This window comes from Cibotium barometz, chromosome 10, assembly GCF_041138505.1.
Source record: "Cibotium barometz isolate CiBa-2024 chromosome 10, ASM4113850v1, whole genome shotgun sequence".
Taxonomy (NCBI): domain Eukaryota; kingdom Viridiplantae; phylum Streptophyta; class Polypodiopsida; order Cyatheales; family Cibotiaceae; genus Cibotium; species Cibotium barometz.
In genome coordinates, this window is record NC_141055.1 from 12,007,915 (window position 1) to 12,152,093 (window position 144,179).

Sequence of the window (144,179 nt, forward strand, 5' to 3'; positions counted from 1 at the left end):
ATCTTATTTTTGCCACATCCTCAAGAGATAAGGCGAATAGGGATATTTCAAAGGTGCCGGGGAATAAGAACAAGACACATAAGTGCCCAATACACAAGTGCAAATGTCGTCTTGTTGACTACCACTATGGGTTTATTTGCTATTTTCATCTGCTGCTTGAGGATGAGAAAGGTTTAATAGAAGGAGATGAGGAAAGGTTAGAGGAACCTTTAAGAGCAGAAGATGATTCAAATGTCAAGGACAGTGAGTACCATACTCCTGCTCAGATATTATCAATGATGTATAAAGGTGCTCGTCACTATGAAGCCAACCTTCCCCCACACTGAAGAGGAATTTCAAGATGTTCAGCAAAGACTCAATAGTCCGCAAAGGGAAGAGAAGTCTTCAACTATCCAACTTGTCGAATCATCAATCAACTTATGGAAAAATGATTTACTTATTAATGACGAGAATCAAAAGGTCTGATTATAATAATTTTGAATATCGTGATGAAGCTTCTAGATATTGCATTTGTTTTGTTGGATTATGTACAACTTTGTTTTGTAGTTGGTGGTCTATGAGGATGATTTTTTCGTGCACGCGTCAGGATCACGAGTGGGAGGACTTGGAAAGGACTTAGCACTGGGCGAGTACATTAACCGGCTTAAATTTCCAGAGGTCATTATCTTCCACAAAAAGTTTTCAAAGGACAAAGTTGAATTTCCATTGTTTGCCATCAAAACATTATCTAGATGTCTTGGGGGATACCCCGTCAAGTGGAATGCAAACAAAATCATGCTTTTGGAGAAATAGGTAGTGGTGGGAACCTTTGGGCAGGACCCCGGACTGTATGCGCTCTAAGGAGCAAATATTACTTAGCCTACACCACATATGGATTAACATGTGGGATCATGGATCCCAAGATGTTAAGTGAATATGGCAAAAGGGAGCTTCTCAAATTCAAAAGACCAAGAGTTTTGCCAGTTCTACGATTGCAGGATGATGTCGAGCCATCTACAAAGAGGGAAAAGCTTCACGCACTAGAGGATGCTAGTCAGCACGATCAGGAGTAGTAGTAGACTCACATTCATTGTTAAAAATTAAAAATTAAATATTATACAATGACACTTCTGGAGTATGGCCTTTTTTGATTTGGCTCTATTATATCCATGTTTTTAATGTCTAAAAGTTTGAAAGTATCCTTGGGAGGTGATGAATATAGATAGAGAAGCATAAATTGAAACGAATCAAAATTTTATTCAAGTCACTGATTTATAATTTTCAATATCCAAAGTATTAACCCTGTGAATTCAATGTGTTCTATTGGCTTTGGCTTCTTTCTCCTCTATCCTAACTGCAATCCTCCTATACCACCACATGAGAAATTGTCTCAATGCATTGACTTCATGGATTCCACCACCATGTAAAGTAGCCTTATAAAACCCATAATGAGCTTGCCAATGTGAGTGCTCCATGTCTTGGGTCGACCAGATAGCTAAGCTTCCCTGATTTGCAAAGTAGGGGCCATGAGCCTCCAAAATGTGCTGGAATAAAAGTGACAATAGCATATGCACATTAGTTATATTCAATAAGAACCGTTAAACAACATAAGAACATACAAAATTGGGGATCTTACCATATAATGTGTTATGCTCCTTGATGTCCATGCTTCCACCATGTACTTGTAAAACATAGTCATAGCTTCTTTAAAGTCGTCGGCATCTCCTTCATTGAATGTCATTTTTTGTAGAAGTGTAGCAACCTTATCAAAGGCAATCCATACATTAGCCTTTGCAATTCTAGTCTCACCATTATTACTATGATCTGGGACAACCATGTGTAACTTCCTCCATGCCTCATACTTCCATGGTTGAAGAACTAATAAATTGCCTTCATGGTTCCTTGGTGGTGACAAAAATTTTCTAGCCTTGGCTCCACCAATACTTGGTTTGCATGGCACATTTCCACTTGCACTTGACCTCTTCTCATCTTTCTTGATTTCCACTTTCCCTTTGTGTAGACCCATGCATGAAAGAACCTCCGCCACTCTCTTACACACCGCTTGGGCCTCTAACATTGGTTGCATCTTATATGCAATATATATATATTCATAAAATAAATTTTCACAATTCTACAGATGGCATGTAGTGTATACAAGGATGCACTCTTGTTAAAGGAATGTCAAGTATAGGGTCCCACTTTGGATCCACCCTAACCATTGTTCTACCATCCCATCATGAGTCGGTGCACCATCCTTCCCAATATTCATATTCCATGAATTTTCTCATTCTTATCCTTTTTCCTTGAGTGCATGCAATACAAGCACGCGAACTCTATATTTGCAGCATTTGAGACACCAAACATACACTGAAGCCTCTTTAGATCACAAGATGCCATTCCACTGAGTACTCTCCGAAACCATCCACATGTAGTGAAAGATCCTTGTCCCCACCGCACAATGAATTCTAGGGTGCTAGCAGTGGAAATAGCACTTCTTGCGCGGGTAGGGTCCCTCACTCCGGGCCTCGCCCATGTAAATACAGAAAAGAGACTAATCCCTTGGTTCTTCCAAAACCGAACCGAGAAAAAGCCTCCCTCGCTCGTCGGAAAACACGGGCGATTCCTCCAAGATATTTTTACTCTAACGTAGTCAAGAGCCTTAACTAACTGAACTAATCTGACCAAACCTGTAAGTCCCATAGTCAGATCAAGGAAAAGATTGCACTTGGATCATAGAGACCAACGCTTTTTTCTTCATTGAGAGACACAGCCATTGATTCTTTTCCATAGAATAATTTTTATCCGGGACAATATCTTCCATGACGTACGTGTGGGTATCTTCGGCGACCCAGAGCCCGAGCACTGTATGGTCAGCACCCTCTATGATCCTTCGCAGGTCACCTAGCACTTCGCTCATAGGCCGCTTCCTTGGTCCCTCATCCACCACCGTACCGGAAGCTCACCATTTAAATTGAACCAATGCTGGTCAAGATCTTGGCCGACCGTGCTATGCGAGACGTCCTCCGTTGACTCTCTGCCGTCAATTGTTGCAACTTTATTAGATAGGTCTCCATGACCTCATTCACAAGACGGTCAAAATGCTTCCGCAGTATTTTTGACATAAAACAGTCATTTAAAAACAGGTCATAAATATAGTTCCTATAACGGACTCTCGTCTTTCCACAATTTTCCACATCAATCCTCATTTATTTCATATGTATTCCCATTCTCATCACATCATTTTCCATCTCATCATATCTTTCCTCATTTATCTGCATCAGATCTCATCCACTCGCATCTACCCATATCCACACCTCATCACATCATATTCATTCACATCACATATCATCCATTCACATCTATCCCAATTTATATCACATCTCATCACATCCATTTCGCCTCACATCTCATTCATTGACATCTATCCCGATTCACATCACATCACATCACATTCTTTCACATACTCATCCACTCTTTCACATACACATCACAAATCCATTCTTTCACATACTCATCCACTCTTCACATACACATCCATATCCATTCTTCACATACACATTCATATCCATTCTTCACATACACATCCATTCTTCACATACACATCCATATCCATTCTTCACATACACATCCACATCCATTCTTCACAAACACATTCACATCCATTCTTCACATACACATCCACTCTTCACAAACACATTCACATCCATTCTTCACATCCACATCCATTCTTCACAAACACATTCACATCCATTCTTCACATACATTCTTCACATACACATCCACATCCATTCTTCACATACACATCCATATCCATTTTCACATACACATTCACATCATTCCAATCATTCACATGTATGACTACCCACATCTATCCATACATTCATATCTATCACTTGATATCCACATATATTCATGTCACATCACATCTCTTTACATCACACATTCACTCATTTTATATCCATCACATTCACTCATTTATATCCATCACATTCATTCTCATAACCATCCCATCACATACATTCTATCCACATTATATCCATCACATTCATTCTCATAACCATCCCATCACATACATTCTATCCACATTCTATCCACATTATATCACATCACTTCTATCCACATCATATCTCATTCATACACATCTCATCTATTCATTCACTCATTCACATCTATCTGATTCACATGACATCTCTTCACATCTATTTACAACACATCTCATCATATCTAATCACATCACATTCCATCCAGCATTCTGGCGTAAGACAGTCCTTTAAGAAAACAAGGTTTCTATGTAAGTTTTCAGTTTGATTTTCTTTTGAATACAAGAGTATTTCTTGAATCAGTATCCCCAAAACTTCTTGATCGGAATTTTGAACTTCATACCAGAATTCCTCGAATTCTGGAACCTTGATCCATAGATCAATTCAAAGAGTCTCAAACTTAGTTTCAGATTTGGCAAGAATTTTAAATGTATTTTTCTAAACTGGTCACACCTTCTTTCCTCAAAACTGACGAAAGAGTTTGGTCTTGGTCATAGTCTGATTCAAGGTTCGAGTCGGATAAGATTTTTCCTGAAGCCAAAAACAATTGAATTATTAAAAAATTCAATGTAGATGGCTTAGGGCAGGAGTAGAGTAACAGTGCATAAACACCATTAAGCTTTTACAAAGGGAGAGGCTTCTATTTATAGAAAAAAGTGAGCCTCTAACCAATAGCAAACTAATTCTAGAATTTTCCAGATCAATTTGGTCAATTTTTGACCATTTTTGGGTCAGTTCAGCTTACTTTTTGGATCTAGTTTTGAATAAGGAGAGAGGAGAGATAAAAATATCTTATTTTATTGATTAAAATTTGGGGGTAATGATGAGAAAAAGGCACCTACTTCATGAGGGGAGATCCCCACACTGAGGTGTCAAAATTCAGTTTTTTAATTGTTTTCTTTGGTCCTTAGTCCACTTTTCATCTTATGTGAGCATTTACTCATTTTAGGGGGGGGGGTTTTCTTTTATTTTTTAATTTATCTCCTCCCTACATTTGGATAAATCTTATTGGTCCATAGGAACCTTAATTGGACCATAATCTAAAAATTTCTGAAAATCTGGACCCTTAGGCTAAGGTCCTTTATACCTATTTTCAATTAATTCCAATTGCACATTGGAAAGTCCTTTTTGAATTTCTATTTGAGGGGAAACCATTTTAGACACTAGGAGGATTTTTATATCCAAAAATATCTCAATTTTGAATTACCTCTCTCTAGACATTTTCTCTCTCCAGGCCAAAACAGGGTAAAACAAGATCTTTCTTTTATTTCAGAGAGGGGAATAATTATAAGATCAGAAGGGGAGGTTCTTATACATACACACCTCAAAAGCTAGAGGGAGGAATCTTACATCCTATCCCACTTAAAAAACGCAAGATGTCCTCATCTCGCAAATTAGAGGACAACTCTTTCCCTTAAGATCTAACTTATTTTGGGGTTCCTTATAGTCTAGTAAACCTAACAGAATCCTGGGATAAAGATCCCTTATATAGAACTAATCATCAGATAACAATTCATTCAGATCATATCATTCATATCCTTAACACAATAATGGTCCATTAGACGGAAATTTCCATCTGCACATTCCTCCATGGGAATTTCAATTATACAGGTTAATAATTTGTCAACCCTTAACTTGATCCACTGGGTCAACTGTTAGCAGTAGCAATCTGTCATCAGCACAATCCACTAATCTCATAGTGATTTACTGAAGTCATTATCATCATCCAGTTATCATCACAGGGACTCATAGTGATTTACTGAAGTCATTATCATCATCCAGTTATTATCACAGGGACTCATAGTGATTTACTGAAGTCATTATCATCATCCAGTTACGAACATCATCCAGTTAGGAACATCATCCAGTTACTGAAGTCATTATTATCATCCAGTTACGAACATCATCACAGGGACTCGTCCCATTCATTCTCATTGTGGTTTTGCTTAGCTTATAGCTTTTCAACCAAAATTTAAGAATCATCATTTTTCAATCAGAATCCAAATCAACTCATCATTCTCAACTAGAATTTTAAAATCATATCAACCACATTCGAATTCATCATATGGATAGCATTTTTGTTTATAATTTCAAGGTCTTAGATTTACTCGTATATAATGTCAATAAAGAGCTGCAGTTATATCCTCGGTATATACGGGTAGTCACGGTCCTTGGAAATTTAAGGTAAATATCATCATGTCTAGGCCTCAAGCAAGTCAAGGATTCCATACAATTGTGGTACTTCCATTTGAAGATCCAATTACCTATTTCTCTTCTTCTTCGAAGCGGCCCTTCACTCTTCCTCGCTCGCCACCTTTCTAGACCTTCGAGCTGGCAGCCCTTTAGGCCTCCACATAGCTATTTTTTATTGGCCATGTTATATTATATATTTTTATTTGATTAAAGCCTCAAAGATAGCCATACAATGCTCTTTCATCACTTTGTGCCTCAAGTTCACATGCAGCGTCCACGACTTTCCAAAATTATGCGAGAGCTGCTCACAGCCTCACGATCAGCATCATTAACTTACCAAGCCCATCAATTTCCCAGTCGGTACCTTGTATTTAGCAACCATCAGCATACCACACAGTTGCCATAAACTTCCAGATCTCCACCGTCTGCTCCCAAAGAAAACATGTGCATATACCAGTTCACTGTAAAACCACTCAACCTGTACATTTGCCAGGGCATTCAAAGCAAAGCTTTATTCACATACCACACATAGCATATGTACACAGACCCAAAACACGTTTCAGATTTTATCCTGACAACTACCAGCTGAAAGATCCCTGTCCCCACCCACCGTGCAATGAATTCTGGGGTGCTAGCAGCAGAAGTAGCACTTCTTGCGCGGGGGCAGGGTCCCTCACTTGGGGCCTTGCCCACGTATATCCAAACAAGAGACTAATCGCTCGGTTCTTCCAAAACCGAACCGAGAAAAAACTTCCCTCGCCCGAAAAACGGGCGATTCCTCCAAGATATTTTTACTCTAACGTAGTCAAGAGCCTTAACTAACTGAATTGATCTGACGGAACCCGTAAGTCCCATAGTCAGATCAAGGAAAAGATTGCACTTGGATCATAGAGACTAACACTTTTTTCCTCATTGAGATACACAGCCGTTGAGTCTTTTCCATAGAACAATTTTTATCTGAGATTTACTTCATTTATCGTACCATAACAGAATTGAATCTCATTTTAGGGATCCATGAGTCCAGCCTAACCCCATCCAGTCCCATGGGTTAGCCAACCACCTAACCACTCTAGTGATGGGATCCATTTAAGAATTTGGTTAGGTTTTGTCTCGGGTACCAGGGAAAAGAATTCCCAGGCCCCCTAGCTAGATATTCATGCAAACTTAAAACTAGTCACACCAATTACACACCCAATATGAAATTGCCTTTTTCACAGATTCAGCTGTCTTTAAAACAATCATTTAATGAAACAATAGTATCACTGATCATAATCCTCCAAAACATCCGGTTGAATCCTAATTTCTAATTTTTCCTTCATCGGTGTACCTATGGCATCATTGGCAACCAGAATGCTCACCACCTGTCCACTCACAGGGGCCTTTTCGATAGTTCCTAGCTCATAGTACTCAACAATATATTCACTTATAAAAATCAAAATGGAATCTCCGTTGAAGATCAGCAAGATCAACCAACAGATCCATATAAAAGAGCCATGGACTCATCCGTTGAGGACCAGCAAGGTCAATCAACCAGATCCATGTCCGAATTCAAAAAACAACTCTTACTCCTTGTTCCAATATCTTCCACGTGTATGTGTGGGCATCTTCGGTGACCCAGAGCCCGAGTACCGTATGATGAGCATCCTCTAGGATCCTTCGTAGGTCACCTAACGCTTCACTCATAGGCCACTTCCTTGGTCCCTCATCCACCATACCCGAAGCTCACCGTTTAAATTGAACCGAGGGTGGTCAAGACCTCGGCCGACCGTGCTATGCGAGACGTCCTCCATTGACTCTCTGTCAGTTGTTGCAACTTTATCAGATAGGTCTCCACCACGACCTCATTCACAAGACGGTCAAAATGCTTCCGCAGCATTTTTGACAAAAAATAGTCATTTAAAAACAGGTCATAAATTTAGTTTCTATAACGGACTCTCGTCTTTTCATATTCTTCCACATCAATTCTCATTTATTTCATATGTATTCCCATTCTCATCACATCATTTTCCATCTCATCACACCTTTTCTCATTTACCCACATCAGATCTCATCCACTCGCATCTACCCATATCCACATCGACCCATATCCACATCTCATCACATATCATCCATTCATATCTATCCCAATTTAAATCATATCTCATCACATCCATTTTGCCTCACATCTCATTCATTGACATCTATCCCGATTCACATCACATTCTTTCACAAACACATCCATATCCATTCTTTCACATACATCCACATCCATTCTTTCACATACTCATCCACTCTTCAGATACACATCCATATCCATTCTTCACGTACACATTCACATCCATTCTTCACGTACACATCCACATCCATTCTTCACGTACACATCCATATCCATTCTTCACATAAACATTCACATCCATTCTTCACATTCACATCCCTGCAATCGTTCACATGTACGACTCCCACATCTATCCATACATTCATATCTATCACTTCACATCCACATATATTCATGTCACATCACATCACATTCATTCATATCCATCACATTCACTCATTCATATCCATCACATTCATTCATATCCATCACATTCATTCTCATAACCATCCCATCACATACATTCTATCCACATTATATCACATCACTTCTATCCACATCATATCTCATTCATACACATCACTTCTATCCACATTATATCACATACATTCTATCCACATTATATCACATCACTTCTATCCACATCATATCTCATTCATACACATCTCATCTCATTCATCCACTCATTCACATCTATCTGATTCACATGACATCTCATCACATCTATTTACATCACATCTCATCACATCTATTCACATCACATTCCATCCAGCATTCTGGCATAAGACAGTCCTTTAAGAAAACAGGGTTTCTATGTAAGTTTTCAGTTTGATTTTCTTTTGAATACAATAGTATTTCTTGAATCAGTATCCACAAAACTTCTTGATCGGAATTCTGAATTTTATACCTGAATTCCTTGAATTCTATAACCTTGATCCACAGATCAATTCGAAGGGTCTCAAACTTAGTTTCAGATTTGGCGAGAATTTTGAGTGTATTTTTCTAAACTGGTCCACACCTTCTTTCCTCAAAACTGACGAAAGAGTTTGGTCTTGGTCATAGTCTGATTCAAGGTTCGAGTCGGATAAGATTTTTCCTGAACTATCTTTCTCGAAAAGGTTGATAATTCAGTTACTATTTTATTGAATTTCTTTCTTTGAATATTCACTTAACTGATTTCTAAAATTAGTTAGGAATTCGAATGAGGGATAAATTAATCATTTATCTGAATATTTCGATCTCGATAGATTTCTTGAATTTTCTTTTTATAGTCCGTGTGAATATAAAACGATAGAAATTTCTCTCTTAGAGTATTTACTTATTCATTTATCAAATACTCATAGAATTTAAACATAGAATTTAAGAGAATTCTAATTTTGATATAAAAATTCTTTATGCATCTATTTATGCATAAAAATCAACTTTCAATGGGAATAACACTTTTATAAAAAAATCCTTTTATGCATAAAATCAAATTTGATAGGAATAACACTTCTAAAATAAAAAGAATTTTTTTATACATAAAAATCAATTTTTATAAGAATAACGCTTTTATAATTAAAAAAAATCCTTTATGCATCTTTCTATGTATAGAAATCAATTTTAATAAGAATAACACTTTTATAAAAAAATTCCTTTATGCATCTTTCTATGCATAGAAATCAAATTTAATAAGAATAACACTTTTGTAATTAAAAAATTTCCTTTATGCATCTTTCTATGCATAAAGATCAAATTTAATAAGAATAATACTTTTGTAATAAAAAAATTCCTTTATGCATCTTTCTATGCATAAAAATCAAACTTAATAAGAATAACACTTTTGTAATTAAAAAAGATTCCTTCATGCATCTTTCTATGCATAGAAATCAAATTTAATAAGAATAACACTTTTATAATAAAAAATTTCCATTATGCATCTTTCTATGCATAGAAATCAAATTTAATAATTAATATCAGTGATATCCATGCATATTCATAGGTGAATATGTACATGGAGTAATTAGAATATTTCTTTTAGATGCAAAAATGGTGGGAATTACTCTTGTGGAATAACATAAAAATAAACTTTCTTTTCCACAAAATTTTAGAAAATTTTGCCATAACCTCCTTTGTATGGCTAACTATTTCTCATTTTTATCATTCTTTATTTAACTTAAATTAACCCAAATTAGATTTATAGAACTCTAATCTACATAATTTTCTAAATTCAAGAGAGTAAACAATAGGAAGAGTTTAGTTAATCTTTCTAGGATTGAGAAAGGTTGGAATGTAAAGAGGAGAAGGGGGGTGGCCTTTTTATCAAAGGCATAGCATTTGAATTTAATTCAACATTTGCAAAACATAAAAATTAAGAAAACCATAGATTTTTCATTAAACAAGTAAGAAAATTAGCTTACATGGAGCTTGTAAGCTCTCCTTTGGCTTGAGGGATTGAGGGTTCTACTCTTGTTTGAAGCAAGAGTGGCCACCAATTCACTTTGGAGAGGATTAGGCAAAAAACAATTGAATTATTAAAAAATTCAATGTAGATGGCTCAGGGCAGGAGTAGAGTAACAGTGCATAAACACCATTAAGCTTTTACAAAGGGAGAGGCTTCTATTTATAGGAAAAAGTGAGCCTCTAACCAATAGCAAACTAATTCTAGAATTTTCCACATCAATTTGGTCAATTTTTGACCATTTTTGGGTCAGTTCAGCTTACTTTTTGGATCTAGTTTTGAATAAGGAGAGAGGAGAGATGAAAATATCTTATTTTATTGATTAAAAATTGGGGGTAATGATGAGAAAAAGGCATCTACTTTATGAGGGGAGATCCCCACACTGAGGTGTCAAAATTCAGTTTTTTAATTGTTTTCTTTGGTCCTTAGTCCACTTTTCATCTTATGTGAGCATTTACTCATTTCGGGGGGGTTTTTCTTTTATTCTTCAATTTATCTCCTCCCTACATTTGGATAAATCTTATTGGTCCATAGGAACCTTAATTGGACCATAATCTAAATTTTTTTGAAAATCTGGACCCTTAGGCTAAGGTCCTTTATACCTATTTTCAATTAATTCCAATTGCACATTGGAAAGTCCTTTTTGAATTTCTATTTGAGGGGAAACCATTTTAGATACTAGGAGGATTTTTATATCCAAAAATATCTCAATTTTGAATTACCTCCCTCTAGACATTTTCTCTCTCCAGGCCAAAACAGGGCAAAACAAGATCTTTCTTTTATTTCAGAGAGGGGAATAATTATAAGATCAGAAGGGGAGGTTCTTATACATACACACCTCAAAAACTAGAGGGAGGAATCTTACATCCTATCCCACTTAAAAAACGCAAGATGTCCTCATCTCGCAAATTAGAGGACAACTCTTTCACTTAAGATCTAACTTATTTTGGGGTTCCTTATAGTCTAGTAAACCTAACAGAATCCTGGGATAAAGATCCCTTATATAGAACTCATCATCAGATAACAATTCATTCAGATCATATCATTCATATCCTTAACACAATAATGGTCCATTAGACTAAAATTTCCATCTGAACATTCCTCCATGGGAATTTCAATTTTACAGGTTTTTATTTTGTCAACCCTTAACTTGATCCACTGGGTCAAGTGTTAGCAGTAGCAATCATCAGCACAATCCACTGGGTCAAGTGTTAGCAGTAGCAATCATCAGCACAATCCACTTCATATCAACCACATTCGAATTCATCATATGGATAGCATTTTTGCTTATAATTTCAAGGTCTTAGATTTACTCATATATACTGTCAGTAAAGAGCTGCAGTTATATCCTCCGTATATACGGGTAGTCACGGTCCTTGGAAATTTAAGGTAAATACCATCATGTCTAGGCCTCAAGCAAGTCAGGGATTCCATACAATTGCAGTACTTCCATTTGAAGACCCAATTACCTATTTATAAATCTTCATTCTGAATATCAATTCGTATGAATTTCATGACACAATTATAACCTTTTATTGCTACTTCATATAATTTTGACATTTCTCGTTTCTCGGTTGATCCACTTTATCAAATTTGCTCTGATACTACCAGCTGAAAGATCCCTGTCCCCACCGTGCAACGAATTCTAAGGTGCTAGCAGCAGAAGTAGCACTTCTTACACGGGGGCAGGGTCCCTCACTTGGGGCCTTGCCCACGTATATCCAAACAAGAGACTAATCGCTCGGTTCTTCCAAAACCGAACTGAGAAAAAACTTCCCTCGCCCGAAAAACGGGCGATTCCTCCAGGATATTTTTACTCTAACGTAGTCAAGAGCCTTAACTAACTGAACTGATCTGACGGAACCCGTAAGTCCCATAGTCAGATCAAGGAAAAGATTGCACTTGGATCATAGAGACCAATACTTTTTTCCTCATTGAGATACACAACCGTTGAGTCTTTTCCATAGAACAATTTTTATCCGAGATTTACTTCATCTATCGTACCATAACAGAATTGAATCTCATTTTAGGGATCCATGACTCCAGCCTAACCCCATCCAGTCCCGTGGGTTAGCCAACCACCCAACCACTGTAGTGATGGGATCCATTTAAGAATTTGGTTAGGTTTTGTCTCGGGTACCAAGGAAAAGAATTCCCAGGCCCCCTAGCTGGATATTCATGCAAACTTAAAACTAGTCACACCACTTACACACCCAATAAGAAATTGCCTTTTTCACAGATTCAGCTGTCTTCAAAATAATCATTTAATGAAACAATAGTATCACTGATCATAATCCTCCAAAACATCCGATTGAATCCTAATTTCTAATTTTTCCTTCATCGGTTTACCTATGGCATCATTGGCAACCAGAACGCTCACCACCTGTCCACTCAGGGGCCTTTTCGATAGTTCCTAGCTCATAGTACTCGACAATATATTCACTTATAAAAATCAAAATGGAATCTCCATTGAAGATCAGCAAGATCAACCAACAGATCCATATAAAAGAGCCATGGACTCATCCCTTGAGGACCAGCAAGGTCAATCAACCAGATCCATGTCCGAATTCAGAAAACAACTCTTACTCCTTGTTCCAATATCTTCCACGATGTATGTGTGGGCATCTTCCGTGACCCAGAGCCCGAGCACCGTATGGTCAGCATACTCTAGGATCCTTCGCAGGTCACCTAGCGCTTCACTCATAGGCCACTTCCTTGGTCCCTCATCCACCATACTCGAAGCTCACCATTTAAATTGAACCGAGGCTGGTCAAGACCTCGGTCGACCGTGCTATGCGAGACGTCCTCCATTGACTCTCTGTTAGCTGTTGCAACTTTATCAGATAGGTCTCCACCACGACCTCATTCACAAGACGGTCAAAATGCTTCCGTAGCATTTTTGACAAAAAATAGTCATTTAAAAACAGGTCATAAATTTAGTTTCTATAACGGACTCTCGTCTTTTCATTTTCTTCCACATAAATTCTCATTTGTTTCATATGTATTCCCATTCTCATCACATCATTTTCCATCTCATCACATCTTTTCTCATTTACCCCATGTCATATTCATTCACATCACATATCATCCATTCATATCTATCCCAATTTAAATCATATCTCATCACATCCATTTTGCTTCACATCTCATACATTGACATCTATCTCGATTCACATCACACTCTTTCATATACACATCCATATATATTCTTTCACATACATCCACATCCATTCTTTCACATACTCATCCACTCTTCACATACACATCCATATCCATTCTTCACATACACATTCAGATCCATTCTTCATATACACATTCACATCCATTCATCACATACACATTCACATCTACTCCATTCTTCATATACACATTCACATCCATTCTTCACGTACACATTCACATCCATTCTTCACATACACATCCATATCCATTCTTCACATACACATCCACATCCATTCTTCACATACACATTCACATCCATTCTTCACATACACATCTATCCATACATTCATATGTATCACTTCACATCCACATATATTCATGTCACATCACATCACATCACTTCACATCCACATATATTCATGTCACATCACATCACATTCATTCATATCCATCACATTCACTCATTCATATCCATCACATTCATTCATATCCATCACATTCATTCTCATAACCATCCCATCACATACATTCTATCCACATTATATCACATCACTTCTATCCACATCATATCTCATTCATCCACTCATTCACATCTATCTAATTCACATGATATCTCATCACATCTCATCACATCTATTCACATCACATCTCATCACATCACATTCCATCCAGCATTCTGGCATAAGACAGTCCTTTAAGAAAAGAGGGTTTCTATGCAAGTTTTCAGTTTGATTTTCTTTTGAATACAAGAGTATTTCTTGAATCAGGATCCCCAAAACTTCTTGATCGGAATTCTGAATTTTATACCAGAATTCCTTGAACTCTATAACCTTGATCCACAGATCAATTTGAAGGGTCTCAAACTTAGTTTCAGATTTGGCGAGAATTTTGAGTGTATTTTTCTAAACTGGTCACACCTTCTTTCCTCAAAACTAACGAAAGAGTTTGGTCTTAGTCATAGTCTGATTTAAGGTTCGAGTCGAATAAGATTTTTCCTGAACTATCTTTCTCGAAAAGGTTGATAATTCAATTACTATTTTATTGAATTTCTTTCTTTGAATATTCACTTAACTGATTTCTAAAATTTTACAAATTCGAAAGAGGAATAAATTAATCATTTATCTGAATATTTCGATCTCGATAGATTTCTTGAAATTTTTTTTTTTACAGTCCATGTGATTATAAAACGATAGAAATTTCTCTCTTAGAGTATTTACTTATTCATTTATCAAATACTCATAGAATTTAAAGATAAAATTTAAGAGAATTCTAATTTTGATATAAAAATTCTTTATGCATCTATTTATGCATAAAAATCAACTTCAATGGGAATAACACTTTTATAAAAAAATCCTTTTATGCATAAAATCAAATTTGTTAGGAATAACACTTCTAAAATAAAAAGAATTTCTTTATACATAAAAATTGATTTTTATATGAATAACGCTTTTATAATTAAAAAAATTCCTTTATGCATCTTTCTATGTATAGAAATCAATTTTAATAAGAATAACACTTTTATTTAAGAAAAGTCCTTTATGCATCTTTCTATGCATAAAAATCAAATTTAATAAGAATAACACTTTTGTAATTAAAAAATTTCCTTTATGCATCTTTCTATGCATAAAGATCAAATTTAATAAGAATAACACTTTTGTAATTAAAAAAGTTCTTTTATGCATCTTTCTATGCATAAAAATCAAACTTAATAAGAATAACACTTTTGTAATTAAAAAAGATTCCTTCATGCATTTTTCTATGCATACATATCAAATTTAATAAGAATAACACTTTTATAATAAAAAAATTCCATTATGCATCTTTCTATGCATAGAAATCAAATTTAATAACTAATATCAGTGATATCCATGCATATTCATAGGTGAATATGTACATGGAAGTAATTAGAATATTTCTTTTAGATGCAAAAATGGTGAGAATTACTCTTTTGGAATAACATAAAAATAAACTTTCTTTTCCACAAAATTCTAAAAATTTTTGCCAGAACCTCCTTTGTATGGCTGACTATTTCTCATTTTTATCATTCTTTATTTAACTTAAATTCTTTATTTTTATCATTCTTTATTTAACTTAAATTAACCCAAATTAGATTTATAGAACTCTAATCTACAAAATTTTCTAAATTCAAGAGAGTAAACAATAAGAAGAGTTTAATTAATCCCTTAGTTAATCTTTCCAGGATTGAGAAAGGTTGGGATGTAAAGAGGAGAAGGAGGGTGGCCTTTTTATCAAAGGCATAGCATTTGAATTTAATTCAACATTTGCAAAACATAAAAATTAAGAAAACCATAGATTTTTCATTAAACAAGTAAGAAAATTAGCTTACATGGAGCTTGTAAGCTCTCCTTTGGCTTGAGGGATTGAGGGTTCTACTCTTGTTTGAAGCAAGAGTGGCCACCAATTCACTTTGGAGAGGATTAGGCCAAAAACAATTGAATTATTAAAAAATTCAATGGAGATGGCTCAAGGCAGGAGTAGAGTAACAGTGCATAAACACCATTAAGCTTTTACAAAGGGAGAGGCTTCTATTTATAGGAAAAAGTGAGCCTCTAACCAATAGCAAACTAATTCTAGAATTTTCCAGATCAATTTGGTCAATTTTTGACCATTTTTGGGTCAGTTCAGCTTACTTTTTGGATCTAGTTTTGAATAAGGAGAAAGGAGAGATGAAAATATCTTATTTTATTGATTAAAAATTGGGGGTAATGATGAGAAAAAGGCGCCTACTTCATGAGGGGAGATCCCCCTACTGAGGTGTCAAAATTCAGTTTTTTAATTGTTTTCTTTGGTCCTTAGTCCACTTTTCATCTTATGTGAGCATTTACTCATTTCGGGGAGGTTTTTCTTTTATTCTTCAATTTATCTCCTCCCTACATTTGGATAAATCTTATTGGTCCATAGGAACCTTAATTGGACCATAATCTAAAATTTTTTGAAAATCTTGACCCTAAGGCTAAGGTCCTTTATACCTATTTTCAATTAATTCCAATTGCACATTGGAAAGTCCTTTTTGAATTTCTATTTGAGGGGAAACCATTTTAGACACTAGGAGGATTTTTATATCCAAAAATATCTCAATTTTGAATTACCTCCCTCTAGACATTTTCTCTCTCCAGGCCAAAACAAGGTAAAACAAGATCTTTCTTTTATTTCAGAGAGGGGAATAATTATAAGATCAGAAGGGAAGGTTCTTATACATACACACCTCAAAAGCTAGAGGGAGGAATCTTACATCCTATCCCACTTAGAAAGCGCAAGATGTCCTCATCTCGCAAATTAGAGGACAACTCTTTCCCTTAAGATCTAACTTATTTTGGGATTCCTTATAGTCTAGTAAACCTAACAGAATCCTGGGATAAAGATCCCTTATATAGAACTCATCATCAGATAATAATTCATTCAGATCATATCATTCTTATCCTTAACACAATAATGGTCCATTAGACCGAAATTTCCATCTGAACATTCCTCCATGGGAATTTCAATTTTACAGGTTTTTAATTTGTCAACCCTTAACTTGATCCACTGGGTCAAGTGTTAGCAGTAGCAATCTGTCAGCACAATCCACTAATCTCATAGTGATTTGCTGAAGTCATTATCATCATTCCAGTTACGAACATCATCACAGGGACTCGTCCCATTCATTCTCATTGTGGTTTTGCTTAGCTTATCGCTTTTCAACCAAAATTCAGGAATCATCATTTTTCAATCAGAATCCAAATCAACTCATCATTCTCAACTAGAATTTCAAAATCATATTAACCACATTCGAATTCATCATATGGATAGCATTTTTGCTTATAATTTCAAGGTCTTAGATTTAGTCGTATATACTGTCAGTAAAGAGCTGCAGTTATATCCTCGGTATATACGGGTAGTCACGGTCCTTGAAAATTTAAGGTAAATATCATCATGTCTAGGCCTCAAGCAAGTCAGGGATTCCATACAATTGTGGTACTTCCATTTGAAGACCCAATTACCTATTTATGAATCTTCATTCTGAATATCAATTCGTATGAATTTCATCACAATTACAACCTTTTATTGCTACTTCAAAAATTTTTGACATTTCTCGTTTCTCGGTTGATCCACTTTATAAATTTGCTCTGATACTACCAGCTGAAAGATCCCTGTCCCCACCGTGCAACGAATTCTGGGGTGCTAGCAGTAGAAGTAGCACTTCTTGCGTGGGGGCAGGGTCCCTCACTTGGAGCCTTGCCCACGTATATCTAAACAAGAGACTAATCGCTCGGTTCTTCCAAAACCGAACCGAGAAAAAACTTTCCTCGCCCGAAAAACGAGCGATTCCTCCATGATATTTTTACTCTAACGTAGTCAAGAGCCTTAACTAACTGAACTAATCTGACGGAACCCGTAAGTCCTATAGTCAGATCAAGGAAAATATTGCACTTGGATCATAGAGACCAACACTTTTTTCCTCATTGAGATACACAGCTGTTGAGTCTTTTCCATAGAACAATTTTTATCCGAGATTTACTTCATCTATCGTACCATAACAGAATTGAATCTCATTTTAGGGATCCATGAGTCCAGCCTAACCCCATCCAGTCCCGTGGGTTAGCCAACCACCCAACCACTGTAGTGATGGGATCCATTTAAGAATTTGGTTAGGTTTTGTCTCGGGTACCAGGGAAAAGAATTCCCAGGCCCCCTAGCTGGATATTCATGCAAACTTAAAACTAGTCATACCACTTACACACCCAATATGAAATTGCCTTTTTCCTAAATTCAGCTGTCTTTAAAACAATCATTTAATGAAACAATAGTATCACTGATCATAATCCTCCAAAACATCCGATTGAATCCTAATTTTCAATTTTTCCTTCATCGGTGTACCTATGGCATCATTGGCAACCAGAATGCTCACTCCACTCAGGGGCCTTTTCGATAGTTCCTAGCTCATAGTACCCGACAATATATTCAATTATAAAAATCAAAATGGAATCTCCGTTGAAGATCAGCAAGATCAACCAACAGATCCTTATAAAAGAGCCATGGACTCATCCGTTGAGGACCAGCAAGGTCAATCAACCAGATCCATGTCCGAATTCAGAAAACAACTCTTACTCCTTGTTCCAATATCTTCCACGATGTATGTGTGGGCATCTTCGGTGACCCAGGGTTCGAGCACCGTATGGTCAGCATCCTCTAGGATCCTTCGCAGGTCACGTAGCGCTTCACTCATAGGCCACTTCCTTGGTCCCTCATCCACCATACCCGAAGCTCGCCATTTAAATTGAACCGAGGCTGGTCAAGACCTCGGCCGACCGTGCTATGCGAGACGTCCTCCGTTGACTCTCCGCCGTCAATTGTTGCAACTTTATTAGATAGGTCTCCACGACCTCATTCACAAGACGGTCAAAATGCTTCCGCAACATTTTTGACAAAAAATAGTCATTTAAAAACATGTCATAAATTTAGTTTCTATAACAGACTCTCATCTTTTCATATTGTTCCACATCAATTCTCAGTTATTTCATATGTATTCCCATTCTCATCACATCATTTTCCATCTCATCACATCTTTTCTCATTTACCCGCATCAGATCTCATCCACTCGCATCTACCCATATCCACATCTACCCATATCCACATCTCATCACATCATATTCATTCACATCACATATCATCCATTCATATCTATCCCAATTTAAATCATATCTCATGACATCCATTTTGCCTCACATCTCATTCATTGACATCTATCCCGATTCACATCACATTCTTTCATATACACATCCATATCCATTCTTTCACATACATCCACATCCATTCTTTCACATACTCATCCACTCTTCACATACACATCCATATCCATTCTTCACATACACATTCACATCCATTCTTCATATACACATTCACATCCATTCATCACATACACATCCACATCCATTCTTCACATACACATTCACATCTATTCCATTCTTCATATACACATTCACATCCATTCTTCACGTACACATTCACATCCATTCTTCACATACACATCCATATCCATTCTTCACATACATATCCACATCTATTCTTCACATACACATTCACATCCATTCTTCACATACACATCCATATCCATACTTCACATACACATTCACATCCATCCAATCATTCACATGTACGACTCCCACATCTATCCATACATTCATATCTATCACTTCACATCCACATATATTCATGTCACATCACATCACATTCATTCATATCCATCATATTCACTCATTCATATCCATCACATTCATTCTCATATCCATCACATTCATTCTCATAACCATCCCATCACATACATTCTATCCACATTATATCACATCACTTCTATTCACATCATATCTCATTCATACACATCTCATCTCATTCATCCACTCATTCACATTTATCTGATTCACATGACATCTCATCACATCTATTTACATCACATCTCATCACATCTATTCACATCACATTCCATCCAGCATTCTGGCATAAGACAGTCCTTTAAGAAAACAGGGTTTCTATGCAAGTTTTCAGTTTGATTTCTTTTGAATACAAGAGTATTTCTTGAATCAATATCCCCAAAACTTCTTGATCGAAATTCTGAATTTTATACCAGATTCCTTGAATTCTATAACCTTGATCCACATATCAATTCGAAGGGTCTCAAACTTAGTTTCAGATTTGGCGAGAATTTTGAGTGTATTTTTCTAAACTGGTCCACACCTTCTTTCCTCAAAACTGACGAAAGAGTTTGGTCTTGGTCATAGTCTAATTCAAGGTTCGAGTCGGATAAGATTTTTCCTAAATTATCTTTCTCGAAAAGGTTGATAATTCAGTTACTATTTTATTGAATTTCTTTCTTTCAATATTCACTTAATTGATTTCTAAAATTAGTTACAAATTCGAATGAGGAATAAATTAATCATTTATCTGAATATTTCGATCTCGATAGATTTCTTGAATTTTCTTTTTATAGTCCATGTGAATATAAAACGATAGAAATTTCTCTCTTAGAGTATTTACTTATTCATTTATCAAATACTCATAGAATTTAAACATAGAATTTAAGAGAATTCTAATTTTGATATAAAAAATTTTTATGCATCATTTATGCATAAAAATCAACTTCAATGGGAATAACACTTTTATAAAAAAATTCTTTTATGCATAAAATCAAATTTGATAGGAATAACACTTCTAAAATAAAAAGAATTTCTTTATACATAAAAATTAATTTTTATAAGAATAACGCTTTTATAATTAAAAAAATTCATTTATGCATCCTTCTATGCATAGAAATCAATTTTAATAAGAATAACACTTTTATAAAAAAAATTCCTTTATGCATCTTTCTATGCATAGAAATCAATTTTAATAAGAATAACACTTTTGTAATAAAAAAAATTCCTTTATGCATCTTTCTATGCATAAAGATCAAATTTAATAAGAACAACACTTTTGTAATAAAAAAATTCCTTTATGCATCTTTCTATGCATAAAAATCAAACTTAATAAGAATAACACTTTTGTAATTAAAAAAGATTCCTTCATGCATCTTTCTATGCATAGAAATCAAATTTAATAAGAATAACACTTTTATAATAAAAAATTTCCATTATGCATCTTTCTATGCATAGAAATCAAATTTAATAATTAATATCAGTGATATCCATGCATATTCATGGGTGAATATGTACATGGAGTAATTAGAATATTTCTTTTAGATGCAAAAATGGTGGGAATTACTCTTTTGGAATAACATAAAAATAAACTTTCTTTTCCACAAAATTCTAGAAAATTTTGCCATAACCTCCTTTGTATGGCTGACTATTTCTCATTTTTATCATTCTTTATTTAACTTAAATTAACCCAAATTGGATTTATAGAGCTCTAATCTACATAATTTTCTACATTCAAGAGAGTAAACAATAAGAAGAGTTTAATTAATCCCTTAGTTAATCTTTCTAGGATTGAGAAAGGTTGGAATGTAAAGAGGAGAAGGGGGGTGGCCTTTTTATCAAAGGCATAGAATTTGAATTTAATTCAACATTTGCAAAACATAAAAATTAAGAAAACCATAGATTTTTCATTAAACAAGTAAGAAAATTAGCTTACATGGAGCTTGTAAGCTCTCCTTTGGCTTGAGGGATTGAGGGTTCTACTCTTGTTTGAAGCAAGAGTGGCCACCAATTCACTTTGGAGAGGATTAGGCCAAAAACAATTGAATTATTAAAAAATTCAATGTAGATTGCTCAGGGCAAGAGTAGAGTAACAGTGCATAAACACCATTAAGCTTTTACAAAGGGAGAGGCTTCTATTTATAGGAAAAAGTGAGCCTCTAACTAAGCAAACTGATTCTAGAATTTTCCAGATCAGTTTGGTCAATTTTTGACCATTTTTGGGTCAGTTCAGCTTACTTTTTGGATCTAGTTTTGAATTAGGAGAGAGGAGAGATGAAAATATCTCATTTTATTGATTAAAAATTGGGTTAATGATGAGAAAAAGGTGCCTACTTCATGAGGGAGATCCCCACAATGAGGTGTCAAAATTTAAATTTTTAATTGTTTTCTTTGGTCCTTAGTCCACTCTTCATCTTATGTGAGCATTTACTCATTTTGGGGGGGGGGGGGGTTTCTTTTATTCTTTAATTTATCTCCTCCCTACATTTGGATTAATCTTATTGGTCCATAGGAACCTTAATTGGACCATAATCCAAAAATTTCTGAAAATCTGGACCCTTAGGCTAAGGTCCTTTATACCTATTTTCAATTAATTCCAATTGCACATTGGAAAGTTCTTTTTGAATTTTTGTTTGAGGGAAAACCATTTTAGACACTAGGAGGATTTTTATATCCAAAAATATCTCAATTTTGAATTACCTCCCTCTAGACATTTTCTCTCTCCAAGCCAAAACAGGGTAAAACAGAATCTTTCTTTTATTTCAGAGAGGGGAATAATTATAAGATCAGAAGGGGAGATTCTTATACCTACACACCTCAAAAGCTGGAGGGAGGAATCTTACATGTAGAATTTCACCTACTTTTTGACGTTAAACCACAGTAGGAATCTCTGTTAAATTGAAAAACATCTTTAGGATCTTATGGTCCTCTTTTGGAACCTCAAATGCTGCAAGCCACCAGATTTCATTTTCCGATTGAACACTGAAGTATTGAGGATCACCTGGCTTCATGGAAGGATCTAATGCCCTACTCATCAATGTCAAACTTACTCTTTCTATCTTTTGGTTCTTTACAATTTCACTCTCATCAAGTTTTAGTACAAATTTTAGTGTGCCACCACATTCTTGAACAGACATATCATAGAACTTCACCATTGCAACTTGCAATTTGCACACATCCAAGATAAAATTGTTGTTCGGATTCAGATCAAAGGTCACTTCTTTAGCACAATGCTTGAATACATGTGAGTCAACTATGTGTTTCGGCTTACCAATGAGTTCATGGGCATTGTTATTCAATTGTTACCTTGATTTTCTGACACTATAAGGGCACGGCAGCAGAGTTACCCTTTTGTTTTGTAGAATGGACTTAAAACCTACATCCATTTATCTTGTAGATCATTGCATAGGATTCTCTACTTAAACCAATTTTGTTACAAATACCTTGAGCTTCAATTGCAGTAAATGCATTCTTCACATCTTGCAATCGTGCATGCACGAGATCATCATTAATTGTTCTGAACTTTGAATGAGAAGGTATAGACTTCACCATCTATCTTGAGAAGACTTTTAAGAGTGCACTATCTTGTTTAAGGTTCTTCAGCTTATCAGTCTCAGCATGTATACAACGTTTGTAGTTTCCACTATTTTTTGAGAATGTGGCTAGCTCCTTCATTGTTCCCATTATTTCAGCCAATCAAGGCCATGTTGATAATGAGATCAGATGCTCTTCTCTGCTCCTCTATTCTTCTTGATCTATATGGTCCATCCAGGTTGAAGATTCTAGCATCTTAGTTATTGGGTTTTGCATAACATAGGCTTAGTTCTAATGTAAAATCTAGTTTCAAAACAATTAGCAGTCTGGGCTTCACAATAAATCTAGCTAATGGGTTGGACTCATGGTGGATTATTTCTCTGGCTGATTATGGACCTATCTCCTCCACTGTGTGGTTTCTCCACAAATACTATATCTCGATCGGTGATTACCTTCTTCACCTCCGGATCATAGACTCAGATAAGCCTTTAACTCTTGACTATATCCAAGAAAATGACACTTCTTGCTTTTGGTGTCAAGTTTCTTCTTGGATGCATCTAGTATATGCACATAACATTCACAACCAAATGTCCTAAAATGAGACACTGAAGATTTCTTACTAAAGTAGGCCTCTTACAGTGTGATACCCTCTAGCTCCTTTGTGTAGCTCAGATTGAGGATGTAAACTAATGTGCTTACTACTTCAGCCCAAAAAGTGTTTAATAACCCTTTTCCTTTTAGCAAGGAAGTAGTAGACATCTTACCACATAGATCAGTATGTACCATCTCTAGATGAGTTTTTGTCCTATTGCTTCTCTCATGTGGAAATGCCTACACTGTTGCCTACCCATCATGCAAGCCTCTCATGGTTCTTGAAATTTTTAAAAATGTAGGCAAATGAGCTACTATTCTCTTTTTTTGGATCTTCTTCTAATGTGACCAAATCTCTCATGCCAAAGCCTACTCATGCTATTATCTGCAATTGTTGGTAAGGACAATCAGTTTGTACAGATTGTTGTGCCTTGATCCTTTACCACTAGCTTGCCAACAAAGAATCTAGAATTTTTGCTTTAGTTTTCTTGAAGCGTTCTTCAAGCCCACAATCTATTATTATAGCAAAACAATTGACACCAGACTCCTCTTTATTTGAGGTACATAGAGAACATTGTGAGACTTGGGCTTTGAACCAGAATGCCTCTATAATTGACCAAGTTGCAGAGTAAATTTTGAATGAAGGTACTCTAAAAAACTATCAACTCACACCAGCACAAGTCCTCTCTCCTTAGTCTAAAAAAAACCTTCTTTGACATTCAGTGAAAGCCATTCAAATGAGACTTTGAGATGATGGTAGATAACAAGAAAGCTTTTATTTACATTGAGTTTAATATTGACAGCAAAATAACAAAGCAGAAACTGACATCATTTATAGTAACTGACAATCCAAACTAGTGATTTACAATTTGGATCAGTTGAGATCCTCTTCATCACAACCCTTTGCATGCAGGATCTCTTCTGGAAGATGTGGGGATAGGTGGACGTTTCTCATCTATTTAGGAAGCCTCAATAGCAAGAACCATTCATATTCTTTCTGAGAGAGCTCAACACCTCCATAACGAACCCAAGACATAGAATGTTTCTGACATGAGGCTCTAGAACCAAAGATAAAATCATTATTGTAAATTTGAACTCAAGCACCTAGAACAAGAAGAGGTTTCTGACATGAGGCTCTAGAACCAAAGATAAAATCATTATTGTAAATTCGAACTCAAGTACCTAGAACAAGAAGAGGTTTGTGGTGTTTATAATGTTCTTTGATGAAGCTCGAGCAGACAATCAAAGTAAGAACCTTAGAAACCACTAAAACTTGGGGGAAACACTTGCCTACTTCCAAGACAACCCTTAACTCACTCACTTACAAGGGTAAAAGGTTTTACAAAGTGTATAATGATTGTTATATATCGACTTCAACTTTCACCAAACTCTAATGATGACAAGACCATATCACAAATATCCACAACACCAGGGAGGATGACATAAGGTTGGTGATTACACTTGCAACATTTTCCCTATTCTACTTGGATGCTTTTAGGTGATGGATAAATAAGAAGAATCCCGTCTCACATATAAGAGACAGATGTTATAGCTTTGATACTCTTTCTTTTGTCTAAACCTTTTTAAAAGAGTTCCCTAATCCTAAGGTATCTTGTCTCGGAGAAACAATCATAGAGAGAGAGAGCATAGTTTTTGCCAATATCTTGTATTCTTTTGCTTTCTCAAAATAAGAGGTAGATATGTATAGTTGTTTCCTTGAATTTTCTCTCATGTCTTTCATACAATATAATCCCACCAATGCCAAGGTAAAAACTTGAGCTCAAGTGAGTCAAAAAGCCATGATATGAAGTGAACTTGAAGTTGTAAGAGAGTGGTGGAATTCCTATAAAAAACAATAGAGAGAAGAGCTTAAAAAGTGAATTGATACCCAAAACTTGCAGTCTTTCTCTCTCTTGAAGTATTGTGATGACCTCATGCACTTGTTAAGCAGCTTCAACTTCTACTCTTGTCAGCTTGCAGGAGCTTCAACATCGACAGTCACCTTCACATAAAAACTTGGATACCATCTTGGTATAGGAGCAAGTCTTGTTTAATTGAGTTCTTCCTCAGATCTTCAGAGCAACTCTTCTTCTCAGCATATGAGTAGGTGCAGTGGCGACCCTCACACCCTTGGCTTATAAGTACCTTTTCACTTACTCGGTTTTAGTAAAAGCGCAACTTGACTCGAAGCTCGGATCTCTCTTTGCTTATGGGGCGGTTACTATACTTAAGATTTCCTTGCCCCATGATCAGAGAAGCAAGGTAACAAAGCCTCTCTAAATGCTCTCTATTTCTTCCCCCCCTCTGACTACTAGCTTAGCTTGAATGAGTTGACGGCAAGGTGCAGAACCTAGACACCAATAGTGGCTATAGCAGAAAGCGCGCCTCTCTCCTAGAAGACTCACCAACCCCATTATTAATGACTGCTGCTTCAGAAAGAACCTTCAACCTCCTCTCTGGCAATCTCAACACAGACTTGATCTAGATCAAAATTGCTCAACAATAACTGGTGCTTATTAGGTGGAATCTGGTTGGTAGTGGAGGAAGATGATGTTATGGAGAGCTGAGGTTTACTTTGTGGAAGACCCTGGAAAGTTTTCTGTGATTCCTTTTTCTTTTCTTGCAACCCCATATCTCAGGGCTGTTGAGACACGATTGTGTTTGATCTATCTAGAGCAAACAATGAGTTTGGGTTGTTTCAGTGAACGATTAATGCTAAGTTTGTTGATTTGCAGTTTGTTATGAAATGTGAGTTGTTTTCATTGAGTCTATGGAGGTTGAACCCTTGCGGATACCAGTCTGATGTTTGAGAAAACTGTTTCTGAGTCGGTTTTGAGTCAGCATCTATTGTGAAGATATAGAGCCATTTGAGAGTCAACAGAACTTCATTATCATCAGCCTTGGTGCTTCCATTGGAGGCGATGGGGGAAGTGTAATTTTAGGTGAGACATCAAGCAACTCCACAATAGCAGATTCATCGTGAGAGGCTTGTTGAGATAATTGTAATCTTGATTGAAGAAACTACATGTGAAGCCTCTCTTATTACGATTGAAGTAGAAGTGTCCTCTGTTTCCTCCCTTTCTAAGGTAGTCCAATGTTTGAAGGTTTTTGCGAATCCAAACTTTTTGAGGGAGGGATGGCAAAGATTCCATCATGACCTGATTTCCCTTGTTTGCTTTTGAACTGTTGGAGTTGATAGCTATTGGCGGGGCTTGCACATTGGTGTCTCTTGGAATGATTGGATTGCGCTTTGGAACCCAAATCTAGTTGTTACCGTGTTGGAAGCCTTAAGCTTGAACAAGACAAGTCAGGATCCACCTTGAAGTAACCGTAGGTTTGGCTTGATTGCCGCAGCAATAAATTTGCCTCAGATTTCACGCTTTTGATTTTCAAGGTACGGCAGGTTAAGTAGCTTTGGGAACCCATTTGAAGGTAGGTTGTGGCTTCCTCACTTGGGTTCTTGTTGGGCTGTTCTTTCTTCTTTGCGAAAGATATGTAAATGCAGAGTTGGCAGTAGATGTTGGTGGTGAAGTAGATGTTTATGTGAAGGAAGTAGCCTTGGGTTAAGCTGATGGTGAGGCTTCATCCTTGCAGCACTCAAGCACTAGGTGTTGTAGTGTATTGGGTGTGGAGTTAGGAATTTTTGCCATGGAAATACTCCCTGTGGCCCAATCAATTCTGCATTGAGCTATGTTCATTCATGTCCATCCGAGGATGACATGTTCTTTCAAGGTTCTGGGAGGCAGGACCAAAAAGTTACCGACCAAGTGCCCTTATCACCATATATGATAGTTTTAAATGAGCCAAGCTCTTTGATATTTTTGATGCTGATACTTTCTACTCTTGAGTTTCTTTTTTCAAGTTGAGGTTTACCCAACTAATTCCATGGAGCAAAATTATGACTAGCACCTGTGTCAAGTACTCGTCAAGTAGCGCATTATAGAAAACATTACCATAAGGGCTAGGTAATTCAATCGATGTCCTGAGAGGTGGAATATGATCCTCCTTATCATCCACTACCTCTTCAATATATGAGTATGCAACAAGTTTGATAATTGCTTTTCCCAATGTTGTTGAACTTTGATTTGTCTCTCTCATGCTTCCTTTTGGGCTTGGATCTTTTTCAGTGTACCATTAAAAGGAAACCAACGGTTTTAACTCCGTTAAGAGTTTCAATACGTATAGTACCTTATGGCGTAGCTTCACAAACTTTAAATGGTTCTTTTCCTATGTACTTGATGTATGTGTGGTGCTGATAAGTTGTTGTTTCATGTCGTTGATCTTCCAGAGGGATGAAGAATCTAGTTAGTAAATGAAAATAACAGATGGCATCCTAATGGGGGCAGGGTGGAGGGTATTGCGTGTGTGATTGATATTTTGTTGATTTTTTTCAGCTATTTGGAAATCACATGCAAGGTTACAATATTTATTGCGTTTAGCATGGATTCTATGGCAGTTAACAATGGAAGAAAAGAGGTGGAGTTTCGGAGGAGAATTAACAAGAAAGCCATCTTGTTCATGTTTCCCTTGTAGGCTGTGAGAGGATGTTGTTGAATTGACCTGCTTTACTTTCCATGTTTTTTTATCCACCATTAATAACACTTAGGTTCTCTTTAACCATTGGTCAAGCTGATATACCATGAAGTACAAAAAATTTGAGTCTTTCAAAACTTTAATTGGAGTGGTTTATTGAAACATTTGGAGAGGATGTGAAAGGATTTAGTCTTGTGAGGTTATGGAGCCATTTTTTGTAAAGGTTCAGAGTCTGTTTGAAGATCATTGGCTAATGGTTAATTTGAAGGAATTTCTTGTGATGGGTTGTACCATAGGTCACCAGAGATGTACCTGGAAGGTATCGATTGACGAGGTTTCCACCAGTGGATGAGAGTAAAAGTGTGCTCACTGAGCAATTGCTTCCTTTGATTATAGTAGACAAGGATGATATATGCATTGAAGAATATCATGTTTAGGTATGAACCACAAGCATGTCAGTCCTTTGGTATTTGACCGTTGAAGTATTTCATTGCTAGGAGTTGGACACCCATGAGTCCAATTTGACCTTTTATGTTGATCTTTTTTCCTAGCAGTATCCATTGGGAAGTTCTTGACCTTTGCACTCCTTCTAATTATGATTCATTAGATTATGTTTATGGGGGAGGTTCTTGTGGCATTCTACCTTGGCAGCTTGCGGCCACCATATGAGTAACAAGTTCTTGTGGATACCTCCATCTTTAGGAGAGTAGGTTCTTGTGTCTACCACACTGAGCTTCAACAATTGCAGAGCAACTGTTGGTTCAAAGAGTGGGTTCATGTAGATGATCCATGGAGACATCTCTAATTTCATTCCTTCATTGGATGAAGTGAGAGGCAATTCTTCCTGGTGTGGGAAGGTAGTGTTTTCCATGTGGTTAGGCTATTTTTACTTTGGTCTCCACTTTTGGGTACACTATGTTGATGAAGATGATGATGAAACTTGATTAATCTTGATAGCTTTAGGCAACCATATGATAGTATTGCCCTCATAGTATCCTTGAGCCTGAAGTAGGTTTGTAGGTACCCATTTTTGGTGAATTCTTGGGTATCTAGCATGGTACATTGGTTGCTTTGTTCTTTGTTTGGGTGCAAACTTCTTCTTCTTTGAGAGCATGGTTTGCTTTTTTAGGATCCAAACTTTTGTTGCACCTTTATGATATCCTAGGGCTTATAGTATAACCTTTGGAATCCACACTTCTTTTAATGGCACCTTCTTGTGTAATTGCTTTTTGGATACCATGGTTGAGGTTGCCTTATTTTCTTCTTCTTGTCAGGCCTTTGAATTTCTCCACGTGAATGGTGTTTGGTCTAACTAGGTATCCAAATAGGATTGCTACCCTCATAGAATCCTTGTGCTTGAAGTAGTCGCTTTTTCACCCACCTTTTGATGCTTTGGAAATATCTTGATGGTATTCTTGGTGCAGAGAATGAGATTTTCTTGCTAGAATAAAAGCTTTTGTACCTGTTTTGATATGAGGGGGAAGCTTTAGTGTTGGGTTTTGGCAACATAGATGATGATGAGACTGGGATTTTTAATAAAGGAGGGGCTGCCGATGTTGAGACTATGTCTTGGATTTTACTAAATCCGATAGGGAGTTAGATTTCTTTTGTTATTATGTATTTATGGATGTTAGCAAGAGGGGATATCATTGATGAGGTCACCATGATAGCTTTTCCTTTATCAGTTGCACAACAGTGATAAGCTTGGTTGCTATTATCAAGGTATGTGGAGGTGACAATAGAGGGGCGATTGATGAAATGAGGTTCTAGTCTTCTTTTCCTCCTTGAATCACAATTTGGTCTCTACACTGAAAAAGATGCAGGGGGGAAGAGAGCTTGAGCTCTTGCAAGCACACACACACACTCACAAACCCTAATAGAGAACACACAAGGTGAGAGGCTGAAAATCTTCTTCTTCTCTACTCAACACTCAACACACCATATACAAGAATAAGAGTACACACAATATGAAAGGTACTCAACCAAATACATACACGGGTTCTCTATAGTGTGAACCCGACTAAATGAGCTGGCGCTATAACTATGCCAGTCTCTAGAGTGGCTGTCACACAGCCTGTCATCCCACTGGCCGCACATCACCCAAGATCTCACCAACCATGCCAGTGGTGTAAGTGCGGGGCCTATCCCCCAGGCGGGTCATCAGTGTCCACCGCCTCACTAGAGCTCGATATCTCAACACTCCCCCTCGAGCTCAACTCCATCTCATGTACACCAAGCGAAGCCCTGAATCTACGGAGCTTCTCTGTACCCAATGCTTTGGTGAAGATATCAGCTACCTGATCCTCTGTGCTGACATAAACAAGGTCAAGGTCTCCTGCCAAGACCTTCTCTCTGACAAAGTGGTAGTGGATCTCTATGTGCTTCGTACGAGCATGAAAGACTGGGTTCCTGGCCAACTGTATACTACTAATGTTGTCACAGAAAATGACAACTTGTCTATCCACTGATAGACCCAAATCTGCAAGTAGCTTTCTCAACCAAGCTACCTCACATGCTGCCATAGCAGCTCCTCTGTACTCGGCCTCCGTACTCGATAGAGCAACCGTAGGTTGCTTCTTGCTGCTCCAAGTCACAGCAGCACTCCCCAAAGAAAACATGAATCCACTGGTAGATCTTCTGTCTGAGATACTACCAGCCCAATCAGCATCTGTGTACCCATGTACACATATCTCTGTCCCAGTCTCATAGAATAGTCCACAATGCAAAGTAGACCTCACATACCTCAGTATGCGTCTCACTGCATCCAAATGCGGTTTCCGTGGAACCTGCATAAACTGACTCACCAACCCAACAGCATAGCTCAAATCTGGTCTGGTGATCGTCATGTAGATCAAACTTCCTACTATGCTCCTGTACATAGTAGGATCCTCCAAGATCTCTCCTGAATCTGCACTCAACTTGCCATTCTGATCCAATGGCACAGAAATAGGCTTACAGCCTGTCATACCATACTTGGACAACATGTCCAAGCCATACTGTCTCTGCAGTAATCCTATACCATGTGGTGACCTAATCACCTCAATGCCCAAGAAATATCTGAGCTCCCCCAGATCCTTCATCTCAAACTTCTGTCTAAGCAAGATCTTTACATCAAAGATCTCTGCATCATGGTCCCCCGTAATGATCAAGTCATCTACATAGATGACAACAAGCACAACTCCTCTATCACCATGTCTCACATACAATGAGAAATCTGCATTGGCTACATGAAAGCCAATAGTGACAAGATATTCAGAAATCTTGTCAGACCATGCTCTTGGTGCTTGCTTTAAGCCATACAAGGCTTTCTTCAACCTGCAAACATGCTCGGGGTGACCCACATCCTCATAACCAGGTGGCTGCAACATATACACCTCTTCTTGCAAATCCCCATGCAAGAATGCATTCTTTACATCCATCTGATGTAAAGACCATTTCTTTGACGCAGCCACTGCTATCACAACTCTCACCGTTGCCATCTTGGCAACTGGGCTGAAAGTTTCCTCATAATCAATCCCATATGTCTGCGCATATCCTTTGGCTACCAATCTAGCCTTGTACCTGTTTATGCTCCCATCACTGTTATGTTTAACTTTGTACACCCACTTGCATCCAATGGCTTTCTTGCCTTCTGGCAATTGCACTAAATCCCAAGTTTCATTTCCATATAGTGCATCCATCTCCTCATCCATAGCTTTCTCCCAACACACATTTCCAATAGCCTCATCAATGCATGTGGGCTCAACAACCTGCACAACCTTTGCCATATATGCATAGTGATGTGCCACATAACCATCATATGTAAATCTCTGCACAAGGTTCTTCACTCTCCCTGATCTTCGCAGCTTTTCATTCATGGCTTCCATAGCCTTCTTTACACCAGGTGTTCTCATAGCTGGGATCCCAAGCTCCTCATCAAGGCTCATATCTGAGCCACTAGACTCTCCATCAACATGAGAATGCCCTGCAGAAATGTCAGGCATACCAAGGGGCTCAACCATTTTCTCTTTTCCTTTACGTGATGTACTAATCACATTTGCAGGGCTAGTATTATGACGTAGCCTGCCACTCCATGGTCTATCAACAGACCCACTAGATGAGGACTCTCCTGGTCCACTCAAAGACTGTGATTGCTGACCTGCATTCTGTGCAACCACACTTCCACTCAAATCAGCCCCAACAGCTTCTTTTTCAGCAGCATACTAGTTGCTCATCTCATCAAAGACGACATCCCTGCTTACCCTCAACTCACGTGTAGTAGGGTTATAACACCTGTATCCCTTTTGCTCAAGGGAATATCCAATGAACACACATTTTTCAGCTTTCGGATCCAGCTTAGTTCTCAGCTCATCTGGCACATGCACATATGCAATGCATCCAAAGACTTTCAGATGAGACAAATCTGGTTTTCTGCCAGTAAACCTCTCCTCTGGAGTTACATCATGTATGGCTACAGTTGGAGTCCTGTTCATGATGTATACTGTTGTAGAAACAGCCTCAGCCCAATAGCAATGCGGCATATTCTTCTCTTCCATCAATGCTCGCGCAATCTCAGCAATGTGCCTGTTTTTCCGCTCAGCAACTCCATTTTGCTGCGGAGTGTATCTGCATGTGAACTGTCTCCGAATACCATTCTTCTTCAAGAATTCAGAGAACTCATTGGAGAAGTACTCTCCCCCTCCATCTGACCTTAGGCACTTTACATATTTTCCTGTTTGCTTTTCAACCAAAACTCTGAAATTCTGAAAGTGAGTGAACACCTCACTCTTCTCCTTCATGAAATATACCCACACTTTTCTTGTGTGGTCATCAATGAAAGTGACATAGTACCTGCAGCCTCCCATAGACACGGTCTTCGTAGGACCCCATACATCTGAATGCACAACATCTAGTGCATTTCTGCTCACATATCTATTACGTAGAAACACATGCTTTGTTTGCTTCCCAAATTGGCATGCTTCACAGATTTTATGCATACCTTCCACTTTAAATTTTGGCAGCCCTGTCACAATTCCTTTTGTCTGCATAGACTTCAATCTCTGCACATTCACATGACCAATCCTTTTATGCCATATGTCTGTGTCTGCAACAACTCCTGAACCATTTGCAAACATCGCAGCACTCATTTCAGGCATGTCTACATCCAACGTAAACATTCTGCCCACTCTGATGCCTTTTGCAACCAGCCTGCACTTGTCTTTAAAGTCTTCGACATAACACCCATCAGGGTTAAACCTAACCTGCAAACCCTGCTCAATCATCTGGCCAACTGAAACCAGATTCTTTGTTATGTTCGGTACATGAAGTACATCTGCAAGGTACTTCACTTTGCCATCCTGCATAGATAATGGCACATCTCCAACGTGGGCGATTGGATGAGCAGTGTCATCCCCTGTTTCCACAAAACCTGGTCTTTCCGGGTTTTTCATCTCCTTGAACCACTCCCCATGACTCGTCATGTGGTTCGAAGCACCTGAATCCACATACCATACATTATCTTTTTGTGCTGCATCAACATTTTCAGACATGGCATTCACGACATGCTGCATAACAAACAACCTCTCATTATCCTCATTATTTCTGCTTGAGGATGCATAGTTGTTTTGCTGCACTTTCCCATTTTGCATGTCAGCCTGCTTCTTATAACATTCTGACTGCACATGTCCAGGCTTACCACAATAATAGCATTCACGTGCATCATTATATTGTCTTTGCCAATTTCCACGGCCTCTTTGACTCCCCCTGCCTCTGAATCTGCCTCTTCCACCTGCGTGTTGTTGTTGTTGTTGATTCTGGGACTGTTGTTGTTGTTGCTGCTGCTGCTGGCCATAATTTTGATTACCTGTTCGGCCACCTCCTTGACCGCGTCCACGGCCTCCTCTACCTCGTCCTCTTCCTGAACTCGTGTAGAAGGCCTGTTGCTCTGAACTGTTTTTGCTTTGTGAAGACTGTTGGTCTTCACCCAAGTTCTTCTCTTCGATAATCAGCATAGACACCAAATCTGTAAAGTTGGGAATGTTTTTCCGAGTCTGAATAGACGTCTTAAACGCCTTGTATTATGGCCCGAGACCACGTAGACAGACTTCCACCTTGTCATCATCATCTACTGACACACCAATAGATGCAAGGGATTCCACAATACCCTTTATCTTCAACGCATAGTCATTCACAGACATGCTCTTTTTCTCCACAGTATGAAGTTCATTCTTCAACTGTATCTTACGTGCCTTGGTATTTGTTTCATAAAGCTTTACCAAGGTGTCCCACGCCTCCTTGGGGGACTTGGCATCCTGAATGTGCCCAATCATGGTGTCCTGTATACTAATGGAAAGCCAATACATTACTTTCCTAGCTCCTTGGTTCCAGTCTTTAAACTCTTTCACATCTGCAGCAGTCGGATTTATATCCGGTATCTCCGGTGCCTCTTCATGCTCACCTTCTATGTAGTCCCAATAACCTTTTCCCATCAGGAAATTCGTCAACCACAATCTGAGTTATTCTTATCCAGCTTCTCAGCCATAATCTGAGTTATCCCATCATTTGACATCTTGCCAAACACACAACTTTACCAGAAACTGCACTCTGGTTTTTCTGCACAAATGCTGTATTTTCTGCACAGCGGTACTGCAGTACTCTCAAATGTCACAACCAGTGACTTCAATGCACATACATACACCCAATGGCAACTGTAGACCTCTTTGCAGCACCCACAGTGTCTGCACAGTCAATCTGTCTTCCTGCAGTTCTTAAAACAGAGTTCTGCAGAGAATCGATGACTTACCCGCAGTGCTCGAAATCGCCTGCTTTCTGAAAAACGGAGGTCCAAACGCGCCCGAAACGCGTTTTCGGCCCGAAAATTCAGTCCGTAGGACTGTCCGTAGGACTGTATAGTTGCCCTATAGCTTCACTCCCGCGAAGAAAGCTCCTCAATCGGAGATCGTTTGCCGGTGCCTCCCGTAGAGCTCCCGACAAGGGTGTAGTCACCAACACAATAGGGAAGAGTAGTTGCAGCTCTTACCCTCGTACCGCTTCCTGTGGTTCTCTTGCTTGCAGCTCAGCCCTTAGCACGAACCAGGCTCTGATACCATGAAAAGATGCAGGGGGGAAGAGAGCTTGAGCTCTTGCAAGCACACACACACACTCACAAACCCTAATAGAGAACACACAAGGTGAGAGGCTGAAAATCTTCTTCTTCTCTACTCAACACTCAACACACCATATACAAGAATAAGAGTACACACAATATGAAAGGTACTCAACCAAATACATACACGGGTTCTCTATAGTGTGAACCCGACTAAATGAGCTGGCGCTATAACTATGCCAGTCTCTAGAGTGGCTGTCACACAGCCTGTCATCCCACTGGCCGCATATCACCCAAGATCTCACCAACCATGCCAGTGGTGTAAGTGCGGGGCCTATCCCCCAGGCGGGTCATCAGTGTCCACCACCTCACTAGAGCTCGATATCTCAACATACACACTCAAAAGGGCTATTAGCCTTCCATCCGCTCATGGCATGCTTGGAATTTGTGAAGATGCCCACTGGAGAATCCTCCATCTTGCCCAATTGAATGGGCATCCCAATCATGGTCCACGGAGCTGTCGGATCCATACACCTAATCAGTGACCTTCACACAAAGTGGTGACTCACTCCACCCCATGCTTTGCATCTTCCTCCAAGGCACCCAACTTGCTAATCAAGTGAGGTAGAGATACCCAAAGGTTAGAGGAACATCACATGCTCAAGGTTAGCATTGTACAACAATTCCAAATTTCACCTCCAAGCCATGGGAAGATGTGGAATACTTCCCTTCTTTTCAATGACATCACCATGCTTTAAGAAGCAAGCACATCGAATAGTCACCAACATTTCACAACAATGAGGCTCAAAATGCACTCAGATCTATTCGATCATGTTCACTGTTTACCAAGGTGCTGGCCAGATTTTGTGTCCTACATACTTCCATTCTCATACAACCCAACATTCACACCCACTGATCAATTCGCCTCCTTACACATAACCCACTGATTCCCTATCTCAAACCATGTGTAAGAGTTGAAGAAAGCAAATAAACAAGTGTCGAAGAAAGTAGAGTATTTGAGTTTTCACCGAAAGAAGCTTCTACATGAGCTCACCTTTTACCCAATGCCCAAACACGCCACCCACAATATCCACATGCTTTGCATGTAATAGACACATAGGCACTATTCTTTCATGACCTATGTAGCATTATATGGGTCGTATAATGCATTTAGTACAAATAACATAGGTTATTCTTCGTTTTCTCGTTTAATTAGACGAATAACATTTTTTTAAATCGATAAACTTATCGATAAAAAATTTATCGACTGATAATATATTGAACGAAAAGTTAGTTGATCAATAAATTATCAATGGAAAAACTGGCGTTATAAGCCATTGAAAGCTTATTCGATCGATTACCTTTGTGTGAGAGAGAGTGATTAGAAAGAGAGTGACTTGCATGTTTAGGATGATTAACAGATAATATTTGTGAAGCTTTTCTTTTTTTGCTTTTTGTTTTTCTTTTTATGCTTTTTTTTAAAAAGCTAGTTGTGTTCACTCTAGCACCCGTATGGGGTAGTTGTGACCACTCTAGTTAAACACTAATACTTGTTTAAGATTACTGTGTCCGCTATGGTCTTTACCGACCAGTTGTGTCCATTTTAAGTTCAATTTATAGGAAGCCACTTACTATGTCCACTCTAGAAGGAGAGGGCAAATAAACCAACATTTTGGAACATGGAGACCCAGCCACAATGCCAACAGAAGACTAGTTGTAATAAGAAGACATCATGGTTATGAAGCTACTAGTAGGGGTAGTAGCACGGAGGATCAACCAGATACTAGAGCACATATTCAAGGATCATGGGTAGCTCCTTTACCTCCCTTGTCGATGCTACTACCGAATATAACGGACATATCACTAGAAGAGGCAAAGTCATCTTTACCTGCCTGAAGAAAGCATCACTTTGCACTTTGAAGTAAGTGGTGAAGTTAGGAAGGCAGCATAAGCAAGAGAAATGGCAATGCCTATATCGTTAAGGTCTGTTTTGATATCTTGGGATCAACCAAAACAAACCTTGACAATCTAGGCATTGATGTTTCTTCTACTTCTGTTGTCTTCCTAACTTCACCACTTACTTTAGAGTTCAAAGTGATGGTCTCTTCAAGCTAAGGTGATGATGGCTCTACCTCTTCTAGTGATATGCCCGCTATATTTGGTAGTAGCACACCAATAGGGGAGGCAGAGGAGTTGCCCATGATCCTTGAATATGAGCCCTAATGTCTGGACTCATCAATGCATCTTTAAAAATAGGATTTCGGATTACATTGAATGGAATCGCACATGCAAAAAATGCTTGTGTCCATTTCAAATGTAATTTAAGCATCCCTTGTTTATCAAATGCTGCTTGTGTCTGCTCTTTGCAAAGTATTGGATTGATGAGCATGTGCTATTGATTTATGTGTCAGACCACAAGATGGCATACATTCACTTGTAAACACGTGTATTATCTTCTTTGACCGTTTCCATTGGTCGTACTGCAAATCCCAATTTCCTTTTTATTTTTACATCCCCTTTGACCTTAAGCTTTGCTACATACTTATGTAGTTTAGTATATAAGTCAACATGGGATACTGTGCAATGTTCAACATTATTAGCAATGCCAAAAAATGTAATGCATGAGAAATCAATGCAAAAATACATAGAGATACCATCACATATACATTTTGTCCAACATATAGAGGTCGCAACACATATGCATGTCCATGAATGTAAGAGTGCTCAGAGGAAGGATTAACAACGCACTTGAGATGAGCTATTGGTCTACCCATGGGCCCACAGTCTTTCCACATTCTCACCATCACTAAAACCGAAGGTATCTCCGAAGAGGGTGATGATAAGACATGGGCTACCCTAGGTTACCATGTGCCCCTCATGATAATAACTACCAAGATCCTAATTAATGACTCTTATGTTCATGGGCATGCAATATTGAAGCATCCCACTTCATGCAAATAATAGAATAAAATGTACTCACAATATTTATCTTTAGAGTCTGAAGCAAGCTTCGAACACAAAAAAGATAAATCGTAAACTTTAAAAATCTCTTTAAAGTGTAAAGCAAGCTTCAAACATAGTAGAGGATAAAACCTACTACCCATATTTTGCATTATCTTGTAAGTGTGAAGAAATCTTCGAACACAATTAAACCTAAACCTAAACTTTTATCTTCTAAGTGTGAAGAAAAGATTCAAACACAATAAAAGATAAATCCTATTCTTAAGACTTTATCTTTCAAGTGTGAAGAAAGCTTCGAATACAATGAAAGACAAAACTAATTTTTGTTTTCTAAAATATATATATAAGTGTGAAGTAAACTTCGAACAGAGGTACACATATATCTATGTCACCATATAATATGCCTATATAAAGAGTACAAACGTAGAAAACATACATTATTTTCATATAAAACAAATCTCGTTTAACGTATAATGCAACCTAGTTCACGACCATGCATTGAGCCTCCTCACTGATAGTCGTCCACATATATTTATGGATGGGGGAGCATGGCGTGAGTGCAAGCCTATCCCATGGTACAACCCCCTTTCTCAAATGAGCAAAAGCCTTTTGTGGCCTCATCTTGGATCATCCACCCATTTCTCCACACTTCCTTAATCCCAAGTGCTTGACGATGCCAAATCCCTCACGCCACAAAGGCTGCCCCAGCTCCATTACAATTGTGGGCACAACCATGTACAAAGTCCGCTAGCATGCCTAAAACAACATAATAATCTTGAAACCCTAAGAAAAGGGATGTCAAGTAAATGTTAAAGAAAGTATCAAAGGAAGTCGAAGAAAGCAGTTGAGTTGGAGAAGTGCACACATAGGCACACCTTCTATCCACCATTGTCCATGCACGTCACCTACATATTTCACTCTACATGCATCACAAATTTTTTCACTTCTCATATCTCATAGCACACACAAACACACACACCTTCTCATATCTCATAGCACACACAAACATATACACCTACAACTAACCATATCAATTCCAACCCTCTAGGTACATATCTCATAGCACACACAAACACATACACCTACAACTAACCATATCAATTCCAACCCTCTAGGTACATCTCTGGATGGGGGGACCATGGCGAGCGCAAGCGTCGCCCATGGTATGACTCATCACTTGGAGAACTCTCAACCTTGCAGGTACCTCCCACAAGAATGTATCCTCTGCCTACACTTTAGCACCAACACAACCTTCCCCTGGCCGATGTTTTGGTCACAAAGAAGCCTCATCTCTTAGTATCACGATGTGAGATTAGTACATACTCTCATGTCATATCATGAAGTTCTGGACCACCATTTACCCATGCAAATCATTCCATGATGGTGGTCATGACACTCATTCTACCAATCACAAGGTGGGACCGCTTCTACCAAGCACCTCAAGTTGAAGGGTCCACACCACTTCCATAACCAACAAAGGCCTGGCATTGAAGAGCCTCTACATCGGCAAGTTGAAGGGTACACACCACTTCCACTTCCACAACTAACAAAGGCCTGGCATGAAGAGCCTCTACATTGTCGCCTATCACTTTCCATTGTGCGTCAACAAGTTATGTGCATGTCACATGCATCCCTCACTTGGATGCCATGTGACATCTCTATACAAAAGGTGCAGGAATTGGAATGGTAACTGGCCCCTTTTGTGAGCCCTAGTTCGGATGAGTCAGCTAGGTTCCACTCTAAGCGTCCATAGTCATACAAGTCTTCTACGTGGTCCTGGTCAGGTGTGCAAGTCCCCGGTTGTACAAGTCCTATACATGGTCTTGGTCCATAGTGTGAGTCACCCTCTCGCACATATTGGAACAATGCCATTCCATAGTGTGAGTCACCCTCTAGAATGATGACCAAGTGTTTTGGGCATTAATAGGCTTGTAGCTAGATCTAAGGGCACCTAGGATATCAATAGATGCATGTAGAAAAGCATGTAGTATGGGGTTACCCATGCCCTACTCTTAGGCCACGATTGGGGCACGATATCAATAGATGCATGTAGAAAAGCATGTAGTATGGGGTTACCCATGCCCTACTCTTAGGCCACGATTGGGGCAACCCATGGCCAGCATGGGGTTACCCATGCTGCCCTACTCTTAGGCCACGATTGGGGCAACCCATGGCCAGCATGGGGTTACCCATGCTGCCCTACTCTTGGGCCATGGGCCATGGCATTGGCCTACACAAAGCCCCATAGCATTGTTAGTGAGCCCTTATAGTGCTAGTCGACCAACCTCTAGGAGGTATGGTCGGCCAGGCCTTCTTTCAAGGCGGCTAGCCTTATGGGTAGAAGGGCAAGGCGGGCAGAAGACTTGATGGCCCACATATGAAAAGTGCTAGTTTTTATGGTAATAATCAGGTCATGGGACTACATAAATAGGCCGACAACCTTTTAAGCCCAGTGACTAGCATCTATTTGCCCTATATAAACATAGGTTGGCAAATGGTCTAAACATCTCATTATTCGTAAAAGCTGAAGTACTTCAAGGGCCAAGACTGGATAGCCAAGGGAAGTCTAAAGCAAAAGGTGAACTTGAAGGTTAGAATTAGGTCATCTTGAGGTTGCAAAATTACAACCAAGAAAGATCTTAAAGAAGTCAGTATTTTCATCATTCAATAAAGCAGATACGCCAGTCCTTTGATGGGGGCCTTTTGAGTGTATTTGAGACCCAATTGAGTGTACTTGTTTTTGTTTTTCTTCTTCTTCTTCTTCTTCTTCTTCTTCTTCTTCTTCTCTCTCTCTCTCTCTCTCTCTCTCTCTCTCTCTCTCTCTCTCTCTCTCTCTCTCTCTCTCTCTTGCACGCTTACCTCCACTTCATTGTGCTATCCTCAAGAACCAAGGTGCTAAATATTCTTTATCAAAGTATAATCTTGTTTATAAGCTTCCTCATGTTATAATGATATTAGAGCTTTGCCTTTGATGAAGAGATTTAGCTAAGAAAAAAACAAGAATAATTTTTTTTCGCTTGTGTGGTTCGTTTTACACTCCCATTCGAGTGTGACTCCTATCCCTCAAAGGATGGTTGGTTTATAGCCTCCAAAAAAGTGATCGAAAACATCTCCCACACACATAGTGGATATTATTGAATCTTGCTTGCTTGATGGATGCATGCTAGATAATCTTTATTATAGGTTTTCTCCTTGCATTAGTTTCTTCTTCCCCTGCCTTTTGTGAGAGAACCACCACTGTCAATACGGATCTCTTGTTGCCTCCATCAAGGCATAGAGATCTCTCCCTTTACCCCTTTGGCAAAGGAGCATTCTAGTGTAACAACAAAGTGAGGACTTGACGGACGAGCTAGTGCACCCACATTAGGAAGTTTCAAATTGTGGTTCTAAGGCAAGAACCAATGACACATTCTTTGGCAAGTCTAAGGTAAGCTCTGGACTTGAACAATGCAACCAGTTGGTTGAAGAAGGTTGATTCACCGCCTACTCATGTTGTGCTCTTGGGCCTCCCTAGCTTCCTCATTTTCAAGTTGTTATCAGAGCTTTTAATTGACACAAGGTTTCCAAATTTCTTAGGCATGCTCTTCAAAAGAATTGCAATTCCATCATTCTCCTCTACTTGTGCACCGATGCTTGCCAATTGTTACATTGTGCTTTTTAAGTTCCCACTGTGAGAGCGGCATATGAGCCCATGAACTCCAATTTTAGCCCAAAAAATTGAACTTTTAAACCTATGTTTTAGTTGGCCCCAAATAATGTCTAGAGAATTACAAGCTTCCTTTGATGTGATATGGATATGAATCATTTAGTCCTAATGCTATTAAGGATAAAGCCATTTCGTCCCTAGCTTTCTTTTTCTTTTTCTTTTTTTCGTACACACCCGGGGCCCACTCAAGTGGGTGGAGCCGATTTCCCCTGGTTTTTCATGTTCGTGAAAAACCCCAAAACTTTTGACTAGTCAAAGACTTAGGATCTAAATCATTTGAACATAAAAGGATGACACTGTCCCATCAAAGCACACCTCCAAAACAAAATTCAACAGTACATAGTTTTTCAACATCAAATAAATTTATATAAGTTTTCTTTTATATGTCAATATTAAAAGTGCACAAAAATATAATGCAAGTGGTATCAACCTTATGTAGCCAAGTCAAGGACCTCAATATGGGTTGGATACATGCCTTAAGTTCAAATCAAGGCTTTGACAAAAAAATTTAAGAAGGTTATTCTAATATCTAGTAGGGATTTTAGATCTCTATCCTAAAACCTAGACCTTACATCAGTTAAGCATCCCTACCAAGATTGGGTCACAAATTCGATCCGGATTTTGATAAATTTCTTTGTATATGGTTATCTAACATCTAGTAGGAGTCTTAGACCTTTATCTCGTGAAGTCTATAAAAATAGATAACTAATAATAGTTGATTTTTTCCATAGCATTAGAGGAATCTGGCCAATGTGACCTTAGTGTTGTCCCTAGTGGCCTTTGCCTCAAACCATTTGGTGGCATAATCTATGGCCACATGAATATAATGCTATTTGCAGACATAAGCTCTTCTAATGCTCTTATGCAATGCAAGAGCTCTTTGCATGAGAAGAGCTTATGCATGCACAAGCTCTTGCAATGCATAAACCCCTTGCATTGCATAAGAAGATTTATGATTGCATAAATATTTATAACACAAGGTAGAAAGCCCACCTTGGGAGATGGAAAAGGTGAGATGTACTTGGTCTCATGTGATGTACCTTCTCTAGCTATTAACCAATGAGATTAGTGTGGTTTTTTTGTTGAAACTAAACGCATAATCATTCTTTTTTAATCATGGCTAGCTATGAACCTCCCTAGCCTCCTCATTTTCCTCTAGGGAGTTGCACCTCTTATGAGTCCGATACACCTTACTTAGATGGTAGACTCAACATCAATAACTTCATATAAGTTTTATATGTCAATATGACAATGTTAAGGATCGTAAGTGCACAGAAATATAATGCAACTGGTATCAATCTTATGTAGCCAAGTCAAGGACCTCAATATGGGTTGGATACATGTCTTGAGTTCAAATTAAGGCTTTGACAAAAAAATTATGAAAGTTATTCTAAGATCTAGAAGGATTTTAGATCTCTATCCTAAAGCCTAGACCTTGCATCAATTAAGCATCCCTACCAAGATTGGGTCACAAATTCAAAAAGGATTTTGATAAATTTGCTTATATAGGGTTACCTAACATCCACTAGGATTCTTAGACCTTTACCTATAAAAATAGACCACTTATAATAGTTGATTTTTTCCACAACTTGGAAAAGTTTTATCATATCTTCTGATTTGAAGTGTAAAAGGAAAAGAGAAGTCAAATTACTACAAGCCTTTCTTTTCACTCTTGAACAACTCTCTCTCTCTCTCTCTCTCTTTGGATGTAAGGTAAGAACCCTACAGAGATCACCACTTTATCTACAATATGTAGCAGCAAACCTTCGGATGTTATATCAAGGCCATCTTCCAAGTAAGCAACTCCAAGGAGTTCATCGTGGGGGTCCTTGCCCTCCAAGAAGACAAGGAGTTGCATCTTATATTCCTCTGCTTCCCTTAAATCCCAGATCAAAGATTACATGATCAAGTCCTTTAATGAGTATCTGAATTAGAAAGAATTCGAATCCAGCTCTTTGCTACACTAGATGAATCATTCAAAAAGTCAGTATCCATGTTGGAGCTTGAATTGAAGCTCTCAATCTCTATTTTGATTAGCCCATTATTTCTTCAGCTCTCTGAACTTCCTGCAAGTCCACAGAGGGCTGCACTATGGGCACATCAAAGATGAGAGGAGGAAAGTAAAATGTTACATAGGTATATGATCTCGCGAAACATGTTTTTGGCCACATTGGGACCTGACTCCGGTCAATAAAACACTGCTGCTTTGAATCTAGTTGAGGTTAATCTTGCATGAACTTAACACATGTTGAAGCTCCTCCACTAGCTGGGCTTTGCAAGATGGATCAACCTGCTCAAACAAATAAATTCGGTTAGAATCAGTTCCAATCATTACACTATGCTTTTACTGCTACTGAGACTGATTACAGACAAACCCCCCCTGCCCATTCAAGGGGATTGAACAATGGAGATCCCCCATCTGAGGCTGACAGCCACGGTCAAGATGGACCTGCCAGCCTGGGCGCACGTGTCTGTAAAGAGCCTGAATCCCCACTTTGTGCATGCCAAACTATATAAAAAATGATCCAGTTGATAGAACATTTTTTATTAAGGGTATGAAGAAGAGAACCTTCTGTAACAAGGCCGATAGCGCTTGTGGTAAAGCTTTCAAATCTGATGTAGAGCTGCCCAGAGAAACTAGCTGTTTCGAAACATTCTCAAACCTTAGCTTTTCTAGATGTTCATCAAGGTTTTTAGCATCACCCATCCACACAAAGAAGGCATTATCATCCCTCCATGCTGTTTCCTCCTCCTTAGAGTGAGCACAACTTGATGATAAGAACCACTGTTTTACTAAACCTGCAGCAGAAGAATGTAACAGAATCTCTCCAGAAGCAGCCCTAATGTCCTTTATAAGTGACTCCTCTGCAAGCCTGCGTTTAAGTCGCCGATAGAAGTAGGACCTTGCATCAGACCACTCTACTACCTTCTTAATAATCCCCTTGGCTTCCAACCTGGAAGAGGTATCATGTAGCTCTGCAAAGCGGATGGCAACCTGCTTGTAGACAGGAAGCAATAGTTTCTCCCGAGCCTTTATTGCTTTCTGAATAGTATCAGGGGAGTCAGCAGAATGCAACTCTTTCTTGAGATCCACCAGCTTCTGGTCTAGCCGATGCATGCATTCAAGCAGCTCCTTTGTCCGGAACTTTATCTCAATGAGCCCCTCCGGTTCCAACACACCTGCTTTGGCGGTTTTCTCTGCAAACATTTCCACTTCATCTGGGTTGATTTTGCTGTCAACCACCACCCATGCTCCACCCCGTAGCTCTCCTGTCTTAGGTAAGTAAACAAAGACAGGATGCTGGTAAGTCCTCAGATTCTCAACAATGTTAGATCCAGCCTGAAGAATTCCTTCGAAAAGGTCTCTTTGCCCTCCTGAAAACCCTCTCCAGTTAGCCATGATGAAGACAGGAAGACCTTCCTTGTTGAAATCCATCAACGCTTGTGCAGTCTTTGATGCTGAGTCGGGAAACCAGACTTGGCCAGCTTGTGGCACCACTCTTTCGTGAGAATCAAGCTGGCCAGGATCTGCAGGTATCCTTTGCATCACCGTTTGTGTTTCCACAGCAATGATGGCAACTGGAATACCTCCCAGTCTTGCACGCCCAGTTACCACTGTCTGTGCCCAGCCCTCAAGCGTCTCTGTGAAGCTGTCCTTGTCGAAAATTCCAGACAACCACTTTTCACCACTTTCAACACCACGAATAGCTGCCCGAGGGTCACAAGAAGTCTCCGGATTGTACTCCACTGGCCTGTCTGGAGGGTCCAGGGACATAATAGATGGAAGTGGTCCTCCTACATATGGTGGGACATAACTGAGCCATTTCAGAATTGCAGAAACACCTTCTAAATCATCAGCCACTACAAGATGAGTGACACCATTCACCCCCATGATTTTGGGTCCACCCAGCTGCATCTGGGAACTGTAGACTTCCCGACCAAGCAGTTTGTTCAATGCAGAATAACCAGTCAATATGATAGGCTGGTCATTTCGTTGGATGCATCGCATGCCCAACCTTGCAAGGTAGGCACCAATGCCAACAGTCCTCCCAGATACATACGTCAAGGTGAAGGTTTCCCTATATGCTCGGGAAAAGGCACCCGCAATAGCTCCACTGCCAGAAAGATTCTCCGTCCCCAGACCATCTTCCGCTCCTATAATATCATCAATGACCCATCTCATTTCACCAGATTCAAGCTTCAACTCATGTGCATTGATTGAAGACCCTATGCGTTCATAATCTTCCTGTGTTACGTACAAGTATTGGAATCCCCGATCTGGTGATAGGCTATTCGACCATTCAATTTTAAAGCACGCCCTCACTTCTTCTGCCACACCTATGCGCGCACCTGAGTTGGCTGCCAAGTAGATAAGAGGCAACTTCTTTTCACAAGCCAGATCTGTCATAGCTTTGAAAAAGTAATCTTCTTTCGGTCCAAAAGCACCTGCACCATGAGTAACATCATTTGACACCACCATTATCTTTCTTCCTGCTGGGAACTCTGGAGTACTAAGGTCAAAGGTCCATCCAACCATCCCCACATCATTCAACGCCATGGGGCGTTCAACCTCAACCAAAGCGCCACCCCAGCTTGGTTTTTCTGCAAAGATCAGTTCTGAACTCCTAATTACTGCTTTCTCCACACTGTTTGTGGTAGTGGATGCCCAGCAGTGCCGTAATGCAGTCTCAAAAAGCTGCAAGAATAAGTTATTTAATTTTATCCATTCCATACACAATTTAACTGCCAACAACACTAAGGAGGACTCATGGTCAAGAGACTTACCAGGGGGAAATCATAGCAGTAGGTCGTATTATTTCTCCTTGCAACCAAACGCTTCCGCTCTGCTGCCTCTAAAGGCTTATGCTGGGAATCAAGATGCACACCATGCAGAGGACCCTTGGGATAGCCCACTAGAGATGAATAAATAGGTCTACTGCTGGCTGGATCTACAGCCTCCATGTAAACCTACACAAGCATGAGTACATCTGAGCAACCGAGCATCTCAGCAACGATAGTTTAGTTATAAGCAGCACAGTGAGAGAAATTAATTACCTGCACGGTGCATGTGTGACCAGTGGGATTAGTCACAATAATCCTCCAGGCCCCAACAATTTGTCCCAGCAAATCTACCCTCAAACGAATCTCCCAGGATGCAACCGCAAGACGGTGCATGCGTAACCCTAGTTTCGCATGAACCTTAACTGCCAGTCCTTGCAAGATTTGGACTAAGTCTTCTACTTTGATGTCCTTGTTTCTGAGATCCTTCATAGTGCTGGTTCAAAAAAACTGCTACATTAGCTTCCATGTAAAACATAACTTCGTAACATAGCTTCCAAACATTAAGGCAAGATGTCTGAACTGACCTATGGTCACACAAATCTCTGAACTCCTGTGGTCGCAAAATGCTCAGAAACATGTGCACATGGTCTGCTCTTCCATTCAAGTCATGTGCAGACAGTTCCAACTCTTCCAAAGCTCCTTGTAAAGCTAGGCTGACACTCTCACAGGTGAAAGACTCTGTGTCACTTCCAAGCGAATTGCTAGGACTAGGTTGCCTTAAGAGAGCCCTTAAGAACATTCTGCGAACAAGAGGCTTGTCGATCACAGAATGGATGTGCCACATGCGATCCCGTGATGGAGCATACTGCATGTTGCCATATCCTTTGAGTTTGTTCTGTGGACAACGTAAGGCAAGTTAGCTTAGGCCATTTATTAAGAATATCAAGATGAATCCTTCTTAAAACATCAAGCATAGATCCGTGTTTACAAGCTCAAGAAGATGAGACAATGGTGGCTCCACATGACGGAGTATAGGCTCCTCAACAAAGCATTGCTCTGCTTGGGACCAGTTAAAGCAGTGCCTTGTAGGTACTCTGCCTTCATCTCTTTGTATAATGCAACTGACCACCCCAACGCCAGCTGCTTTTAATGATGATGCCAACTTCTCTTCTTTCAATGCCTTCACCAACTTCTCCACCCTTTCTCGAGCTTGATCCTCATCACCACTGCCAATCCAATTAAGACAAGAAATTGGCACAGACATCAGCAGAAGCTTGCACAGGCTCATCTCTTATCAAACATGAATGGGTGATAAGTAGCCACAAACTTCACAAAAATTTTGAAAACGCTGGCACATGCTCATCTCTTATCAAAAAGTTGAAACACACCTCTCCTGCAAATTGCTCATTTGATTATTGATGCCCACAAGAGCCACATGTAAGGCATTTCCAGAACCAGTCTGTACTTCCAAAAGCTGGTCAGCATCAGAGTTGTTCGATGTGAGACCTGCAGCTTCCTTCAAGACAGCACTCACGGCATTGGAAAGAACACTAAGAGAGGTGAGGGTAACCATGGCCCCCCATTGTTTGGACTCGGTAGCATCAAACTTTGGAGTTTGAAAGCTTTGGCTGAGCATCTTGGTAGCTGTTTTAACCGGAGAATCATCCCAATATTGCCAAGTTGCAAGAAGGCCTGAGCGGTGCCATTGCATTTTTATCGAACCCTTGATAAGGTGGGGCTGTAGATACAACACAGAGTCCTTAGGAAAATGGATTTTTTGAAGAAACAGCAAAGTAAAGTGCATAAAGGCAGAGCACAAACCTGATACAGACGCCTTATATAAGTCTCCACAACTCGCCTTTGCAGAGTGTAATCACTATGATCAAATAAGGCCACTAAGGCATCCTCAACTGGTAAGGGAGCATTCACTAGATCCTCAATTCTCTGCTCAATGGCACTTCTACGCCGTGGTGTGTAAACTCCCTCAACACCCTCCTCAGTGAACATCTCCAGCTCAGACAAGCTTCGAGCAATATTAGACCGTAGCTCACTAAGCTTGGTTTGTTCAAGTAGCTGGCTTGCCCTCAAAGCTAGCTGCAGCCAAATAAAAAACGCATTGTCAATGTTAGTTTCAGGAACAAGTAACCATACCCATGGGAAACATTGACACAGCTGTTGCAAAAATGACACATTTCACAAGGGGCCCTTGCAAGGCATTGTTTAAGTTACGATGTGTTTCCTGCATCTATCCTTGCAAGGCATTGTTTGAGTTACGATGTGTTTCCTGCATCTATCCTTGAAAGGCATTCTTTGTGTTATGATGTAATTGCTGCATCAATGAGAATCACTATTATACTTGTACCAAAGTAACTTACTAGATTTTCGGACTGTTTTTCAGCCGTATATAACACGATTCCCATTTTTTGTACTTTCTAAGTTGTACTCTCTCTCTCTCTCTCTCTCTCTCTCTCTCTCTCTCTCTCTCTCTCTCTCGCGCTTCTACGACCTCTCCATTCTAGACAGCCCCATGGCGGAGATACTTGATCTAAGGAGAGGGCAACACTTCAACTGAGCAGCATACATGGATCTACCTGATATACATTTTTCAATATTTTCCAGTATTTTCTACTCAGTATCATCTCGGAGTCTTACAGTTCTGTTCTTATAACTGTAGGACAATCAGTTTATTGTACTTTTTAGTCTCATTTAGTTGTTCTCTTTGATGAGACACCAACTTCAGATGTACTCTCAGTTTTGGTCTCACAGGCCACTATGGCCTCTTAGAGATGTTAATATATCATTTCATCTCTCTCTCTCTCTCTCTCTCTCTCTCTCTCTCTCTCTCTGCGTTTTCAGGCATACTCCAGGAACCCACCACTAAGGGGTTGCTTTTTGATAGTATCGTAGCTCCTGCAGTGATATATTGGGCACCCTTTTGGGAGCCAGATTTGGGGACAAAAGACTGGAGCAAGATTGAGAGGCTACAGGTGCTGCTGTTTTCCTGTATGATTCATAGCTGAACCTCCATTCTTCATTCCATCATACCATCAGAGTTCGACATAGAAACCCTGGTAGTAGATGCGCTCTTTTAGACAGTAAAATGTATATTTTCAGTGTCTACACCTTCAACAAGCATTGACTCCCCAGGATGGCACCTTTGAGAGGATAGCTTCATTCAGAAGCCAAGGTACGATGTCACTGTTTGGCCATCCAACTGGTCCACCCTTGCTTTCTCATTGTGTGTATACATTGGACTGGTGTCCATGGCTATTATGCAGGGGATTGATGCCAGTCATGGGATACTGTGGATTTGGCTTTCCATTGGGACTTGTGCCTGTGTGTACATGCCCGGAAATGCCTGGAGGATTGGTGTTCCACTTGGTCTGGTACCTCGTGTACTTGCCTGGGGAACACATCTATTTTGGTATAGTCTCATGAATAGGGATTGTCCATACCAATGTTGCATTGCATAGTATCTTTATGTGCTTGCCTACAAATTGAATTTGCATGTTATTTTCATGCTTGCTTGACCAATGTATAGTTCCAGGTAAGGGGACGAATGTATAGTTCCAGGTAAAGGGACGCCTGCCCATGAACCGTGCATGTGAAACTATCTGCTGACATGGTTATGTGGCATGTGATAGGTTGTCATGTGCACACCGCGTTGGTGTACAGGTGACATGGCATTCTTAGCATTTATAATCATTACGCAGGGCATTCATAATCATTAAGTATGGCATTCAAGCATTAATCCAATTGTTACAGCACCTACAGCAGTTCATAAAGCATTCCAAGCATTTAGGATATTCAGCACATCAGGTCAGGGCTTGTGGAACCAGCTGACAACAGATAAAGAGGTTTTTTTGGCATTTATGAGTCATGGATGATCCAGTCAAACAGGCGACTGCAGTAGGCACAGTCCGACCAGCAGCATCATCTCATATATAAAGAAAAGTGTATCAATCATTCATTTCATCTTCTTCTTCTCAGCGTTTCCAGCCTGAGGAGCAAGGGCATCATTCATAGGTGGCATTCAGCCATCCTCCTGCCTCCAACATAGAGGAAAGCCAGCATCTCAAGGGTGGACCTCAGCATTGGAGAAAGGAACAGTCAGTTATCATCATCATTTAGCATATCCCTCTCTTCCCGAGAAGGATCCTCATTTAGGACAGGCATAGATCTCAATGTAACCATCACATTTAATATAGCTAAATTGCATTTGCATTGAAACCATTCTCTTTCTCTAAAGTGTTTCTAAGTGAAGTTTAGTTAAGCCTAAGGTTGTTTTACTACGATCAATCCCTCGCATGTCACATTGGTATCAGAGCGTTACAGGATAACCAGCCTTCGTTCATATTCATTCCATAAGTCATTCAGTAAATCAACATGTTAGTCGCTTCCGCTCGATTAAATCCAGTTCTCAAGATCTTGCAGGCCATCCTTAGGGTTTTCCCCTTAGGCATGCATCAGTAACCCATCCATTTGCATTCTTGCATAGCATATAGGGTTGCACATGGCTTGCATCAGCATAGTAGTCATCCTAGCAATCCAGAAAAGATAGTCAGTCTAAGCATTTTGCATCTGCAAGGCATACATGATTTACCCATGAGTTTTCTGGGAAAGAATGACATCCATCATCAAAAGGAGAAAATGGAGTTTTGGGCTTCAACTAGCATCAGCAAGGGGTTCTCTTCCACATAAGAAGACGAATGTTTGCTCCAACATCGCCTCAAGAGGTTCGGAGTTCCATGAATGACGGAGATGGTGTGTGAAAGGATTCCACAAACAAGTCAGTGGTGATTCAGGGTTTCCAAGCAAATTTATCAGCATTTGCCATGCAGTTCCCACAGTGGCGAAGTCTTTGGCTCAAAGGATTCAACTCCTACATTCGACCTCAGTCCCGGCAGAAGAAGACGAAGTGGGGCAGTGGTTTCAGTGGAGGAGCATCAGCAGAGGAGTCAAAAGGTTGTCAAGTGTACCACCTAGCAACAGTTTAGCAAAGGGGAATGTCATGTGCACCCCCACTTGGCTACAGGTGACATGGCATTCTTAGCATTCATAATCATTAAGCAGGGCATTCATAATCATTAAGCAGGGCATTCATAATCATTAAGCATTAATCCAGTTGTTACAACACCTACAGCAATTCATAAAGCATTCCAATCATTAATCCAGTTACAGCAATTCATAAAGCATTCCAAGCATTTAGGATATTCAACACATCAGGTCGGGGCCTGTGGAACCAGCCGAGAGCAGATAAAGAGGTTTTTTTGGCATTTATGAGTCGTGGATGATCCAATCAAACAAGCCGACTGCAGAACAGCCCGACCAGCAGCATCATCTCATATATAAAGAAAAGCACATCAATCATCATTCATCTTCTTCTCCTCAGCGTTTCCAGCCTGAGGAGCAAGGGCATCATTCATAGGCAGCATTCAGTCATAGACACCAGTCGGCATTCAGTCATAGACACCAGTCGGCATTCAGCCATCCTCCTGCCTCCTACACACATGAAAGCCAGCATCTCAAGGGTGGACCTCAGCATTGGAGAAAGGAACAATCAGTTATTATCATCATTCAGCATATCCCTCTCTTCCCGAGAAGGATCCTCATTTAGGACAGGCATAGATCTCCTTGTAACCATCGCATTTAATATAGCTGCATTGCATTTGCATTGAAACCATTCTCTTTCTCTTAAGTGTTTCTAAGTGAAGTTTAGTTAAGCCTAAGTTTGTTTTACTGCGATCAATCCCTCGCATGTCATAGAGGTGGTAAGTATTGATCATAGCTGAGCCTTAAGATCTAGCATTAATTTATAAGTGAGTGTGTACACACTCTATTAAGTTTTGGGCGACCAAAACTCACTTATAAATTATGACCAACCCTGCGTTTGCACACATTGATGTCTCAAGGTGGACAAACCTCAATGTCCACTGCCCGGACCTTATCCCCTTTGTACAAAGAGAGCAACCAGCCAAGTGTCCGATTTCCCTTGGACCCTTACTCTCTCTCTCTCTCTACCTGACACCTTAGGTGGACATCTCATCATCTCTCTCTTCTCCCCTCTCTAGAAGTTGGCACCCACTTCAAGAGGCCTTATGGTGGTACTTTCTGCACTTCCGCCTTTCCTACACCATATCCATGCCAAGCTTCCAAGAGTGTTTCCAGGCTGTATTCACTCTCCTACACACTCCCAATGGCTCGAATTCAGCAAAACAGTCCTTTTATTTGCTATAATTTCTAGTCTTTTGTCTAAAAACCTAATTTCAGCCTTCCTTTCTCAAAGCCAAACCATAGGGGAAGCTTTCCCAAGGTTCCCTACAACCACTTGAAGACTCTTGTCGCAAAGAATTGCAACATATTAAAGATTTCAACATTCCAAAATCTTCCATCGCAAAAACTTCTATTAACATCGACTCTACTTACAATTGGTAAGCTTTTATATCTTGTATTGTGCTTGTTGTCCATTAAATCTTAGTGTATTTAAATGCATTGAGTAGCATTGTGTTCAACCAAGCATTCCACACCAACCCATGGAATTACATTGGTATCAGAGGATATGGTTCTCTTTCACTTCCATCGTGAAAGACGATCACCGCGAGCACTATCTATCTCTACACTTAAAACACTATGGACAGCCGTATAGTGAATGTTGAAGATGCCAGCACATATGCATGCTTCTGATGCTTTACAGGAAGAACATACTCATGTGGTGGATACCAGGGAACAGGAACATGTGGGACAGTCGTCCCGTGGTAAAGAGAAAATGCAAGGAGAGTCCATACCCTTGAAGGCTAAACTTATTCGTATGCAGGCTCTTCTTTATGCACAAGAAAAAGAATTGAAGCTCTACCGCCAAGATCCATTGGTACATGATTGTTTGAAGGCCAAGAAAGCTGAATCATGCCATGGGAGTGATACCTCAAGAGTTGCACATGCAACCGAGGGATGCAACACGTGCATACTTGGCTCGTACTAAGGATGCCTATGGAGAAAATGCAACTATCCCATATGCCTTGGTATCCCCACAGGTGGTTGAACAAGAGCACATGTCTAAGAGGATGAACCCTCATACAACTAGAGAGGAACCATCAATGACTTCACGAATCACACCTTGTAAGTGTACTTTATGTAGCCCATGAAGAATGCAATGTTTATGGCAATGGTCAAAATGTATATCAAATGCCATTTCCGGCTGAAAATGTGCATGCACAACACATGCAACATGGGCTCCAATTTTCTGTTGGTGCAGATATTCGGCATATCTCCCATGCTACTCATGCCCCCGAGTGTGCACGTGAGGGAGAAGTTATAGGTGAGAATGCACCAATGTATATTGAGAGGCCAGCCATGCCTCATGCTTACAGGGCACATGTTTCTATGCCCAATGCATCCCCTTTTGTTCCCAAAAAGATGCCAATCACAAGGGCTGTCCCAATGGAGATGCATATAGAAAAACATGTTGAGATGCAAACTAAAGCATCAAAATCTCATGACTTCAAAGCTGAAGACAAATATGTTAAGTTTGATACATATCATAGAGAATATGATGCGTCAAAGCACTTGCTTTTATTGCCGAGTTTGATATTGCTTTTAGTGATAAGGATTTCACTCAAAAATTCATGATCCAACATGTAAGAATGTTTATGAAAGATATTGTTGCTCATTGGTGGCTTACTAAGAAGCTCTCCCCAAATCCTGTTAGATCATGGGAAGAGTTCAAGCAGAGGTTTTATGCCCAGATCTTGCCTCCCAATGCATTAAATAAGATAACAATGAAGTGGAATTGAGTGAAGCAGAATGAAGGGGAAACGGTGAATACATATATGTACAAGTTTCGGAAAGTGCTTTTGGAGGTGTCTCCATTTATGCATGTTCCAGAGGCAGAAAGGAAGAGAAGGTTTCAATCGGGATTACAACCCGTGTACAAAGCGGGACTACAAATGTATCCTGGTCACACCTTACAACAACTAATCACAGGCACCAGTGCCACCGAGCAATTAGAACTCAAATTGAGTCGATCCAACAACGCCCTCATTCCAAGGCTGTCCCAAACCTGCAAATTAGTGGACAGCCACCTAAAAAGGGACCAAAACCAAGACAAAAAAGGTCCAGAGGTTGAAAATAAGTACGCTAAACCAAGACAAAAATGGTCCAGAGGTTGAAAATAAGTATGCTAAGAAGCGTCCCTTAAAAGTGACAAACTATAGTCTCACTGATGAGCAGAAAGAGTAGCATATGAGCGAGGGCACATGCTTTACTTGTGGAAGCACTGAGCACATAGCAAAAGCATGCCCAAACAAGAAGCAACATGATAATGTGAATGCACCGAAGCCTAATGAGCATATGGTTCCCAATGTGTAGGGGAATACTTCACACGATAGCAAAGACAAGGTTGTACGTAAAGCTTGGGGACAACTTAAGGACCAACCTGCTTTGTTTATATTTGACGATTGTACAATTGAGAACTTTATATCTACACTAATGGAAGATGCTTTGGGTATTGAAGTAGGAGACATGGGTCCTCAAATTGAAGCAGAGGCTACCTTTGTTGGTAAAGAAGTGTAGGTTACGCCAATCATTGCCAAGTTGCACATACACATTCAAGGCTATTTGGATCATGAAAACTTTCTTCTAACTCCTTCGAATATGGATAAGATGTATTGCTTGGAAAGCCTTGGCACACGCATTGATCCATGCAAGGCTTACAAGACCAACAAGATCACCTTCATGCATAAAGGTCGAGAGCATGTGATTGATGCTAGTGAAGAGGGTGATACTATCCCCATTGTATCTCATGTACAAATAAAGAAAGTAATGAAAAAGGGTGCTTTTGCGTACTTGATTTTTGTACTCTTGCAAAACTTTCAGCCAATCATTACTACATTAGTTTATGGTAAGCTCGGGGTGAGACCGAGAATAATCGGACGAGGGTTCAACAAAGTGAACATCACGGGGAATCATGGACTTCTTTGGATCCCATAATCTCTAAGATTTGGATTGAGAGCTATAACCAAGGAATTTGCACTTCCTGGATTTGGGATCAAATTTGGACTTGGCAAAATCACGGATATGAGCATAGGCATCACAGCTAAAAACCTTGAGATGTAAACTGAAGGTTTTTGTCATGTAAAAGCCTCCTCCGGTGTCATATTAGCAACGACCTTTGTGGGAGAACGGTTGTTGATGCGGACGGCAATGGTCACAGCTTCTCCCCAGAAAGAGGGAGAAAGATTGGAAGAAGAAAGCATGGTACGGGCCATCTCCTAAACAGTCTCGTGTTTGTGTTCAACCACATTAATCTACTATGGAGTGCCAGGTATAGAGAACTAACGGCCAATACCTTTCTATGAACAAAAGTTGTGGAAGGCTTTGGAGATGAATTTTCCTCCATTGTCCAAACAGACTTGTCGAACCTTTTGTGTAGTTGCATTCTCGAACCACCCACTCTTGAAAGCGAGAGTAAGCCAGAGATTTTTCCGTGAAGAGGTACACCCAAACTTTACGTGAGAAATCATCAATAATAAGCATGACATACCTGGCACCACCCTAGGTAGTAGTCTGCATGAAACCACATAAGTCCATATGTATAAGCTCCAAGATGTGAGAAGCTCGATGGAACAGCCTCGTGAGGTAAAGGCTCTCTGCATTGCTTGCCATTGCAAACAAGCCACACAAGTGGAGTGGGAGGGTTTCAGCAGCTGCGAAAGACCCTTGACCATTTGTTGAGAAGACAGCTGCGAAAGAGAAGCATAGTTCAAGTGCCTATAGCGAGCATGCCACAACGTTGTATCCTCTTGAACTACCAAGGCATGATAGCTTTGAAGAAGTTGTAGCAATCAGACTGACTCATTCAAAGAGCCCCCAAAGTCCTTCAACCTGTAAAATACACATGGCAACAATCTGCAAGGTGTTGGTGTCAATGACCTCAAGAACTAAACTGTCAAAGTACACGTTGTAGCCTTTCTCAGCAATCTGAAATACTGAGAGTAGATTGCTAGAGAGCTTGGAACCATAAAGCACATCTTAGATGGTAGAAGGCTAGCCAAGAGAAGAGTTAAGCCGCACGTTACCCACACAAGATGTGTCAAGGTTGGAAGCATCACCAATGGACACCTTCGAAGAGATAGACCGAATATCATGCACAATGGACCTGTCATGAGTCATGTGAATAGTGCACCCACTATCAACCACCCAATCTATAAGACGTGAGGTGGCAGGAACAGGTGAGTCCATGGGAAGCTCCTCAATGCCAATGAAGACACTCTCCTTGGTGGAAGAGAAACTCTGGGATTGGTTGGTAGACAAAGAGGTTTGATTTGTGGGCTTCTTTACAAAACCACTTCTCTCTTCTTCTTGTGATAGTCGGGCTGAATGCGGCCAGAATGCGGCCATTGTGACCATAATAATGGCAAGTAAGATCAAGATTGTTAGCAGGTTTTGAGTCAACTTTGTTACTAATGGAACCCTTAGATTGCCATTTGTCTTTGCTCTTGGCCTAAAGAAGGGGAAGCACCCTAGCTTGTTTTCTTCCTCATAGCTCTATCCCGAAGCACGCCAACAACAGTATGCAGATCAGGAGTAGAGGGAAGAAGTGAAATAGTATCATAGAAAGATGATAAAATTTCAGGCAATTTGGCGAGGAGCCGATGAACAAAGTCTTCATCAGTAGCCTTGCTCCCCAAAGAGACCAACTGCTTCTAGATGGTAACAAACTCCGTGAAATCCATGATGATGGCAGTATCGAAGATCTTCAAGTTGGCAAGCTGATTCTCCAAGGCAATCTTCTGAGTAGAGTTCTCTCTATGATAGCTCCTTTGAATGGCATCCCACAATTCTTCTACGGTCTCATCATCATTGTCATCAAATTGACGAGCAATAGATGGTTTAATGTTGAAGATAATGAATGCATGTGCCCGAGCATCCTTATCAAGTGAGGCATCAATCTCAGCCCGAGGAGAAGTTGCAATTGGCTTGGCGTTGGCCCCCAAAACAATACCCATAGCCAATGATACCGGAGTAAAGTCTTCATCAGCAAAGACCAATCAAGGTAGTTGGTCCCATCTAGGATGGATTACCTTGGGAAGTTGGGAAATAGATGAAGAAATGACAGTCGGTGTAGAAGCCATGGAATCCTCCTCTTTAATCTACAGCAGAAAGGCTGCAAGTAGGTACCGGGGGGCTTCCCACTCCTCCCTAGACGCTAGGTGAGGTGAAAGTTTGTAGAACTGTACTCCTTCCGGAGATCAAGGCACACGAGTGAAGACGGAAGCCAACCCAATGCGCGACGAAGGAAGGGAGGGAGAGGCTAATGGAGCAAGCACTAGTTCGGGGTTGGGAATAAATACACAAAATAAAAAATTTGGGTTTTGCCTCTTCTGCAAGGAGGAAGGGCTGGAAAACAAGAAAAACGCTGGCTGATAGTCTTCCTATAAAGTGTAGAAGCAAGGGCCTAAGAACCTCAGCACTCTGATACCATGAGAAAATGGTTGAAGGCAGCAAGCGGAAGCAAAGGAGAGACTTGGAGCTCCCATCCCTACACATCCAGATTGCGCTTCGCGTATAGGGAAGCCCTGGTGGAGATTGTCTCATCATGTGTACATCTGAGCTACTTTTAGTGGCCCCCACTTTACCATGACCACAGCAGCACACACTAGAGTGACGCGGGGATATGCAGCTTTGGGCCTACTCGAGTGACAGTGCTTCCAAGCCCATTTCCATGAGCCCAAGACGAAGGGTTGGCTCTTCCACACCCTCGTCGCACCAGCCTTGATGTATGGGGCACCTTTCTGGGACCAGATCTATCAAAGCAAGAATGGCAGCATGTGGAGAGGCCCCAGGTCATGATGCTCTCTCTCATGATTCGGAGCAATCCACCGGTCCCACATGCGATCATTCAGGCAGAGTTCGTTGCACCCCCAATGGTGGTGGATGCACTTTTTAAGACAGTCACCTACCACTGCATCAGCACGATGAGCCCGAGGCTTGCCCTGGAGTCCTCACAACTCGCACTTGAAGGTGACACTGGAGCATGGTACGCCTGAGTTTCCACCTGGTTTTCAGGATACGGGCTCCAGATGGACCACCTCCCACCTCTTCAGTACAACCTGGACTCCACTTTTCTCCAGCTCCCCATGAGGACGTCAACCGAGTTATCTCGTTCAACCTCCTTAGCCTCCACATACACAGCACATAGATTGCACCCTCAGAGCTCCCACTGAAGATGCACTTCTACAAAGATCATTTCCTTAGGCTCACAGAGGATGACTTCATCCAACAGCCAGGCTACCTGGGTATTCACATGTCACATGCCATGCGGATTGCGATTGGCCAGCTACGGGTATCCTCTCACTGCCTGTGGATGGAGACAGGGCACACAGAGCGCATATTCAGAGATGGAGAGCTCATATGAAGACATCGGGAGGAGAGGATCTGCAGATTATGCCACACAGGTGTCGAGATGGAGGAGCACTATACCTATCAATACTCGGTGTTCTATGAGATCCGTGGGAGGTACCATTGTCTCTTCCGTAAGGGTTTTGGCCCATTATCCAGGATCATGGACTTCCCAGACCAATGTTGCCTGGGACTCTTCCTATTGGAGCTTCACAGACACAGAGATACAATGCTAAGTGTCGCCACAGCCACCAACGTCATCGGCAGTCAATCATCACCAATTTCTTCCTGGCCCAGGGAGGGTATCGGCATACTGGACCCCAGGGGTCCACCACAGGTCCGCCCTGTCCCCGAGGAGTCACTTTGGAACGTGCTAGTGAGCTTCGACATACCTAGCATCCCCAGCCCACAGAACACCAACCACGATCCTCGCATAAGCTCCAGATCCAGGACATGCTCCATCGCCATCACACCACCTTCCCACATACCATGACAAAAGGGGACCTCTAGGCTCTCCGCCATACTTAAGAACCCCTTGCTCGACATGCTTGAGACAGGTGTACCCTCTACTGGAGACATGCTTCATATGCTCATGTACTTCATGATGAGAGCCTCTAGTATTAGTGCTTATACCCCATGTACTTCCCCATGATGTCAGCCTCTACTTTCAGAGAGCTATGTTATTTGTACTTGTTTTGCTCTTCTTTTCCATGATGAGACATACCATGGATAGCATTGTATCACTTTTGTCTCACAGACCCATTGGGTCTTCAGGAGACGTTTAATATAACTCTCTCTCTCTCTCTCCCAGAGGGGGTCTCTACTTTGGTTCACTCCACTATAGGAGTGAAGCAAGGTTGCCCGTTATCTCCTTCACTGTTTGGTATGTATGTGGATGAGGCTTCTGACTACATTGAGAGATTGGGGGACAGAGGAGCCCAGCTAGCAGGTACATGGATCCCACTATTGTTATATGCTGATGATATTGTGTTGATCTCTGACTCTCCTGAGGGTATGCAGCGTCATCTGGATGCTTTACATGAGTTTGCACATGATAGTGGATTGTCTATCAACCTTGGCAAAACCAAGGTTATGGTGTTTAACACCACGCCACAGTGGGTTAGGCGATCCGCTTCCACATTTACATATGGGCAGGAGATTGTGGAGTATACAGATGCATATACATATCTTGGGGTAGTATTCAGTGGGCCAGTGTTTTCGATGAGGAGAGCAGCAGAGACTAGATTGACTAGAGCATATGCAGCCCTGGGTGGTTTGGAGAGGATGTGTTCGCAGGTTCAGTTTCAGGAACCTCGAACGAAACTCTGGCTTTTTGACACTCTAGTGACATCAGCTATGCTTTATGGAGTGCAGATATGGGGACCTTCAGTGGGCCATCACAGCGCAGGCGGATGGAGAGGTATGGAGAGGCCTTTGGTATCTATGATTGCTAGGCTTATTAGAGCCAAGGCTGTGGTACCTCATGAGATTATTCGAGCAGAGCTGGCGGCTGCCCCTCTGGTGATTGAGGCTCTTACGAGATCAGTCTCCTACATACATGGCTTGTGGGATCTCCCCCGAGACAGATATGCACGCCTCGCCCTGGAGTCCTCCCGACAGTTAGCTTTACAAGGAGACACGGCTTGTTGGTATGGACAGATGACATCTTGGTTCCAGGCACATGGTTTTAGCATGGACAGATTGCCTCCCTTCCAGTATTCTCTGGAGGCACCCTCTCTCACTCTTACACGGACAGAGATTACCAGACTCATCCGTCAGGATTTAGTTCAGCTGGACATTAGGAGGACATGGATACAGCCGACTGAGGAGCTGGGCACGAAGATGGCTTTCTACAGAGAGCATTTTCTTCAGCTCACAACAGATGGTTTTGTGATCAGACCCAGTTACATGGATGTACACTTGTCTCATGCAGTACGATGTGCTATTGGTCAGATTCGCACATCCTCACACCAGCTTGAGATTGAGATTGGCCGATATAGAGGTATACCAGCTGAGGCCAGGATATGCCGAGTATGCCATGGGGAGCCAGAGACAGAGCTGCATTATATATGCCATTGTACTGCATACTATGAGATACGTGGTCGTTTCCACTGTTTATTCAGAGAGGGTTTTGGACCACTTTCCAGAGTCATGAGGTACCAGGACCAGAGGTGTTTGGGATTGTTCTTGCTTGAGCTGCGGAGACATAGAGATAGCCTGCTTAGGCGCACAGAGAGCCAGACTCAGAGGCACATTACAGACTTCTTTAGTCCGGCCATCACTGCGCCAGATGGACCACAGCAGCAGCAGGACATGGATACCGCCCACACCAGGGGTACACTGATTGATCGTGCGATTGAGCTTGGGCGGTCCAGACGCCCACGACTACGGAGGAGGGCATCCCAGCATAGACGGAGGTTGCAGCGGCAGATTCGGATTATTCTTGTGAGGCATGCGAGACACCCAGTCAGGGTGCTGACCACAGAGGATATTGAGGAGATCCGCCAGTGTCCGATGCGGCACATATTATGAGATGGAGGTACCTCCATAGTGTACCTTCCAGTTCCAGTTTCATTTTCTAGGTGCCAGTAGTATCATCTTTATTTTTCATTTTTCTGGGTTTTTTTTTTTTAATCCAGACATTGTATCAGATCCACCATGATGTAACTTTTGGTCTCATAGGTCATTATGGCCTTTTGAAGACGTTAATATAACATTTCATTTCATTTCATTTCTCTCTCAAAGTGCTGTTATGATGATGTTCTATTCCTCCTTTCAAAAAATGTATCATACCTCAGCAACTTTTGTGTCATTAAATGCAGCAAAGCGAATCAGTTGCTCTCTGTATGCAGCAGGATTGGCATATACAAGTGCTCCCATCAACCTTAGGATAAGCTTGTTCTTCATCCTCACACCCTAGAGAAAATTTTATTTTGTCAATCACTTGAAAGCCGTTAAAACCTTTATGGACATTAGACAGACGAGACAACTCCTCTACCTGATGAGAGAGAACAATGTCCACTACTTTGAGAAGATCTTTCTTGTATTTGAGGCGCAACCCTTCAATAACGTCGGCCTGTGACAGAATACCGTAGCAATCAAAGTACTTTTAATTACCAGAAAACCCCCCCACCCCACCCCAACACACACACGTTTAATTAATCATTTGTTTATTTGTAACTGTGATTGTTTTATTTATTTGTGTTTGATGAGAAGACTCCATAACTAATACTCTGAAAAAAGGGGCCCTTGAGAGACACCTCTGGAATCTCATTGAATAATTCTTCGACATCCAAGTATGCTTCAAAGAGGGACTGCACAACGTTGCAAGCATGACCCTCCCTTCCACCTTCATATGATTTGGCAAGGCTTGCAAGCGGCTCAACCAGTCTTGCAATTGAAGACCTGTCCTTCTCTAGTGAAGAGGCCACAAATGTCTGCATAGAAGGAAAGCACTCAATATGCATGTGTTAGACCAAGGACACTTCCAAGGAGACAAGTGATCCACTCAAAATCTAGGAATCACAAACCTCCAAAACTGTTCGCAAAGCTTTTGCAGGGAAGTCCATGCTTCCAAGCGTGCTAGAAAAAGAATCTTCATACTCCCTGAAGTTTCCATCAAGCTGCAGAAAAATGGAATTTTCCATCAGGAATCGCATTAATAACCAAGTAAAAACACATGCAAAATGCTACTCCCAAGAGTATGCACACATTCACATGTACATGCGCACGTGTGCCCAAAAGTGTCAATGCATGCACATGTCCATGCGCTAGAAGACATCTTCTTGCGGGCACAAGTGCATGTATTCAGGTCTTCATGCATTTACATGCATGCGTGTGCATGCATGCATGTGTGGACATGCACATGTATGTGAAGAGACTAACATATGAAATAATCAAACATAACATGCACTTACACACACACACACACACACACAGTGTGTGTGCTGCATGCATGTGTGTGAATCTTACATGCATGTGTGGACATGCACATGTATGTGAAGAGACTAACATAAGAAATAATCAAACGTAACATCGATCATGTTATGTTTACCTGGGCCTTGAGATCTTTAGGAAGACGTGTGGCAAGAACGGACATACATTCTTGCCACTGAAGCAAAGGAAGCTGTGGATCATCCAAACAACTAAGAAGTGTATTTACAACCTGCAAATTAAACAAAAGGCTATGTAAGTGGCTCTACAGCCCTGGAACCTACCACCACATCCTAACCAGAGCACGTGGTCACAAGCTGCACCGTGACAAAGGGGAATCAAATAAAGAAGCCCTTCCACTTGTAACTCCACACAATAAGAACAACTCACATCCTCAATGTTATGCTCATAGCCAGCAAGCACCAGCTGAGCGGCCTGTATACTGGCAGCACAACGCTGGTGAACCCTTCCTGCCACTGGAGTGGGCGGCCCAAGAGGTGGAAACCCTCCTTCATACGGAACTGCTTTCCGTACAGCAGAGAGATCATCTAGATCAAGTCCCGCTATCAAGTCACCTGCCTATTGCACCAATTTGAAGACAGAATTTAGACCGTTGCATTGTACAGAATGTAGCACATGATTTGAACCCTTGTAACATGAGTTATACCAGCATTGCTTGGCCCTCTGACATTTTAAAATGGATAATTCCAGAAGCTGGAGACAGGAGAGGCATGCACATCTTCATGACTTCCACTTCAGCATATGACATGTCTGTGTCAACATGGCTGCCATCTGGGACCAAAAAGCGAAGTAGCTTGCAAGGAGTTTCTGCGATAAGGCGTGATGGGTCATGGTCATTCTGCAACAATACCCGATCAAAGTTTCTCACCCACAAGTTATGTACGAGAAAACCACTGTGATAAGATTTTGGGTGGATACAAGACATTCCCCACCCGTGGGACGGGCGAAAAGTTGGATGGGCAATCTTGCCCATCCATCCGTCACAGGCGGCCTGGATAGGCCTCTGCTGGCATTGTTTTGTATCCAGTAGTTAAAGAAACATCCGGGCCTCTGCTGGCATTGTTCTGTATCCTGTAGTTAAAGAAAGGTTTTATAGTGGATAAAAACCTGGAGTAAACATGTTTGGCCATTAATCAAGAGACGGGTACCAGCCGCTTCCTCTTCTGCATAAACTACATGACTGTTTCCATCCAGCTGCAAAATGATTTGATATACTTTAGTATTTTAAAGGAAGAAAAATTGTGCTAAATACTTAAGACACTCCTACCATCAGGTGTTTATAATGTTTGTTTATAACAGCAATTATGGGACTCACTTGGATCAGAAGCCCTCCATCTCTAAGAGTATATATATCAGCTTCAGCCCCTGAATTGTTTAGCCTGAGAGTGTAGTTGCCTGGTGCGCCCCGTATCATGTCGATCTGGCTCCATGCAAGCTTTGTCAGAATCAAGTCTACAAGAGCAGAAAGCAGAGAGAAAAGGCTAGTCAAGGGAAGCAGAAGAACGCACAGTATACTTTCTTCCTTCAATGTTGAGAGAGGTCTGGAAGTTGACCAGTGAGATATTCTGCCACAAACATCACACAAGCGTTTATCAACATGATCTCAGCATGGCACGTGGAGACAAAAAGGTACCAGAACCCTGCAGCTTGTATTGAGATCTACAAACCTTTGGTGGAATCTGGCCTTTCTCAAGGTACCCAATGTATTCCGAAACTCGTGCTGATGTGAGTGATGTGGCTTTCTGCACGGCAAAAAGCAAAGCATCAAGAGCAACTCTCAAAAACCTAACACACAATATTTTTTAAAATCTCGCAGCTTCAGTCAACAAAAAATGGAGCTGAAGCAGAAAGCTGTGATTTATGAGCTGATTTCTCTTACAAAGAGAGCCCCTCCGATGACTGACAGGTACCAAGGAGGCCTTTCTGCCCGTATTCGCATGGCGATTCTGCTGTCTAGCCAACCAGTGTGGATTTTGTTTTCCCTATACTCTTGTGCCTGTTACCATTAAAAGAACCTGATCAGAAACTAGTGGGGAAGCCCATGGCCAAGCCATGTTAAGTAGTATAGGAGTGACTTCTAGGTTCTTACATGGAGAAGATCAACTGTATAATCAACATTAGTTCGAATCTCGCCTCGAATTTGGAGTTCCTTCAAACCAAGCACCATGTTGGCAATAGCAAGGCCTCTGTTCTCTCCAAAAGCAAAGACATGTCCTGCAAACAAGACGGCACTTTATTTAGCTTGTCTGCCTAATGTGCAATAAAATCAAGTCAATTTCATGGAGAAAAATCACATTAGGAAGTTGGAAGTTACCAAACTGTGAATCTGAAAACTCGTGTATTCCACCACCCGACTGCCATACAATATCACACGAAAGTTACACAGAGGCTCTCTCTCTCTCTCTCTCTCTCTCTCTCTCTCTCAAATCCAGCTCAGCTATTGCAGACCCACCTTATGCAGAACTCGACCAGCTCTCTGTTTCATACAGCCAGCAGCCATAAAACCTCTTGAGCACCAAATCGTCTAAGATCTAAGGTTTCACCCATAGACATGTTGACATGGTGATTGTCAGAGAATAAGCAGCACACAGACAAACATGGCAAAAGCTCCTGCTTTTTCCATAGATATGCAACGATTCCATGAGCCGTTTATGCACATCTAACCATTGCACCTTCCCCATTCACCTCTAACTCTGCTCCGTCCTCTGCCCTAAGTGCCCCATACCACCGGGCCTTGGAAGACAAAACGCAGCCCACAGATTAGAGCTCGGAAGATCCATGCAATGGATTTTCTCCTCTCCTTCCAGAGTGTTTCCCCTAACATGGGACTGGCACACAGAAAATATAGGGACAGCTGAGAACTATGGCATGCCAAAAACTGCCGCACAGCGCTGGCTGCTGAGACATATGGCATAGGGCTAATTGTGATACATTGTACACAGTCCAGGCCCACATGTGTCAGTCTAGAGCGCAGACAGCAGGGCTGGTATGGGCTGCAGGTATGGGTGACTTGCCATCTAAAAAAGCATGTGTACTTTGACCATAAGTATCCTATATGCTAAAAAAAGGGGCGAAGAAAGCTGAAAAGCTGGTGCCTAGTTATTTTGGGACTATACTTGTTATTTCAGGTGTTTGCTTGCTTTTTTGGGGGTACAAGCTCATAATAGCCTGCATGCTTGAAGCGTGGGCTGTAAGTCGACCTATGTGAGTTGTATCTACCCTAAAAGCTGAAGCTACAGAACCCTACCGGGGTACATGTGGATGCTTGTTTTTTTTAATCAAGAAAGAGACTTCTATTAAGTATGAAAAAGGCATACAACAATAACGGCTATAAGCCGGAATAGAATAGAATCACCCCAATATGTAAGGTGATTTCAACCACTGAGGAGCATCATGATGCCATGAGAGACCTGTGGGACTAGAGGAAAAGAAAATGCCATGGTCCCACTCCTACATAAATATAACGTGCTTTACTTGCACGGAACAAGAGGACCCGTGAATACAAGCCCAAGCAGCCATGAGAGTATGGATGATATCACCCCATATAGTACTAATGAAGATCTCGACACCCTCAATAGCCTCCATGCATCTAGCTCTCCAGATCTGCCATGCTGTAATACTGGCAACAATCTCCCAACTGGTGTCAATCCTTTGTCTGGGGGTGTATAATCAGAGTAAGGGACATCCTACAACAAACCATGCTGGGCAATACCTCTACAAATGAAAATAGCAGAGTCTATACCACTGCCCTCATAAAAAAACAACGGACCGGATTGGGAGAGCCAAGCAACTGCCCCCCAAGTCGGATGCATGGCGTGGCCACTCAATTTGCCCATAAGTTGGGCTATAGAACCCCAAATATATTGTGCAGTGCTACATCCCCATAAACAATGCTGTTCAGTCTCAGAATTTGCCGCACATCTCGAGCAGGTAGGTGCTACACCGAAGAACGATCTCCACTGATTGGTGGGAAGACCACCATGTAAAAATAACCAAAAGAAATGAGAGATCTAACTCCTCCTGTATGAATGCCAACGCCTATGCCAATATCTACACTGTATCGCTGGAGAGATATCATAATTCTCCCAATGAGGCCTAAGAGTAGGGATCCTATGCATCTGTCCAGAGAGGAGAAGCCTAGCATTCCGGACTGTGAAACTCCCACTCTCCTGGATCCCACTGAAGAAATCTGATAGGACTACCACCATATAGCCACAAACACCAAGAGCCATGAGTCACTATCTGAGGAGAACGATCAATGAACCAATGCTTCCCCAAATGACCAACAATCCTCATTGGACTAAGCCTAGTATCTGGGATGATCCCCTCCATGCTACATCTCCTTAATCTCCCTCCAAGCATGATAGAAAAAATGATGCAATCTGTTCCCTCTTGGACCGAGAGAGCAACGACCTGCAGAGGTATGTCTATCCTCGAAAAAAGACTCCCAGCCAACTCAGATGATAGTCTCCATGAAAGGTCCCAGAGAGCCACTCATGCAGAATAGATGCATCAATCTAATCAATACGTATGCGAGAGCCCCTAAGATGCTGAATGGATGAAGCTCTTTGATCCTCCGGAAGACTCTTTAGGGTCTTCCAAGCAAGAACGGTGTATGCACATCTCTCCCATCCCGACCGCTGCATGTAACGAGATGCACCAAGTGCCCGACCGGCCTCATACCTGATGAACTCGTTCCACATAGCCTCTGTGAACAAACACCGTGTGCTCGGCAGCCAATCTCTCCCAACACAGGGTGTACATCCAGAAATCTGAGACAAGAAAAAATCCTTCCAAGGCTCAGTGCCTCCAAGGAAACCTCTGACCACAAGTTTACAGAGCAACGCCCTGCACAGATCAATAATATTCAACCCCCCCCCCCTCTCCTCTGGGCTGAATAACTGTGAGCCAAGCTACCCTGGCACAAGAAGTGTCTGTGGTGCCATCCAAACCCAACCAAAGAAAATTGTGGATCAATCTCTGCAATTGGCCAATGCACGCACGAGAGAAGCACCAACAAGAGGCAATAAACCAAGCCGAGGCAAGCAATACCTGATTAGCCACCAAAGCTTTGGAGGCTAAATCTAATCTCCTAGAGCTCCAATGAAGAAGCTTCTTGCAGATACTCATAAGTACCAGAGCAAACTGTTATGTAGGAGAAATATCAACCCCAACCTGGCATCCCAAATATCTAGTAGTGCATCCTCTACTACTCCAAGTAAAACCAAGCTCTACACCCCAAGCAACTCTCGGTGAGTCACTAATCCAAAAACTAACAGATTTGTGCCAGTTACTGAGTGCCCCTGTTGCCAAACAAAACTCTTCCAGTTCTACCCGAAAGGAACATAAGCATATGTGTGAAGCCTCCAAGAACATGGATGTGTCATCAACTAACTCAGAGTCAACCAGGTCCTCTTGACTACGAAGAGGCAACCTCAATCAAGAAATACCAACAATGGAGCAAAGGAAGCTGCTCATGGCCTCTACAACTACGATATATAATAATGGGGCTAAAGGGCAACCCTGCTGTAGTGAGCAAGAAATCTGAAACCGCTCTCTTCTATCACTGCAAGCGAGCACACTACTGTGGGCATCACGATAACGCATGAAACTCCCTTTATCCATCTCTGAGAGAAACCCATATGGCTAAGAGTACCCTCCAGGAAGTCCCAATCCACTCTATCATAGGCCTTCTCAAAATCCAAGAGCAGAATGGCTAAGGGCTAATTGCTCACTTTGGCCCATTCCATGGCCTCCCAAAACAAGAAAATGTTATCAAAGATATCCTTCCATGTAAGAATCCATTCGCAGTATCATGAATGACATCCTGCAAAATTGGCCTGATGCTCAATGCCTTAGCAAGAATCTTATAGTAAGGTGATAGGTCTCCACTGGCCAATCAATGTCTTATCCCCACTCTTAGGGATAAGATAAATAAGCCCCTCAGTGAGAGAAGAAGGCATAGAACCTGTGCCCACATCTCCTAGAGAGCCGATGTGATCTCAACCCCAATCTCATCCCAAAAAGTAATGAAAAAAACAGGGGAGAGGCCATCCTCCCCTGGACACTTACCATGAGGTAAGGCATGAAGAGCATGACTGAACTCCTACATAGAAAAAGGGGCATCTAGAACAGCACGCATCTCCTCAGTGATCAAGTGTAGTAATGCATTCCAAACCTTCCTCTGTGCCTTATGTCTCAAATCAAAGTGTGCCTCAGCACTAAGAAGCTGGCGATAGAAATCAGTGGCAATCTGTCTAACCATAAGAGGATCTGAGTGAAGAGTGCCATGTGAATCCTACAACTGCCTGACACTATCTCTGGTATGAGATGGGACGTGAGTAGCAAAGAAATGTTTGCTGCATCTGCCACCCATCTGGCCTAAAAGGATTCCAAGGCATGGTAACAGTACTCCACATGCTACTCTAGAGAGTGATGAAGTTCTGTCCTAACAGTACATAAAGAATCTACAACCCATTGAGCATGAGGATGTTTCTCGTGCTCTTCATGTAAGGCAGTCAGTCTACGTCTAACAGCCCTTTCTAAATCCAAGGCCTCTTGCCTCTTAGAAAGGGAACATGTGTGATAAAAGTCACTAATATCACAGAGAGCAGAGGCCAAGGTTTGTGAGGCCTACAAGAAATCATGAGATCTCCAAATATCAAGCATACAACGTGATACCTCTGGATTTGAAAACAAATCATCAGGGATGCGTACATGGGGTGCTGATCCATGGCGACTCGAATCTCTAATGCATAAAACAACTGGGCAATGATCCGATTTAGAGGTGCCTGCAACAATAAAAGTATGCCCCCCTTGTTAGCACATTCATCCCCAGATTCTGCTCTTTTATGGTGCCCATTTGGTCCCTTCTGCATTGCCCTTGCTTGTGGGCTGGCCACCCCTTTTTCTAGCATTTTTTTGGGATTTTTCCCAGCCTTTCTGGCATTTTCCAGTCGGCCATGTCTAGTAGCTCCAGTCGGCCTGTTTTGCAGCTCCAGTCGGCCAGCCTTCCCCTACTATAAATAGTGGGTGCTGGCCTCTCTTTTCTCATTCAGTCTTGTACATATTTTGCTCCCTCACTTATGAGACTTGTATTGTCTCTTGCTTGGGACTGTTTTGCTTCAGTATATTCAGCATAGTTCTCTCCATATCTCTCTCTCTCTCTCTCTTGCACTCTCTGTTCAGCACATTCTAGTGCAACTCTGCTTCCGCTCTGTGCACTCTTTCATGGTATCATCGCTCCCGGTTTAGCAACCTCCTTGCTGCCCCAGTTTCAGCACTGTTTTCAGCACCCTCTCCTCTGCGTTTTCTCTCAGATTTGCAGCCCTTTGCTGCTGCGTTTTCTGGACAGCACCTGCTGATCACTTCTCTTCCAGATTGGCTTCACCAATTGCAGCCATCAGGTATTTTCTGATCAGCGTTTTCTTTCCACGTGGAGATTGGACATAGGCGGCCTGTTTTTCTTCACGACAGTAGCCTTCTGTGCTGCATTTTCCTCTCCAGTGTGCTTTCCCCTTTGCAGAGGGGGTCTCTGGTGTTGCAGGCTTTGGTGGCACTCTTGGTACCTATGGAGGACACTTCTTCTTGAGAGTTTGTGCATTTTTTTTTAGATTGAGCCCAAGCTTTTTTGATGGCTGCACCGACTTCTCTACATATGTTTGCTGAGTCTGCCAAGTTGGATGGTTCCAACTACACCCTATGGAAGGTGAAGGTGAAATCGGCCTTGCGTGGTGTGGATCTTTGGGATTGGCTTGTTACACCGGCCAATGCCACCCCTCCCACCCTTGCTTCCGGTGGTGCGACTCAGGCACAGGTTGATATTTGGCAGTCGAATGATCGATGCGTTTTCTCCTTTCTGATGTTGAACTGTCAGGATTCTGTTCTCTCATGTGCGTACAACAAATGTTGCACATGAAGTTTGGAAGGCTTTTGCGGATCTCTATAAGATTAAGTCTCCAGGTCGGATTTTGGCGTTGGAAAACAACTTATGAACTTATCAGTTTCTGCCTTTCCATCTTTATTTGCTTTCATCTCAAAGATGAAAGATCTCCGGGAGGGACGAGCTTGCTGTTTGTCGCAAGGACATCTCCACGCAGGACATGGCTATTCGGCTGCTCTCCAAACTTCCAGAGAGGTTTGATGCATACTTTCAGTCTCTTGTTTCTTCTCCTCGTCCTGTTCCAGTTACTTGGGAGGAAGTTCTCCCCTCTGTTATGCAGATTGAGTCTCGCTTTGAGGAGCGGACTGGCACCTCTAGTGGCCCTGATGGAGCTTTGGCAGCACGAGATAAAGGGAAGAATCAACAAAAGAAAGGAAAAGGGAATTCTGACAAGAACTCCAAGGATTCCGACAAGGATAAAGACAACAAATTTTCAAAGAATAAGGACATTGAATGTCATTATTGTGGCAAGAAGGGTCACAAGTCACCCCCAATGTCACAAGAAGAAGTGTGATGAAGCAGCAAAGAACTCTTCCTCAACAGCGGTGTCTCAACCCAAGAAGGATGATGGCATTCTTCTCTTAGCAGGTACTCGGCGTATACTTGCTCTTGTGACTTCTCAGTCACGGTCTTGGATTGTTGATAGCGGTGCCACTGCTCATATGACACCCCATCAAGATTGGTTCGAGGACTTCGCTGCCTGATCAAGCGAGATCACTTTGGGTGATTCTTCTTATGTGCCAGTGCACGGCCACGGCACTATCCCCATCTTCCGTTCTGACGAGGACAAGAGGTACTTCTCTGACGTTCTGTATATTCCAGATTTGGCTTTTAACGTTTTGTCAATGAGTGCTCTTACCATTCGTGATAAGGCAACTGGTAGCATCTTGGCTCAGGGAGTCCAAGATAGTGGTCTCAACGAGTTGACCGCTCTGCTTTCTTCTGGTGCTTCTTCTACTCTTTGGCATGCTCGGTTTGGCCATTTGAGCTATCAGCTTCAGCAGTGAGCTTCGAAGAATGGGTTGGTTGAGGGATTACCGACCATCAAGGCTCCATCTTCTGCCTGTTCCTCTTGTTTACAGGGGAAGCAACACCGAGCCACCTTTGCGAAGGCCATGCTACCGTCGTTTGCCTAGCTGCCATCGCATGTTCTGCTTCTGCCGGGTGTGCACGGTCGCCTGTGCTAGCCAGGCGACACACAGATCTTCAACATCACTTGCTCTCATTCATGCAGACTTATGTGGTCCTATGAGTACCGCGTCTTTAAGTAAGGCGTTGTACATGCTCGTGATGGTGGATGATTTTTCCAGATATACTTGGGTTTTCTTTCTGAAGACCAAGGATGAGACTTTTCAGCACTTCTGTGATTGTTATGCAAGCCGACAACTCACTGATGCCGAGGAGAGGTATCGTGAAATGGAGAAAGGTGGTTTATCTCTTGTTTTTGCAGTAAAGAAGTTCAGGTCATACTTGTTACCTCGCCCTTTTTTCTTCCTCACATCTCAACCTTCTTTACAATTCTTGGTCCGCAAACCCAATCTTGCAGGAGGAAAGTTTGCAAAGTAGATTTGTGAGCTTCAAGAATTCTCTTTCACTTTTATTACAGAAAACACCACTAGGGCCTCTCTTGCAAATTTGCTTACAAGGAAGGAAGAGGAAGAAGGAACAGGAACAAAGGAAGAAGTATATGAAGATTTGGAGACACCACCAACTGCTTTCACTATGCATTTTGATGGAGCCTTTAGCCCTTCTAGGCAATGTGGGACTGGGGGGGATAGTTTTATTTGATCCAGAAGGAAAAGAGGTATGGGCCAAGGGTAGGGAATTTCCAAAGGCTATATCAAATAATGTGGCAGAGTACAATGCATTAATTTGGGGATTAGAAGATTGCATAAAAGATGGGATTAAAGAGGTAGAGGTTAAAGGGAATTCGCAATTGGTCATCCGACAAATAAAAAGAGAATATAAGGCAAGGAGTCCTAATCTCCAAGAATTATATAAAAGGACAATGGAGTTAAAAGAAGCTTTTGAGTTTTGTAAATTTGTGCATATTAACAGAAAGGATAATCAAAAGGCTGATGAATTGGCTACTAAAACTTTCGCTTCTTTCAAAGTAGCTATTCTTGCATTAATGGATACAGGTTGGCCTAAGCTCCAAGATGTTCAACACTATTTAGATACAAGATACTTCCCTCCTGGATTAAATCCTCAATAGAAGCAAAGGCTTACAAGGAAAGCTCATCCTTACACAATTCTAGGGGATGTTCTTTACAAGCAAGGTAAGAATAAGATTCTTAGGAGGATAGTGAGCTTGGAAGAATCTAAAAGGATTATGGAATTATGTCATGAATGTTCAGGTCACTTTGTCTCAGCCAGCACAACTTGGAGGATCCTTAACACAGGTTATTATTGGCCTCAACTCACCAAAGATGACTATGAGTGGTGTGCAGAAGCTGTGAAGTCTATCCCAGCATATGGTCCATTTGAAAGGTGGGGATTAGATTTTGTGGGCCCACTTCCTCGTTCCTCACATGGGAAGTATTACATATTGGTGGCCACAGATTATGCAACAAGGTGGGCAGAGGCAAAGGCCATGGTCAATAATAAAGCAATGGCTGTGGCATCCTTTCTCAGGGAATACATATGTGCCGGATTTGGGTGTCCATTAGAAATCCTTACGGATGGAGAGAGGTCTTTCAAGAATGACTTGATTGAAGCTTTGGTGCAGAAATTAAAAATAAAGCATGCTATGTCAACTCCCTATTATCCCCAATGTAATGGTTTAGTAAAAAAAACTAATGGACTGCTTTGTGGATCTTTGTCTAAGCTAGTGGATACTATGAAGAGAAAGTGGGATGTGCATTTGCCAGAGGTCCTATGGGCCTATAGGACAACTCACAAACTCTCTCTTGGTTTCACACCTTTTCAGTTAGTTTATGGAATGGAGGCTATTTTGCCAATAGAATTGAAAATCACAAGCCTTCGCACATCTTTTGCACGCTTGAATAATAAAGAAGAAACACATGCCAATCCAATGGGAACAGGTGATTGCGAACACGACTGACGACCTCGCCTGCGAGCTCCGCCTCTCCCCCCCCCGCTGCTTCTCGCCATCGCGCCCCCCTCTCCCCCCCGCCAGTCCACCGCTTTCTCCTCCGTCCTCTCCCCCGCCTCCTTCATTGCGCCCCTCTTCGCCATCTCTCCCCCGCCTTCTGCCTCGCATCCTCCCCCGCCTTCGCTCCGCCGCCTCCCTCCTCGTTTCCTCCCCCGCCTTCTTTCCCCCCGCCTTCTCTTCCTTCGCCACCTTCCACGCTGCCTTCCCCGCCATTCCCCCCGCCGCTTGCTTCCTTCCCCCGTCATCTCTTCCACCGCCTCTCTAACCCCTTCGCCTCCTTCTCCCCCGCCTCTCTTCTCTCCCCCGCCACCTCTCCCCCCTCCGCCTTCTCCTCCGCTGCGCATCTCTTCCCCTCCGCCTTCTCCCTCTCCTCCCTTCCGTCTCGCCCCTCCGCCCACCGCTAGCTCCTCCCCGCCTCAGCTTCCCCCCCCCTCCCCCCCCGCCCCACCCCCGCTATCCTGTAGCCCTCCGCCTCTCTTTTTTCCTCGCAGGGCTGTGTCCCTCCCGTTGGTGACCCCGGTTTCTGGCCTTTTCCCTCTGGAGGACTCCATAGAAGCCGCTCCGACTAACCCTGCCGATTCTGGTCTCCGTCTGGAGTTCACAGCTGAAGATCTTCAGTTGTTTGTTTCCACAGTTTCCGCTCTTGAGGCCTCCTCCTTGGTCTGCAAGATAGTGGGTAGCCGTCCGATGCGAAGAGAGCTTCGCGACCTTCTGCAAGGCAGCCTTGTTGGCGTGCCCGCCAAGATCGTCAGCGTAGATTTTTTGGGACGTGGCTACTACCAGGTGGATTTCGAGTCCCCACAGGCAGCTCAGATGGTGCTGGCTCGGAGCCCCATTGCCCTCCGCTCATCCCGGGCGTTCCTGGCGTGATGGACTCATGGTTTCGACCCCGCTTCTGACCCGCTAGCAGGCGCGACAGGTTTCCCCGTCACTATCTGCTTTCCTGGACTCCGTAGGGAGTACTTGCCCCTCTTGTCATCCATTGGCAAGGCGTTCGGGCAGGTGGTGGAGACGCCTCAGACAGCGGCTTCAGTGATTGCTTGGGCAGCAGGACTCCCGGCCATTCGAGTTGTGGTTCCGTCACCGGAGTCCCTCCCGAAGACGATCCTTCTCCCTTGTCTTTCTGGAGGACATCTGATACAGCGCGTGGAGTATTCGGGCCTCCCCGGCCACTGTTACACATGTCGGGAGATGGGCCATCTCGCACGCGCCTGTCCCCGCAAGGGGGTTCATCCTTCACGCTATGCCGCCTCTGGACCCCCTGCAGGAGACCCGAGGGGTGGCCATCCACCTCAGAGACCGGACATCCCTGGCTCGCCACAGCAGGCGCCATCATCTGACGAGCAGGCCCCGGCGGAGGATGCCGCGCAGACCTAGGAGGCTGGCGGATGGCAGGAGGTTCGCCGGCGGAAACGCCCGGCCCGCAGGGACCGTCGCAGACGCCAGCAGGCAGCACAGGCTGGCGGACAGGCTGGCGGACAGGCGACTCCGGTTGGCGTACAAGCACCTACCCGCACTTATGCTCCAGTCAGGGATAGGTGGCCAGCAGGTCCCACCCCGATGGACGAGGATTCAGACTCAGTGCCCGTTGTGAGGCCGCTGGTGGAGCTTCCCACGTGGAGACCCCGCTCCCGCCTCCCCCCCCGGGGGGCCCCGCCCCCTCCTTGGAGCAGATTCCTGAGGATCCCGGGCCGCACTCTTCGACCCCCGGCTCCCCTTCCCCTCACCCGGAGAGCACTCCTTCCACCCCCCCCTCTCCCCTCCCAGCCCCCCCCCTCCCGCCTCCCCCAGCGGCCCCCCCTCACACCTATCCTCTGGCAGATGCCTCTCCATCCTCTCCTCGCTCTCCCCCCTCCTCGCCGCGAGCCCCCATCCCTCCCTCGGCCTCTCCAGGATACTTCGCCAGACCACCCACTGCCCTGGGGCAGCGCAGCTGGGTAGGCCAGAGCTCAGTCCAACGGCTGTTCCACCGCCACTCCGGGCCGGTGGAGATGGCGATCCTTGCTTCGCCCGCCACAGAGTTCTCTCCAGCCTCCCCTGGGGGGCCCCGCGAGTGATGGGGCTACCAGTGGATTACGGTTTTTTCAGGTGCCTCCAGCTGGATGCTGGCCCGTTCGAGACACTGGTCGCGCCCTTGCGAGTTTGCGTGGTGTGCCATCCCTCTCGTTCTCCCTCAGTGGTGAGCAGCATGGTGGCTTTCTCCTTTCCTCTCAGTGTTGCCCCAGACACAGCATGGGATTGCAACTCTGTAGAGGAAGTTTTGCGTGATCAGATACTGGAGTTTTCTCACCACTTCAGTGACTTGGGGCTCACGGACCTATTGCAGACCCGATTACACTCAGCCCGCATGAGCTTGTTTGGTATAGGAGACTGGCGGGCGGATCCGGTCCACACCTCAGTTGAGGCGGTGCTTCTGATTCTCCTCCATGCCGCCCCGAGGGTGCAGCCTACCTTTAGATACATATATGCAGAGGATTGGTCTCACGCCTATGCCCTGGACAGGGCGAAGGCGGAGTGGGGCTGGACACAGAGACAGGTCACCCTCTTTTTGGAGAGACTCCGCACCCGGACAGACAGTGATTATTCTCCCTCCAAGCCGGCGCCCGAGACTCACAGAGTGGAGGGCAGATCATCCGGGCCGGCTGAGAGGGGTGAGCCAGTGGAGGCTGCTTCACTCGCCATAGCTCATCCATGAGGATCCTCTCATGGAACATCCAGGGTCTCGGTGGACATCACTGCTACATTGGTCGGGGCAGACTTCGCCAGGAGATCCAGAGGGCTCTCGTTGGAGGACCCATAGATATCCTTTTCATCCAGGAGCACCACCTTTCTGCCGGGCGTACCCGCACCTGCGGGAAGATCTTGCCAGGCAGGAGTCACACTTTTTGGTCACCGGCATATGGCTCCCAGGGGAACCAGGGTGGAGTATGCATCTCAGTCAGCGAGCAGCTTCTATCCGAGGTTGTGGACTCTGGCATTCTGGTCCAGGGTCGTGCGCAGTGGATCATCCTTCGGGTTGGGGAAGACCACATTGGCTTCCTCAACTTCTACGCCCCTAATGGGGCGACCGGGAGAGCCGAGTTCTGGAGCACCATTAGGCAGTCCCTCCCCTTGGCAGACCACTGGTGCCTCGGAGGGGATTGCAACATGCTGGAGGATGCAGAGGACAGGATGGGGGGCAGCCAGGAGACCATTCATGGGCCGGAGCTCGCTGCCTGGGAGGAACTAGTGCTACAGGTGAGAGGCCAGGATCCGTGGACTCTCCCGGAGTTTGGCAGGTTGCAGGGGAGTCTATCTTTCTCGCGCTCGGATAGACGGGCCACAAGAGTTAACCTTTCCCGCATCGACAGGTTTTACATTGATGAGTGGGCCTGTGATAGAGGTGGCACAGTGGGCATACTTGCAGGCTCCTCGTTTTCAGACCACTTTCCAGTGCTTCTCCAGATCGAGGACCCTACGAGAGGAGAGCAGGGCCAGAGCGTCCGGATTCCAAACTGTCTCATAGAGGAGCCCGAGATTGCGATCAGAGTTGAGCAGGTCTGGCAGGAGCTGCAGTTCAGGAGAGGATCGGCACCCAGCGATCTTGCCAGTGGCTTGCAGGAGATCAGCCAGATGCTCAGACAGGCTGCCTTGGACCGGCTGGAGGCCTTCAGAGAGCAGGAGAGGAGCCTACGGAGGAGTCTAGCGTCCCTCCAGAGACTCCAGGAGAGGGATCCTACGAGCCCTTGGATCTCAGAGCAGATGGAGTCAGCTCGCACTGAGATCAGATCCATCGAGGAGAGGAGGGTGGAGTTCCGATTCCATGCTCGGGCTTCTTTTTGGACACAGGCTGGAGACAAAGTGACTCGAGATTTCTTTGAGGCGACAGGGCCTCGCTTCAGACGAGAGGGTCTCAGGCGTCTTCGGCAGGCTGATGGCCAGGTTGTGGTGGATCCCCCCCAGGGTTCGGGCTATAGCCACAGATTTTTACAGGGATCTTCTCTCTGCTGAGCCAGCAGATGACAGGGTGAGAGAGGCTCGGGAGGCAGTCTGGAGCTTCACGAGACCGGTTGTGCCGGCCCATTTGCAGCACTCCCTTCTCTCCCCCTTCTCGGATACGGAACTGGAGGAGGCTCTTCAGGCATTACCTCGGGGCAAATGCCCAGGAGAGGACGGTCTTTCGGTGGCTTTCTTCCAGAGGTACTGGGGCCTCTTACATAGGGGCTTCAGATTGGCATTCCAAGAGATTATGGAGTCAGGAGTCATGCCGGACAGCATGGTAGAGGGGTTGATCCACTTGATCCCCAAAGAGGGAGGAGACAGACTGGAGATTAGACAGTGGAGACCGATCACCTTGCTAGGCACGGCCTACAAGGTCCTAGCTAAGGCGATCAGCAGCAGGCGACTTCAGCCTCACCTTCCGGACATCATCCACTCCACGCAGACAGGCTTCATCCAGGATAGGAGCATTCTGGATAACATTTTCTCTTTCTGGGAGGCTACGGCTCTGGCTAGATTTCGACAGGAGGATCTGGCAGTGCTCCTTCTCGACTTCGAGAAGGCATATGATCGGGTGGACTGGGCCTTCTTGGAAGGCACTATGGAAAGGATGGGCTTCCCCCCTCAGTGGATCCGTGGGGTCTCTGCACTCTACACATCGGCTCATAGCCAGGTGCTGATACAGGGCGTGCGCGGAGAGAGGTTCCAGCTCTCGCGCTCGGTGCGGCAGGGGTGCCCCTTGGCGCCCTTTCTTTTTCTTTTTGTGGCGGAGGCCATGAGCACTTTTTTGACGGCACAGGATACAGGTTTGCGGGGCCTCCAGCTTCCCATCCGCACCTCGGAGGAGCTCCTAGACTCGGAGTTTGCGGATGACACTGCTGTCTATCTTCAGGGAGGTGAGGAGAACCTCCGCCGCTTCGCCTTAGCCATGGACAGGTTTTGCAGAGCTTCGGGCGCTTTGATCAACTGGCACAAGTCGTGTGGGTTGTGGGTCAGCTCTATGCCCCCCCCGACTTGGAGGCCAGTTGATGGTTTTCAGTGGCTGCCCCCCGGCACTACAGTGCGTTATTTGGGATGCTATGTGGGCATTGATATATCTCCGGAGCAGCAGATAGCCCCCCTTCTTCTGAGCATTCGGAAGAAGCTTCTGTATTGGAGTACCGCTCGTTTATCTCTGGCTGGCCGAGTAGTTGTGGCCAACCAGGTTCTGCTTGCTACTATGTGGTACATCACTTCTTGCTGGGCCTTCTCTCGGGCGTGCATTGGCCAAGTGCAGAGGCTCATCAGGAACTTTCTTTGGTCCGGTGGCGAGACGGGCGGCCCGCCAGGGCCAAGGTGGCATGGGCGGTGATCACTCAGCCGAGGGAGAGAGGCGGCCTGGGCATTGTTGATCCTATTTGCCAAAGCCGAGCATTGCTTGGCAAGTTGGTAGTTCGTGGCCTCCTGCCAGGCGCTGAGCCGTGGAAGGAGTTTCTTGTTTCCAGGATGCTCAGCCGCACCCCTTCTCTTAGCGGCCCCTGGACCCCCAGGATCAGGTGGATCTTTACAGAGCAGCGATCCAGAGGAGTGGGCCTTGGCTTCGAGGAGCGTTTTGCAGCTAGCCTTCTGAGGGCCTGGGCGCATCTGAGGCCGTCACTCTTCCAGACTCCCACGGGCACCGATGAGGAGCGCCTGAGGCAGCCTTTGATCTGGAACCCCTTGATTCGTCTCCCCAGTGGCCATATGGTTGGATCGCGGTCTCACGTGTCGTGGGGCCCGCTGAGCTCTAGCCCAGCCCAGTCCCTAGACGACTGGATAGGTTTTCAGCAGCTGCCTCTAGAGGCTCAGGAGAGGAGACTCAGTGGGATGAGGGGCAGAGAGTTGATGAGACAGGACATTGAGGCGGCCATCCCCCGGGAGTGGCGGACCCCAGTACAGGACCCTCCACCTCCACAGTGGATGGGTGTCTTTACTCGGCATGAGATCCTTCTAACGGTCTGCGGCACAGCGGAGAGAGTCGCCCCACTCACTTTCGAGGTGGGAGAGGGTGGCCAGCTTCAGAGGACACGACTAGATTTGGATGGGCTCCAGGGATGTATTCTTCAAAGGGTGCGGGTGGTCGGCTTTCATCAGAGACAGTGGCATGTAGACCCCTCACCGGCCTCGATAGGGGAGGACTGTTCTTGGAGATTATGGGCTTGGGACAGCAGGCCTCTTATTCGCCTTCAGTGGGATCCAGGTGAGTGGTTTTGGCGAGATCCCTACTTGGCCCCTACCAGCCCAGGCATCCCCTTTTTTCAGTACACAGCGAGGCTGGGGCGGCGGATTCAGAGACACAGGATAGCGAGCACCCCGGCGGCGGCCGAGCATTGGCGGCGAGACAGAGGGGCTCTCCCCTGCCTTTCTTAGGGACTTCTGGCAGCGCCTTTGGGCCAGCTTCCGGCCCCGGAAGGTGACGCTGTTTCTCTGGCTCACAGCACACAGAGGACTGGCTGTGGGGGCTTGGCTAGCTTTCGGCAGTCACCCAGCGTCCTGCCCTCGGTGCGGCCATGCACAGGAGTCGCAGCGGCACTGCTTATGGGATTGCCCACAGGCACAGCAGGTCTGGCAGCGCGCTCTCAGGATGGTTTTTGCAGGCTCACCAGGTGAGATGCTGGTGACGTGGGGTGCGGTGGCTTGGGCCACGGACAGCGGCCCGGCCCTTGGATATGAGGACGTTGTCGTGAAGTGTGCGGTACAGCCAGGAAAGTACGAAACTTCTAGCTGTGAGAGTGAATGTCAAATCCAACAAGGAATTTCACGCACAAAATTTCCCAAGGAGTATTGAACATCACTATTTTCAATGACAAATACATGTGTCAACTTGCCTCAATACATCCTTGAATTCATCCCGATGATTGCACAAATTTGCATGAAATCCTTTGAACCATTCACATGTGGGCATAACAGAGCCTTCCCATCTTTCCAATATACATGTGGCCAGTTACATCCATTACATCCAGTGTTCTCAAAACTATTATTTCGAGATGTACTTTATCACCTGAAAACCTGCCTTAATATACTAACATCTCACAAGTAAAATATAGCATTTGGCATAGCTTTAACATGCTCATGAGATTTAGAAAATTCCATGGCTTGAATTCCAAAAATCCGATCGAGTAGGAAGTAAAACCAACCTTTCGGAACCTTAATGTGCTTTTGATGCTTTATTTCCACAATACTCCAAGTCTCTAGATCTTCCCATTCTTCAAATCTTTTAAAGGTTTACCAAACATGCGATTTTCCCAATTCGTTGATTTATATATTCAAAGTAAAAAAAAACCCACTTAACTGTGAGTAGAGATAGGTGAAATTTTCATCGATTTTTTTCTCTATTCCACTGACGGCGGCTTCGCTGCAGACCACGGAAGGCAAAATACAACTATATGATGAAACCTTATCATTGGGTAGCTCTCATTTTCCTCTATTTCTAACTCCTACACGCCATAAACAGAAGCAATCCCCTTGAAATTTTAGACTCTGGTTGGACGGACGCTGTTCCTCCTTCTCAGAATTTTCTTTTTCCAACTCTGCACTCGCCGTCTCTCTCCGGCTCTTTTTTCTCTTTCCCCCGCTGAGAATTCGCGCCCTTACCACCTTTTTCCCACTATTGATGCGGGAGTTTCCCATTACAAAGGCTGCGCTACCAAAAGCTCCAGAAAATTCTAAATAAAAGAATTATCTCCCTTTTCCACGTATGCTACTAGCCACGTATTGCTAGTAGCATTAAACCTTAGCATTAAGGTAGCAAGGCATAACCACAAGATTCCCAAGCATTAGCATTAAGGTTGCAAGGCATAACCACAAGATTCCCAAAGCATTAGCACACCTATGAAAACATGCATACAAGCTCCATGTTTTCTATCTCCACATTTCCCCAACATTCAATGAACTCTTCGGCACTGTGATACCTTCATAGTTTGTAAATCATCATATCGGCCCATGTGATTTATAGAATCCCCAATTGCCCATTCAAATATTTCTTCATGCCTTCATAAATGCATTCCTTTGTGCATTGGTATGCCCTCATGCCATCATATATAACTGGATACTTCTAACTTGCCCATAGGCTCTGAGTAACAGCAAAAACATCATCCTCCATACTCATATACAAAAAACTCCTAAATCTGACTCAGCCTCAGCTTTGTCTTATTGAACCTCATATACAATATGAACATATGTATATAGCATCATATAATAACTCGTCATGGCACTTAACCCCATGCATCTGGATGTGTATTTGATGAACTCACATGCACGGTTTCACATCATAGACGTGCCATGGCACGACATCCACCCCCTCTAAACCTGCACATCCTCTGGTATGTGCCAAATCATCATCAAGATCTACATATAGCTGGATGTCGTTTTCATCTTCTGCATTATCAGGAAGATCATCCTCTTCCTCTTCAACCATATCCATACTACCACTGTCAAGCCTCTCATCCTGAACCTCTTGTGAATCAAAAGGATCACCATCATGCCTTCTTTTAAATATCTTGATTCTTTTGCCAGCCACAAGATTCTTTACTTCTGTTCCATCAAGCTCACACAGAGTATACGTGGCATTTCCATGCACATGTTTAACAATGTAAGGGCCAAACCATCTTTTTGCAAATTTTCTTTGAACAGTGAATTGGTTGTCAAGGCTACTATCATACATTAGAACCCAATCACCTTCTTCAATAGGTTTTGGCCGGAGTCTGTGTCTACTATCAAATCTTTCTTTATTTTTCAGCCTTGCATCTTTCAAGCGAGCTTTAGCAAGCTCTACATCTTCAGGCCTCCTCTCCAACTGTCTTATTCGCAATGCAAGGAGGTCATCTCTGCTCAATCCTTCCACCCAGGGCAATACATTCCAAGTTAGAATTACTTCTTCAACTGGCATCACTGGCTTCTGACCATACATTAATTCTGCAGGCATGTATCCTGTCACTGAGCTATGAGTTGTACGGTCAGCCCACAAGGCATATGGTAGCAGCTTTGGCCACTCTCTCATCCTTTCTCTGCATGCCTTAGCCAAAGCTTTAATGATTGGAGGATGTCCTCGCTCACTTTTCCCATTGCCCTCAGGATTGTAAGCACATGTTAGAGACAGTTTGATACCAATTCTAGAGAAGAATTCCCTTGCTTCTTCAACATCTAGCTCACCCCTATCAGCTGTTATTTTCCCAACACAACCATATCGGCAGATCACATCTTCCAAGAGAAATTTGCATACTGTTTCCGTACTCTTTGTTCTAAGAGCACGCCCTTCTACCTGATTTGTCAAATCTTCTCTTGCAAGTGCTATGTACCGCATCTGCCAAATTCCCAAAGGCATTGTAACTAGATCCACTACCCATTTGTAGTGCATGGCAGGTGGGTAGGTTGGTTGCAAGCCATCACGATGCCGCACATTTGAGTACATTTGGCATACTATGCATGTTTCCACATATTGGGAAATATCCTTGTACATTCCTCTCCACCAATATTTCTCCTTTATTTTGGTAAAGGTGGCCCACACACTTCTATGCCCAGCCCAGAGACTCTCATGGAATTCTTTCACAAGCTTTCCTTGAGTCTCTTTATCACATATGACTCTCTGTGGCATAGCATTCCTCTGTTTAGGATGCTTCCAGAGATACCCATCCTTTAGAAAGTAACCATATGCTTTTCTGCGGATCCTCTTAAATTCTGAGTCAGACCAATTTTCTTGCCTTGTTAGAGTGCTCAAATATTGACCAATAAGCAACCAATCTCCTTCATATATTTCCTCAATAAAAGACTCAAGTGCATTTGATAAGCAAATATGATCCCCCTTTGCATATGCTGTAGTATAGAACTTTGTACCCACATCATCAATGTCACTAATCATCTCTTTCTCATCTTCATACCTGGCTCTTGATAGCATATCTGCAACTGGATTATCTCTTCCCGCAATATGCTCAAACTCAGGATTTAGTGACTTGATATAAGCAATCCACCTAAGCATAGCAATATCTGGAGTGGTACAACTTGCTATCATCCCAAGAAGTGGCAAGCAATCAGTCTCCACAAGTACAGATGCCCCAATAAGATATTCTTTTTCACATTTTAGAGCAGTGACAATCCCCCATAATTCTCTCTTGATCTGTGGATACTTTCGCTGCCGAAAGCTTAATACCTTTGCTCCAAATCTAATTACATACCTATGATCATCCTCATCATCTTGCCCTACTGCCCATCCTATCCCAGTAGGACTAGTATCAACTGTAACAATCACAGGCCTGCCACACTCATAATCTGCCTTTCTCAAAATAGGTGACGATTGGAGCAAATATTTCAGCTTCCGCATAGCTTTAATATGTACTGCACTCCACAAAAATTTTTGATTTTTCCTCAAAAGCTGATAAAGAGGATCTGCTACATGTGCATAATGTGGGATCCAAATAACATAAAAGACGCATGCTCCAAGAAATCTCCTCAGCTCTGTAACATTAATGCATATTTCCTTCATTCTTTGTATTGCATCTATCTTGGCTGGACAAGGACGGCGTCCACTAGTACTACAAAGATGTCCCACTATTAGCACTTCACCAACCCCAAACACTGATTTCAGCCCAGATAAAGTAAGATTTACTTCTTCAAGCCTGGATAGAATCATGTCACAATCCTTTATATGATTTGCCACAAACTTGCGGCACCCCTTTGAATCCAAATCCTCATCTTTATCTTTCTCATCACAGCCCTTTATTGGCACATCATCCAAAAATGGCATAGTTTTTTGTGGTATGAAGTCTCGTAAGACTTTATTCATTCCGTTCATCATATGTGCCACTGAGTTAGTGGCACCCTGTGGTAAGGTACACATCCTTACTAATCCCAAAGGAGTTCTCATTGTGGTCAAGTCCCTGCTTTGTATATCCAGCTGGAACTGATCATATCCCGAATACAGATCACCCATAGAGTATATAGCTTTCCCTGCAAATGCTTCTGCAAACTCATCCACAATTGGACCTGCTCCCACATTCCTGATTGTGACTTTGTTTACAGGTTGCATATCTTGAATAAAGCGCAATGTCCCATTTTTCTTTGGTACAGTAAACCATCTGTTGGAATATGGGGCACATGAAGGCTCCAAGATTCCCATCCTGATCTTTTCCTTTAGTAATTCCATCAACTTTGGTAAGAGAGCCTTTGGTACTGGAATTGGCCGCAGGTTCCAGGGCACATGTGGAACAGTAAAGATTACCATTGGTGCTGTTACACTTGGATCAACACAACCTATCTCATGCGGCTGAAAGGCAAAAGCTTTCCCATGTTTTACAAGCATCTCCTCAAAGCATTCCCTTTCAACTGGCAACAGAAAATCCCTCTCACCAATCTTCAGCTCTTTCAGAGTTTCTTGAGTAAATTTATGCCCAATTCTCTTCGGATCTCTAAGATTTGGCTGCATAGAAGCTTCATCTATCTTCTCCTTGCTTCCTGGTGGCAAGGGCAAGGCAACTGGTTTCACCTTCTTTGCAACCGTTTTGTACTTTGTATCAACATGAGCATCCATCTCACAATTCATGTTTTTACATTCCACCCCCTCAAATTCCTGGATTATATCATACATCTCCACAGATGACACCTTTATCATTTCATTTCCACCCTGTAAGCATGCTCTTCCCATATCAAAAAGCACATCCATAGTATCTATGAATGACACCTCATCAAGCACCCCTGAAATAAACTCATTCTTCTCCAAAAGACCACACTGCTCAAAACTTTTTTGTTCATTTTGTATATGTTTTTGCATGCCACGCTTTAAATCCTTGCTTTTTACAAAAACCAGTGACCCATAGCTGGAGAATCCCTGAAAATTTGCTGAAAAACTATTTACATTGATTGAGTCCTGCGAGAACTCATTCCCCCTTGTACCATTGGAATCCCGCTTTACAATGGCACCTGGCCAAAATCCCTCATCTCCCTGTAATTCATGAACTCTCTGTTTATCTTTGGGAGTGACTGTGCCCGAAGAGACTCACGATTTCTTTCATGATTAATGCATACTGTCAAAAACTGAACAGCTTTTTTGCCATCTTTACTCCTTATTCTTGCATATGCTGATCCATCATCCAAAACTTTTGTTTCCATCCTTACAGCTGTAATGTAGGGTTGCCCAAGAATGAGGGGATACGATGACATCTCCTGAACAAAGAAATTCTGATCATCCTTCACATCCCCTATAGTTACCCTTACATTTGGACATGCTGCATAAAGCTCACCAGATGAATTATTAGCTGCTTTAATCATCCACCCATGATCCACATCCATTGGCCACTTACATTTGTTGTAGAGATTTTTAGCCATAAGATTTATTTCAGACCCATGATCAATTAGAGCGACATACGGCTCTTCCAAATCACCTATCTTGACAAGGGTTTCAGTAGTTGCTCTTGCCCAATGACTCCTGGAGTAATGACTCTTTGTAAGAACTTCTTTTTCATCATCCTCTTCCACAAAACGCACTTGTCGTGCCCCATCAGCAGAGTGATTTCATTCCACCACATTTTCTCTCTCTTCCTTTTTCTGTACCTGTACACCATGAGTCTTGGAAGTGCTTGCCTCCCCTTGTGATGGAATAGATTCAATTATGGACTGCCTTTTTCTTCGTATAATATCAATTATCTCATCATGAAATTCTTTCTTTGCAATCCCCAAGACTTCCCCTAGTGTGAATTCCACCCTGCTGTTTAGAATTCTCTCTTCAAGCACCTTTTTGAGATCTGTTGCAACTTCAATATCAGATTGAAGCTTGTAGAGTGGACTTTTCCCTTTACCCTTCTCCTTCATTTTTGCTGGCACTTCTTCCATTGAAACATCATGTGGAGGTCTGCTATGCTGTGGAGGCATATGTGATGGCCCAGGATCCTTCTTTTCACTTCCACGTGTAACTCTTTTTGATGGCCCTCCTTCCTCATTTTCCCTTTTTCGCTTCTCCTCTACCTGTGCCTCATTATTTTGGCATTTGGCAATATAGGCATGAATGGATAAAGAATCCACAGGCTCCTCCCAGCCAGTCTCAAGACGTATACAATCACCTGCCTCATGCAAAGCTTGCTTTGACACTTTCTTTGATGCAATTAATTCCATTGTTGATGGCCAAAAATTCTCATTCTCATAATCCTCATCATTCTCAAATCCCTGCTTTAGTTGACCAACCTTTAATCCATAGGTTGCTGCCTCAACCATAGAAATGGCATGACTAGCAGCCATATCCTCTACCAGCTTTTTCATCCCTCCTTTCCCAAAGTTTGTACTCAATGGAAGACCAGTCTCTGTAAGATGGATTTTCCCATCTTTGAAGAACACAAGTTGATTTTTAAGAGCTTCTTTATAGCTGGTACAATCCTTCTTTGCATGCTCTGGGTCATCACACCATATGCATCTATATGTAAACCCTTCTTTGATTTGAGGCCTTTGCATAGAAGCCTGCCCCAATGATAGACCTTTTTCTTCAATCCTGGACATCTTCAATTTTAAATCACGCATACCCTTGATAAGCTCATCCATCGGCCCATCTATCTTAGGAATTGTGGCAGCTGGCTTGGATAAATTCTCAGGGGTAACAGCAGTTATGGGGGTTGCAGAGCCCATCACCATTTTATCCCTCCTCCGCTGCCGCTTTGCTAACATAGTGACTGCATCCTCAACATCATTCCAATCACTCTTTAATCCTTGCTCTGTATTCTTATCCTCAAGGAGGATTTCCAATTTCTCCTGGAGATCTTTCCCAGCTGCTTGCAAGAAGAGCTCTGTCTTTTCTCTGTCCAAAGTTGCACGCTCTATTCTTGACAATTGGGCATAACGCTTCTCAAACTCCCTTAGCAATTCTGTGGCAGAAATTCCCATTTTAGGTTTTGTGACCCATTCTAAGAAAGTTCGTTTGGTCACTCGCTCAGAATCCTCCATGAAGTATTCATCCTTTAAGGCAAGCTTGAACTCTTCCCAATTTCTGCCACCCTGTGCTGTCTGCAATCCTTTTATGCGCTCTCTTATTTCAGGAACGCATACCAGCTCGAAACTTCGAACCATATCCTCCTCAGTCACCCTGTTTAGCTCCATCTCCTTTATATAATTGCGCAGATACTTTGTAATGTCCTTCCCATCAAATTGATCCACCTTTTTCACAATTGATTGTAATGCCTTGGTTGTGGAAATCTGTCCCCTCTCAGCAGCTTGTTGCTGTTGCATGTACATGGTAAACATTTGAAACATCTGCATAACTCCGGGGTCAAAATGAACCCCCTGACCCTCAGAATTCTCAGCCATAGCTTCCCTGTATATTTCACCACACTCTCACCCCAACAGTTTCCCGTCGGGTTCACCAAAAGATGTCGTGAAGTGTGCGGTACAGCCAGGAAAGTACGAAACTTCTAGCTGTGAGAGTGAATGTCAAATCCAACAAGGAATTTCACGCACAAAATTTCCCAAGGAGTATTGAACATCACTATTTTCAATGACAAATACATGTGTCAACTTGCCTCAATACATCCTTGAATTCATCCCGATGATTGCACAAATTTGCATGAAATCCTTTGAACCATTCACATGTGGGCATAACAGAGCCTTCCCATCTTTCCAATATACATGTGGCCAGTTACATCCATTACATCCAGTGTTCTCAAAACTATTATTTCGAGATGTACTTTATCACCTGAAAACCTGCCTTAATATACTAACATCTCACAAGTAAAATATAGCATTTGGCATAGCTTTAACATGCTCATGAGATTTAGAAAATTCCATGGCTTGAATTCCAAAAATCCGATCGAATAGGAAGTAAAACCAACCTTTCGGAACCTTAATGTGCTTTTGATGCTTTATTTCCACAATACTCCAAGTCTCTAGATCTTCCCATTCTTCAAATCTTTTAAAGGTTTACCAAACATGCGATTTTCCCAATTCGTTGATTTATATATTCAAAGTAAAAAAAAACCCACTTAACTGTGAGTAGAGATAGGTGAAATTTTCATCGATTTTTTTCTCTATTCCACTGACGGCGGCTTCGCTGCAGACCACGGAAGGCAAAATACAACTATATGATGAAACCTTATCATTGGGTAGCTCTCATTTTCCTCTATATTTCTAACTCCTACACGCCATAAACAAAAGCAATCCCCTTGAAATTTTAGACTCTGGTTGGACGGACGCTGTTCCTCCTTCTCAGAATTTTCTTTTTCCAACTCTGCACTCGCCGTCTCTCTCCGGCTCTTTTTTCTCTTTCCCCCGCTGAGAATTCGCGCCCTTACCACCTTTTTCCCACTATTGATGCGGGAGTTTCCCATTACAAAGGCTGCGCTACCAAAAGCTCCAGAAAATTCTAAATAAAAGAATTATCTCCCTTTTCCACGTATGCTACTAGCCACGTATTGCTAGTAGCATTAAACCTTAGCATTAAGGTAGCAAGGCATAACCACAAGATTCCCAAGCATTAGCATTAAGGTTGCAAGGCATAACCACAAGATTCCCAAAGCATTAGCACACCTATGAAAACATGCATACAAGCTCCATGTTTTCTATCTCCACATTTCCCCAACATTCAATGAACTCTTCGGCACTGTGATACCTTCATAGTTTGTAAATCATCATATCGGCCCATGTGATTTATAGAATCCCCAATTGCCCATTCAAATATTTCTTCATGCCTTCATAAATGCATTCCTTTGTGCATTGGTATGCCCTCATGCCATCATATATAACTGGATACTTCTAACTTGCCCATAGGCTCTGAGTAACAGCAAAAACATCATCCTCCATACTCATATACAAAAAACTCCTAAATCTGACTCAGCCTCAGCTTTGTCTTATTGAACCTCATATACAATATGAACATATGTATATGGCATCATATAATAACTCGTCATGGCACTTAACCCCATGCATCTGGATGTGTATTTGATGAACTCACATGCACGGTTTCACATCATAGACGTGCCATGGCACGACAACGTCCCTGGCAGTGCGACCATCCAGGTCTCTGACAAGGCGATGGCGGTGGTTCCGACGCCAGACTTCTCTTCGGCAGCCCCTCAGGAGGGGGTCGGGCACAGATGGGAGATGATCAGCAGCATGACGGCTTGGCACATTTGGAGAGCCCGATGCAGGGAGGCCATTGACCGCCAGGCGACTCCACCGGCGGAGGTCATACAGGCCCTCTGGGTGGACATCATTCACACCTTGAGAGGACTGGGGGAAACTCCAGGGCGACTCGGATCGCATGAGAGGGCGCCGCAAGGCTTTCCTCCGCACTTGGCAGCCTGGCCCTTTCCTCACCGCGAGGGGCGAGGATGTCACTTGGCACTACAGGCCTCCAGTTTGGCTTTTCTCACCTCCCACATGTACTACTAGGTAGCCCTCCCCAGAGAGCGGCCAGCCACGGGGGTGGAGCTCAGGTGTTCACTGTGTTTTTTATCCCTCCTTGCGAGGTGAGCTTTGTAGCCGTATGGCGTTTTCTCATTAACTAATAGAAGGATCTTTTTTCCCGGAAAAAAAAAAAAAAAAAAAAGAAGAAACACATGCCCAATGCCTAGTACAACTGGAGACCTTGGATGAGAGGCGACTTCAGGCACTTCAAAATTTGGAGGCTGCACAACGACGACGCAAGGCAAGGCATGACACTCTCACGAAGAAAGCCAGAATTCAAGCAAGAAAGCTTAGTCATGAGGTATGATGGCCGTGTGGAGAAACGGCTAGATAAGAAGCTTCTTCGACGCTGGGAAGGCCCCTTCAGGATAAAACAAAAGTTCAAAAATAACACCTATCTTCTACAGGATGCAAGTGGCCAGGAGGTTCCCGGACGTGCCAATGAGTACCGGCTAAAGATATTTTACCCTCGAGTACCATGGCCAGCAGACCCCCAAGACAAGCATAGAGGATCTGCTGGGGGAGGGAGGGGGGACCGGAAAGATGTGACATGAAAAATTGATATCTTTCATTTTCAATTTTGTACATATTTTGATGGTTTCTCAATGGTAATAAGGTGGAAGCTTGTCCAAGAAGATTGCGGCGTCCACAATGGAATAACGGCGTGGTGATGCGGCGGCTTGGCAGCTACCTGATAACAGCATTCTATCTTCAAATATAATGGTTTTACTTGATTTAGGGTGCACACATTGTAAATGCCACAAGTATACTTGATAAATACTTTGGTATGGTAGATAGACTAGTGATGTAGAAAATAAAAGTGGGCCTTCATGTTCACATGGATTTTAATTGTATTATTAATATAGTATTCACCATAAGGCTACAAGTTGGGGAGTGTGGAAGGCATGTGGAGGAGTGTGTGTAGGTGCGTAATTGAAAAGATTCTTCTAGAATGCCTACATGGAAGAGGAGAATTCCACCATGTGTAAGTGGGATCTCCACCTACATGCCACTTAGACTTGGCTATTATCTCATCACACTTTCAAAGTCGAGAAGTCTTCAATTTAATAATCAATAGAAGACTTAGCCTAAGAGGACAACTGATGGTGACATCTACCCTTATGTCACTGAAGGGTTGAAGATTTTTATGTTGTAATTTGTAACAATGGAAGAGAGGGTGATTCTCCACCTATAAAAGGAGCCCTCCTCTCCCTTTCAAATCAATGAATGAAAGCCTCCTCAATTGAGCATTTTGTGTCATTGCCATTCGCCATCTCTAACCACAACCCAATGTTGTGTGGTGTGCCACGGCACAGGAGCAACTGGAGTCTGGGCAACTGCATAAGGCATTTGATGGGTAGGACCACGCCGCCTCCGAGCATGGCCCCTCGATTTGGGACAATCTCTAGCAATGTGGCCCCGTCGACAACAACAGATCCGACACTGGTCAGGTCTGACTGCAATCTCCATCCTCTAGCAGAAATGAGAGCCGTCAAGTCTCTGAAGCATAATATGGTCGTCAGTCGATGGATCAGAAACAAGCACAAGGACCCGGGGTACACCATCAGAAGTGGCAGTAACAGCCGCGGAAGCTAAGGCGAGAGGACCCGAACGGGCACGTACCTCTAGAACCTGGCCAAAGGATGCCCCTATGGAAGCTAAAAGCTTCCAATAAACCGAGGAAGAGCAGGGAACCACTGAAAAAAGAAAATTTTCCTAGGACCAAGAGGAAAGAGGCGGCCAACGAAAACCTGAGAAGTAGCTTCTGGAGAATGAAAGTCCACCTAGAAGAAGCCTCAAACAAGCAAATGAGTATCCTGGAAGTGCACAATCAGGTCTGAAGGGAGAGCTGCTACAAGCCATTCACGGGCCTACGAACGAGAGGGGTGGGAGCCATAAACCCTCTCAACAAGGGTGATCTGGACCTCAATGTCAATGTCGTGCTGAAGAGAGGTGAGCTCATCTTGCGAAAAATTAATGATTCTCCCGGCTTGTGGGGGTGATGAAAGATTGGCTGCGGGAGGCCATAGAGCCAATCGACAGTGGGCAGCTGACTCAAATCCCATTTTAATCTCCACGCAAGCGATTCTTCTTCTTGAGCAGATTCACCCTGGTTTGCGATGGCGATGGCGTTGGACTGTAGGCGATGGTTGTGACCGCGTTGTCCTCTCCTTCTAGGCGATGATCGGGATTGGCATGTGGATGCTTTTGGTGGCCAGCCCACACGATGTCATCTGTTGACGACCTCGTGAGCGATACTACCATGCAGTCCATAGAGGTGCCTCTCGCTACTCTAGTACAAATGACTTCGATGCCTCAGGTACCACCTCAGTATTTGGGACATCTGGTTCCTAGGGCAAGTTCTGGTATTGATGTTTACGACCTCGTGAGCGATACTACCATGCAGTCCATAGAGGTGCCTCTCGCTACTCCAGTACGAATGACTTCGACACCTCAGTATTTGGGACATCTGGTTCCTATGGCAAGTTCTGGATATTAATCCTAATCTTTACTCTACTTTTTCTCGATACTCATAGCCGTACCATCAATATATGGACTATGTGCAGCCTCCTCTACCATCTGGAAAGCCATCATCCGCTCCTCAACCTCTTGCATCTCCTTTTGTGGATTCTTTATGTAAAGTCCTCACTAGACCATGCCCATGGATTATCTGACATAGAACCACTGTGGGCTATGTGCAGCCTCCTCTGCCATCTGGACAGCCATCACCCGCTTCTCAACCTCTTGCATCTCCTTTTGTGAATTCTTTATGTAAAGTCCTCACTAGACCATGCCCATGGATTATCTGACATAAAACCACTCTAGATCAAGACAGTCCTTGAGAAACCCTAGCAAGGTTCAATAGACATGGTCTAGTGAGGAATTTACATCGGTATCAAAGCCTGGATCTGACAAGGCATGAAGGATGTACATGATTGTACCCTTGTGCACATGTGCAAGGAAAGCACGCGCAAGGAAGGAGATTTGTGCTGATGGCTATCATCTGTGTGGAAAAGCACACAAAGGGATGCATATGAGAGAGACTATGATATGTGTCGGCCATATGGTGGCTAAGCCTAATCTCGAGTGGCCAAGAGAGCCCAGCCACACGGCCAGAAGGGCCAACCAGGCATGGACGCGGCCAAAACCCAAGGGTGGCCAAGACATAGGGGCAGCAAGGCAAAGGTCTAGGCAGAAGCTGTGGGCTGAGAGAGGGAGAAGACACAAACACCCATGGCCAAGAAAGGTCATAGGGATAGCAAGGCATGGGGCTGCGCAAAAGCCATGGGCTGAGAGAGGGAGAAGACACAAACGCATATGTGCGGGTGGCACGGTCTAAGAAGACCCAACAGATCGGTAGAGGTGCTGTAGGCGGCTCAGCCCGGCCTGGGCGGAGCAAGTGGCCACGCAGCCACCTCAACCAGCAATAATGGGCAACCGCCGCCGCCTCAAAGCAAATTGCAACACAATTTGGCATGGATGTGGACATCAGGACTCTTAGAGGCACACACAACATACCATTATCTTGATTCAGGTCATTTGCCACTGTATACTTCACTTGTAATTCTAAAGCTTCACTGCATTATTATTCAACATCTCCTACACCTAAAACAAAGCTTAGGCTTTAAGGGTCGCTTCGCTGAGGAACATGTCAATTATCCACAGGTCCCAGAAGCAAAAAGATCGCATTGGAAAACCTATCTCTTCTGACAACCCCATGAATGGCGAAAAGAGTGGGACATGACAGAGTCACAAAGCAAGTTAAACCAATTAACTTATCCTCCTCAAACATGGCCCTAAAGGTTTCACAGAACAATAGATAAGGATGCAGGGGATCTCCAACGAAAGTTACAAGATGATGAAGATTACCAAGGAGTAGATGATGAAATTGATGATGATACTTGGGAGCACACTCAAGATGTTGTTCTACCAAGCCAGTTGGCACCGCCGCTGGTGAGGCTGGGCGAAACGGGCAACGTTAGTGCCCACGGTCTTCCGCCGCTAGCCAAGCTGGGCAAAGGTGGCTCTAGAGCGGCAAAGGGGGTTTGAACAGCAACTACAGAGAGGGAGAGCGAGAAAGAAAGAAAGAAAGAAAGATATATTAAGCATCTACTAAGCAGTAAGACCCAATGGGCTTATGAGACCGAAGTAATACAATAATGTCCATGGCATATCTCATCATGAAACGGAAAATAAAATAGAAACAAAACAAAGCTCTCTCACTGGAGTGATACAAAACTGTCCATGGAACCTCATCATGGAGTACCAAAAACGTGGAACATGAGAGAAGCAACAGCCCCCAATAGATGGTATACCACTCTCCAAAATATCAAGCATGGGGCTAATGAGTATGGCCGAGAGGTCTCCCTCAACTATGTCACATGGAAAGGTAGCTCAATGGCGGTGGAGCATGCCTTAGATCTTGAGCTGATGAGCGGATCGTGGCCGACGTCCAGGGGGGCCAGGAATGTCGTGCACGCTAGAATGCAGAGGCCCGGTCCAAGGTAACTCCTCTCGGGTGAGGTGGGTCCAGAGCAGCCCGAGATGGGTCAACAAGATCCATTGTATGGGTGTCCTCCACCTCCTAGGTCCGGAGGAAGCTAGTGATGGTTGGTTGGCGAGGGAGGGATCGAGGTGGTTGGGGGCAAAGCTCTCTCAAAGAAGTGTCCCTATGTCTGCGGAGCTTAAGCAGGCAGAGTCCTAGGCAACGCTGGTCCAAGAAGTCAATGATCCTAGAGAGTGGACCAAATCCCTCACGAAACAGAAGATGAAACCTCCCACGGATCTCATAGTATACTTGGCAGCAACATATGTAATGCTCCTCTGTCTCAACCTCTATGTGGCATAATCGGCAAATCCTCTCCTACATGGGTCTCCGTATGAGCTTCCCAACTCTGAAGACGCGCTCAGCTCTGCCTGTCTCCACACTAAGGCGGTGGGATGAAACCCGTATCTGGCCAATCGCAATCTGCATGGCATGGGACATGTGAACACTTAGGTAGCCCGACTGCTGGATGAATCCATCCTCAGTGAGTGTGAGGAAGTGATCTATGTAGAAGTGCATCTTCATTGGGAGCTATGAAGGTGTGATCCATGTGCAACGGGTGTAAAGGCTAAGAAGATCTAACCGGATAACCTAGTTGGTGTCCTCATGAGAGAGAGAGAAAGAAAGAAAGAAAGAAAGAAAGAAAGAAAGAAAGATATATTAACGTCTACGAGAGGCCAAAGTCGGCCTATGAGACAAAAAAATAATACAACTGTGTTCTTCCGGTCATCGGAAGAAAAGAAAGAAAAGAAAAAGTGTGCATGTGTTTGGATACAACTGTGAATCATCATGGATCGGTGGAGCCTATATACAAACAATATAAGGGGGGCTGGGGATGTGGATGGAGTGCTAAGGCAAGATGCATCTCTATATGCTGAAGGGAGTACAAGCATGCTATGCAGATCTATGTCTAACTCCATCCAGTGCCATAAGAGGGATATAAGATATCATACATCGCCGATGCTGAGGCTGTGAATGGCGTGAACATGTACCCTGAGTCTGAATGAAAGCGAGCTAGCCTCTCCTGTGTCTCCAACTGGTGTCTCATTCGGATAGCTGCTATCTCTCGGTGACGGAGTCGGGGTGCTCTATGTCCAGTCTGTCTAGGTCTCCTCCTGGCTCTCAATTCCTCTGCTCTCTGTGCGGTCACCCCACGTGGTACATTAGTTGGCACTGGCATAGCTCTCTGGAAGAAATCTGTGAGCTGGGACTGTCTCCCACCCCTAGTGGGAGCGGGTGTCTGGAGGAGTCTCTCTCGAGAACTATGAAGCTCTAGTAGTAGTCTGCCAAGCTGTCGCTGGTCCGAGGCCTCCATCAACTGATGTAGTGAAGAGTGCTCCTCAAACAATCCTGCATATCTATCTCTGACCCCCTGGTGGGCTCTACATCTACATAACAAAGTGATCCTCAATCTCCACCTCCTCACGGCACAATCTGCATATCCGCTCAGCTCTGGGAACCCGTGCCGCTCTCCCAGCCTCTATCTCTAGCTGATGTGATGAGACTCGTAGCTGTCCAATAGCAACGCGAGAGCTGTGTGGCATGTATACATCCATGTACCGAGGTCGCTGTATAAACCCATCCCTTGAGATGCTCATAAAGTGGTCTCTGTAATACAGCATCTTCGATGGTAGTGGGCTCTCTGGTGTTGTCCATGTCTCCTGTATGTAGTGCTGCCATATGTCTTGTCTTATCACTCTGTTCCTCTCATTGAGAGAGAGGTAACCCCGTGGAGCAAACTGATCATACTGAAAAGGTGGCAACCGCTCAATGTCTATCCCATGATGTGAGAACCACTGTAGCATCTGTGCATACCAAGATCCAGTGTGTCCAGCCTCGGCCAGCTGTCTGGATGCCTCAAAAGCTTGGCGGGATAATCTCTCCGTGGGCATCTCCCTCATCCTGTATATAAAGGAGATCGTCTGGAACAATGCCTCCACTGCCATAGGTGGTGCAGCAAACTCAGCTCGAACAATGTCGTGCGAGACGGATGGTTTGCTGCGTATCATCCTCGAGAGCATCAAGATCTGTGGTCTCTCCAGCTGTACCCATGTGGAGGCTGCAAGCCTTGGTGCCCAAACCGCTGCTGCATACATCAAGGTTGGTGTCACTAATGTATCAAAGAGCCACCCTTCGTGAGGAAAGCGTGCATGCACGGGATGGAGAGAAGGTAGAGGGAGAATTTTAAAAAAGCAAGGTGTAATGTGTGTTTTCTAAAAAAAGAAAGGGGCCATGATTTTATTTTATTTTAAGCACAAGGCCAGATCTTTTATAAAAAGTACAGGGCCATACTTTTTTTTTTAAAGAGAGCCAGGCGTGATGACTATGTGGGTGTATGCGCATGTTAGAAAGAGAGCGTGAGTGCTATGCTAGGAACTGGAAAAAGCAAGGAGTTTTTAAAAAAACTCTCGAGGCGCCTCTTTCTTGTGTGAAAAGCTAAGGGCTTTTTATGAATAAAAAAGCAATGCTTTTTGGTGAGCACAAAATTACAGCTCAAGTTTTTTTTGTTAACTTTTCTTTTGGCCATACATAAACTAGCTAAACCCTCAGTCAGTGGGGGAAGTTGCAAGGAGGTTCTGACCGCATGCGGAAGTGGCGGGAAGCTTTCTTGAGGCTTTGGCGGAATGGCCCTTTTCTCACCACTAGAGATGGTGATCCCACTTGGCATTACAATCCACCTATGCGGTTATTCCCACCCCCTCCTCCCCCTATATGAGATAGCCTTCTCCTCATAGACTGGCCAGCCGGAGGATAAGTGCATCTTTCTCCACCTCTTGATTATTTGTTTCCCGCCCCATACATGGAGGCGAGATTGTATTTAGCCCTTCGAGGTTGTATAGCCCTTCATGGCTGTTTTTTATTAACTAATAGAAGGATCTTTTTCCCAGAAAAAAAAAACTAGCCAAACCCTTCTCTTTATTCATAAGCGTTCCACCACTACTTCACCGGCAAGGAGCTCGCAACATAGGCATGTTAGCTTTGTTTTGAACCCTCTCATCCACCCTAAAATCCTTTCTCTAACCTTTCACTTTCTTTCCAAACCGTAACCTTTTACTGCTCCTTTTTCCAAAAAGTACGCAAGTTTGGCGAAACTTCATGGACTCAAGAGGATAGTATTTATGTGGAACCAATGGACAGTAATTCCATGAGGTCAGAGGACTTTGAGCGCGGTTGGCCTGGACCTTAGCCTCCACCAGTAGATATGCTGGAAGGTGATCACAAAAGTGTTGTCGATGGTCCCTTAAGGAATGATAGCGCTGAGATCACAAGTCAGGAGCACGTTATCCAGTATCCCACAAAGGGTTGATGATGTCAAAGCCCAGGTTGATGGGTGCTCCAAGCTTTCACCAGTAGATAACGAAAGGGTCGGGAGCCCGGGCGGGATCACAACACGACAATGGTGAAGGTTCTCCAGGGAGGCAATAAGAACCAAAAGGGTCAGGAGCCTGGCTTCCCACACAATGATGGCTGAAGCTATCACCCGGGGCGTTTGGAGAGGAGGAGGGAAAAAGGGGGGGGGGGGGTGTGGTTGTGTTGTTTGTGTGCGCAAGTACCTGGCCCAAGGATTGTCCTACCACCAGCAGAAGACCATGGTACTCCTTGGGTAAGCCTCCGAAGCAGACCAAAACTGGGAAGTCTGCAGCCCCTACCAATGGGTCTAAATTTAGAGAGAACCCATTGAGTCTTCGTTGGTGAGGGCAGCCGAGTTAAACTCAATCCAGGTGTAGCCATTACCCAGAACTCCACATCCCTGCTCATCGACGAGGGTCGTTGCAGGAGGTCCAGTATTTGACCCCAGGCTGGCCTGATGTTGACAAACTTGCATACGAGGATGGTGGCTTCAAGGGTGAGGCCACTAAGGCAAGGGCTCACAAGGAATGGGCGGGCTGGACTAGTGGGAGCTCTCCAGCGCTTTGATCTTTCCTTCTTGGACAACTTCAATGCCACATTCATCTTCTATCACTATCCTACTAGTCATCATGTATTATTCTTCGTCTCAAGTGCCTAAACCCAGCAAATGCTTCCCTTTTGTTTTTACATCCACCTATGCCATGTCTCGATATTTCAAAAAAACTTTGTTTGGGTGCACATGTGCATGCATGCATGTCATACAAAACAATTGACACGTGGACTGCAGTGAATAAGAACATGAGGTGAGGTGTATCTGAAACAAACATACCTTCACTGAAAAGTATGCCCACACATTTGGCTTGCTCCTAAAACTGAGTTCCTGTATAGATACGCGCAATCAACTCATTAATTGTCAAGTACCTCTTTTACCATACTAAATAGATAGAAAGATAATGGCCTACTTGAACTTTTCCGCTTGTCGGTTTAAAGCCATCATCGGGATCTTCACTGGTTACTCTCACTGCGACACAATGTCCTTTTGGCTTTACTGACACTGCTTCATCGAAGTCGAACTCTGTGGCAAGTTCTGCTGTTTTTTGCCACGTATCATAGCTTCCCCCAACATCTTTACCATAGAAGCGCCTAATCTCTGCAAATATATGCAATGTAAGCATTCTTCAGACTTACACAAAGTCATGAAGTCATGAGCTTCCTCAATATGAAACAGCAGATTTGAAGTGAAAACACATACCAGGAATCCGCCACAAGGGTATCCCCATGGCAACACAGAGTTGCGAAGCAGGTAGATTCACCTCAGCTATCCACTCCGTGACAGGATGCTCAACCTATCAAAAAGACATGTCAGTATCAAGTCTTAATTAAGTTGATAATGTGGACTTGAAAAATGCATTTATTTATCACCTGTAGACGAGGGTTGAGCTCCAAGAAGTAGAACTCTCCTGTATCCATACTAAAAAGATACTCCACTGTTGCAGCTCCCACATAGTTAGCACACTTAGCTAGGCGGCGTGCTCCTTGTTCTAGAAGGTGTATTGTTTCCAGAGAAGCAATTGTTATAGGCCCTTCCTCAATGATCTGTAGCCAACAGAAAAGTGTACTTGCTCATGTTCTTGAAGTGACTTCAAACAGTAGTTTATGACATAAACCTCCCAGTACATACCTTCTGGTGCCGTCTCTGTACACTGCAATCACGACTGTGCAAAGCAGCAACATTGCCATATTGGTCACAAAGAAGCTGGACCTCCAAATGCCGGCTCTGCTACAAGGAACCAATGTAAGCAGGCTAAAGAGAGACAAACTAACCATTAAAAACCTATCACTGATCACAAAACTCCCAACCTCAAAACAACATGCCTCTAGACTCGACTTGCAGAGAATTGGAAGGGGGAGAGAGAGAGAGAGAGAGAGAGGGGAGGATGCTGCATAAACAAACACTCTACACACACACAAAGGTGAGTTCAGTCTTTTATTGTCAAATCCAAGCCAGGCAACAACATACGATCCTTAAGTCGGCACCACATTGCAAGGAATGAGAACAGGATCTCTCGACTAGGGGCATGATGCATAAACCACTACACCAGCACTCCACACACACACACGTCTTTTGACGCCATAGCCAGTGGACACAACATATGAACCATATGTCAGCACAGAAATGCACAGAATGGGACTTGAACTCTAGATCTCTCAATTTGGAGCATGGGGAGCAAGATGGTGCAACAGCAATCCACACGCAAACAGAGGAGTCCAACACTTATGATCAAAAAAAGTAACCCCAATGAGAAACAAAAAAACATGCAGAAACAGAAGGGAAAGGAATACTTGGGATGCCAATTTCATGGTAAATATTGGAGAACCAGGAACCTCCCCCTGAACTTGTTTAAATAGAGCTCTAACCTCCTCATCATTGTGCACCTGCCTCAGAAAAGTAAATAAGACATTAGAACATTCTGTAATTCAAAGGGAAAGAAATGCTAAATGTCCAAAAGAAACCCAGCCCCTTACCTTGCGTATACCTTTGCCACCACCTCCCCAAGATGCTTTGATCATGACAGGATATCCAATACTCTGACAAGATTTGAGCGCCTCTTCTGTTGTGAATACACATGCCTCTTTGTACGATTCATCAGGAATAGAATCCTTGCAAGTCTCAAAAGGTACTTTCACCTGCAAGCAGAGACGCTCCATCCATGTGAGACTGCTTCATAGACAGTAAGTAACATAGCCCCAGTCCAACAAGACGACTCACATGAGAACCACTCCATGGAAGTGTTGGCACACCAGCAGCTTGTGCAATCAAAGAAGATCCAACTTTATCTCCAAGAGCAGCCATTGGTGCTGCAGGCGGCCCCAAGAAAGCTATGCCACGAGCGTCCAAGGAATCTGGCAGTTCAGGATTTTCAGATGCATGGCCCCATCCAGGCCAAACAGCTGACACTCCGGTGGTTTCTGCAACCTGCAGAGTGCAAAAGCCAATCCAATCATCTGAAACCTAGAAAGCATGATCCCGATTTGACCAATAAATACACTCACCTCGACAATAAGTTGCACATTTGCATAATTGTTATTGTTGGTCCCTCCTGGCACCTCAACAAACTGATCAGCAATACGAATGTGTTCTGCATTTATACGCATATCTTCCGGACTTGCCATGGCCACCAGCAAAACAGCTCTTTCCGTCCCGAAAGTTTCATAGGACCATGACCTGATGCTGCGCATGAATTTAACTGCTGCCATGCCATTGTTAGCTATCAGAATACTATAAATAGGCCTTTTCCCTCCAAGACCTTTGCAAAACTCCTCAATTTGTGTCAAACTAGCCACATTCTTCAAAAGTGGCTTGCCGTTGGAATTTCCATTTATATGCCAGGACTCTCCCATCTTGCTTCGTGTACCAACTTCTCTGCACCTGGGCGCCCACATTTGAAACAAGTTCAGATCATTTATGCTTGAGAATCTTGGAAAGACGAGAGCACATTTCCACACAAGCAGCCCACAAGGCATGCCTTTTTGCCATGACTTTGCTGAGCAATTTCATGATAGGATGATTCTACACATGACATGCAATCAATTGATTGCAAGATGGCATCAATTGAACCAGGAAGTCATGCGGAATAGCCCAGTTAAAGTGAAGAACTCGTCAATTTCCATGGGCATGCCACATGAGCAAGCATACACATATACATATGTATGTATGTTTTTTACATGCACAAGCATACATACATGCATATGCATGTATGCTTCAAGCTTAATGTGAGTGTTACATTTGACAAGAACCCAAAGAGCAAGGAAAATCAAATCAAAAGAAGAGGACAAAGCGCAAGAGCATCAACTTTATTTTTCCTTATGAAGGCATGTAACAATCACTTCATGGAGCTTAAAAGTCGATACACAGTTGGACAACACAAGATTGAGGAGCAACTATGGCTGGTCTTGAGCAAAGTTGATTGTTCTTGGATGACAAAGAGTTGACCAGCATTGACCACAGTCATAGTTGCCAAACGTTTTTAAAACGGGAAGTATTATACGAGTTTTATACTTTTAAAAACGTTTTTTATTTTTGGGAAAGTTTTTAAAATAAGTTTTTTATTCACTAATTTTTTCAACTATAATTATGGTCTGTATATATAGTTTTTAACCCTAGGAACCACAGATTTCATGTATAAAAGTTAAACTTGTGCATAAAAACTCAAGAGTGAACAATTTGAAGCCTATGGCTATCATAATTCATTAAATCATAATGATAATACATTCACGTGGCCCCAGGGCCCCATGCCCCCATGGGTCTAGTGGCGGCAATGCCAACTTTAATATTGATTCACCAATGACCATTCAACATTGAGCATTCTTGTTTTTAAAAAACCGTGTCCCAAAAAAATTTTAAATAATATTTTTTATTTATTTTTATTTTCTTATTTTTTTTGAAAAAAAATTAATTAAAAAACTGCCATTAAAAAAAAGCGTCCCAAAAATTGGGACGTTTCGAAACGTACACGTTTTTTATTTTTTTGCAAAAAAACGCGTTTTTTGCAACTATGACCACAGTGCTCATAGTTGACCAACATTGACCCATTACTATTTTAAGATCTATTTTTGAAAGAAAAAGCAGGCTGAAGAGGGAGGGAATGGCACGGGGGAGGGCGGAGCCCTTCAGGAAACTCATCCGACCCCTGGCCATTCATGGTTGGCCGGGATTGATATTGTTGGGCAATGCTGATTATGAGGATGAGAGTGACGGGCATCGACCATTCTCAGCTTGAAAGTAATGGGCAAGAAAACCAGAAGGAGATGCACTGAATAACGTTTACTTGCAAAGGTGGAGGATATCTGATATTCTGCCAGTGGAACGACCATGACAAGTTATGAATGCTTTTATGCATTATTTTATGAACACCAGAATTGAAGATAAGCTTCTTTTTTCTGGAAAAGAGACTTCTATTAAGTATGAAAAGTTTACAAGAAGGGAGATTTCAGACCAAGCAAGGGGGAAATCTCAACCAATCTGGTGCCTTGTGCTTGTCAGAATACGCAGCGGAGATGATGACGAAATCTAGGAACACGAGCAAAAAACGCAGGCAGAAAAACAGCACAAGAGAGAGAGAGATGTAGGCGTGTAACTCTGCTCTATATACACAAGAAGATCCCGGTATGATACAAATATGGTATGGGGGCTGGGGGCCTATTTATATGCCCCCACATGTGCAGTCGGCTGCCTACAGCAGGCCGACTGGCCCTGAGAACTGTCAGAATATGCAGCGGAGATGATGACCAAATCTGGGAACACAAGAGCAAAAACGCAGGCAGAAAAAACAGCACAAAAAGAGAGAGATGTAGGCGTGTAACTCTGCTCTGATATACACAAGAAGATCCCGAATATGATACAAATGAGGTATGGGGGCTGAGGAGCTATATATACTCCCCTAGAGGGCAGTCGGCCAGCACTGGAAGAGGCCCACGACTGGACAAAACCCACGACTGCTGAAAAACAGCAGTCGGCCAGCATCTGGTGCCCCATGTCTGCACAGAACAAGTCGGCCAGCACTCAGACAGCCCACGACTGCTACAGATGCAGTCGGCCAGCTTCAGAGTGCTCCTGGCATCACCTGGCAGCCCTCCCAAGCCTCAGAAAAATGGGAAAAAATAGGGGAAAAATACGGAGAGTGGGGAAAAATGATAAAACACCTCATAAGGGCGGGCACACCCACAACAAAGGCCCTGGTGTATAAATCTAGACAGGAGATGACTTCTAACACCCCCTCTCAGCTCCTGGCTGTGTGACCAACCACTGGGAGCTGGGGTGCCGCCTGAGCAAATCCTGAGAGCGACTTCGTGAAGAGGTCCACCGTACTGTCCTCCGTCGAACAGAACTCCAGCAAGATGTCATCTGCAACAATCTGTTCACGAACAAAGTGCCTCTGGATGACCATGGGTTCCTCCAGTGGAAGCCCAAACCTGCAATGTAACCTCCTCCTGCTCCGTAAAACTGCTCCTGGGCCATAAGTAGATCCCCTCGTGTCCGAATCTCCTCCCCAAACTGAGTCACTCCAACCGCGGAGTCGGACTCCATCCAACAATCCCCCTCCTGTGTACAAGAGTCTATGATCCTTCGCATGCCGCAGAAACCACAGGAAACGCAATCCTGCCTCACAAAGAGACATCTGCAACCAAGAGCTCAACTGCCTCATCAGGAAGCTCCCGTCCAATCCGGTGTCCATCAACCAGATCAATGAACCATACAGCTTCTGAGTCACAGAGACATCACACTGCTCACAAGGATCAACACCTGTTACGGTGCACAAACAAGTCCTGGAAACCTCCTGAAGACCACGCAAGGCCTTCTGAAACCTGTCAACCACCCCCTCTGAATCCGGAACCACAAAGCCTGGAGAAACCACCTCCTTCTGCAAGTAATCACCTGTCACCTGCCTGGCTTTCCGAAAGGTCCCCGTGGAAAGAACATCCTCATCTACTGGAGGTTCTATGTCCCGAACACGACAAGACATCAGAGCATAAGTGACCTGTTCAGCTTCCTCTGACTCACGAACACAAGAACTACCAACCTCAGTACTGGAAAGTTCCTGCCAACTGCTGCCATCTACTGGTAAGCTATCCACCACCTGGTCTCGGAAAGCCCGCACCTGCAGCGTATCCACACCTGAGTAGCTATTGCCACACTGCCACTCATCACAATCTTGAGGACCTGGGAGAGAGAGTGCTGAAAGCCTGTAGACTCCATTCTCCACTCCACCTTCCCAAACCACTTGGCCTGTTGCTTTGTCCCGGAGAGCAACAAAATGCTCATCAAACTCCACCCGTACGCCAGTCTTGCAAACCTGATGCACTGACAACAGATGAAAACCAAGTGCCGGAACATACAACACCTGGGAGGAATGCTTCCGCCCTCTGCCATCGGGAACTATCTCCATCCTGCCCTCACTGTGAACTGGGATAGTGGACGTATCCCCAGTAAGAATATGACCAGAAAGCCTGCAGAGATCCTGTAAACCGGAACGGGAAGGAGTCATGTGCCTGGAAGCACCACTATCGAGAATCCACTCCCGAGTATCCGTTGCGGAGAGTCCTCCAATCTCCTCCCTGCCTGAAGAAAATGAAGCATCGGTGTCCATCACCTCCAGGTGCACAAAAGCCGGAGTCTTCGTGATTGCTGAGGAGTCTTCACCCTTCTCGGTCTTCCGCTTGGGACACTGTCTCCAGTAGTGGCCTTTCTCGCCACAATCATTACAGGTCCTCTCTGCCTTCAGTTTCTCGCGGTCACTAACGGACATCTTCTCAGAAGACTTCTCCGATGAAGCCTTCCCCTTGCCCGAGTTACGGCCTTTCGACCGTTGGCCAGTAAAGGCCTCCGAACCTCCACCCTGAGGAGGGTTCGTGAATCGTTCCTCCTGGTCCAAGACCATGGGCACAAGCTCCTCCCACGTGATGGTGCTGAGCCTGCCACTGGTAATCAACGACGAGTAGAATGCTGAGTACGAAGAGGGCAAATGTGACAGCAACGTGATGGCCATGTCCTCTGACGATATCTCCTTCCCAGCCTGAAGAACCTCCTGCTGAAGAGCCTGCAGCTTGTTAATATGCTCCCGCATCGTCGACGACTTTGCAGGGCTCATAACCCGCATCTGTACTTCCAAGGAAATCCTCTTCATGGGCGATACCCTGTTATAAAGTGAGGCCAAATGCTGCCATATACCTCTGGCCAGCGTCATGTGCTTTACATGATTGATTACCTGTGGTGTGCAGTTGAGGAAAATAAACGAACGGACCCTGGCGTTGACACGATCCCACATCTGTGTCTGGGCCTCCCGGTCCTTTCGGGTTGACGGTAACTCCCCTTCCTCTACTTCCGGCCGTGGAACACCAACAACGACGAAATCGGCGAGATCGTAGGACTCCAGAACGGATTCCATCATCACCTTCCATATGCCGTAGTTGCTCCCGTCCAACTGACGGTCCACCGGAAACGTGGGGAGTGTCGGGATCTTCACATGTCTCTCGGCCATCTCAAACAGATCTGCCATAGCGGGGATGTACTCTGAAAAGGGTGGGTGGGTGGGAACAAAGAAGAACTGATACCTGCAAGTGGCTGTCCAGCAAATCAGCCCGCCTTCCTCTTGCTTCTCCTCTTCCCGAACAGTCCAAAACAGTCCACCAATCAGCCACAAAACAGCCCCCCTCTTGCTCACACAAATCCCAAGACCTATCTAGAGCCTAGGCTCTGATACCATGTCAGAATATGCAGCGGAGATGATGACCAAATCTGGGAACACAAGAGCAAAAACGCAGGCAGAAAAAACAGCACAAAAAGAGAGAGATGTAGGCGTGTAACTCTGCTCTGATATACACAAGAAGATCCCGAATATGATACAAATGAGGTATGGGGGCTGAGGAGCTATATATACTCCCCTAGAGGGCAGTCGGCCAGCACTGGAAGAGGCCCACGACTGGACAAAACCCACGACTGCTGAAAAACAGCAGTCGGCCAGCATCTGGGTGCCCCATGTCTGCACAGAACAAGTCGGCCAGCACTCAGACAGCCCACGACTGCTACAGATGCAGTCGGCCAGCTTCAGAGTGCTCCTGGCATCACCTGGCAGCCCTCCCAAGCCTCAGAAAAATGGGAAAAAATAGGGGAAAAATACGGAGAGTGGGGAAAAATGATAAAACACCTCATAAGGGCGGGCACACCCACAACAAAGGCCCTGGTGTATAAATCTAGACAGGAGATGACTTCTAACAAGAACTCCACGACCAGACACATCTCCAGTCGGCCAGATCAACAGCAGTCGGCCACCTCCCAGATGCAGTCGTGGACCAGTTCAGCAGTCGGCCAGCACATGGGCTGCCTCCCAAGCCACAACAAAATGGGAAAAAAATAGGGGAAAAATGCGGGGAGTGAGGAAAAATATTAAAACACCTCATACGGGCGGGCACACCCACAACAAAGGCCCTGGTGTATAAATCTAGACAGGAGATGACTTCTAACACCCCCCAGCTCCTGGCTGTGTAACCAACCACTGGGAGCTGGGGTGCCGCCTGAGCAAATCCTGAGATAGCGACTTCGTGAAGAGGTCCACCGTACTGTCCTCCGTCAAACAGAACTCCAGCAAGATGTCATCAACAACGATCTGTTCACGAACAAAGTGCCTCTGGATGACCATGGGTTCCTCCAGTGGAAGCCCAAACCTGCAATGCAACCTCTGCATCCTCACCACCTCACAAGCAGCATCACAAGCAGCCCGGTACTCTGCCTCTGTCCGCGACAAGGCAAAAGATGACTGCCTCTTACTGCTCCGTAAAACTGCTCCTGGGCCTGGAGTAGATCTCCACGTGTCCGGATCTCCTCCCCAAACCGAGTCACTCCAACCGTGGAGTCGGACTCCATCCAACAATCCCCCTCCTGTGTACAAGAGTCCATGATCCTTCGCATGCCGCAGAAACCACAGGAAACGCAATCCTGCCTCCCAAAGAGTCATCCGCAACCATGAGCTCAATCGCCTCATCAGGAAGCTCCCGTCCAATCTGGTGTCCATCAACCAGATCCATGAACCATACAGCTTCTGAGTCACAGAGACATCACACTGCTCACAAGGATCAACACCTGTTATTACGGTGCACAAACAAGTCCCGGAAACCTGATGAAACCTGTCAACCACCCCCTCTGAATCCGGAACCACAAAGCCTGGAGAAACCACCTCCTTCTGCAAGTAAGCACCAACCACCTGCCTGGCTTTCCGAAAGGTCCCCGTGGAAAGAACATCCTTAACTACTGGAAGTTCTATGTCCCGAACACTACGAGACATCAGAGCATAAGTGACCTGTTCAGCTTCCTCTGACTGACAAACACAAGAACTACCAACATCAGTACTGGAAAGTTCCTGCCAAACTGCTGCCATCTACTGGCAAGCTATCCACCATCTGGTCTCGGAAAACCCGCACCTGCAGCGTATCCACACTTAAGTGGCCATTACCAGACTGCCACTCATCACAAACCTGAGGACCTGGGAGAGAGTGCTGAAAGCCTGTAAACTCCATTCTCCACTCCGCCTTCCCAAACCACTTGGCCTGTTGCTTTGTCCCGGAGAGCAACAAAATGCTCATCAAACTCCACCCGTACGCCAGTCTTGCAAACCTGATGCACTGACAACAGATGAAAACCAAGTGCCGGAACATACAACACCTGGGAGGAATGCTTCCCCCCTCTGCCATCGGGAACTATCTCCATCCTGCCCTCACTGTGAACTGGGATAGTGGACGTATCCCCAATAAGAATATGACCAGAAAGCCTGCAGAGATCCTATAAACCAGTACAGGAAGGAGTCATGTGCCTGGAAGCACCACTATCGAGAATCCACTCCCGAGTATCCGTTGCGGAGAGTCCTCCAATCTCCTCCCTGCCTAAAGAAAATGAAGCATCGGTGTCCATCACCTCCAGGTGCACAAAAGCCGGAGTCTTCATGATTGCTGCTGAGGAATCTTCACCCTTCTCGGTCTTCCGCTTGGGACACTACCTCCAATAGTGGCCTTTCTCGCCACAATCATTACAGGTCCTCTCTGCCTTCAGTTTCTCGCGGTCAGCGTCGGACTTCTTCTCAGAAGACTTCTCCGATGAAGCCTTCCCTTTGCCCGAGTTACGGCCTTTCGACCGTTGGCCAGTTAAGGCCTCCGAACCTCCACCCTGAGGAGGGTTCGTGAATCGTTCCTCCTGGTCCAGGACCATGGGCACAAGCTCCTCCCACGTGATGGTGCTGAGCCTGCCACCACTGGTAATCAAAGAGGAGTAAAATGCTGAGTACGAAGAGGGCAAATGTGACAACAACGTGATGGCCATGTCCTCTGACGATATCTCCTTCCCAGCCTAAAGAACTTCCTGCTGCTGAAGAGCCTGCAGCTTGTTAATATGCTCCCGCATCGTCGACGACTTTGTAGGGTTCATAACCCGCATCTGTACTTCCAAGGAAATCCTCTTCATGAGCGATACCCTGTTGTAAAGTGAGGCCAAATGCTGCCATATACCTCTGGCCAGCGTCATATGCTTTACATGATTGATTACCTGCGGTGTGCAGTTGAGGAAAATAAACGAACGGACCCTGGCGTTGACACGATCCCACATCTGTGTCTGGGCCTCCCGGTCCTTTCGGGTTGACGGTAACTCCCCTTCCTCTACTTCCGGCCGTGGAACACCAACAACGACGAAATCGGCGAGGTCGTAGGACTCCAGAACAGATTCCATCATCACCTTCCATATGCCGTAGTTGCTCCCGTCACAGGGAACGTGGGGAGTGTCGGGATCTTCACATGTCTCTCGGCCATCTCAAACAGATCTGCCATGGCGGGGATGTACTCTGAAAAGGGTGGGTGGGTAGGAACAAAGAAGAACTAAAACCTGCAAGTGGCTGTCCAGCAAATCAGCCCGCCTTCCTCTTCTTCTCCTCTTACCGATCAGCCCAAAATAGTCCACCAATCAGCCCCAAAACAGTCCCCCTCTTGCTCACACAAATCCCAAGACCTATCTAGAGCCTAGGGCTCTGATACCATGTCAGAATACGCAGCGGAGATGATGACGAAATCTGGGAACAGAAGAGCAAAAAACGCAGGCAGAAAAACAGCACGAGAGAGAGAGAGATGTAGGCGTGTAACTCTGCTCTATATACACAAGAAGATCCCGGTATGATACAAATATGGTATGGGGACTGGGGGCCTATTTATATGCCCCCACATGTGCAGTCGGCTGCCTACAGCAGGCCGACTGGCCCTGAGAACTCCACGACCAGACACATCTCCAGTCGGCCAGATCAACAGCAGTCGGCCACCTCCCAGATGCAGTCGTGGACCAGTTCAGCAGTCGGCCAGCACATGGGCTGCCTCCCAAGCCACAGCAAAATGGGAAAAAAATAGGGGAAAAATGCGGGGAGTGAGGAAAAATGATAAAACACCTCATACGGGCGGGCACACCCACCTGGTGTATAAATCTAGACAGGAGATGACTTCTAACAGTGCTACCACCAAGGTCCCAAATGAGAGGTGTTGAAAAAGATGTCATGATCCCATTCTCTCATGAATTGGCCACGTTTTCTCCCTGTAGTCCTCAAAAAAATTCCTGAATCTTGGCCCAAGGGGGAAATCTCAATGAATCTGGTGCCTTGTGCTGCTACCAAGGTGCCAAATGAGAGATGGTGAAAAAGATGCCATGATCCCATTCTCTCATGCATTGGCCACGTTTTCTCCCCATAGCCCTTGAAGATCCCTGAAACCTGCCCCGAGTGGCCATGAGCGTGTGGATAATATCACACCACATCCTACAAATTCACTGTTTATCATAACCAAAGTGCCCTCTGTCAAAACTTGCGGCGACTCGGAACAAGTTGATAGAAAACCTCTATCTTTCAAACAGGAAAACACATAGCAAAAGATGGCACAAACACTATAAATAGACACTGCACTGAGCCGGAACGGCTGGCCCCCCATAGGTAATGCTTGTATTAAGATAGAAGCTTTTCTGTTACAAAGAACACCAAGGTGCTGGTGAAAACACCGGCTCTTTCCCACAGTACTTCGACAAGGCAAGTCAAGTCTACATTCAGCAAAGAACTCCCAAAAACTGTCCAAGACAGTCCAAAAATAGCCTCAAAACTGCCCCAGATGGACTTCAAACATGTGAGCTGATTCCAACCCTGTACAACTGTACGGGCAGGCCCTGCCGGCGGCTGAATCTCTGTTCCATCAGTGGAGAGGGAGAGAAAAGAGAGTATGCTGTGCCACTTGCAGCCCCTCTGTTCGGCCTGAGCAAAGAGGAAGCTCGTGGTATGGCTGTAGTGGAGAGAGAACAAGGGAAAACCAGATGCTGCCCAGGCTATACGACCAGAGAGAACAGATCCGACAGTCTCTGTACGGCGCTGCTGTACCCACAGCTTCAGCGCAGCAGAGAGAGAGTGAGTTGTTCGCTTCCTTAAGATGTGAGCGCATGCCATAAGAGAGAGAGAGCCAGCCCCTTTTTTATGAATTTTGGCCAGCTATTTTTGCAGTGCTTTTCCCCTTTAAGCCATAAGTGGTTTTGCTCCCAAAAATAGCAGCTTTTAAGCTTTTCCCCAAACTTGCTTCCCAAGTTTGGAGCTAGGCGCCTTGTTTTGTCCACATAGACCTGTCCAATAGTAATAATATGTCCAACCCTTTGTTAATAGGGTGTGAAAACACTAACTCAACTCTTTAATGATGAAAATCCCATGGTACTTTTGCCCAGATGCCATCTTTCAGGCCAAAATCTTGCCAGTTAATGTTCCCGCTTTCTTTTGTGGAAAGATCCCCATTGTGATGCTCGCAATGATCTCCCATGCAATGTCCAATGTCTGTGCTGGTGGTACATAGCCTGACTCTGGCATGTCTTGAAGACGGCACCGCCAACCCATTCCCCTTGGTAACCTGCATGACCATATCTCTGTCGTTCCCTTCAAACCTAAGTTGCAAGCGACTGTCATCTCTAGAGGGTCTACATGTACTTTTTCATGCTTGTACTGATCATTTTTATGAGGCCTTGCATTGGCATATTTAGCATATATTATTTAGGTTTTTTCTACTATTTTTTAGGCTTTTTATAGCATATTTTGCTACATGACAGCTGTCGGCCTCTTACAGCTAGCCGATCAGCTCATATGAGGAATGTATAAGGGAGCACACCCTTCCCTCATTTTCCATCTCATTCTTGCATATCTGCTGGAGGTCATTGGCTATAGAAACAGTCTCTTACGCTTGTAAGCACCTACGGATTTCCCTCGTGCTCATTTTTAGAAATAATCAACTGTTCTCATGAGGCCTTCTACAGTTTATGCTTTTGCCTACAACCTGTGTTTGCTCTTTCTCTCATGGTACCAGAGCCAAACGCTGATCCAAAGGCAGAAGGTGCTACGTTTTCCCAACACTCACCTTGGAAGGAGTCATAAACTCCTTCAAGGAAGAAGAAAAGAAATTCAAAGGCAGAGCAACGGGATGGGATAGCTCCTTCTACACAAAGAAGCAAAACTTCGTAGGTTAAAAGTGCACAATATGTGGCAGGACCAACCACACCGACAAAGACGGTTTTTCAAAGAAGCCCGGTAAGCATTGTGGTAAGACAAATCACCATGAAAATAACTGTTATCACAAAGCATAAGCAAATGTCACCTAGGAGGAAGAAGACTGCAAAGAAGAAGCAAAGTTTGAAGCAGAGTGGGCTTTCTAAAAGTCCTCAACAACAAAGAAGAAGTTGGCTTGACAAAGTATCTCTTCATCAAGGACCGCACGAGTCAAACATTCAAGCGAAACTAAGTCATAGGTTTACCAAGGAAGTATGTACTAGGATAACGCTTGAGGAGGGTGTTGAAAGCAAGTCTTAAATCCCAGTACAAATGTTGTTGGCATGTAAACAGCCTCTTAGTAAGTGTTTGTGTTTGTGTGTGAACCACCTCTTAAAGACACACATAATATCTAGATATTTTAAGTGGTTTGACCTAAGCAATGATGTCAGCAATAGTGCCATGTGTCAGCTCCATGTGAGTGTGACTCGGTCAAAAGATAAGCCCCATGCACTATAAAAATATACTCACTCCTTGTAATTTTATATCATAACAACCACATCAATATAGTACTTGAGTTTGGTGCAATCATTGTCTTGTACTCTCTTTCACTCAACCATGGCTGCTCCACCGTTTCAGCCATCATAGCTAAATAATAACAACTCCCTCCTTTGCGTCAAAGTCTACTTGGAAGAATCCTCTCCCAAGTAGCCTTACATCTTTAAAATGGAGTGCGAAGTCAGAAGGCAAGGCCGCCAATACCTAGCCTCACGCTTGGATACGTGAGGGGTGGGAGCCAAAGATTTTGCAATTGAGTGTCATCTTGGAGTCTCTCTCACTTTTGACGAAGAGGGCTGCAAGCTCGTCTTGAGAGAACTGGATGGTTCACCCAGCCGGAGGAGATTGATTAGCCATGATGCTAATCGGGGGGGAAAGGTCGACTTGAACCTTGATTAAGTGCAATCTGTACTTGACAAGGCAGAGGAAAGGACAATGAAGAGGAGGGAGGCGGAGGGGAAAGCAAGAAGGGGAGGAGAGGGCAGCCAAGAGAACGGGGGCAGAAGAGAAGGCTGGGCAGGTAAATAGGGCAACAGGATAGGCAGGAGAAAGAAGGGCGTGCGAAGGAGCAAGGGCAGAGCTGGAAAGCGACAGAATGGGAAGGGCGGAGTGGAAAGAGAAGGGGAGCAGATGGCTGGGCGGAGGCAAAAGGGCACGAGGGGGGGGGGGGGGAGGCAGCCGCAGATGGCACCAGCACGTGGGCAGGAGGGAAACCGGCGGGTGGGAGGGAGGGCGAAAAGGGAGGGGGCTAGTGGGCAGGAAGAAGGCCGAGGGGCCTAATCAAGCCAAGGCTCATTCAACCCAAAAGGATGAACAAATGCAGAATAGATCTCACCTATGCAAATGGCACTAAATGAAGGCAAAGGAAGAGAAGGGAGATGGGGGAAAGGCGCACACACAAAGGAGAGCGCAGATCAGCAGTAAGGGGAGCTCGTGGTTCTCAACATTGAAATTTTTTTAGGTGCCATTGAACTTTTCAATGGCCAGACTCGAAAATCAGCTTTTTCAGCATGATCCTCTTCTTGAAGACATCCATATGCCCATGGTCTGAGCCCCAACAGTAGGCCATCTTTGATATAGATTTTTTCTGCATTGACAAATCCCTAGGCACAAACTACCAGCATAGAATGTGCCTACGGCATGGACCTTTTAAAATGGCGTTTCACACATGCGGACTCACATGCCTTGTGATTATTACTTCAGCATATAAATAACATGAGTTTGTACATGAAGATGAACATTCCTATACCCCATGAAAGAAGCTAGCATTCAGGACCTAATCAAAACCAAGCTTTGTTATTAAGGATTTCCCACAGAACCCAACCCATCTCATGGTCGGATGAAACTGTTAAAAGACCTTTCCCCTAGTGGAGGTGTGAAGACCGCTAATTGTCTCCATGTTTGCATGAAGAATTGCTAAGATCATACCCCGCATTGGAGGCAAAGAGATTCCACATTGTTACAAAGACATAGTTGTAGGGCAAGAAATCTAATGAGTCATGTGGCAGAGAAGAGTCTGCAGCAGTCTTTACATGGGTACAGACAAGCTCACTGACCTAATAATCCCATATGGTCAAAATCACCATATGGTAGTGACCCTAGGTGACAGTATCATCTGGAGGGCAATTCTAAGATGTTATTATAGCAAAAACTTTAGGCTTGATGCCTTTTTATAGCCAAATTTTCTAAATTTAGAAAAAAATCAATAGACAGTACACAGTACCGGAAGTCCATAATAATGAACGAAACTTGACTTGTTTGTCTAGTACATGGACCTCACATGGAAATTTGTGGCAGCTAAGAGTAGCTGCGGGAATTCTCTTTTTGCCAGCAAGAAATTCTTCTAAACCCCAATTACCATCAAGACTTGCTACAAATGTTTCTGGCACTCTGACTATACCCACAATCAGAAGTAAGATCTACCCCACTTCTGCACTCTGGGTATGGATATTGGAGGTCTGGGACCAAAGTAGCAGGGCTTGTACAAGCCCTGATGCAGTGAAGGCAGGCTTGCAATTCATAAAGGCAAGCTTGCGAGTGATAAAATAAAGCTTGTAAACTGCCATCAATCTTATATTTACAGCGTTTAATGTGGTAAAGACCAGTTGGGAGTGATAGATCATAACTTATAGTGCCAATAAACTTAGGAATTACAGCTTTAAGGTAGAGATTGGCAAGCTGTGCTGCACACACACACATCAAATTAAAGCTAAAGGGTACCTTACAGATCAATTTAAAGCTAATGAGTATCTCAGAGATGAAATTAAAAGTAATGGGTACCGTACAGATCAAATTAAAGATAAAGGATACCTGGATCAAGGGTGAACGTACAAAGTGGACGGAGATCAGGAGAAGCCCAAGGTAGAGCTTGGCCAATGGCTGGTGGGAGTAAGCACTTAGCTAATACTGATGAGTGGTACAAGTGACCTCAGAAAGCACTAGATGGTGGTGGTGCAGCGTGCTGGTGGTGATGGGCGGCGATTTGACCATAGTTTAATTTGGCGGTTCCACCATAGCCATCGCCGACCAGGCCAGCCTCTCCTCCTTGACCAGTTCAAAGTCAAACGATTCCCACCATGGCACCATCCATGCTCATCGCCCACCACACCGCACGTGCGCCCGTAAGCGTCTCTAAAAGGAATAAAGGTCTTTTCAACAATTTCTTATTTCTTTGACTTGAGAAAAAATGTAAATGTTTACTAATAGTAAGTTTATGAAACTCTTCTTGTACTAGCAAAGGCTAGGGAGCCTTTTTTGTATAAAATCGTGGGATAAACTAATTTGTCAAGAAAGACAACATCTCTACTCACCAAAATTAGTTTTGTGGCTGGATGGTAAAGTCTATACCCTTTGCTTTTTGAGCTATATCCCACAATAATATTTTACCACCTTATTGTCCAACTTATTGTGTTGTTTCTCAGCCAACAAGAGCATAAGAAAAACTGTTGGTGTTCGGTCTAGACCCGGCATTTGCATGGTTCTGAACCACCTAGTCAGCTCTGGATGAGCATTGACTAATGTAAATGTTTCCAATGTGATAAGCTAATGCCAGAGCGTTGCATCGCCGGTCTGCCTAAGCTCAGGGAGCTGGTCATGATGTTACTAAGGTCAGTTCCTAGGACGACAGACATGATCCCTAACATGACTCCGTATCTTGAATTTTCCAGATAGGACTCATGTCCGGACAGGGATGACTCTAGATCCAGATTTCCGATAGAAGACCTATCTAGATAGAAAGATACTTAAACAGACTTGAAATCACTTAGATAGTACAGAAGGGATAATTACATCAACACATCTCTGTATTCCTTCTTAGAATGCTTAGCTAATTCATACAATGTCGTAGGCACAATCAATGGATACCCTCTATGCTATTTCCTATCCCGTATATTTGGATAGTTCTCCTTACTTTCTTTACATTTGCCCGAGTACTACCCGTTGGCAAGAACAATTACAAGGTTGTTACAAGAAAGAAGATTCCATTCTAGAGTTGTTGCCCAACGGATATGCTTGGGCGACAACCAATGACTAGATGGCCACCAACACTTGGTGATCACGGTGGACGTTGTGCTAGCAGTGAAGCCCACAGTAGTTGATGGTCATTGTTGTCTACTTGAAGGAGCCCAAATCTTAGCGACCTTTGCTCGGTGGAAACTACAATCGATCGGTTGGCCTTATTCCTGTGCAACTAGAATTTCTTTCTTCTTGAGTAAACAGAATTCTGCATCCGGATCACCTCTGCATGTGAGTTCTTGCGTTTAGGGTGGTGCCCACCCCCCTTCTTCAGGTTTCCCATCCGTGGCAAAGTCCCCTGAGACAAATTGTATAGGCTTATCCAGAGCATACCTAGGCTCGTAAGCCCTTTTCCTATTACTCACCCATGCATGCCCTAGCCCAGTCTTATTGTCTACCCGACGGAACTGCACCTCGATGGGCTTAGCATCTAGGAACTTCTCACTCTCTCCATTGCATCAATAGTCATTCCTACTACAAAGGCATGTGGCTCAGTCTACTCTGGGATAATGGCTTCATCCTTAAAAACAGTTTGCTCCAGCTCTCTTGACCTTCTCCTTCCCCCTTAACTCCATTTGAGCTCTCTTTATCTTCTCCTTCCCCCTTAACTCCATTTGAGCTCTCTTGACCTTCTCCTTTCCCCCTGACTCCATTTAATGTTCCTAGGGCTTGCACATAGAGTGTATTAGGCTTTGTTTACTTCCATTATATCAAAAAATGTAATAGAATGTAATTTTTAGTGATTTTTAGCTCTCTTTAGAGTTAAACATAGAGCGAGAATCATTAATTTTTGCTTGATTTGTAAAGTTTTTTGTTTGATTTGTATGCATTAGAGTGTTAGCGAGTATTAGGGGTAGCTTAATCCTTTAAAAAATTCCTCAAAAGTTTTAAAAATCTTGTGAAATTAACTAATCTTTCTTAATTGAGTCATTTTTGTCATTAAGGGGTGATTAATCCAGCTCCAGAGGTTAAAAAAAACTAGAAAATATACTTTTTGGGATCAAAATTGATCATGTAAGAGGTGATCGAAATTAGTGTTTTTAAGTGTTTTGAGGGCATTTAGAAGCATCAAAACACCTAATTGCATCAATTGGAAGAATTTCGCTCTCTTTTACTTAATTTTGCATAAAGAGAAGAGACTAAAATTAAGAGTTTAATTAGTCTCTAATTATAAACTAATTTACACATTAGTTGATGCACATAGCTTAGCAATTTCATGCCTTATCCAATGATGTGCTTAATTATGTGAATTAATTATTGTAAGATTCCTCCCTCCAGCTTTTAATGATGAAAAGATGTAAGAATCTTCCATTCAGTCTCTTGTAATCATCCCCTTTCAGAATGGAAAAAGATCTTGTTTGACTGTTTTGGTCTAGAGAGAGAAAATATTCTAGAGAGAGATAATACAGTTTTGAAATATTTTTGGATAAGTATTTTCTTCCAGCCAATAGGAAGTAATCTCCTAAAACAAAATTTTAATCAGAAATTTCTAAGTTGCATTAGATTTGGACGCTAGGTGAACCAAGGAGTCCCCTAGTTCAAAGTTATAAGCCTTATTAAATTATTTTGAATTTAAAAAAGTGATATCCTTATCCATTAAGATTGGAAAATAAAATTAAAAGAAAAATGGAAAACTTTAGAATTATCCACCAAAAAATAATAAAGAAAGGCTCACATGAGGTGAAGATTCAATAATTATGAGTTTAAGATATTTAAAGGAGACTTTTGGGAGACCTTGTGCCACCTTAGGAGAGAGAAAACCCCTCATCAAGGAGGCGCCTAGAAATCACCTCAAAGGGGTATTTTTTTAATTCAAAAAAATCATAAAGTAGCTAGATATTTCATCTCTCATCTCTCCTCTTCCAAACTAGATCAAAAAGTAGGCCTAACTAGTCTAAAACTTGTCCAAACTGGATCAAACTGAAGCTAGAAGCCTCTAGATCCCAGTTGGGCTTGGTTGGTGGTCTCCCTCTTCTATAAATAGAGCCTCATTTCTTTGTATTTTCATCTTAGAGTAATTCCATGCTAGTGTAATTTTCATTTTAGTGTAATTACTTTATCCCTCTTCTTTGCCTCTCCATTGTGAAGCTTTGGTGCTTCTCTAAACCTCTTCTTCTCTTGGAGATTACCCTCTTTTCTTGGTGGCCAAGCCTCTTCCTTGAGGGCTACACAACTTTGCAAGGTAAAGAATCAAGCAAACCAAGGGTAAGCCTAAACAATGAAGTTTATTCTCTCTTTTCGATGTTAATCTTCTTCCTAACCTCCCTCATGCTTGGGAAGCATTTTATTTCATGGTTTTCCTCTTAAAACCATGCTTTTCTTGATTTATGTTATTGTTTATGCTTATGCTTAGGTTTATGCATAAACTAATCTATATATTAAAAGTGAAAATTTGAGTATTTTCATTTCATAGAAAATGCAAGGAAACTATGGTAAAAATTTGAGTATTTTCATTTCATAAAAAATGCAGGGAAACTATGGTAAAAATTTTATCATTAGAATATGAGTTTAAGCATATATTAAATTTTATGCTAAAAGTGTAATTTTGAGTATTTTCATTTCATAGAAAATGCGGGGAAGCTATGGTTAAATTTTTATCATATTAGAAAATAATTTTATGCATAAATAATTTTTATATTAGAAGTGTAATTTTGAGCATTATCATTTCATAGACAATGCGAGGAAGCTATGGTAAAATTTTTATCATTAGGAAATGAATTTACGCATAATAAAATTTATGCTAAAAGTGGAGTTTTGAGCATTATTCATTTACTAGAAAAATAAAGAAGGTTATGCACAAATTTTCTAGATTCATTCAATTTATGAGAATTATGAAAATGATTATGAATATAATTCATTTAAATAAAAATGGATTAGTAAGTGTGCATAAATATTTCATGCTAAAAGAGGGATTTTCATGATATTTTATTTTTGGAAAATAGAGAAAAGAATGTGAAAATATTCATAGGAATGCATCAAGAAAACATGGATAAATTTTTAGTCAGAAAGACACGAACATAACTTTTGGAATTATGAAGTATACGTCTAGATTCTCGAAAAATAGAATCTTAAGTACACTCTGAACGGGAAAAGGATTTCCCAGAAAAAGACCAGAAATATGCTTAGTTGGATGAATGTAAATACTTGTGATTGACTTATTCCTAGATTTCTTGGGAAAGGAATATGGAATTCTTAAAAGGATCGAGAATCCAAAAGTGAACGGAAACTTAGACTTAATTGAATTGAGTCGAAAAAAAGTTGCCTTTAACTAAGCCAAGTAATGGCCAAGACTTAGAAAGTTCTGTCAGTATGAAAAGTAGAGTAACTGTATTCTTAACCTTTTTTATTGTGGAACAAAAATTCTGATAACTACATCAAGGAAAGTTGATAATCAAACCTGATTCGCTCAAAGCGAAAAGTGACCATCTTGTTTGTAGAAATCTGATCGATGTGTGGATTGATGTGGTTGATGTGTGGAAAGATGTGAACTCTCCTAGCTTTATAGGAAGTGTGGGATTCCAATTGGGATCCTTAGGCACAATACATGGTTCACCCTTGAATTCGGCTATTTTTATTGACTTTCCCTTGCTCTTGGTCTTCGATTTCCCTTTAGCCTTGGTTTGGTCTTTATCACCAGCTACTTGCTTTGTCTTGTCTGTGGATGGAGGCTTCGTACAATCCATTGTAGGATTGTACCAATCCTGATTGTTCATTCATGCCATGCAATAGAGGCATGGGTTTGCACATCTAGGACCACCACACACCCCATACATGCACTTTATAATGCTTTCAAGCTGACACTCATGTGCCACTCAACTGTAAAGTTTCCTACCCCATCCACCACAAACATATCTCCTTTATTTTGAGCATCATTGACGCTTAGAATTTATGTGTACCAAAACAACCATTTGAGAGTATCATGACTCTTATCTGTCACTACAGCTGCCCCTATGTACCATGGTTCCATATTTGACTATGCGCTATGTAATGGCGGGTCTTCTTTACCTTGGGCAAAATTTAAAGCTTTCTTCATCAGGCTTATACTAATTCTTTTCATTTTTTTGATGTTGGAGAATTTCTGCCTCATCAAGCTTGATAACACCCTCACAATCCTCTATTGTGCACTGATAGAACTCCACCATGGGCTGATTGGACCCCTTCTAACATATGTAAATATGTTATTATACATGTCATACTTGAATATTGATTTCTTTTTTTTGGGCATCTCTACAGTCATTAAACCTTCAATGTGTTTCTATTCACCTATGAACCCTAGAATAGCCAAATTTTGTTGGTGGCGTATGCCATTACTACGGTATGTGGTCGAGGTAAGCTGAGCACACGAAGATGATGAGGCTTCATACCTTGGATGAGTAGCTTTGATATGGCTCTGTATCCATTTTTGATTATTGAAACCTTGTCACATGTCTCCACCACCTCATCAGACTTGACCAAGTCACGAAAGTCATTGCAAACTTCCTTGACTACCTTCCTTTGAAGCCCTCCACACTGTGAGCGCTTGAGCATTTCAATCATGTCATTGTTTTTTATAGAAGACTTGATCATAGAAATTCTATCTAGAGGATTATCCAAGAAGAAACCTCCCACACTATTCATGTAGCTTCAAGCAAACCTCATCCATTTCTTCTTAGCACCCCCATACGTGGCTATGCATGTAACACTTTTCAAATTGTCTAGATCTCACTCTTAACCAAAAAGGAGTACTTTTTAGTTGGGTTTTTTGGAGTGCATGTTCTTGGACCAATTTTTTGGTTAGTTTGTCTAAGATTTGTTACCTCTTCCTGAGATGACTAAAATAGCCTTTCCAACTTATTTACACATTGAGTTTGTGAGATCACAATGTCTTCTAGTCCTTTAACATATTGCTTGTACACACTAACCATAGTTTCAACCATATTTATGTGTTGATAATGGAAAATAGTAGCTTGATTATTCAATCTTGAGCAATATCCAAATAAGCTTTCTCTACCATCTCCAATGAATCAAACAATATCATGCAAGGCGCTAAATGATGGAGGCTTACCAATTGGTGTGTCAAGCAGGTATAGACCTCCTTGAACCCACAAATCTACATTCTTCTTTCCTTCTGCACATAGCCTTTGAGCTTCAGCCTCACCATGTAGAGCTTTGTGAGATGAATAATTCTCTATGTGCAATATTCCTTGTCAAGTACCAAGTTGATATGGTGTCTTTTCTTTAAGTGTGGATCAACCCTTGGAGTCACCATATCAATAAAAACGATCCAAAGAGAAAGCAAGGAATGGCGGACGGGGAAATACAACCTGCACAACCTTTGCCATGTATACATAGTGATGTGCCACATAACCATCATTAGGTAAACCTTTGCATAGGATTCTTCACTCTCCCAGATCTTCGTAGCTTTGCATTCATGGCTTCCATAGCCTTCTGTACATCAGGTGTTCTCATAGCTGGGATCCCAAGCTCCTCATCAAGGCTCATCTTTGAGCCACTAGACTCTCCCATCAACATGAGAATGCCCTGCAAAAATGTCAGGCATACTAAGGGGCTCAACCACTTTCTCTTTGCCTTTATGTGATGTACTAATCACATTTGCAGGACTGGTATTATGATGCAGCCTGCCACTCCATGGTCTATCAACTGAACCACTAGATGAGGACTCTCCTGGTCCACTCAAAGATTATGATTACTGACTTGCATTCTGTGCAACCACATTTCCACTCACATCAGCTCCATCCATCCATTCATTCCCATGTATTTGATTCGCATCCCATCTCATCACATCTACGTACCTCTCATTCTCATCACATCCATCCATCCATCCATTCATTCCCATCTATCTGATTTGCATCCCATCTCATCACATCTATTTACCTCTCATTCTCATCACTTCTATTCTCATCACATCCATCCTCTATTCATTCTCATCTATCTGATTCATATCACATCTTATCATATCTATTTATAGAATGTAAGAGAATTCTTATTTTTTATATAAAGATTCTTTACGCATCTATTTATGCATAAGAACAACTTCAATGGGAAATAACACTTTTATAAAAATCCGTTTATGCATCTATTTATGCATAAATTCAATTTTAAGGAGAATAACACTTTCGAAATAAAAATAAATCTTTTATGCATCTTTCTATGCATAAATTCAATTTTAATGAGAATAACTCTTTTGAAATTAAAAAAAATTCTTCATGCATCTTAAAATCAAAATTGATGAGAGAATAACTCTTTTGAAATAAAAATAAATTTCTTTATGCATCTTTTTATGCATAAAATCAAAATTGATGAGAATAACTCTTTTGAATTTAAAAAAAATCTTTATGCATCTTTCTATCTTTCTATGCATAAAATCAAAATTGATGAGAATAACTCTTTTGAAATAAAAATAAATTTCTTTATGCATCTTTCTACGCATAAAATCAAAATTGATGAGAATAACTCTTTTGAAATAAAAATAAATTTCTTTATGCATCTTTCTATGCATAAAATCAAAATTTGATGAAAGAAACGCTTTTATAAAAAAAATTCTTTTATGCATCTATTTATGCATAAATTCAATTTTAATGAAAGTAACACTTTTATAATAAAAAAATCTTTTATGCATCTATTTATGCATAAAAATCAATTTTGATGAAAGTAACACTTTTATAATCAAAATATTCCCAATATGCATCTTTCTATGCATAGAAATTAATTCTAATGAAAATAACACTTTTATTATAAAAATATTTCTAATATGCATTTTTCTATGCATCGATAAAAATAACACACAAGCGGTGGGGATTACTCTTTTTGAATAATAAAAGATCAAACTTATTTCACAATATTTAAGAAAATTTTGCCATAACCTCCTTTGTATGGCTGACCATTTTTAAAATTTTTTCATTCTCAAGTTATTTAGAAATTATCCCAAATGGTTTAAAGCATTCTAAACTAATCAAATTCCACTTTTTAAAGAGAAACAAGATGAAAAGTTTAATTCTAACAATTTGATTATATATCTAGGATAAACAAAGGCTGAATTCAAGAATGAAGAGAGGGGGAAAGCCTTTCCAACAAGGCATAGCATCATTTTTCATTTTAAAGAAAATAAAAATTAGAAAACCATTAAATGGAATAAAGAAAAAGTAGGATTTCTAACTTACATGAATTTTTGTGAGCTTTCCTTTGGCTTGATGGTTTGAGGGATCTACTCTTGGTTGCCAACAAGAGTGGCCACCAATTCTTTTGAAGAGGAAATGGTCAAAAACTAATGAATTATCAATAAATTCACTGTTTTTGGCTCTAGGGAGGAGTAGAGTAACAGTGCATAAAACACTATTAACCATTTACAAAGGGGGAGGCTTCATTTATAGGAAAAAGTGAGCCTCCAACCAAGCAAACTGATTCTAGAATTTTCCAGATCAGTTTGGTCAATTTTTGACCATTTTTTAGTCAGTTTAGTTTACCTTTTGGACCTAGTTGAAACAAGAGAGAGGAGAGATGAAAATATCTCATTATTTATGAGTTTAAAACTCAACCACACATATGAAATAGGCGCCTCCTTCATGAGGGGAATTCCCCCGCACTGAGGTGTCAAAAATGCATCATTTCTTCTAAATATCTCTTTTTTTTAACTAATAATCTTGTCCTTAGTCAACTCTTCATCTTATGTGAGCATTTACTCATTTTTAGGAAAATTTCCTTTTATTCTTCAATTTATCTCCTCTCCCTACATTTGGATTAATCTATCTGGTCCATAGGAACCTTAATTCAAAAATTTTAGAAAATTTGGACCCTTAGGCTAAGGTCCTTTTTACCTGATTTCAATTTATTCCAATTGCACATTGGAAATTTCTTTTTGAATATTTGTTTCAGGGGAAACCATTTTAGACACTAGGAGGATTTTTATATCCAAAAATATCTCAATTTTGAATTACCTCCCTCTAGACATTTTCTCTCTCTAGGCCAAAACAGGGTGAAACAGGATCTTTCTTTTATTTCAGAGAGGGGAATAATTATAAGATCAGAAGGGGAGGTTTTTACACCTACACACCTCAAAAGCCGGAGGGAGGAATCTTACATCCTACACCACTTAAAAAACGCGAGATGTCCTCATCTCGCAAAATTAGAGGAGAATTCTTTTCCTTAAGATCCAATTGATTCTGGGGTTCCTTATAGTTTGGTGAACCCAACAGAATCCTGGGATAAAGATCCCTTATATAAAACTCATCATCAGATAATAATTCACTCAGATCGTATCATTCAAATCCTTATCACAATAATGGTCCATTAGACCAAATTTTCTATCTGAACAGTCCCTGGAAATTTTTAGTTATATAGATTTTTAATTTGACATCCCTTAACTTGATCCACTGGGTCAAGTGTTAACAACAGCAATCTGCCAAGCACAATTCACTAATCTCATAGAGTGATTTGCTGAAGTCATTAACATCATTCCAGCTACAAACATCATCATAGGGACTCGTCCCATTTATCCTCATTGTGGTTTTGCTTAGTTTATTACATTTCAACCAAAATTAAGGAATCTTCATTTTTCAATCAGAATCCAAATCAACTCATCAGTTCTCAACCAAAATTTAAAATCATATCAACCACATTCGAATTCATCATCTGGATAGTATTAATGCTTATAATTTCAAGTCTTAGATTTACTCGTATATACTGCTAGTAAAGAGCTGCAGTTATACCCTCGGTAACCCTCAGTATATACGGGTAGTCATGGTCCTTGGAATTATAAGGTAAATACCATCATGTCTAGGCCTCAAGCAAGTCAGGGATTCCATACAATTGCGGTACTTCCATCTAAAGACCCAATTACCAATTTACGAATTTTAGTTTGAATATTAATTCGTATGATTTTTTTTCACACAATTACAACCTTTTACTGTTTCTTCATAAATTTTTGACATTTTTGGCTTCTCAGTTGATCCTCATTAGCCAATTCGCTCTGATACTAGCTGTGGGGTCCCTATCCCCACCGCGCAACGAATTCAAGGGTTTTAGCAATGGAAGTAGCACTTCTTGTGCGGGGCAGGGTCTCACACTCGGGGCCTTGCCCCCACGGATATCCAGACAAGAGACTAATCCATCGGTTCTTCCAAAACCGATCCCGGAAAAACTTCCCTTGCCCGGAAAGCACGGGCGATTCCTCCAGGATAACTTTTCTCTAACGTAGTCAAAAGCCTTATCTAACTGAACTGATCTGACCGAACCCGTAAGTCCCAAGTCAGATCAGGGAAAAGATTGCACTTGGATCATAGAGACCAATGCTTTTTTCCTCATTGAGAGGCACAGTCGTTGATTATTTTCCATAGAATAATTTTTGGCCGGGATTTACTTCATCTATCGTACCATAACAGAATTGAGTCTCAATTTAAGAATCCATTAGTCCAGCCTAACCCCATCCAGTCCCGTGGGTTAGCCAACCGCCCAACCGCCCGGCCGCCCGGCCGCCCAACCCCATCCAGTCCCGTGGGTTAGCCAACCGTCCAACCGCCCAACCACCACTGATGGGATCCAATTAAGAATTTGGTTAGGTTTTGTCCTGAGTACCAGGGAAAAGAGTTCCCAGGCCCCCTAGCCGGATATTCATGCAAACTTAAAACTAGTCACACCACTTACACACCCAATATGAAATTGCCTTTTTCTTAGCATCAGCTATCTTTAAAACAATCATTTAATGAAACCATTGTGTCACTGATCACAATCCTCAAAATCTCCAATTGAATCCTTATTTCCAATCATTCCTTCATCGATGTACCTATGGCATCATTAGCAACCAGAACGCTCACCATGTGTTCACTCAGGGGCCTTTTCGATAGTTCCTAGCTCATAGTAACCGGCAATATATTCACATATCAAAATGGAATCTCCGTTGAAGATCAGTAAGATCAACCAACGGATCCATATAAAAGAGCCATGGACTCATCCGTTGTGAGGACCAGCAAGGTCAACCAACCAGATCCATGCCCGAATTCAGAAAACAACTCTTACTCCTTGTTCCAATATCTTCCCCGATGTACGTGTGGGTATCTTCGGTGACCCAGAGCCCGAGCACCGTATGGTCAGCACCCTCTAGGATCCTTTTGCAGGTCACCTAGCGCTTCTCTTATAGGCCGCTTCCTTGGTCCCTCATCCACTGTACCGAAAGCTCACCATTTAAATCAAACCGAGGCTGGTCAAGACCTCGGCCGCGACCTTGCTACGCGAGACGTCCTCCGTTGACTCTCCGTCCTCAGCAGTTGCAACTTTAACAGATAGGTCTCCACGACCTCATTCACAAGACGGTCAAAATGCTTCCCCAGCATTCTTGACATAAAACAATCATTTAAAAAACAGATTTCACATACAAATACATTTTCAACAATATTTTCATTTTTTCTCATCACTCCACATCCTTTCACATTAATCCCCATCTTTTCTCATCTTCCCACAAATTTTTTTTTCTTCATCGATTCCTATCACATCATATCATTCTCACATCAAATCACATCCAATCACATCATCCACACATCAATCCACATCATCCATACATCCATCCACATCATCCACACCAATCCACATCATCCATACATCCATCCACATCATCCATACATCCATCCACATCAATCCACATTATCCATACATCCATCCACATCTTCCATACATCTATCCACATCAATCCACATCATCCATACATCCGTCCACATTAATCCACATTATCCACACATCAATCCACATCATCCATACATCCATTCACGTCAATCCACATTACCCACACATCAATCCATATCATCCATACATCCATCCACATCAGTCCACATTATCCACTCATCTATCCACATCAATCCACACGTTAATCCACATTACCCACACATCAATCCACATCATCCATACATCCATTCACGTCAATCCACATTACCCACACATCAATCCATATCATCCATACATCCATCCACATCATCCACATCAATCCACATTATCCACTCATCCATCCACATCAATCCACATTATTCACTCATCCATCCACATCAATCCACATTACCCACACATCAATCCACATCAATCCACATTCATTTCATAAGTATTCCCATTCTCATCTAATCATATCTTTTTCTAACTCATCACTTATTTCCTCATTTATCCTCATTAGATCACATCTACTTGCATCTACCTATACATCTCATCACTTCACATACATTAACATCTATCCAGTTTACATCGCATCTTATCACATCCATTTCACATCACATCTCATTCATTCACATCCCGATTCACATGCTAACACATTCATTCACGTCTCTTATCGTTCATTCATATCCCGATTCACATGTTATCACATTCATTCACATCCTATATTGTTCATTTACATCCTGATTCACATGACATCACATCTCATCTATTCATTCACATTTATCTGATTCGCATCACATATCATCACATGTATTTACCTTTCATTCTCATCACTTCTATTCTCATCACATCCATCCATCCATTCTTTCCCATCTATCTGATTCGCATTACATCTCATCACATCTATTCACCTCACATTCTCGTCACTCCTATTCTCATCGCATCCATCCATCCATTCATTCCCATCTATCTGATTCGTATCACATATCATCACATCTATTTACCTCTCATTCTCATCACTTCTATTCTTATGACATCCATCCATCCATTCTTTCCCATCTATTTGATTCGCATTACATCTATTCACCTCACATTCTCGTCACTCCTATTCTCATCGCATCCATCCATCCATCCATCCATTTCCATCTCACATCACATATCATCACATCTATTTCCCTCTCATTCTCATCACATCTATCCTCTATTCATTCTCATCACATCTATCCTCTATTCATTCTCATTTATCTGATTCATATCACATCTTATCACATCTATTTACCTCTTATTCTCATCACTTCTATTCTCATCATATCCATCCATCCATTCATTCCCATCTATTTGATTCACATCCCATCTCATCACATCTATTTACCTCTCATTCTCATCACTTCTATTCTCATCACATCCATCTATCCATTCATTCCCATCTATCTCATTCGCATCCCATCTATTTACCTCTCATTCTCATCACTTCTATTCTCATCACATCCATCCGCTATTCATTCTCATCTATCTGATTCATATCCCATCTTATCACATATGTTTATTATAGAATGTAAGAGAATTCTTATTTTTGATATAAAGATTCTTTACGCATCTATTTATGTATAAGAACAACTTCAGTGGAAAATGACACTTTTATAAAAATCCGTTTATGCATCTATTTATGCATAAATTTATTTTTAATTAGAATAACACTTTCGAAATAAATAAATCTTTTATGCATATTTCTATGCATAAAATCAAAATTGATGAGAATAACTCTTTTGAAATAAAAATAAATTTCTTTACGCATCTTTCTATGCATAAAATCAAAATTTGATGAAAGTAACACTTTTATATAAAAAAAATCTTTTATGCATCTATTTATGCATAAATTCAATTTTAATGAAAGTAACACTTTTATAATAAAAAAATTCTTTTATGCATCTATTTATGCATAAAAATCAATTTTGATGAAAGTAACACTTTTATAATCAAAATATTCCCAATATGCATCTTTCTATGCATAGAAATTAATTCTAATGAAAATAACACTTTTATTATAAAAATATTTCTAATATGCATTTTTCTATGCATAGATAAAAATAATACTTTTAGAATACACAAGCGGTGGGGATTACTCTCTTTGAATAATAAAAGATAAAACTTATTATTCAATATTTAAGAAAATTTTGCCATAACCTCCTTTGTATGGCTGACCATTTTTTAAATTTTTTCATTCTCAAGTTATTTAGAAATTATCCCAAATGGTTTAAAGCATTCTAAACTAATCAAATTTCACTTTTTAAAGAGAAACAATATGAAAAGTTTAATTCTAACAATTTGATTACATATCTAGGATAAAGAAAGGCTGAATTCAAGAATGAAGAGAGAGGGAAAGCCTTTCCAACAAGGCATAGCATCATTTTTTATTTTAAAGAAAATAAAAATTAGAAAACCATTAAATGGAATAAAGAAAAAGTAGGATTTTTAACTTACATGAATTTTTGTGAGCTTTCCTTTGGCTTGATGGTTTGAGGGATCTACTCTTGGTTGCCAACAAGAGTGGCCACCAATTCTTTTGAAGAGGAAATGGTCAAAAACTAATGAATTATCAATAAATTCACTGTTTTTGGCTCTAGGGAGGAGTAGAGTAACAGTGCATAAAACACTATTAACCATTTACAAAGGGGGAGGCTTCATTTATAGGAAAAAGTGAGCCTCCAACCAAGCAAACTGATTCTAGAATTTTCCAGATTAGTTTGGTCAATTTTTGACCATTTTTTAGTCAGTTTAGTTTACCTTTTGGACCTAGTTGAAACAAGAGAGAGGAGAGATAAAAATATCTCATTATTTGTGAGTTTAAAACTCAACCACACATATGAAATAGGCGCCTCCTTCATGAGGGGAATTCCCCCACACTGAGGTGTCAAAAATGCATCATTTCTTCTAAATATCTCTTCTTTTTTAACTAATAACCTTGTCCTTAGTCAACTCTTCATCTTATGTGAGTATTTACTCATTTTTGGAGGGATTTCCATTTATTCTTCAATTTATCTCTTTCCTACATTTGGATTAATCTAATTGGTCCATAGGAACCTTAGTTCAGAAAATTTGGACCCTTAGGCTAAGGTCCTTTTTACCTGATTTCAATTTATTCCAATTGCACATTGGAAATTTCTTTTTGAATATCTGTTTCAGGGGAAACCATTTTAGACACTAGGACAATTTTTATATCCAAAAATATCTCAATTTTGAATTACCTCCCTCTAGACATTTTCTCTCTCTAGGCCAAAACAGGGAAAACATGATCTTTCTTTTATTTCAGAGAGGGGAATAATTATAAGATCAGAAGGGGAGGTTTTTAAACCTGCACACCTCAAAAGCCAGAGGGAGGAATCTTACAATCTAGATTATCCAAATTTGGTGGTACAAATGCTCAACTACCTTACTTTTTTGCATCTTTGAAATATTTTTTATATTGATATCTCTCATATCATAGTTTGTTTCTATCTAAATTCGTGTGGACTCCAAACTCATATAGCTGAGATTTGTAAGTTGTTCCTCTCGATTGCCTTTGCAATAACCTTGTCATTCACATCAATCAATGTTCGGTTCTTGTCAAATTAAAACAAAAATTCATAGTCTATGATGGCCAAGACAAACAAGAGGTTCCACTTCATACCAAAAGAATAACTTTTTACACAATCATCTTTAACCATGAAAGAAACAATAATCCTTCCTTTAATCGAACACTTTGCATCGTCAACCACTACCACCATAATATTATTGCCCCATAGGATTTAGGGAGGAATACTAATGTGAGATCAGCCACCATAAGACCTCCATGAACCCGCTAAAACAAAATAGGGCAATTGTCCACCTAACCGCCGAATATAGGAACCCCCATCGGCTAAAATCCGGACTCCCCTGAACCGCCTGAATCCCCCTAGTCCTACCCGTGTCTTGATAGTACTCCCCCCCTTTTAGAAGAGTTTTTGTCCAAGAAAACAAAGGTAGGATATCAAGTCTTGAGAGTACCAACGTCCTCCAAAGTGGAACCTTCTTCTGGTCTATCCTTCCACTTAACTAGACACTATTGTCTAATTCTGTGATGAGTTCGCTTCTCTTGAAAATCCAAGATGTGCTCTGGCTTGTGTGGTAACTCTGGAGGCTCAATTAAATCTACAAGAACACCTGTATCCACCATATTGGCATCGTCGCCTAGTCGTTTTCGCAGATGACTAACACGAAAAACTGGGTGAGCCTTGGAATGTTTTGGCAGAGCTAACTTGTAGGCAACTTCACCTACATGCTTAAGTATTGTGAAAGGTCCACAATACCTAGGCTACAACTTTGGCACTTTTCTCATCTTCAAAGTTTCCAAACTTGGGGAAACTTTGAGAAATACTTGGTTACCTTTTTCAAATGTGACCACTCTGTGGTCTTCATCCGCATAATGCTTGTAATGATCGTGGGCCTGTTTAACATTTTCCTTAGTGATCTTTAGCATATCATTATGATCTTGCAGAAAATTTTTAACCTTTTAAATTATTTCAATAGCTAACCCCACAGCTAATGGAGATCGGGGTTGAAACCTATACATAAGCATGAAAGGACTAAAGCCTATAGTGACATGCTTCGATATCCAAAGATATCTAAAAACTGAATTATCTCTCTCTAGAACATTTTCTCTCTCTAGGCCAAAACAGGTAGAAACAAGATCTTTTATTATTCTGAAAAGGGGATTGATTACAAGGGAAGAAACTGGACATCTTGAGGCTGGGGAGGAATCTTACATCGTTTATGCATAAAATCAATTTAATAGGAATAACACTTTTAAAATTAAAAAAAATCCTTTATGCATCTTTCTATGCATAAAAATCAATTTTAACAAGTAACACTTTTGTAATTAAAAAAAATCCTTTATGTATTTTTCTATGCATAAAAATCAATTTTAATAAGAATAACACTTTTGTAATAATAAAATTCCTTTATGTATCTTTCTATGCATAGAAATCGAATTGAATGAGAATAACACTTTTATAATTAAAAAATTTCCTTTATGCATCTTTCTATGCATAAAAATCAAATTTAATGAGAATAACACTTTTATAAATTAAATTTTTTTTCCATTATGCATCTTTCTATGCATAGAAATTAAATTTAATGAGAATAACACTTTTATAATAAAAAAATTCCTTAATGCATCTATCTATGCATAAAAATCAAATTTAATGAGAATAACACTTTTATAATTAAAAAAATTTCCATTATGCATCTTTCTATGCATAGAAATTAAATTTAATGAGAATAACACTTTTATAATTAAAAAAATTCCTTTATGCATCTTTCTATGCATAAAAATCAAATTTAATAATTAATATCAGTGATATCCATGCATATTCATAGGTGAATATGTACATGGATTAATTAGAATATTTCTTTTAGATGCAAAAATGGTGGGAATTACTCTTTTGGAATAACATAAAAACAAACTTTTTTTTTCACAAAATTCTGAAAAATTTTGCCATAACCTCCTTTGTATGGCTGACCATTTCTCATTTTTATCATTCTTTATTTGACTTAAATTAACCCAAATTAGATTTATAGAACTCTAATCTACACAATTTTCTAAATTCAAGAGAGTAAACAATAAGAAGAGTTTAATTAATCCCTTGGTTAATCTTTCTAGGATTAAAAAAGGCTGGAATGTAAAGAAGAGAAGGGGGTGGCCTTTTCATCAAGGCATAGCATTTGAATTTAATTCATTTAACTGCAAAACATAAAAATCCAAAAAACCATAGATTAAAATTTGTAAATAAGTAAGAAAATTAGCTTACATAAAGCTTGTAATCTCTCCTTTGGCTTGAGGGATTCAGGGTTCTACTCTTGTTTGAAGCAAGAGTGGCCATCAAATCACTTTGGAGAGGATTAGGCCAAAAACAATTGAATTATTAAGAAATTCAATGTAGATGGCTCAGGACAGGAGTAGAGTAATAGTGCATAAATACCATTAAGCTTTTACAAAGGGGGAAGCTTCTATTTATAGAAAAAATTGAGCCTTTAACCAAGCAAACTAATTCTAAAATTTTCTTGATCAGTTTGGTCAATTTTTGACCATTTTTGGGTCAGTTCAACTTACTTTTTGGATCTAGTTTTGAAATAGGAGAGAGGAGAGATGAAATATCTCATTTTATTGATTTAAAATTGGGAGTAATGATGAGAAAAAAGGCACCTACTTTATGAGGGGAGATCCCCACTCTAAGGTGTCAAATTTTAGTTTTTTAATTGTTTTCTTTGGTCCTTAGTCTTATGTGAGCATTTACTCATTTTTGGGGAGTTTTTCTTTTATTCTTCAATTTATCTCCTCCCTACATTTGGATTAATCTTATTGGTCCCTAAGAACCTTAATCCAAAATTTTCAAAAAATCTGGACCCTTAGGCTAAGGTCTTTTATATGCACATTATAATTTATTTCTAATGCACCTTAGGAATTTCTTTTTAAACATCTGTTTCGGGGGAAGAAGGGATATTTTTCTATCCAAAGATATCTAAAAACTAAATTATCTCTCTCTAGAATATTTTCTCTCGCTAGGCCAAAACAGGTAGAAACAAGATCTTTTATTATTTTGAAAAAGGGGATTGATTAGAAGGCCCGAAGAAATTGAACATCTTGAGGGCTGGGGAGGAATCTTACAATCGGTGTACTTATGGCATCATTGGCAACCAGAATGCTCACCACCTGTCCACTCAGGGGCCTTTTCAATAGTTCCTAGCTCATAGTACTCGACAATTTATTCACTTTTTAAAATCAAAATGGAATCTCCGTTGAAGATTAGCAAGATTAACCAACATATCCATATAAAAGAGCCATGGACTCATCTGTTGAGTGAGAACCAATAAGGGCAATCAACCAGATCCATGCCTGGTTTCAGAAAACAACTCTTACTCCTTGCTCCAATATCTTCCCCAACGCACGTGTGGGTATCTTCGGTGACCCAGAGCCCGAGCACCGTATGGTGAGCACCCTCTAGGATCCTTCGTAGGTCACTGTGCTTTCTTCACTCATAGGCTGCTTCCTTGGTCCCTCATCCACCGTACTACCGGAAGCTCACCATTTAAATCGAACCGAGGCTGGTCAAGACCTCGGTCGAGACCTTGCTACGCGAGACGTCCTCCGTTGACTCTCTGTTTCCTGAAATGAATTATATTCGATATTTCTCTTTTGAATAAAAGAATTCATGGGATTTACAAAAATCAATTCTACCCATATTTTCACTTTTGATAAATAATCATAAATCCAACTATACTAAGAATTTCTCTTTTTCCCATTTAATTTCTTGGACCTCAATTATCATGGGAATTCCTCTTTTTGCATTTGATTATTTGCATTCCAATGTCATGGGAATTCCTCTTTTATCATCAAATATTTATCATAAAATAAATTCATCTAAAATAAAATATCCATTAATTCAACATGCTAGGAATTTCTCTTTTCCCATCTACATGATTGAATTCCAAATATCATAGGAATTTTGCTTTTATCATTTAAATATTTCTCATAGATAAAATAAATTTATCTAAAATTCATCTTTGAATTTAAACAAAATATCCATTAATTTCAATATGCTAGGAATTTCTCTTTTCCCATCTAAATGATTGAATTCCAAATGTCATAGGAATTCCTCTTTTATTATTTAAATATTTCTCATAGATAAAATAAATTTATCTAAAATTCATCTTTGAATTTAAACAAAATATCCATTAATTCCAATATGCTAGGAATTTCTCTTTTTCCATCTAAATGATTGAATTCCAAATGTCATAGGAATTCCTCTTTTACCATTTAATATAATTACCATAATTTTCTCATTTCTTAATTATTTAATTACACATAAACTAAAAAATTAAATTTCCATTGAATGTGACAAAAACCATTCTTTTAACCTACGATATTCAATCCTAGAATATGATAGAAAGTCCTCTTTTCACGTTATGCATAAGAATGAATTATGCATCAATTTCTTAAACATTTTGCCATAGCTCCGCTGCTATTACCGGCAATTTTTAATTTTTATGAAAAGAATAAGACAGTAAAATAATTATGATAGTATAACTATCTTTTAGCATTAAATCCAATTTATGGATTTATCCCACATAATATTACCATATTTTTCAAGCATATAAGTATAAAAACCATTTTCTTAAACCTCTAGCTTCACAAGCCTAGAGTTTGATTTGTGAATAAAGAATTTCTCCATGAGAAGCATTAATTGAATATAGAATAGGTCATAGGAATGACCATTCTTTGGGGGAGAGAGAGATATGCTTTAAAAAAATATTTTAATTTAAGCATAAATGAAAACTTTATGTGTTTAATCACTAAAATTCATTAGAGAGCTTCAATTGCATTAAAGAGCCATTCAATTGAATACTTCTCAAGCTTGAGAGGGGTTGAGAAGTAAGAAACATTTAGAGATTAAGAAAAAGACCATAAAATCACTCTTTACCTCTTGTTTTGCTTCATTCTTTAGTCATTAGAGAGGCCCCCAACCAATCAATTGGTTTAGTATGTTGATGAAGACTCCAAAGAAGGTTGAAGACAGAGAGAAGCTCCAATCTCTCCAAATTGTAGAGGAGTTTTAGAGGATAATAGAAAATATCATTATTTCAGTATAATACTGGCATGGTATAGTTCACATATATTTTTACAAAGGGCTAAGGATCTATTTATAGGTGAGGGAGGCCTCTAACCAAGTCCAACTAGTTTGTAGAATTTTTTGGGTTCACTTTGACTGAATTTGGACAAGATTTGGCTCCCTTTTGATTTGGTTTGATCAGAGGAGAGATAAAAATATCTTATTATTTTTGAGTTTAAAACTCCTCCACAAATGTGAAATAGGTGCCTCCTTGAAGTGCCCCCTTCTCCTTACCAAGGTGTCAAAAATGTATCATTATACCCAAAATATCTCATTTTTTAAGTAATATTCATAGTTTTTTTACTAATAAACCTTGTACTCAGTCAACTCTTCATCTTATGTGGGCATTTACTCATTTTTGGGTATTTTTCTTTTATAAATTGGATTTATCTCCTCCCCACACTTGGATTGATCCAATTGGCCCATAGGAACCTTAATTAGACCATAATCCAAACATTTCTGAAAATCTAGACCCTTAGGCTAAGGTCCTTTATACATATTTTCAATTAATTCCAATTGAACGTTGGAAAGTTATTTTTGAATTTTTGTTTCAGGGGAAACCATTTTAGACACTAGAAGGATTTTTATATAAAAAAATATCTCAATTCTGGACTACCTCCCTCTAGACATTTTCTCTCTCCAAGACAAAACAGGATAAAATAGGATCTTTCTTTTATTTCAGAGAGTGGAATAATTATAAGATCAGAAGGGGAGGTTCTTACTCCTATACACCTCAAAAGCTGGAGGGAGGAATCTTACATCTGTCTTGTGAAGTGCCCCCCCAAGCACAGGCTAAGTGAGCTTGTTCTAGAAGGAAGACATATTCGTCTTCATGAACACAGTGTTTGATAATCTTGTCTTTCCCCTGCCTGTAAGATTGGTGTGCAATGAGTTGGTAGGGGGTCGCTTGTTTAATGAGGTGTCAAGAACGCTCCTTATTTAGGAGGGGGTCAACTGGTAAACCATTGGCTAGAAAATGTGGTACCTCCTTGCTCCATTCAGGAATTAAACAAAGTTGGAACTGGGCGGCATCTGGTAAATCATCATCAACTCCCACGGGCAGCTCGTTGTTGGGTATTCTTGACATGTGGTCTACAAGACATTCCCTTTCTCACTGTGATAATGAAGACTCAAGCAAGATCAACAACCATCTGGTGATTCTTCCTACTATACAAGGCTTTTTTACCAGGTATAGAAGATCTTGATGGTCTACAAAGAAGATAAATTTGGTTGCTAGGAGATAATGCAAAAACTTCTTAACAGTGTAAACCATGGCCAACCCTTCCCTTTCAGTCATGGTATAATTTCTTTTGGCCTCATTTAGTTGGCGGCTGGCAAAGCTGATGGGAAAATCCATCTTGTGTTCATCATCAGGTTGGGCCAACTCACATCCACCAATAGAAAAGGTGGAGGCGTCGATGTGGACATAAAAGATAATGTCCCAATTGGGGGACCTTAGTAGAATAGGAGCACTTGCTAAGGCTTTCTTGAGGGTGGTATAAGCATGTTGGCATTCCTCCGTTGACTAAAAAAGGATCAAGAGTTTGTAAAGAGGTTGAGCTATACCAGCATACATAAAAATGTAACACCGATAATAGCCAGCATGTCCCATGAAACACTGGACTCCCCTTAAAATTAGTGGGTGGAGGGGCAGCTCAGGGATGAACTACACCTTGCTATCGTCCATGGAGATTCCCTATTGGGATACATTGTGTCCCAGGATAATTCCATGTCTAACCCAAAATTGGCATTTGAGTGGGTTCAATGAAATGCAGTATAACCTAGATCTTTCTAGCACCTTACGTAAACAGTCAAGGTGTAACTTCCAAGCGGAGTTGACACAGAGGTCATCCATAAAGACCTCAAGGAATTTTCAAATATATTCCTTGTAAGCCATGCACATTAGTCGTTGAAAGGTACCAAGGGCAGTGATCAGCCCAAAAGGCATGACACGGTATGCGTAAGTGCCCCATTCTCTGTGGGGCAAAGGCTGTTTTGTGTTGATCCTTGGGGTCGATCAACACCTAGTTGTAGTAAGAGAATCCATCAAGAAAGCTATAGGCTTCCTTTCCCAGGACTCATTCAAGCACATGCTCAGTGAAGGGGAAGGGATAGTGATCTCGTATGGTGGCGACATTGACCTTCTTGAGGTCCACTCGCACTCTTACCTTCCCATTCTTTTTGGGCACTATCACTATGGGTGACACCCATTCTATGTGCTCTATTTCATAGATGAATCCGATGTCATGAATATCAATTTCTTCCCAGACTATCTTAGAATTCTTTGGATTCATAGGGTAAGCCCTTTGTTTTACCAGTCTCAGTCCATCGACCATCGGAATGGTGTGCTTAACTACTTCGGTACACCCTTCATTTCCATGTACTTCCAAGCGGCGAAAGCAATCTTGGAATTTTGTGAGTAGAGTGATGAGCTTGGTCTCTTTCTTAGTAGAGAGGTCATCCTTGATGTATATTGGCCTTGCATCTTCGCTCAGTCCTACCTGGCTAGACCATCATATGAGGTCCCTGGCTGTCTATTTTGGGACCTTTGGGCCGAGTCATATTGCACAAATCTGTCAGCCATCTGGAAGGTTTTGAAGTATTTGGGCACTTTTTTTTGGTCTCGTCTGCTCTAGTGCTTTCTTCTTCTATCAACTTTTTGGCTTCTTTTTTTTTTGCCAATGCTAACTTATTACGTGCTTTGCGTGCAGAGCGGCAAAGATTTTTGGGTTGGGTTTGGGATCAGTGGGTTCCATTGGCTTTGGGGTGAACCAGAAGAAGGGAGTTATTTGTGAATTCCTTTTTCCATATTTGGTTGAAGTGGTCATGTGCTTCAACTGCACCTACATATTTTAGCCAGTGGGTGTCAGAATTGGTAGAGAAAACATAGTGTTCTGGCCCAGGGAATCCATCAAGCTTACGAGTTCTATGTAAGTGTGTTCCCTGATGGTTCTGTTGTTGCATGTTTAGGTTCGTGAGTGGCGATATCAAGCAGGTATGCAGTGCTAAGCATGTAGAGAGATGTGATCTCCTACCCATTGGCTGTAGCAAACCTGCTTCCAAGGTAGCAAGGATCTGTCCACGGTGCATCTTGGAAGTATGTCCAAGGTAGCAAGGATATGCATCCAATTCTCAGAGTCTTCTTGCTCTGGAAGAAGTGCACATTCCTTGCTATCCTTTCCATCATCTATTGTTTTATGCAACGTTTGACACAGGTGGACTTCAGTGGATTTGGTAGTTGTTACTAAGTGCTTTGCAAAGGGTTTATTGCTCATGGGATGTACCTTCCACATGCATAGGTTAATCTTAACTGTCTAATCTTTCCTTCGAATGTAGATATGGTTAGTATCCCAATCGTGTATCATTTTAGTTTCCCTCATGAAAGGTCGCCCAAGGATGTAGTCATATGAAACTGGCTCACATCCAAATTCATCACACCACAAAGGTGTGGCAGAAGGTGGTTCCAAGTATCTTTATTTTCAAATCCTTTAATAGACCAATGGGTCTAGCGCAGTGGCTCCGTTAGCAAGTTTCACCAGTAATGTTGTGTCATCCATGGTGGGTGCTCCCCATTTTCCCAGTATTGCTTGGTAACAATGCTCACTCCTACTCCCCCATCCAGGATTGTGTGACGTGGAGGGTGTCGAGCGAGGTTAATGCAACATTGAGTTCATCGACTTCAAAGTATTGTCTGAGCTTATTTACTCAAATTGTGGGAGTGTCGGTGAGTTTATGGGGTTGAATTTCATCTTCCTCGGTCTCATTAGAGCTATCTAGCTCTATGGACTCTTGCATGCCTGCCCCGAGGCGTCCCTTCATCCAATCCTTTAGATCCTTCCATAAGCTTAGGCTACCTTGAAGCAAGGTGCCAATGGGGATTTGGGTCTAAGAAGAGAGGAAGGAAGAGAGACTAGCAATATCTCTAAGAGCAGAGGATGTTCTATTAGGAAGGTCATCTTGGCTTGTTCTCAAGCTCTTATTTATATAAGGTATTTAGATGGGGACCTCTGTTTTTGTTCTTTTGAGATGGTCATCCCCTAGGTTTCTGAGATATTCATGATACCCTCCGATTTCGTCACCAAAAAGGCTAAGAAGACTTGCAAATTTTCGGTGTTTCATTAGTTTTATGCACACTTCCATGATTATTTTGGTGCCAATTTTGGCGCATTATGGTGATGTTTGGAGGTTCTTCATCGACAAAAGTCACACTTTCATGGAATTCATGCCTAAATTGTACTTATCTTTTGTACTCCTTTTTAATGTAAATGCTTGGCATATTAGCGGGTCCGCATTTGTAAAGCCAAAGCATGAAAACTCTCTCTTAGTATTTTGTAAGGTCCAAGCCATGTATTCACAAAATGAAGCAAGCCTAAAGTTCAAACATTATGTACTTTTGAATATTTGGAATCAAATAAAGAAAAGGGAAAAAGAAGGGTCGTGGGATGTGGGTGGTTGAGGAAGTTAGAGTCTCTCTCTTCCTTTATCAACCTCGTTCACGTTCCTTTCTAACTCTCTTGGTTTGAGCACAACTCTTGCCTCTCTCTTGTCTCTTCCTTGTTCTTGAATATTTCCTAGCTATGGAGGAAGGAGAAGAGGATGGTGAGGATGATTGTCTTGTCTATCTTCTATGTGCTCTACACTAGGTTGCTTTTCATTGTGTGGGTATATGGCTATGGTGTTTTCCTAGAGAGAGAGATGAGAGAATAGATGATGTGTGTGTATATGTGTGTTTCTTGAGAGCTTCTTGCAGCTTTCATGGCTATGGGGCACCCCAATGCGTATATTTCACATGCTTGAGCCCGGATCTGCTGTGTTTTTGAGTGCTTGGAAGGCTACAGTCATTTGGTGTGTTCGCCGGGAGGGGCTAGTCTTTGAATCTGCAAGAAGTGCCTTCAACAAGTCGGTGGTGATGGTGAGTTCGAGGAAGATGAAGATGATGTCAGACACCAAACAGATAGAGAAATCGAAAGAGGACGGGTGCTGGCGGTGCCACTGGAGAGACGAGACGGGAAAAAAGAAAGAGATTTAGTGCTGCAGATCGAGAGAGGAGAGTAGACGTTGCTATTGTGTGTTGTGCATCTGTAACAATTCGAAGGGAGCAGAGATCCAGAGAGAAGATGAAACGGGCTGTTGCCGTAGATGGGGAAGAAAACCTGAGCGCTACAATTGTTGAACACCGTGAAGGAGATCGTGAAGAGGCCGCCAGCTTGCACTCAGAAGAAGTGAGCAGGAGATGAAGAAGGCACAGAAGAGGGCTACCAGTCGCCTGCAGATAGGAGGAGAGCAGTAGCGTACGAGAGAGGAAAGAGCCATGCTCTCTACTGTGGGGCGCTAGAGCAGGAGGGAAAAGATCGAAGAGCAGGGGTCGCTCTGTTGGTCATACCGAACAGAGGAGAGAGAGCCCTTTTTCTGTGTGTCCATTCGAAGAAAGAAGCCACATACGTGCACGCGAGTAGATAATGCCTATGCAGGTTTCTTTTTTTCTTGCTAGATGTAAATATGAGCAGTATAAGGGTTTTTTCCCACCAACAGACATATACACACACACACACACACTTGATTTGAGATGCTACGAAAACCTTACGCCGGAGTTTTTTCATGCTGCAAGCACCTAGATTCGGGTGGAGAGCTTCACGCAGATTTCAGCAAGGGTGTGCTCTATGTTAAACACTTTGTTGGGAGAACATTTCGGTGATGGGAGTTGGAAGTTGTGGTTTTTTCTTCCATAAAGTTTGTGGGTTATGTTGCGGGTGAGAGCTTGATGATGATTCTCTAAATCATATGTCTTATGTGTGATGAGTGATGGAGTTAGAGTAGGAGAGTTAGTAGGAGTTAAAGAAGTGTTAGTTAGGAGAAGAGATGTGTGGTGAAGTATGAAGTGTGAGAAGAGTGGAGTGACGTTGTGACGAAGAGTATGGAGAGAGAAGTGATGGTGGGGTTGATTAAGTATGCTAAACAAGGGAGGTCTTCATCATTATTTTGTTCGCGGGAGCTCACAAGCTAAGTGGGTGAGGAATGATAGCCTCCGATTTCGTCACCAAAAAGGCTAAGAAGACTTGCAAATTTTCGGTGTTTCATTAGTTTTATGCACACTTCCATGATTATTTTGGTGCATTATGGTGATGTTTGGAGGTTCTTCATCGACAAAAGTCACACTTTCATGGAATTCATGCCTAAATTGTACTTATCTTTTGTACTCCTTTTTAATGTAAATGCTTGGCATATTAGCGGGTCCGCATTTGTAAAGCCAAAGCATGAAAACTCTCTCTTAGTATTTTGTAAGGTCCAAGCCATGTATTCACAAAATGAAGCAAGCCTAAAGTTCAAACATTATGTACTTTTGAATATTTGGAATCAAATAAAGAAAAGGGGAAAAGAAGGGTCGTGGGATGTGGGTGGTTGAGGAAGTTAGAGTCTCTCTCTTCCTTTATCAACCTCTTTCACGTTCCTTTCTAACTCTCTTGGCTTGAGCACAACTCTTGCCTCTCTCTTGTCTCTTCCTTGTTCTTGAATATTTCCTAGCTATGGAGGAAGGAGAAGAGGATGGTGAGGATGATTGTCTTGTCTATCTTCTATGTGCTCTACACTAGGTAGCTTTTCACTGTGTGGGTATATGGCTATGGTGTTTTCCTAGAGAGAGAGATGAGAGAATAGATGATGTGTGTGTATATGTGTGTTTCTTGAGAGCTTCTTGCAGCTTTCATGGCTATGGGGCACCCCAATGTGTATATTTCGCATGCTTGAGCCCGGATCTGATGTGTTTTTGAGTGCTTGGAAGGCTACAGTCAATTCAGCTACCTGGTTTCCCTGGTGGGGATAGCTACAATGGGTGCTACTTCTTGTGTTGTTCTATGAGGGGGTGATTGTTCTGGGGACTCTTGCATGCTTGCCCCAAGGTGATGGGGTCGGGTAGGCCCTTTCTCTTTGATACGATATTTTAGGTGCTTGGGAAACTAGATCTGGCCCTGGGTTTGGTATGGGTCTCTGGGCTCAGAATGAATCGGCCACCCCTAAGATGGGCATGGATCTTTAGATTAGCAGATGAGTTTGGGTTTGATGGCTCTCGCTTTGACCTATTTTTGCTCTATAATCTAGAGGTGGCGTGGGATATCTTTCCTGTTAGTGTTCCATACCTCTCGCCTTGGGATGTGGCTCTTTTGACTGTGCGTTACCCAGGATAAAGTTGCAGAGTCTCGAAGAAAGGCTTCTTTGTGAATGTGTAGGAGAGATAGGGTCGTGCTCTCCTGGACAGGTGGTTTGTCCCACTGAGCCTCAAGTTCTCCTGTTTCAAGGTCAAGAGTTATTTTTCTCGTGTTGGGATGATCTTCGCTCTCACGCTGCTATCAAAGACTAGCACTATTTAGCTTCAGATGAGTCTGACCTTATGAGTGAGGGAGCTTCAAGAGAGTTTATATCATCAAATAGAGGGTTGTTTTGCACCAATTTTCCTGAATGTAGGTGCATGAATGTGTGGAATTACTATGCAAGACCCCCTTGTGAACAACTTGTTTTTTTAAAGGAATGGTACAGTCGTACGTTTTAAGATGGTATGGGCATACACTTCATTGGAGGACACGGGCATACACTTCTCAGAAAGAAGATGACACGGGCATGCGCTTCTTGGAAGACAGAGACGTGAACACTATTGCGGACAAAATAGGTAATATTTCATGAAAACAAGAAACATTTGGCATCTTTCAAAGATTCCATAAAAAAAGCTCAATTTTTTACCTCTTTTTAAAAAGTGGTCTATGCATGCATACAACACTGCC

The 144,179-nt window shown here is 42.3% G+C and overlaps 1 protein-coding gene across 1 annotated transcript; it reads right to left on the reverse strand.

Annotated features, from left to right (window-relative positions):
• Positions 1 to 44,077: 44,077 nt before the first annotated feature.
• LOC147634559 (acetyl-CoA carboxylase 1-like) lies at positions 44,078 to 116,138 on the reverse strand. Its single transcript, XM_086803666.1, has 32 exons — positions 115,892 to 116,138; positions 101,994 to 102,369; positions 101,710 to 101,916; positions 101,466 to 101,627; positions 101,283 to 101,375; positions 100,621 to 100,716; positions 100,362 to 100,535; positions 100,192 to 100,285; positions 99,902 to 100,089; positions 99,769 to 99,819; positions 65,932 to 65,971; positions 65,707 to 65,831; positions 65,497 to 65,613; positions 65,285 to 65,359; positions 65,126 to 65,182; positions 64,933 to 65,037; positions 64,725 to 64,811; positions 64,264 to 64,455; positions 63,987 to 64,175; positions 63,718 to 63,828; positions 63,194 to 63,286; positions 62,924 to 63,100; positions 62,662 to 62,739; positions 62,457 to 62,579; positions 49,089 to 49,361; positions 48,656 to 49,005; positions 48,256 to 48,493; positions 47,852 to 48,162; positions 47,541 to 47,760; positions 47,271 to 47,453; positions 45,055 to 47,181; positions 44,078 to 44,775 (listed from the first exon to the last, which is right to left on the reverse strand). Exons 2-32 carry the CDS (start codon positions 102,339 to 102,341, stop codon positions 44,698 to 44,700), a joined length of 6,762 nt encoding a protein of 2,253 aa, XP_086659792.1. The 5' UTR covers positions 102,342 to 102,369; positions 115,892 to 116,138; the 3' UTR covers positions 44,078 to 44,697.
• Positions 116,139 to 144,179: the final 28,041 nt, after the last annotated feature.

Excerpts from the sequence above, each read along its gene's own strand:
- LOC147634559 (XM_086803666.1), bottom strand. The coding sequence starts at position 102,341 with ATGGGAGAGTCCTGGCATATAAATGGAAATTCCAACGGCAAGCCACTT. Across the intron at positions 101,628-101,709 it reads TTCCATGGAGTGGTTCTCAT|GTGAAAGTACCTTTTGAGAC; the intron begins GTGAGTCGTCTT and ends CTCTGCTTGCAG. Across the intron at positions 99,820-99,901 it reads CGACAAGCGGAAAAGTTCAA|GAACTCAGTTTTAGGAGCAA; the intron begins GTAGGCCATTAT and ends GTATCTATACAG.